Below are 144,179 nucleotides of genomic sequence, written 5' to 3'. Positions count from 1 at the left end.
CAGCAGTTGACCAGAGCTCTTGGGTTATTGCTTGTCAGACTATTAATGGGTTTGGCTAACCATGACAGTCATTACTTTCCCCCTCCTGTGAGCTACTTTCTGTGTAATTTATGCATAGGTTTTGCCAAGATTTGACAACTTTCAGGATATTAACATAAAATTAGACTGCAGAGCTGAACAATGGGTGGCATTAAAATTAGCAGCAGTGGAAACCCATCAAAGAGAATTGGTTTATCTCCTGCTTTGCCTTTAAGTTAATATTTTTTTATTTATTTTATCTTATTTCATTATCATTTTGGAAGGAAGAGTAAAAGAATAAATGCTGAAAACTGTTTTGTTTTGTACCTAAGAAACCTTCAGAATGGGGGAGAAATTTCAATTAGACAAAATGCCTGGCAGCATCTTAAACAACAGCTAACCTGAAATCAATCACAGAAGAAAAAAAGTTAGAAGTGTTTTTTTTTGAAAAAGGGACTTTAAACAGAACAGAGTGTGCTCCACACAGATTGTTTAGTGAATGCCATTACAGAATGCGATGTGTGTGTTAATAAGTAAGGACATCTGGTAACCAGCTTTTTTCTGATTCATTAACTGACTGCTTCTGTGGCCACAGGGCTTGATAGGGAAAGCTGCAAGACTTTTGCTCATTGAAAATGGGACTTCGATGTATGCTTTGTTCCTTTGACCCAGCCATATCCTCTAAATTTTCTCCTATGCCTCCATTACACATATTTCAATTTGAAATCTGGGAGAAAACACTTAAAAGCTTAGAAGAATACTTCCTCTTATTTAATTGTGCAGAAAAAGAAGTCTTACTTTCTACTCCTTCATTGATCTACAACAATTCACCCCATCAACACATATCAATAAGTGATGTTCTCTACTTGTTAGCATTTACCATGGCTGTGTTTAAATACTATATTGTTCCCCTGTTTCTCAATGTTTATACATTTTCAAATATTATTCATTATCATGCATGGAATATTTCTGGAAAAGAATTTAGAAATTATTGCTTTTTTGTAACACTTCAGTTTTTGGCAACCCAGTAAGGTTGTTGGTTTATTTTAAACACTCCATGAGATTAACAAGCTTGGACAGAGAAAGTAAAACCATCACATTGCTCATATCAAGTGCTGTTTTTCTTCTTATAATACAAGTGAAACAGCTCCAAATGCTCTAGAGAGAATGATTGAGCAAAAGAAATCTAACTTGATAGTACATGTTGAGGGATGAAATGGACAATGAAGTTTCCATATGTTGTTTTTACGCAGTAATTAGAAACTGTCACACACCGTTTCATTTTTTAGTTTCCTTGGGCTTATTTGCATGTATGAGGCTTTCCTTAGAGCAGAATTGCAAGCATCAAACTGGCACCCAGTTGAAATCCGAGGCAGTCATACGTGGGCTTCTTCCACCTTATGGACAAGAAGCCACTGGCAGGTACTGTGACGGCCCAGAGCACAGCTCAGCAACAGCCAGCTGCAGCCTCACTCACCTCTTTGCCTCTGCCAAGTTTTCTTTTCCAGGTTGAAGCATTGGCCATTCCTGTAGTGTGAGTCTGTACATTCTCGGGCATGAGGACTAGATTTTGTTTCCAACAGAAACAAGGAATTTAATATATTGAAATGCATGTACATTCAGCAGGAGTTTGGCTCCTTTTTCCCTAAGGTTCCTTTGAAAATCCTAACACAGTTTCTCAAGGGCAAACAGGGAAACAGTGCTTTGGCTCTCAGCTTTTCTCATGCCTACATGATTTTGACAAATTTTTCCAGCTCTGTAGCAATTATTCCTTTCTATATCTTGATAAACAACTGGTTAATTTAAAGCATTTGAATCTGGCCCTCAGAGTTACACCAGAGAAGAAAGACCAATAAAACTAGTTGCACTTTATCTTCATTATCCTGGTGGTAATGATGACTGAGGACTTAGTCATGCTGAATGTTTTTTTCCTAAAATATGGGACATACACATATACATTTTTAAGTCAGCTAAGAAACTAAGTCCGTGTGCGTGTTGTGTAAGTGGGTTAACCTTTTCTGTCTGTTTTCCAAGACTTTGTAAAACCGCAGAAAGCTGGATGCATGTCTCTCTTGTCTATGCAAGACAAGATTGTTGTTAAACCCTAGTTCTTAAAGGATCTTATAACCCTAAGATGCAGGACTGTGAAAAACTTCAAAGGATGCTGATTACATTCATGGTTACATCTGAAAGGCAAAATTCAAAGGCCTACCATGAAACTACTGTTTTTTAAACAATGAACCAGATCTCTGATGTTACTGATGCTCTTTTGTTTGTTCCTGACTAAGGCAAAATTAGGTTTGTTTCGGAAAAAAAAGTCTGAATAAAGTTTTTCAGCAATCAATTTTTTGTACTGTAATAGCACTGAAATGCTCCCCTTTGTCAGCTACTCCACAACTTTCCAGAGATTCAATCCTCACACTTGAATCAGAGATGGCTCTAATATAAATCTAATTCAAATGAGCCTTTAAGAAGAATAGGTCATGCTTACTCATAGTCATTTAAAACTGCCTAAAGTAGATCTTGACTTTTATGAGTTTTCACTGAATATTTTTAGTTTTTGCTTACACTATATTCAAACTACAACTAGAAACTTTTTCTAAACATGGAGGCAGATATCCCCAGAAAGCTATGAAGATAGGCTTTTGATTTATATCAAAAAAATATATGGATATTATACTGTACAGGAGCTTTCAAAGACAGTTATAGTATCTTGCTTTATTTTTGCAATCAGAAAGATAATGAAGAAAATCAGGAAAAGAAAATGTTTAAATGGGAAATGATGTAAAGTTAGTTTGAGAGATAGCAGAGATATTGGTCAACACAGTGGAAGGCATGTCATTGGTTATAGCACAGCTGCTGGAGGTGACTGTGTTGGTATCTGTAGCATGTTGATGTGTGAAGTGCAAAAATGAATCTTATTCCTCAGGAGAGTCCTGCATATGTCACGTATATTGTCTCATTAAGCCAATCCATTTATCAACCCACTGAATGCCAATTAAATTGCACAGGATGGTGCAGGTATATGGTGGGCTGATGGTGCCAAACTTTATTACAGCTGAGCTTTTCTGGCTCAGTACATTCCTGCATAGCAAAATGGCAGACATATCAAAGCCAAATTAAATGTTCTTTAAATAATGCCTTTAAAAAGGAAGAAATGCCACAGTCTGGCACAAAAGAGTATGAAATGTAATGTCACTTCTTAGTGTACTTTTTGTTCCAATGAAGATGTCACGGCTCAGATCCAGCCAGTGCCAAATGTCTTCACAGCGTGCAAATTAGATCAGTGTAATTTCATCAGGATGATGATCAGACTCTGTTGCAGTTCTGTGGCTGCATACACAACTTCTGCTGACTGCTGCAGTCAGATTGCCACAGCTGAGCTAATGCTGCCATCCTCAGAAAGAGACAGAAGTTGATTTTATAGCATTTTCCTGATGCCAGAGTCCAAAGGATATTCTGAATATCCTGGAAATATGTTGATTAGTATTTATTCTGGAGTTTTGGCTCAAAGTACTCCCTTTTTTATCTCTGACCACAGTGACATGAATATTCAATATATTCTTGTTATATATTATCAGGTGATTAGGCTTTGACTGAAAGTATTTCAACTGTTAAAATGTAAGCAACAATAACCTAGCTGAGAAATCCATTGTGCCCCACAGTCAAGGCAGTGGCTGGGAGAAGATGTACTGTTTTAGGAAAGGTCTAAAGTCTATCATGTGAACACAAGCTTACCCTCTTTGGCAGTACTTATTAAGGGCCCTAACAGATGTACTCTGTTGGATTTAGTATCAATGACTATTTTTCTGACTGTCCATGACTCCTTTGCTGGAGGCTAAGACTTGTGTGGCAGGGATGGGAAAAATGAACATTTTCCTTCAGTTCACAATTCACAATCCACCATATTAGCTTGACTCATCACCCAATGTATCTTATCTGCTGAATCTTTGGGTATCAAACCCTCTCCTAGAGTGGCTGGTGCACACATTCTGTTCTGCTAACATGGTGTGGGGCCAGTAACCCTCAGTGCTATGGAAGGATAGACAGATGGGAAAAGTATGGGCTTAAAGAGACAAAGTCTCCGTGCTGCCTTTTTGTATGCCAGGTCTCCAGGTACTCAACATGAGCCTGGCTCTTCTCATAAATACCATTGTTGTATAGCAAGGTTAAATCTACTGAGCCAATAATTTGCTGATAAATACTTTCAGAAGCAGGACATGGTGTTTGGTGCTAGATAATAGTCCCAGTACCAAGGCTTGCCTTATTGAAGGTTTGGGTTTGCTTTAGCTTTTTTAGCTTTTTTATGTTAAATTGTTAGATTTGGTGATTTTTCTTCTCCCTAAAGCATTTGGTAAAGAGCAATTACTTATACATATAACAGCTAAAATCCCCAAACACCATGGCACGCAGCCATTTGAGGCAAGTTGCCAAGTCTGTAGCTTCAATTAACCTTCATATACACCCCCAAACTTGGAACACTATCAGAAGGCTATTATGTTCAAGCCTTACTCATGCGGTGAGCACTTAGACACTGAAGTTGAAATCAATAGCACTGGTGGATACATGACTGCTCATGTATTCAGGTTTGCACAAGCAGACTTGACTTTGTAACAATCTCATCCAGTCTGAAGCAAGGAGACCCCGAAGCTTGCAAATACACAGCTAGTTCAGGATTTTGGCACAGAGATCGAGTCCATTGTCTCTCATACAGAATCTGTCTTTTACTGACACATTTGGTCTCAGATAGTAGCCACTGAAGGTGGGTGAAGGGAAAGGAACACAGCAAGATTTGGATATTCCATTAAATCTTTGAAGTAACTACGGATTCCAGTAATAGCTCTATGTTCAGCAGACATACAGTGCAAATGGGTTGCTCTCCCTGGAGATTGGAACAGAGACTCTATGCATCCCAGATGTTCCTAAGCAGTTTACTTACCCTCCCCTGTGTGCATTTAATTCTCAAGATGGATGGAGACAGAGCAGAAATGGGAAATGAAATAAAAAGTCAGTTTTGGCTCTAAAGTGAAAATGTTACTTATGCTCACATGGAAGATGTAAAGCTTCAATAAAAGCAGATAAACACAGTTTTTATGTGGGGGCAGACAAAGGGCTAAGTGCCCAGCTGGTACAAACTGGCATAGCTTCACACTGAAGTTGATTAAGCATAATGCAGCTTGTGCCAGCTGAAGATCTGGCTTACAGTTACTGCTCAGTATCTCTATTGTGTGGGTGAAATCCTATCTGTCTAGGACAGAACATGGCAACCAGTGATGGATATATCTTATGCAAAGGCTACAAGAATCTCATAAGATTCAGTCTGAAAACCTACACAATTTTTAAACCTCATGAATGCCATTACAAATTCATATAAATCTGAGAGAAAGTACTACTACATGGAGCCTGATGTCTGGTGGATGGGGGTGGGTGTTTGAAAAGCTTCCTACCAATAGAAAAAAGGGAAACCAAATTTAATAGATATACATGCTTTTATATAGAGTGAGAAATACTTAATCTGTGGCACTTTTATTCAAATATTTCACATTTGTGTTCTAGAGAATCTACACTCTGAAACAAATCAGATCTTTCAGCTGAGACAAGAAGAAATTCACCCAGCCTTTATGTTTGTGCACCTACCCTAATGAGGGGGTAGCACCCCAGGCTGCTCCTGGGGCATGCCAGGACCCAGATGCCAAGCTTGGGAAGACTCTAGCAGCAACATCTGGCCGTGTGGTGAGGTCTAAAGGCAGTTGTGCTAACAGATCTGGAATAGCCCCTGGGTCTGGGCTCACTCACGCTCTCCTAGGACACATTTTCCTTCTGCTTACCTTTGTTTTGTCAAATGTGTAGGGTTTTCATTTATTACACATTAGAGTAATGTAGATAGGCTTTCTATCTGATCAGCAAGGATGTTTCCTGTTCAATACTTCTTATTTTCCCACAAATCCTTGCCTCAATAACTGCTGCCCATGTATATTCTTGCCACTTGATTTTTGATTCTTTCATCCTATCAAGAAATGCTTTGTAAGATCTAATTGCTGACTGAAAACTTGTGACGTCAATTTTTCATCTCATTTTTAAACAGAAAAAATGTATTCTAACAAATCAGCTTGCTAAAGTTGAAAATGGCATGGTTGCTATTATCTTTTGATTACACTTTTATTTTCGCACACATAGAGGTAGAATTAAGCAATACTGATTGTGCACTAGAATTTGCTCAAGTTGCTTCTGTTAATACAAAAATACCAACAAGAGGACATTAAGCTATGAAAGTTGCTACTAGATTAGTAGTTGCTGCTACATTACATTAGAGGTAAATCCTTTCATGCTAATCTTATGTTTTTAAGCCTTTGCTGTGCATTTTATAGGCAATACAAAACTTATGAAAAGACAGATCCTCACATTTATATAGAATGAAAAAGTTAAGGACTTCTGAATTAATGGTGAACATTGTCCTGTAATTGCTCAAAATATAGATATATGACCTATGGGAAAAAAAATTATTCCGAGGGCACGAAATCTCTTGCATCTATACATGTGTGCTTCCAAAAATTGTGAGTTTTTATTGTATCCTTTAATTTACTACAAAAATTGAATAAAAATGGCAAAATACTTTTAAATCATATCAATTAGGCTTAAACAGATCATGGCTTAGGAACTCCAGGTAAGCTAAATAATATCTTGCAAATAGGGCACTAGCTTTTGGCCCTGAGCTAGCAAGAAATATGTCATCGCACATCTAACATTCACTAATATTTAATAAATTAATGTTTACAGAATGTGATTTTTTCCACAGGCAGAGTACAAAAAGAAATATCATGGGATGGCATATGTTAGGTGTAATGTTCTGTGCACTGCTAAAGGTATTCAATGAATTTTAATGCAAGCTGAAATTTGCTTTTATAAGCCTCTACCAAGCAAAGAAAGAAATATATGATAGAAAAATAATGCTGCAAGCATTGTAGGTGTTTAATGGCAAAAAATTATTTTCCCTTTTTCTTGTGGGAATGAAACAACTATGATATAGTTCTATGGAACTAAGGAGATCTTATTCTTCATGGATCAAAAAAACAAAAAAAATTTAAGAAACCATAAATCCAGAAAACAGAATCCATGAGAATCAGAAAGGACATGTGGATTAATATGGAGAAAAATTAATTGGAGCATTAAATGTTAAAGAAACCATGAAATGGATAAACAAGAGATCTCTAACTTAACATGTTTTTTAGGGATTTAGGTGCAGCTCTGCTTAGCTACAGGCCAATTCATGTGCTCAAGCTCAGTTTGTCTTGAATTTAGACTGATGCTTATGGTACATTTAAGTACCCATACCAGGGCTATAACTTGTGTGAAGTGTCAGAGAGCCAGAGCTGGGGATAGAGATGGTGCAGTGATAGACACTGCTGTGATATTGTGCTGTATTTGAAACTGTCTCATGGAAACTGAGTTGACCATGACAATCTCATTTATGCAGGTTTGTGATTGAGCTAATTAATATTCTGGGGTTCATTCTGAGTTATCACTGAAAATAACTCGGAAAAGAGTGAGAAAGTGTTACTGTTAGTCTGTAAACCATATTTACACACACAAATTGGAAACTTGGGAAGGTATTTACCAATAACCTAGTTAGTACAAACCCCCAATTATTGTTCCCTTGCATCTCAAGGAGGAGTCTAGCCTGCCATACACAATCTCCTAGTACATCAAATACTAAGCTTCTCTGCTTTTTGCATGTGTCTGTGGGTGGGTAGATGACTGAGAGAATCCATTCCTCCTAAATGAATTCAAAATGGCTGGAGCTAACTTCATAGGGAAATGAAATGCAGAAAAGAATTTGGCACCAAAAAATTGGTAAGTATGTTTGACAGATTTTTTATTAATATCCAAACACAGCTGAACTATACTAGGGTGAGTGATTAACTGTGATTAGGAGGTGACGTCATTAATTTTTAGCACCTAGGAAAAACTACATTTACTCAATGAGAAGGAATTTATAACTGGCTGTTGCAATCTTGCTGTCCTTTGCTACACAAAAAGCATCAAAATAACTCCAAAAGAGTAAGAATAATGATCAAAGCTTCACCCTGAAGGAGATTTCACACCAGTTTCCCTTGACAAGGGAAAGCTTATCCTCAAAACAAAACTTGTCTCTCTTCCAGAAAAAACAATGAAAGCCATTAGTTTAATTCCCCTTCTGTGACACATTGAAGAAGCATGGCACTAACCCCAGAGGGCATGGGGGGCCAGCCCTAGGAATACAAGAAGAGACAGACACATGACCCTATGGATCAGCTGAGAGTGGTTAAATCTCCTTGTCATAAGTGTCGACATCTAAGTGATATAAACAGAGATTTATGAAGTAAAATAACCTCTCTCACTGTTCTCCATAAGTAATGTGCTCCAGCGACAGGAATTTGTCCAAATCTCTTCACTGAGTGGTACCTAGTAGGTGGCTTTGCCACAAGCCCTGACAAAGCAAGCAGCAATGTTTTCTTTACAGCAAACCCAGATACAAATACATGCACATTATCTGATTCACAGCTACTCTTCTTCAGAGATGATGTACCTAGCCCTATCTGATAAGTGGTGAGGGTAGATAGGGAATCCAGGAAATTCTCAGTGATAAGTTCTCACACTTTTGAGAGACTCACATTTTTCTTCATAGGGCACACAACAAAGTCCTACTTCAATTTGCAGTACATCTGTATTGTTTGATTTCACTTTAAGAAAAGCAAAGGTCATAGTAATATATAGTTTAATCCTTGTCTATTTCTATTTATAGTTGTTCTCTCATCTTATTCCTCTGATATTACTCCAAATTGCAGAATACAGCCTGTTCTTTTTTAAGTTAAAAGAGTCTCACAAGACTATTGAAGACATGAGCAAAGCCTGTCCAACTTTGCAAACGCGGATCCAACATTTCTATTTTAGGCACAACTCCAATTTACATGACTGGAGCTAGCAGTGAGGCATTCATGACTATGATATGACTGCTCATTGCATCAAAATCCAAGTGATTTGGAGAAATTTTCACAGACTCTTTCTTTTTTCCTGAGCACACATTTTCCGAAGATTTATAGAGATTTCAGATTTTATGATTTCTACTCTTCCAACAAATGAAATAGTTGAGCTTCTTCTAGAATTAGAAAATAGAACTTTCTTTTTTAATTAACACATACTACAAATTAACTTAGTCCATTCATCATTTGATAACAAATCCCTTATTTACAGTGCTGCATCTGCTAACAAGAGTCATCTCATTGATGCATCCAGCTCTTTAGGACTGCTTTGTTACATAACTACTCTCCAAACTGAAAATTAATACGAAATGTTGTATCATGTTCATCTATTCTAAATTAACATACTTCAGTATGCCTCTGTGGTTAATGCAAAGAAGGCACGAATTGCAGTCTTTTCCATTGGGTATAACAAGGGAATACTCTGTCATAAGATACTAGTTTGAAATTTATTTGGCAGATTTATGGCAATGACTTTGGAAAATGCTGGGTTAGAGAAGTAATTTCGAGCATTCTTTTCAATTCAAGCAACTTGGCTGCTCTGGGGAATTTCCTCTTGTTGGTACCAATATTGACTGCATAAACTACAGGGAACTTGGAGCAAATACTCGCATGTGCAAAAATGAGCATTCATAAAGGCCATATAAAATAAGCCCCTGTCACATTATAAGTAGCAGCATCAGATTTGCTATTTATTATATATGCTAGATCCAGGAGAACTTCACTTAAAACATCCTTGTGGAAGGATAAGGGCTGTAGCGCTGCTCTGCTCTGTCATAACCCTGAGACTGATTTACACAGGCTCTGTCCCTGCCACAATTTATTCTAACTTGATGGCCAAGAAGATCAGTATTGAGACAGCAATAACATAGCTATCATTACTAAATGCTTTTTCCCTTGGGCATTCCAGCCTGAGTAGTTGAGGAAACTTGAAGTGAAAAGCTGACTTCATAACTTTCCAATTTCTTTGATCCAGGTCAAGAAGGGAATCAGAGCAGGAACAATAAAAAGAGTGTATCAGACAGTGATCCTCTTAAACAGAAACAGCCATTTAAGCCCACCCTGGGGCTGGCCTGCAGAACCAAAAGAAGCTAAACATACTGGAATACTTAAGAAAAGAACTAAATTTTAAAATGTGTGATCGATACCTGAAATTGTTACTGAATTATGGAAAGTAAACTATTTAATGGCCCTAACTCTACTGGAAACGAAAACCTTCCTCTGTTGGGAATTATCTAAATTAACCTTGTTGTTGCTTTAAATACTTTTATATCATTTATAGAGGCTTGACTGTCATAATAGGTTACTCTAAGGTTTGTGGACAATATACTGATGCTTACCATTGTAGTTCTGTCTGAGGTTAACAGGACTCTGCATTGTTAAGTATCACTCATTGCCTTGACAGTACATAATACCCTTAATTCTTTACACACAGATCAAATGTTAGCAGTGGGGAACATCTGTTTCTGCTATTCTATTACAGAAAAAAACCCAAAGATTAAAAATTGGTAACAGAGTTGCGAAATTTTCTCTCAGAACTTAAGCAATCATAATAGCAATCCCTTCTTTCCTGGGTTGCCTGGACTTCATATTTGTTTAGTATTTCATTACTGATTTATTAGTTAATTCTCACTTCAAATTAAGCAGCAACAGATACTCTTGTTAATACTGAATAAATATATTTTGCTGTTGAACTGTTTGAAATTTGAACAGGAAAATGAGATATTTGAAGGTCCATCTATTCAGCTCAATTTAGGAGTGTCAGCCTATTCCATTCTGTCATGGGTGATTAAAAAAACAGCAGCAGCAGGAGCAGAACCACATCACTCAGTGGCACAAAATCCCCAATCTGCCTACTAAGTAAAATGGCTATAGCAGGTATATGGCGGTTTCTGTTCTAAGACTTCTGCTCCACATCACACTCTGCAGACACACTACTGCCAAGGGCTTGCATCACCACTCAAGGGAGCACAATGCTCCAACAATCAACACATCCACATCCACCCAGACTGCAGGGTATGCATGGGGTTGGCCTTTGAGGAGGTGGGCCCAGGCAAACTATTTTTCCATGATTTACTGATTTATAAGCTGGAAAAGGCCACCAATGGCCTTATTAAACCACGCATTAAGTCCTCTAGCATGGTCATTAAAGAGGGCAGGCAGGAATCTCTGGAGCCAGAGCCTGAGGATGAGGTGAGCCAGTTAAGTGGCCTTTGACTGTCCCTGCAGGTCACCCAGCTCTGGGGGCTTCCAGCCTTCCCATCCTGAAGGTAAGCAGCTCTGCGGTGGCCCAAGTCCCCAGGGCAAAGGGGGACGAGCCTGTCTCAGGGTCACAGTCCCATCTTGAAGCAGCCCTGGCTTCACTACAGCTTTGCTGCATGGCAAAATACTTTCACAGGCAAGGATTCACAAATCCAAGGAACCCCATTTTTCTTTTTTATTTCCCCTGTGAAAATTATAATGCATATTAAAAATTTCAGTCCATTTGACCAAACTAAAATTGTGTGTTCAACAGAAAAGGCTTCTCATGGGAAATTTCAGCCCAGATACAGTAACTTCTACTGGTGAATGAGAGATTTTCTTTCTAGTTTTTCCATTATCACATTTTTTTTCAACATAAATGCCACAGATGCTGATTTACTAAATTAAGGTTTTTCAACAGCCTAGTCTTTTTAAAATTCAATGGGAAAAAACTCCAGGGTCTTGCCTTCACCATTTATCTGGATTGTTTAAACAGTTTAAAATCATATTATTACATAATATATGTTCTATTTGTCACAAATAATAGCAATTTAATTTAATACAGTAGTTCTGCAGTTTGCATACTTTTATAAATACTTAACAAGTAACTTTACAAAACTGTTCATGCTTGTTTCTTCTCATTAATGTTTCATTGTTCAACATTGTTCAGAAACATAATAAAATTATTTTTATAGCAAAGAAGACATCAAACATTTTATAAGAGGTTTTATTTGGTGAGTTAGCCAGATATTACCTTCTAGATAAAAATTCATCTGCAGATGAAATACCTTCCTTTGTGTCCTTCATTCCTTTTTCTACTTACTGCCACTGTATTACTGTATTATACTTATGGTAAGAAAAAAATTCCAGAGATAATGGAGAAAATACTGTATCATCCTCCTCATGTTTTCTCTTCTTCTTTTTCTGTATCTGCTTCCTATTCAGTATGGGAGTTACACTTAGAGCAGATGTCATCTGGACTTTTCTCATACAGGGTAGAAGGTTATCATGTAGATACTCCAATTAGTGTAATAATGCCTCAGATCTTTGCTTAGAAAATGTATTATCTTCAGAGAGGAAATAGACCAGTGTAGGTAATGGGGAATAAATAAACTGTGCTCCTTTCCTCTAGTTTGAAACCAAAGTGGCTAGCACAGTTTCAGATTTATTCCGTATATCCATGAAGGGAATATTCCGTATATTTTAGAGGGAGCTTGTGGTACTGAAGCCTTTATCTTGAACTACTTCCACCTGGCTTCATTTCTAACTCACGGGAACATGACATGATCAAACCCTTGAGTTAGAAAATTGTTCTGTGTTTTCAGCCCATGTAACTTCATTTTCATTTCTGTTGATAGCAACCATAATCATATCTAACAACAATTCTTCCTTTGCCCCATTCTCCCACCTATTTTATTGTGTCCTTCAGAAATCAGCCCACTTTACCACTTACACAAAATATTCTCTTTGTTCTTCACTTGAAATCAGATACAACTTTCATTTATAAGTACTGCTTCTGCTCAGTAGTACTTAAAGAATTTTAAGCCTTTTTTATTGTTATTTCTAACTAAAGTCTGTCATTCCATCCAAGCCCCTTTACAAAATTTTATCCATTGCCAAGGTATATAGGGATGAAAATGCTCAGTCTTCCAAATCCCCAGGCATTACGGAAAAGTGGCCTGGAATGGCTTTTCCCTGGATCTTTTCAAAAAGCATTCAGCTATGCACTCTGTAGGGCATCAGAATTTAGATTCTCTCAGGGCATAGTTTAAGGTAAGTCAGAAGATAGTAGGAACAAAAAACTAACAGGAAATAATACTGAATAATACTGAAAAAAAAAAGACATTCCATCCGTTCTACTCCCTTCGCTTTAAAAATGTCACCAAAGCTGGCAATAGAATTCTCTTAACTTGTTTTAATTAAAAGTTTCTAAAGAAGAGGAAAATTATGTTTAATGGTTTGAAAACAGCAAATTCTGTTGCATGAATATTGCTATACTGAAATGGGAGTTTTGAGTGCTTCACCATTTTCCTGCTTTGTACAGGCTGAGCTGTTGGTTTTCTTGTACCTTCCTCAATGCATTTTACACCATTTAGTATAAGGTCTTTGCAGGACAGAAGCCTTTTTTTTTTGCACATCCCTGGCAACATAAGCTAGCTAGTATCTGTGCTTATTTGAGCATAAGGAGATAGATGAAGTCAAACTACATGTTTGAAGCAGACCAGAAAGATCTATCCAAATAGAAATAGTTAATTTTAGCTGCTGTGTCACCTCATTGTCCTCTGAGATGGTTAAAATACTTGGCAAATTCATGTTACAAAAATTCTAGTTAAGAAGAAATTAGTTCAAGAATCTAAAATCCTAGCAGTAAGCAAGCTTTATTTTCCCATAAGCCTCACATCAAAATTGCTCTTGCTTTAATCACTTCCAGGAAGACCAAAAGAAGCATGAATATTTTGGCATTACATCTTCCTGATGGACCTGGCTTTCAGGAAGTTTAGAAATCAAATGTAATTCAGTAAGTGCCTAGTTTGGCTGCTTCAAATGTACTCTGCATAATAATAGATGAGAAAAGTGTTGTACTGTGCAAACAGAAGATAGGAGAAGATAAAGGACTAGGCTTAGATAAAGAGCTAAGATACCGAGCTTTTTCATATTTCCCATGTGCATGCTATTTATTGTTGTAGTTAATAAAAAAATCAAAAATGCCTTGCCTTCCTGGTGTTGCTGTGTTATGCTGTACACTATAAGAATGAGTGAATTACAACATATTTCAGTTAGTAAGAAAAAACATAAATTGGCAGTGAAGTAAAAAATATGCATCATAGAACATAATAAAGAGGAAACCCACTTTGTTTTCTATGTTGTGCTTTACTTTCAGTTCAAGAACATCCTAATCTGCATTAAAAGAAGACCACAAAACTGAGGACTGTTTCAGTACAGTTGAGTGCCTTAACAAAAAACTATTTACTAGCAGAAGTGGTGCTTTTTCTTTCAGAGGAATTTTCCCAGTTCATTTTGCTTAAAAAGTGCATGAAATTCACAGCAGGGTATAAAAATCAGTAAACCTGCACCATGTGATATCTTGATAACTTAGATGCAGCAGTGTATGGCAGCTCTCCTTTACTAGAAGACAGGAGAACACCTTTTCTATGGGGTTGCAGTTGACACTTTTAATGTTGAAAGCTGTGCCTCTATGAAGAAAATGGATTCTACATGGATATCAGAGCACACTTAACCTTGGGTGATCACCTGGGAACAGGGTCCGCAAAAAGAGCAGCTAAGTCACCCTAGCATCCACTATTTCTCTAACACAAGATAATAAAAATGATGAAGCAAAGATTTGTCATGGAAGCAAGCTGTAAAGCAGGGATGGCTGCAGAAGATCTGAGCGTGATTCAAAAGGTGAAAGAGGAAACTTGTGTAATATGGACAAAAGGACAAACAACATGACCAACTGTTGGCTGAAGCTTGGATTCACTACCTATAATAATTAAAGCATGTTAACAAATAATTTATGCTACCCTAAGTCTCTCAGATCCTACAATTTTCATTCTAAATATCTGAAATTTCATGCTTAAAAGATGTCATATAATTTGGAGTGCTCTCCAGTCTACCTTGGCTCCTGAAAACAAAAACTTTCAGAGACGAAAACTGGAACATGAAACAAGAAAAGCATATATGAAAATATTATACATCTGGCATGTTTGGATTAATACTGTCACCAAAGAATGTTTTATTGTACACACAGCTAGAGTTGCTCAAGTTGTAAGGAGCACATTCTTGACTTGCTATCTATGACTTATCTGCGATACAGAAATGAATGGCTGAAAATGAGAATTTAAACCTTGTTGTCTTTTCCCTTCTAGCAGAATTAGATGAACATTCAAAATTAACACTGTTTACTACATGTCACTTTTCCTGTTAGAACTGAACCACAAACCAATAATGATTTTACAAAATTTGCTTGCTATTCATCACTGCTCACTGACACTTGTCCAAACAAATTACTGCCTATGGATTATCTGAAATGTAAGGCTATTATTTGCACATAATTATATGTGATAGATCACTCAAGTCACATGTTATTTAGCTGTTAATTAGTTGATCTCTGTTCCATAAAAGTGAGCATACCTGAAAATCATTTACATTTAGAATTCCTAAGTCATTAGACAAAGACTGAATTCCTGGGTTTGGGGTTGGAGTTTTCAGTATTTTATTTTTTAATTTTTCTGTTATTATTTTTGTGCTGAAGGTATAATCTGACTAACTAAAGACATCTTTCCTAGTAATATATGGAGACGTTAGATTTCAAAGCTCATTCTGGTCTGAGTAAGCTGACAAACATATTTGTCATTTCCTTTTTCCTTGACATACAAGCCTCAAGTAGTAGGAGAGATGTGCTTGAAGCCATTCATACACACTGTTCACAGATCCTGCTCTCACTATATGTGCAGGCTGGTGTCACTCCATCCCTCCTCAATGGCACACCCTTTCAGACAGCTGTTTCATGCTTGGCTTGAAACTTTTGCCCTTTATATTACCTTCAAGAGTGATACCTAATATTGCTCTCACTTTGCTCATTTTAGAACTCATAACACCTGTCCTGAATAAAAAAGTGATTACCAGTCCAGTGGGTATAGCCCAGTGGTGGTTACTACACTAGTGGTTCCCAATTCCAAAAAGGCTGTAGCCCAGAGTCCTGCTGGAACCCCAGGAATCCCAAACAACACCCATACTTCTCTCCTCCTGCCAATGAAAACTTGGACAGAAGACAGAAAACCTAGACAAATGTTACCTTTATGATTCTCTCTGCAACAAAGACCCCCAAACATAATTTTACTGATGAGTGTTTGCAATCTTTTCAGTACCTATTTATGTTTTCTTTTCAAAAGCTAATTATTTCTGGATGGGTTTTAGCTTCAGATCTGCACGGACCTGAAAGAGTTACACATGATTTGTACTTGGAGTTCCTCACAGTTGTTGGACATTATATTTATGCTAAAGTTACTATAAGCAGTCTGTTTCATCTGGCATTTCATCTCGGTCTCTGACTTTCTATTCAGGCAAAACATTCACTTCAGTCAATGAATCTTTTGTGGAAGAACTAAAGTTGTGAACCCAAGACTTCCTTCCACTATGTTACAACGGTACAAGTTTCAGACAGAAACTAAACACAGTTTTCTTTCTTTTTGATATGAAGAAAATAGAAGAAATTTTTAGGTTCCTTAACATAAAATAGTGCAGAGCAAATACAAGCAATAGCTTAAGAAAATATTTATATCTTTTATATGGAAGGTCAATATAATATTCAAAGTATTTATAATATGATTTAAGTTAAAACTATCCTGACACAAAGATTTCAATATATTTCCTTATGTATTTTCTTTAGTATTCTCTATCTCCAATAGTTCTGCTTTGTTAAAGAAAAGATTCAGTGGCTACATGCTGTGGGCATTTCCTCTGATTTTTTTGAGTAATTTCCAATGCTGTATGATTATTGCATTTATATAGGACAGTGATTATAGCATAAGAGAATAATGAAATACAATTATTTTTAGACATCAGGGAGTTGTACATTGTTCCTGACTGCATCTGTTAAGATCCTGTAAAAACTGAGCCAGATGCTGCGTGGTATGCAAACACTCTGAGTTGCAGAGATCATATGTGCAAAGACTACAAAAACACTCTCTAAAAAGTAACAGTGATTATGATCAACATGGTAGGCAGCTAAGACTGAATTCTGCCCATTTAAATTGCATAATCCAGACAAGTTTAGGGGAAAACTTCAGCTGTCACTGAAAGTGGTCCTACTTGTGGCAAAATTACTCTCAAATACTTAATGTCAGCAAGGACTACTAACAGAGACAAGTGGAGGAAAATATTTTAGAAAGATAAAAATAAATACCTACTGCTCAAGGAGTGATTGGAAATAATTCACCACACCGGATACTCTGCAGGTGTAAATCAGTTTAACACCACTGACCTCTCATCCCCAATCTTCTCTCAGGCACACATCATTTAGCTTTGAGACATGGAATAAAAGTCTGCAGTCTTCCTAACAAACTGTCCTGCTGCATGTTATAGTTTTGAATATATGATCTGCATGATTTACTATGGTGCATTTCTCTACAAGTCACGGCTCACTGTAAGCTCAGCTGGCTGTTACAGCCTTAGATGGCAAACACATACATACACTATTGAAGTGTGCTCAACTGATTGGATCCAGAGCTGCAATTCTGATCTAAATACCAGAACTATACATGAGACTTCCTCTGTGCTCATGAATCTGCTTCAGATACCACCCCAGACTTAAGCAAATATTTCCCTACTTGTAAGTAGCATAGTACTTGCTGCATTCTTTCTTTACAGATACAACAGCTCTTGCTGAAATACAGTTTGCCATGTTTAAAATATAATTTTAAAAGATACATAGGCACCAGTTTTAACCCTTTTAAAAGGTAGTTATTTTCCTTTTCGTGGGCGTTATGTGTGTGTATACAGCTGAATCTATAGCTATATCTGCATCTACATTCTACATCTTCCTATATTGAAAGGGCAGGCCCCAAGGATGAATATTGAGCACACTGCTCTTTAATGTTTTCCTAAATTATCTGGATGATGAGATCAAGTGTAGCCTGATGAAATTTCCTAATGATACCAAACTGATGAGGGAAGTGGACACTTCAGACAGGAGATCCACACTACAGGAAGACCAGAATAGGCTGGAAGAGGGACCTAACAAGAACTATAAAGGTTTTGCACCTGGGAAAACAATGCAGGAGCACAGCACAGGCTGGGATCTCCTTGGGGAGCAGCTCTGTGAAAGGGACCTGAGGAGCCTGGTGGACAAGCAGCTCAGTGGGAGTGAACAGTGCTGCTGTGGCAAAGAAAGCCAGCAGAAAGAACACTGGGCTGCATCAACAGGATACCACCAGCAGAGAGACAGCATCAGTATCCCAGCATTATCATTCACCTGGAAGGTGCCACTCCCAGGCCATAACTGGAATACTGGACTCAGTTTTGGTCCCTGATACAAAAAACCCCATAGACAGGCTGAAGAGAATCAAGAGAAGGGCCACAGAGAAGATCCAAGGACTGGGAAGTCTGCCATATGAGGAAATGCTGAGAGAACTGGGTTTGTTCAGCCTTGGAGAAGGGCTTAGGGGACACCTTATCACTGTGTTCCAATATTTAAAGGACGGATATCAAGAAGATGAAAATTCCCCTTTTACAAGGACTCATATGGAAAAGACAAGTGTTAATGGTTACAAGTTGATCCTGGAGAGATTCCAGTTGGACACAAGGAAAGTTTTTCATGATGAGAACAATCAGCCATTGGAATAGTCTGGCCAGTGAAGTGATGGATTCCCCAACACTGCACAGTTTTAAGATTCAGCCTCACAGGGTGCTGAGCCATCTTGTCTAGACTGTGCTTTTGCCAAGAAAGGTTGGACCAGATGATCCTTGAAGTCTCCTCAAATCTGGTACTCTAAGATTCTATGATTTTTTGACTCATTATAGTAATAGACTCCAAACAATTCATGATCATAAGTGAAACATTTTTGTTTCCAAATTGCTCTTTTTTCCTCTTAAATTTTATTGTCGATACTTATTTTTGCTTTATCTTTTGTAGAAATTAATATGCAAAGGAAGGAAAAGCAAAATCCCTTGTGAAAAATTACCTATTGCATATACTTAACAGTTAGCAGACATGAACCATGATTAATAGAAGAAAATTACAATAAAACAAACTTCAGGGAACACTAACATTTGCACTGAGACTTCCATCAGTCAGCTTGTTCCATTTAAACATGAACACATTTGAAAAGCTACAATTCTCTTCCCTTGTGGAAAGCAGGCCCCTACTACCATAAATTCTTGGGATTGATCTACCCTTCTCTGAAGAATAAACCTGAAGTCCAGCAGTCATTGCAGCCTTTAATGATTTAAGAAGCACTGGACTGCCCTTTTTATAGAAAAGAGCAATTCTTTGAAAAATATTTAACATTTTATGGCTACATCAAACTGAGTGACTGTGAACACTGGACCCCTGTGTCTGTTTTGGGGCAGAATTGTACTACTGGACTGACACACGTGACTAAACAGTTATTTGATTTCACAGTCTTCACAAACTGTGTCTAATAGCATTTTCAAGAGTTGAACCATGAAAGGAGAAGAAGCAGCCAACACAAGATGAATATTCAAAAAGCTTCTGAAAACTGAGATGACACAAATCTAAGTTTAATTTTTTAAAAAGTAGACATTTCTGGCCTTGAAAACCACAGATAAATAAGAGAATGGTTCTAGACAAGAAAGAAAGAAAAGTAATGCAGGTATTTCTGCATGTGACTCATGGGTTGGGTTCAGAAGGCTATTCCTGTATTCATGAAGAGATATACCCAACTCAAACTTTCCAAAATATAAAAATTTGTTTGATTATCAAGTTTGCTCATGTATGCCTTATTTACTGTCCCAGACAAGCAATAACTTCGAAAATGACTAAGTGGTAAAATGGTCAGAATTACCTGGAACAGATTTCTTTTTAAACTGATGGCTGCCTTTTTAACTCCGTATTTTCATAAATTTTATGTTTTTAAAGACCTTTAAAATTGACTTGGAAAGATTTACAATCACTGGGACATGAGGAAGGCTGTTTATTGGCTTGTCCCACATAGTAACTGCAACAGATTTATAGCAGAAACCAAAATTTGTTCAGAAAGATATGTACAATATTATACTTCCTCCTACTTCTGAAGAAAAAAATGCAGCATCTTTTCACAAAACAGAAGGTTTATAACACTGATACCATGCAGTAAAGACAAACACACTGTATCATTTCAAAATATAAATATCTTGAGAAAACTCCTCTAACTAGAGAACCCATTTTTCATTGTGCCAAGTATTTATGTAATCACATTTAAAATAAATACGCCAGAATTTTTGTGAGGGTTTTAATTACAAGATCGATTTTCATTAAAAACCAACCAAACAAAAAGAAAATCACACTGAAAAGCACATTAATCTGATTTCATCTAATGATCATGCTTTAGTTTTCACACAGTCCCAGATGAATACACAGATTGTGGCCTGGTTGAAAACAATGAGAAAACTCCATTAGCTATTAAAAGAGCTAGAATTTCAAACCCAGTCTAAGCTTGAATAGTGAATAGTATGGGCAAATCTCTGCTTCATAAAGTGAAATGCCAAATAGCTGTAATGGCTGCTGAAGGTCACAGAGACATGGCCCGTTGCTGAGGATGTTCAGCCTGTCGTAGCTCTAGATCTGAGTTTGTTTCTCTGTGAAACACACAATTTTGTCTTAGCTACACAAAATACATATTAAACATCTTATTTTTATCCATCTGTGATGACACTTAAATTCTGGTTTACTTTTCTCCAAACTGCTTTCTGTGATCTCAGTAAGCAGATCTCTTTTTTTAGATCAGTAACACTCATTTCTCAAAACAGATATTATGTCTTATTACCCCACAGGCATGTCTGTGGTGAAAACTGTATGCTCATTTATGGACAATTTTATACATGGAATAATCCTGACTGTGAGAATAAAGAGAGAACTGTGATTCAAATATGTCACAAGAAAGAAGAAGGCTAAGTTATTTTTGCTGTTTTCTTATGTGGTACGTTAATACCAACATAATTTCTCATATCAAATGAAAGTGCTATCACATAGGATTTATAACGATGTTTAAATATAGGTATGAGGTTTTTATTAGTAATCTTTTCACTTGCTCTAAAATCACGACAATAAAAAGATAACCATACTCTGCCTAAAAGAAGAAATTCTTTGGTTCTTAAAATAATGGTGCATTTTCATATCTCTAAGCATTATGTCATAAATACTGTGCTGTAAATTCTCCACTCACCTTATCTCAAACTGATACAATTCACATGTAGAGGACAAGATCCCCAATTGTTTTTAAATTCTGCAACCCTCTGTACAGCCCCAGGAAGGATTGTCATGGGGAAGACATAGTAGGGAGGGGCTACCAGAGGTGAGATCTATATAATACTGAGATTATAATAGCTGTAAACCCCAGTAAGCTATTTGTATAACCAAGAGCTGGAATATTTGCTTATACGTCATATGAGAAACTTAACATCACTTTTAAGTCTGTAAAAATAAAAAATGTGTGGTTTCTTACTGTTTAGTTATGAAGAACTATCTTGATTCTTCTGCAGGTACTAAATCTTGATTAAGCCTTTGTTTATCGTGACTCTCATGGAACACTGCACAAAAAAAAAATTAAAAAAAAGCACTAAATCATGTTTTATGTAAGAGAGTTAAATAGCATAGATGTGATATGACATAAGTTAGTTTACATATACCTTGAAAATTGTCCTGAATATGGGTTATACCTCAAATTTTATAGCTTCAGTCTATTTACATGAAAGCAGTATTGTGGAATTGGAAAAGGCCTGGAACTTTGTGTTGGTTGACTGTCTGGCTGCCAGAGAGCCACTTAGCTTCTCTCTCAGTATCCCACTCAGAGGGGATAAGGTAAGAAAGTATGATGAAAAAGCTTTTGGGTCAAGGTAAAGCCAGGGAAATCACTTACAAGTCACTGGCATCAGGAAAAGATTGATCAAGTTGTGGGAAAATAATTTCGTGCCAGGTAAAACAGATTTGAAGGCAAATTAAAACTCCACCTTCTCCAATACCAACACTTTTGTCACCCACTCCATTTCACTCTTTCATTCCCAGGTCCCTTATATCCCCCAGCTATGTCCAAGAGGTGGAGAGGGGATGGGGAGTGTGAGATTACCATGAGTACGACAGCCCCTTCCTGCCTCTCCCTCCTTCTCACATTTTTCCCCAGCTCCAGTGTGGGTCCTATCCATGGGCTGCAGGTTCCTGTCCATGCGCTGAAACTCCTCTCCATGGTCTCAGTTCTTGTCAGGATAAGCTGCTCCAGTGCAGCCTCCTCAGGGCCACAGCGGCTGTCCTGAGAACCTGCTCCAGCACGGGTGCAATTCCTGTCACTTGCTACAGTGTGTGCTCTACAGGGCTGTGGTTCCTGTCAGGGGAACCAGCTCCAGCATGGGCAGTCCATGGTCAGACGTCTTGTCAGGAAAGCTCTGCACCAGTGCCAGCACTTCAGGGCGGTAGCTTCTTTCAGGAAAGCTTGCTACGGAACGGGCTCTCCACAGTCAGTAGCTCCTGCACTGGTTCCAGGATGGGGTCCTGGAGGAGCCACAGCCTGGTACCTTTGATGGCATTTCATCTTCCCAGGCCACAGGCCAGTCCTTGCTCTGGCACCTGTGGTGCCTTTCCTGCTCCTGCCCTGCCCCGGTGCCCATGGCACTGTCCCTCACGCCTCACCAGCTGAGCAGCACTTTGTCCTTTGTTAGGGACTGTCAGAGATGCCCTCAGCATGGCCGCCTGGCGCAGCCCTCAGGAGCTACTGAGGGAGCTGGCTGGAACCGGCCTGAACTGGCTGAAACTCGTTGGAACTGGCTGGAACTGGCTGGAACCAGCATGAACTGGCTGGAACCATCTGGAGCTGGCCTGAACTGGCTGGAGCTGGCCAGAACCGGCTGTGTGCAGCGCAGGTTGGCCCCGGCCTCTCCCACAGGGTGCCTGCAGCCTCCCCTGCTACTCATGGCTGTCCCTCACTCTTTTGCCCTCTCACCTCACCAGCTGAGCAGCACTTTGTCTTTTGCCAGGCACTGTCAGAGGTGCCCCCAGCATGGCCGCCTGGTGCAGCCCTCAGGAGCTACTGAGGGAGCTGGCCAAACTGGCCGGAACCGGCTGGAAATGGCTGGAGGCGGCTGGAGAGGTGTCCTCAACATGGCCGCCTGGCGCAGCCCTCAGGAGCTACTGAGGGAGCTGGCCAGAACTGGCCGGAACCGGCTGGAAATGGCTGGAGGCGGCTGGAGAGGTGTCCTCAACATGGCCGCCTGGCGCAGCCCTCAGGAGCTACTGAGGGAGCTGGCCAGAACTGGCCGGAACCAGCTGGAAATGGCTGGAGGCGGCTGGAGAGGTGTCCTCAACATGGCCGCCTGGCGCAGCCCTCAGGAGCTACTGAGGGAGCTGGCCAGAACTGGCTGGAGCTGGCTGGAAATGGCTGGAGGTGGCTGGAGAGGTGTCCTCAGCATGGCCGCCTGGCGCAGCCCTCAGGAGCTACTGAGGGAGCTGGCCAGAACTGGCTGGAGCTGGCTGGAAATGGCTGGAGGTGGCTGGAGAGGTGTCCTCAGCATGGCCGCCTGGCGCAGCCCTCAGGAGCTACTGAGGGAGCTGGCCAGAACTGGCCGGAACTGGCTGGAAATGGCTGGAGGCGGCTGGAGAGGTGTCCTCAACATGGCCGCCTGGCGCAGCCCTCAGGAGCTACTGAGGGAGCTGGCCAGAACTGGCCGGAACTGGCTGGAAATGGCTGGAGGCGACTGGAGAGGTGTCCTCAGCATGGCCGCCTGGCGCAGCCCTCAGGAGCTACTGAGGGAGCTGGCCAGAACTGGCCGGAACCATCCGGAGCCGGCTGGAACTGGCTGGAGCAGGCCAGAACTAGCTGCGTGCAGCGCAGAGCGGCCCCAGCCTCTCCCACAGGGTGCCTGCTGCCGCCCTGGTGCCCGTGCCCTGCCTGGGACACCCCAAGCGAGCTGCCAGCAATCCCTCTAGACTCAGGCAGCGCCTTCCCTGCCAGGCGCCATGGATCCTTGGCCTTGGGACAAGGTGGGGAGAACACAGGGAACACGTGGAGGACATGGCCAAGCCCTGAGCTCCCCGGCGCAGCAGCTGGGGGAAACAAACACAGCTGGGGAGCAGCTCCCAGGCTGAGCTGGGAACTGGTACAAATTCAGTCACTGAGGCTCTAACGAGGAGCTCCTGTATGAACTGAACTTTCAGTTCACTAAAATTCAGAGGTGTGCTCCTGCTGAGCACACACCTGCATGGTCCTCCTGAGCAATTTTCTCCCTGGAGTTATTAAGAGCCAGTTACACTGTGCCTTCTGCTCCTTTATAAATGTATATGCAGAGAGTAACTGCTCTACGTATCTGTACGGATCTCCCAACAAAAACACAGACCAGCAAGTGTTGGATGCAAACTACCATTTATGTGCAAGACACACACATGACCTTTCCTTGACTTTTGGAAGTACTGTTCCATTAAAAGGAAAGAAAATGATAGATCTTATTCCTTGCTTAAGAAATCACTGGCATCTTTGAATTATATTGTTTTTATGGGAAGACTCCTTTGCTGAAGTTTGTTAAGGCATTGTTATTTATTGTGTTGCTGCAACACACAATTGTTTTGGGAGTGAAGTATTTTAGCCACAAAAATAGAATATCAATATTCTTTGAAGAAAAAAATGCACTCAGGGTATTCTTTTCTCAGAACAGATATACTGTGGTGTTCTTGCTCAGGTCCAGTAAGCACTCACTGAAAAGGGGGAATAATATTTTTCAAACCTGATCCCAATATATCTAGAATGTGTAAATTTTTAGAATAAGTAAATGGAAAAGCATGAGAATTCTATGAATGCTGAGGTCCGTTTTGCAACAGAAGACATAGTCCATAGAATATGAGATTAAAATATAATATGTACATCATTTATACATGTATATTGAACAATAAGTCTACAGATTTTACAAGTGCACAAAAGGCCACATACATTTCAAATACATCGACCTACAATTAAAACATTTCAGAAATAAACTGAAAGTTAGGACATGTTAAAACCAAAACCTGATAAAGAAAACATTAAAGCTACAACATGCAGTACTCTAAAATAGAGCAAGAACAACTCAGAGAAACTATCAAGTAGAAAAGCCTCTCATTTGTTTATTTCATTATAAGTTTTCTAGCAACAACATAAGGTGATTTTATGCTGCCCATTATATAGATTATCATACAGAGAAAAAATCCAGCCAAACAGGCAAATAGGCACAGCCTACTTTGGCAAAATAACAGGAACCAGGACAACTAAGCTTACCTGCAAGTGGATGAACTCTTATTAGTATATCCTCTACATACTTCGTTGTCTGCCTAGTCTCAATACTACTACATTTTCCTTTAATGCAAGTGTAACTTGAAAAAATTCTTTCAATTTGATGACATTGATACAGATTTAGTCTTGCTCTTGCAAGCCAACAAAAATTCCTAATGTTTAAATTGTCAGGGTCTAAACCTCATAACTATGAAATCACAGACAAACAGCTGGCAAATAACTACTTAAAAATGTAATACCAGTACTAAGGACATTTTAAGTCTACATTTTAACAACTAAAGCTCTGATAGCTTACCAGAAAATGTTTGTTTTCTCTAATTTTTAAAGAGGTTAGTGTATCTATAAAGACACAGTATGAGGAATGGATGGCTTTTGGAATCATACTAAGAGTATCCATGAAAGGAATGCTAGAAAAATATTAATATACATACATAAGAAACAACAATCTAGAAAAATATTTTATTTTCATCTTTTCTGAAGAATTTCAGAAGTGTCATATTGTTCATATGGACATAAAAAATCATCCGGTATTCACTGCCTTCTATCATAATTCCTTCTTACCCTATTGTTCTGGATTTAGCTGTGGCTTGTCTTAGACTTTTCTCTGCAACTCTCTTGAACTCTCAGGGCTGGCTCCTGTTTTGAGATGCCTGCCTACATCCACACATAGATTAGGAGTTTGTGCAGCAATCATTTTGTGCATATCTAGGATTTCATGCTAGCATCAAAGAAATGACCAATGGATAAGAAATACTTTAAATATATTCTCTCAGGAAGGAGAATCAGACATAATGATTACCATCCTTCTTAAAGGTGACCCAGACTCCATATTCAGAGGTATGATCTCATTGTGATGCTGTCTGATGAAGCACAGTATCACATCTTGAAAAATGTATGTTATGGTATACTGAAGACAAGACTGAAATTGGAAAGGCATTTCCTCCAGATGTTTCCTTTCAACAGTTCTCTTCCAAAAACTGTTTCAGTTTGGGTTTTTGGTGGATTGTTTTTCAAGAAATAAGGGGATCTTGTGAGGTATTTTTCCTATCTGAAATATAGCTGTTGTCACTGCTGAATGAACAAGGTCCACACACATCCCTCCTTTCCAATTTAGGGGCTGTCTTCATAGAGCTCAGTGCTTCTATGGGGCCAAAGGCTTTCAGGCTCACATGGTTTGACTCAGTTTCTAAACTATTAATTGTTCAACTTGCACCAATTATTGACCATGCATATTTTTTGTTAGAAATTATTTTAAAAAACACTTAAAAGAAATGAGACACACAACATAGAACCTTACATCCCCCTCAAAATATTCAGTCATTTAAATATTCTTGTATGGAAACCTTTGGAAAATAACAATTAAGGCAGTTCTGTATAACATAACAATGTCATTGTATTGACATATGCATATACTCAAACATTGATGCAAATTGAAACTCCCATTTATGATAATTGCCACATAAATTCATACCTGAGTACAGAACTGATCCTTCTTTTCAGCAAAACTATTATCTGCTTGTTTAAATAACCAAAGCTTGTGCTTTTACCTTGTCCTCTAGTTTATCTTGCTTAGCAGATGGAACAGAAAATATTTAACTTAAAATTGCTTTGCAGCTAAGAAATAAATCTAAGCAAAGTTTTTTCAGATTCTGTTCCATTCCCATTGCATCCGATCTCATCAGCAGACATGTGGAACCTATGAAAGAAAAGAAACATGAAAAAAATAGAAACACAATATCAATTAATGGTCAGATGGTTTTTCTGTGTAGAGATTAACATGTTGAAACATTAATTAATTATGGGAAATTAATTATGGGAAAGTGTTGATTTAAATAAATTATTAATTTTTTAAAAGTGAAAATCAGAGTTTTTATGCACAAATTCTCTGAACATACAAATTTCTTCTTATCTCAATGAAACTATATCTAACTAAAATATTTGTTTTAAAAAGTGATAATAATGAAAAAATGCTACAACTGTGCTGAGCCAGACTTTTACAAAGAAAGACACAGAAATGATATATGAAAACACTCTTTGTATTTCAGATGGGAAAGTCTGAAAAGCTTAACAATTCCTTTGGGATGGGAAAATGGGTTACTACCCAATTCTGCTCAGAACCCGTGATTTAGTTGTGTCTGATCTTGCAATTCAAGAATCTTAGACAAAAATTTAAGAAATAAAAAAGGATATGCAATGCATATACGTATAATAAATAATTTTCAGTCCTTACCAATCTATAAATCAAAATGCAGTTATTAGTTAAGATGCTGTTAACTGTAATTACCTTTTGTTTGCTTCTTCTAGTCAGGTTGCCTTTGTCTTTATGACACTATTATATGTTCAAATATTGGAAAGCTCTTTTGGCAGATCAGTCTTTACTTCAGCAGCACAATTGTTCAATGCAAGAAAAAACTTCTTTAAAGTATTTCATAAAAGGACATCATATGAATGTAAATATATTATAAGCTCATTAAATAAAAAAGATTTCTCTTTAACTGATTCTAAATGAAATCCAGATCTCTAAGGAGAATATAAGCAAAATGATAAAATTAAGATGCTTGCTAACATTTGCTTCTTTGTGGTGCCTCAGACATCTGTGCTTAATTTTACTTGTCAGTGGACAATATAACCTCTTCATGTGAGCTCACATGTATCTTGCAGTAGAGGGAAGATGAAGTTCTTGAAGAGAGCCTTAGAGGTGAGTGTAAGAGTGCATTTGCCTTCTATAATTTCTCAGATGAATATGAGCATATGGATAATAGACTTTGTGGCCTGCTGCCATAGTTGGGAGGTCATGGAACAGAAACTTACATGAAAACAAGACATAGTTATGGTCTGACCAAAATCCTGGATTTTCCATGTTTTAATAAATCAGAAAGGTTTAGAAATTTCAAATTTGAAATAGCACTATTTAAGTATTTAGACAACTTAAAAATTAAACTTTCAAGTCTTTCTAATTAGGAACAGGAACTCACCATTGATTGTTTTTACTTCTGATCCTGAGAAAATTTGGAGACACTCTTCCACAAGCAGCGGCAGGCTTACATTGACACACAGGAGACCAGGGACACACAGCTGAAAGAAGCCATGTCCATGAAGATTTTTAGCAACATTTCTTTTCACATATTTACAACACAGCAAAAGCAGTCATGTGATCAGTTACCCAATACCAGCCCATACACAGGACGTAACTTAATACAAATGCCTTCCACCTTAGGGAATCAAAAAGTATTTTTTCCAAAGAAGAAAGATGACAGTATGTTCTCCCATTAATATTCTTTCCCTTCTTCTCACCAGCAGTGGGATGTATTACAGCTAAACAATATTGACAGAGCAAATAAAGACTCAAACCACTGTTTTTCCTAAATGGAACAGCTATGGGAAAGGCAATTTTTTGTTTGTTTGGTCATTTTCCATTGATTTTCTTTCATACTCCTCCCAAATGTAAGAACTAACAAATGAAAATCTCAGCAGTAGCTACTTCATAATTGCATTAGAAATATTACATCTTGAATGACTATAAAGGAACTTTTATAGAACTTGCTCACATGATATTTGTTGACATTTAGCATCAGTAATTCTGGTTTACTCTTATATAGCCTTTTTTTAGCTGGACCCATACAGAAGAGTATTTGGACCAATATCCTTGAGCTCCAGGAGATTAATGCTAGGAGAGTGGATTTCTGCTTCATTTCAAGTTAGACGTGTAGGTTTTAATTTTGTAGACTTGCTACTTCTAGAAAGTTAAGGCGGTTACTCGAGAAAGCTCCTAAAGCTGCAGCATCCATTTAAATCATCCTATAAATACAACCAATACAATTGGCCAGCCACACAGTACATAAACTATAAATCTCATCTAGGTTTGGGAGGTTTTTTCTGTTATTTTTAACCCAGATCACTTCTCTGATGTGTTTCACTGAACAGTATCTGTGTAACAGGGCAGCAGTATGACTCAAGAATAAGCAGCAAGAGATGAGGACAGTCAGATGAAATACACACATCTGCTGTAAAAAATGCTGCCAAACTGTGGACTAATATAATTAACAAATCATCCCACTGTCTCCTCTGAAACTGCCTTAGATGGTGAACCAAATTCAACCACAAGAGCAAGTCACTGTGATATTTTGCTTCTAGTGTTATTAACCCACAGAGGACTGTGGGAGATGTGTTGTTATAGTTGCATAGCAGCAAGATGTTCTGGGGAGAGAACATATATAAACTGATACATAACTGATATTTGATTTGCAAATACAGGTACTTGGCTTCCAGTTCTGGTTCCACCTTTTCTGCAAATTCTCTTAATCCCTAATAAACCTCAAGTTATCTCTCCGTTACTCCATATTGTCAGTTGCATTTTTCTATTCTCTGACTGGTCCTGCACCTGAATGGTACTGAAACTTGCAAATATTTCTCAAAATATTGATGTCTGACTCCCCAGTAATTTATGTTCCACTGATTTCCTTGATGCCTAGTGGATCATGATCACATCCACTGTAGCAGAGTCCAGGAGACAACACACAAATTTCTTCCTGACAGGCAGAATGTGTTGTCTCAACATACAGGTCTCAATTTCATATCATAGCTGATAAGCAGCTTTTTATGTGGGAATAATTGAATCCCAACTTCACAACCTACTTTTTCCTGTCAGCTAGGAACCCTGCCACCATCTCAACATGATTCCTGCATCATGGTGGTGCAACCATGTTACAATTTTTCACCAACTAAACCACAATTTAGCATTTTGGTTTTGAATCATGTTTGTTTTGCTGCTTTGAAAATGAGGGTGAAAATTTCTTGAGTAGTGGAAATGCAGATTCACAGCTGCTGTTGATTGCTTTAACTCCTTTGATGTCAGTAATTGGAAGGAAGATGAATAGCAGCTGAGGAGCTGTTTGACTTCTTTACACGAAACAGCCACTGCTCCACATCAGTGTCATCCGGAGAACCCTCTGATGGCTCCAGAGCTGAGGACTTAAAAAAAGATACACTGCAGACTGGCTGACTGTCAGATCTTCCACTGTGCTGATCTCATTCCAGAAACTACACATCTGCATGTGGTCAGGATGACAAGATGTTTCACTCTGCATTGCCTCAGTGCCCCACTCTGGTAATTGCTCAGCATTTTGCAGAAGTGCGAAACTTTCCACATTTCCACTAACTTGATGGAAATGAAACTGGGGTATTTTCCCAAGAAGCTTAAAATGCCATGTTCTGAATTTCCATTAGAGGATGATAGTCTGCCATATCACTGTTATTTCTATTGTGTAAAATATTCAATAGTTGCAATCATACTTGATTTTATTCCAGATACAGTAGGTAATTTTTGTAACTAAAACTTTCATTTAGATTGTTCCTCAGATTCAAAATACCATTATACACAGGTTATCCATATACAGGGATTATTATAGCAGGGAAGCCCTGGTATTCAAAGGACTTCAATGAGGCAAGGTTTGCAGATAGAAGTAAAAGCCTTGATTTGAGGATGAACACAACACAGTATGAGCTAAATCAAGAGTCAGGGACTGATTGCTGAAAACATGCACAGAAAAGCTCCTCACTAAGATCAAGGGAGCCCTTTCAAGGTCTGCCAAATACCAGATCTCTTTCACAATGCTCATTTTCCTTTGTTCCTTTGCTCTCTGGAGGCATGGCTGCTAACTTTGTCAGCAACTGAAGAACTGAACAGGAATGTGAAAAAGTTACTCTAAAATGTAAAAGAAGCGATGAGCGGTTGTTTTGACTACATCACACGTGAAAGGAAGGGGCCATCAGCAGTGAGCACTCTTGCACAACATGGGTAGGCCAGGTTCACTGTGCTCTGCTTCTGCGGCTCTGGAATCAATTCCACAGCAGGGAGGAGACCCCCCTCAGCAGAGCGACGGTGGGGAAGGCTTTCAATACAGGGGCACTGGGATTTCTTCCTAAATCTAAAAGGAAAACCCCATCTTCTCCACACTTCCTTTCTCATAACGCGGTCCTGCGCTTGGGTGGAGCTGCCGGCCAGCTGCTCGACGGGAGACTTTAGGAAAGTTTGCAGGATCTCCGTCCCCCTTTGCCGGCCCGGCCGGGCGAGTGTGTGGAGGTGAAGCAAGGGGGACGCGGCCGTCCCCACACCGGCAGAGCAGAGAGGGCCGCGTCCCACGGGGGCCCGGGGGCGCGGACGGGGCGGGGAGAAACCCGACCCCCGCCGCCGGGAGGGGAGAGGGGCCGCGGCCCTGCCGCAGGAGGTGGCGCCGTGGCCCATTCGCAGGGACGCCCCCAGGCCGGGCTGCGGGCAGGGCGACCCGGGGCAGGGCGGGGCGCGGCGCTGCCCTGCCCTCTCGCCGAGCTGAGAGGCGGGAAGCCGGCGTCGGTGCGCTGCCGCTCGGCCGGAGCCATGCGGAGCTGCGGGAGGGCGCGGGGCGCTGCGGGCTGGGCCGCCCCGCTGCTCCTGCTGTGGCAGTGCCTGCCGACGGCGCGGCCCTACAACCTGGACACGCGGCACGCGCTGCTCTTCCGCGGGGACAACGGGACCCTCTTCGGGTACTCGGTTCTCCTGCACCGCCACGGCGAGGAGCGATGGTGAGTGAGTGAGTGAGTGAGTGAGCGAGCCCCCGGCCCGGCCGCCCCCGAGGGGCTCTGTCCCGGCCGCGGCTCCTCACGCTGCCGTCTCTGCCCCGCAGGCTGGTGGCGGGCGCGCCCCGGGCCAGCTGGCCCGCCAACGAGTCGGTGCTCAACCCCGGGGCCATATTCCGGTGCCGGATCGGGGGGAACTCCAGCGGAGGGTGCGAGCAGCTCCAGCTGGGTGAGTTGGCGGGGCGTGGGCGGGGAGGAGGGTCGGTGCCCGGGCACGGGGGGTCGGTGCCGCCGCCCTGCGCGCCCCGGCTCTGCTCCGCTGCCTTGCGGGATGCTCTGGGCCCTTCCGGCTCAGGCTGCGGCGTGCTGTGCCTCCAGCCCAAGGGCGAGATCAGCGCTATTGCCCAAACACTGTAGCGGCATCAAGAGAGAAAAAATTGACTAGGGGAAGTTAGGTGTGCCAGATGTCGTTCCCACAGCCGTTTCGCACCTTTCAGCCTCCGAGTCAAAAGCCCCATGAGAGTTTCGGTGTGAAACTGCTCTGCGGAGAGCTGGGGCAGCTTTCGGGGCGGTGGGTGAGTGCAGTCAGCTCAAGGATGGGAGGGTGGAAATGTGTGCCTAAATCACGTTTCCTTCTGCAAAGCCTTCCCTTCGTAAAAGCCGCGTTAAAGTAACTCTGAACCACAGCTGTCTTGCCGATGGGTTCTCCCTGTTTGCAGATTTGCTGGAGTTTCAGGCGAACAAAGCTATTTTTGACTGACTCAGTTTTTACGGGTCCTGCGTTTAACTTCTCTCTATCTCCGCAGTCTCCATACTTAGGCGATGTAACTGGCTGAACTTACTCAACTTCCAAGTGTTGGATACTTGTTAAAAAGGGGAAGGCTTCGCAGTGGGTTGCCGTGAACATGAGTGAATTGCTTTGGGCTCTCTTCCTGTCCCTCTTGCGGTGCTGTTCACGCCATTCACACGCTATGGAGAGCATGTTCCTCAGCTGGTGCTCTGCCACCCTCTGACCAAGAGAATCCCATCCGTTATGTTCAGGAGGAGCGCGGGAAAGGGCTATCAAAATATTTGAAAGCAATAGCGCGCCATGGACTGGTGGCTGTCAGGGCAGAGCTCAGCATTCTGTGACCAAAAAAATTGGTAAAACAATTATTTCTTTACGTGTATGTGCATAAAAGTTAGAACTCACAGGTTCTGTCCATTTTTTAATTTTTTTTTTTATTTTTTTTGCTACAGATGGATATAAGAGTTATATTTTGTAACTGGTCTAACAAAACCTAAGGGTTATGTGTAGTCGCATAAGAAAGACAAGCGGTTGCTACTAGAAAGAATGGAAATTAACTTTGTATAAGCCCAAGTAGTTTTTTAGGGGTTTTGTTAAGTAATTTCATTCCAATACTATATCTATTAAAAAGTTATACATAACAAAGAGCTTTTTTTTCCTGACTGGCTATTTGTAGGAGGAGGCTGGCAAAAAGTCAAAGAGGTCAGCTACAGTGGTGAAATAGCATATGCTAAGAGGCAATAAACCCCTGTTCCTGGATTGGTGGTAAAAATAGTGCTTTACTGTGTGAGGGAAAGAAAGGAAGGGTTGAAAGTTTCAGGTTCTTTGAAAACTACATATGTCTGCAGTGCCTTTAAGTTTACTCATTTAGCCAATGGAGAAACAAAATCTCTAAAGAAATAATATGATCAGTTTTTCTTCAATAGCTTAAGGGATTCTAAGTGAAATGAAGCAACAGGTATATGAAAATGTTTGTGGTTCCAAAGGCTTGGGTTAGCATTGCCTCTATTCCCAGGTTTAGAGGCTGCAGGTTGCACAACATATGTTTTTTAGAAATAGTTATACCATGTGAGATTTTGGCAAACTCTAGGTTTCCATTACTGCTTGATGACATCTTTGCATCACTATGGTTTGTCTGTAGTATTTCTGAAATTAAATAGATTTTGAAAAGAAGTGCTGTATTGTAAAACAGGTCATTGAGGTCAGTGGAGAAGCCAAAGGCAGCTGTGGTGCATGGGATGTGAATGAAGTGGGGTGGTATCTGAGGTCAGAGAAATATGCAGGGAAACTTGCAATTACTAAGCTGAACTTAATTATCTCTCATCTAACTCATTCAAGTTTGGGTTCTGAACTCATAGAATAGGGAATTTCTTTAGAAAAATGTGGCAATGTATTGCACTGCTGAAGAGGCACAATGAGAATTAAGTGTTTCTATCCTGCTCTTAAATAGTTGAATTCACATTTAATTCTGGTAAAAGCATCTTTGAGGTGGTAAGTTTCTAATTACAAGTCATAAGAAAGTAGAGGTGATAACAGGCAAGAGAAATGGCTTTCCAAATGTTGAGCTTCTGTAATAAATGGATGTAAGTTATTTAGAGACATAAATTTAAAATATTTTGTCACTTTTTTTCACTAAAGTAGCCTTAAAGCTGCCATAATTAATTAATGAAGGATTCACAAACAAATAGGAAGCTACTGATCACACAAAACTGCTGTTGTATTTTTATATGTCACACGTTCCTATCTGCTTCCTCAGTAGCAGAAGAGCTGCCTGGAACAGTCTTGTGCTGCAGTTATCACAGTGTCTGGGATAACTCATCCAGATATACTTTAAAGAACTCTAATGTTCTTCAAGATGTTGCAGGCCCTAGGCTGGTTTGAGAGCTGAAAAGAGCTATGAGATACACTAGCAAGTCTTTGTATGCCTAGCCCCTCATTGGCACTTTCAAATCTCTCTCTGATTGATGAATAGAAGAGTTTTCAGTCTCTTTTCGAGTTCTAGTACTTCTGTTTATGGTGTCAAGTGTTCTAGACTGCAGATTTATTTGTATTTGGAGTATTTTTAAATAATGGCATGTATTCGATGCAGAGGCTTGTAATCAAACTTCAGGCACAAGTAGAAGATACAGTGCTTCAGGTTGAAGCACTAGGTGTCCATCTTCTAGTCTTGAGTTTCAAATCCTTGCCCACATTAGTTTGGGGTAGTCATGGATTATTGCAGAGGAATTTACACCAAGTTCTTTAGATGTTTTGACCTATTGAAGTTTGTACGTACAAAATGCTACAGAAATTCTTCTATAGTACTCATCTCAGATTTGAAACAGTGTTTGACTGGCTAAAGTATATAGGAAATATGTACAATTTGCCATCCAGTCTAAAGAAAAACTGTTTTAGCTACAAATGAATGCAGTAAGTTCAGCGCATACTGTTTAACATAGGCCAGAAAGTTCTGTATGCAGTTTCAGTCTTGCTCCCTTCCTTTAAGTCTCTGCTACAATTAACCTGTGAACAAATTGCCCTCTAGCTCCCCCAGCTGAATCATTACAATGGAAAAGCGAACAGTTAATGGTTTCCCCCAAAAGGCAGAGCTGTGTGTGTTCAACTTTGACTTCAGTAAATTTGGGTTTTGGTAGTTTGGCTTTTTTATGCTGCTTCCACGGCTCATACCTTGCAAGTGACCTTTTTCAAATAGCCATACTATTCCAAGGAACATGGGATCTTCTGGACTTAGGTCTGTTGTAAAGGATGGAAACAGGTATCATTTTAAAATGTTTTGGGTAGAGGTCATTTGAGGGATGTAAGAGAGATAAAACCTATGAGATCTGTGAAAACAGAAAATACTTCCTGGTGAGTAGAAATAGACTGTGAGGCCCTGACATCTAGGAAAAGGATATCAGAAGGCTTATTGCCTTTGCAGTAGGCTTCATCATTTTCATCAGTTAGCAATAGGACCAGAGGAGTTATGGGAGGATAAAAAGGATTATGAGAGGCTGTTGGGCATGGAAAACACTGGAGCTAGTTGTATAAAACTGGTTTCTCAGATGGTATTGCAAACATCTGTATTATGATCCTTTAGGCCAAAACCAGAAGTGGCTTTGTAAGTTATGACCTTATTTATCTGCAGCTGCATTGTTTCTGTGGATGTGTTCAGAAGGGTTTATCGCAGAAGTGTATCTTCCAGCTGTGTAATGTACACAGGCATGGGCAATTACTTATTTCTCAGTGACTTTATGACAGCACGTGCTCCTTTTCCCTGAGGCAACCAAGCTGCCATATCCTCCTGAGCTTATGCAGTGCTGCTCTGTTGCTTGTGCAGAATACTGCATTTTTTTCATTTGATAAAGCTTTTATAATGTCATAGCCTGAGCAGGGACTCATCAGGGTGTCTGAGATGTCAGGTTCTCGTTTCTCTTTCCCACAAAAGTCTGTAATTTCAAGGTGGTTGAATACTTGCCAGTCAGAGAAAGAGAGGAAGCATAAGGCAGCATATCAGCAGAGGGCCAAAATAATCCTGAATCGCCATATACTGGAGCAAAGGAAAAGGGGAATGCAATCCAATGAGTGTCAAGGAATGGTGGTGCTTTTTCTTGTTACAAACCTCTGAAACAGGCACAGGAATGAAGCACTGAGTCAGGCTGAACTTACTCATCTCTCACATCATCATTGTCTGGTTTTACTTGATTTACTGATAAAAAGTCTCAGTCTCTTGGGGCCTAAATTTGTTGCCCTGGTCTTCTCTACTTCTTCCATTTCCTGCAAATCCACACAAAAGCAAGTCCCAGGTAAGTCATTGTTATAAGAGTTATTGTTGTAAGAGCATGGCTAGAAGGGAGTTAACAGAAGTGCCTTTTGCAGTTTAAAGGGGGACTAATTCTTACATGTGGGAGTGTAATGGAGTTTTACTTTCTGAGGAGATTTCAATCAGATTAACGTGTTCTATAATTCCCTTAGGAAGTGAGACGTTTTCCATGACATAACTCCAAAATTCAATTCCAAAACTACATTCCACACTTATTTCTGAAGAGCAGTATATGTTCAGTACACAGAAGTTCACATCTCTGACATTAGCCAATAGGATAATCTATGTATTCTTTTAAACTCTGTACTGTATTGGACACTAATAAACCCCAGTTTTGCTCTTAGCGCAGGTGGGTTAATTGTTGCAGGCTTTTTGGTGGAGCAAGAGGTGAGAAGCTGTGGGGTGATTTATGGGACTTTTCTCCATGCAAACAATGTCCCATCAGCATTAGTACTCTGGTTTGTACTCTTCTGGGTAACTAAACTAACCCTTAAACATCAGATGTTTTGGGTTCACCTGTAGCTGTGTTCAATCCGAGAGAGTCTTAAAAATTATGCAAAAGAATTTATTCAAATGACATCATGTGTTTCCTTATTTTATAAAATTTTTTTTTCATAAACTATCATGCTGATGCATAGAAAATACCGATTCAATAATTTGGTTAATGCTTATTCATACAAGTATCTTGAAAAGGAAAAGCATGCTTTATATAACTTAGAATAAACATGTAGCTTCTCCTTACCCTGGGGACCGTTACTGCTTTCCAGAAGAAAGCAAATATTTGCTAACTTGGCAATAATGTAGTCTTTTGGGGTGTGAGGGCAGAGTTAAAGACATTTCAATGTTATTGTCTCAAAGTTATTTAAAAGATAACTCTACTTAAAAACAAGCACTAAGAGCTGCTGGTGAATAACTGCAACAGTGAAAGGAGCATGCAGGACATGCATAGGTAATGATCTGCTATCACCAGTAGAGATGGCAGTTATACAACCTTTATTTCATAGCCATTTGCAGTAGAGATTGTTTTAAGGCCTGCTACCAATAGACACATAGTTGGAGAGAATTTTACTTTAGGATAGAGTTCAGGTGGCACTCAGAGGTATTGTTTGTATTTCTTATGATCTGAAGAGCACTTACAGGAACAGCCCTTCATCAAATTTGAGTGTAATGTCACTTTCTATCTGAGTAATGATGGAGGAGCTATCCTCACTGCCAGCCTATCACGTTCAGAGCCAATATGTTCCCTTTGGCTGCCCACAGTCATACCTTTGCTCAAGAGGAAAGTAAAAAGTCTGCATGACTTGTGCAAGAGAGAGACAGAGGTCAAATCCACCAAACCCAAATTGCTGCCTTGTGCCCCCAGAGTCCTTAGGTGCTCCTGTTGTTCTTCACCCCATCCCTCTGTTCAGAGCATTGCTCTTTGTCTCCTAGGCCATCCCAGTGGAGAGCGCTGTGGGAAGACTTGTCTGGAGGAGCGGGATAATCAGTGGCTGGGCGTCAGCTTGTCGAGGCAGCCCAAGGAGAGCGGGTCTATCGTTGTATGTATTAACCATTGGGTCTGTGTGTCTGTTTGTCAGACTGCAGTCAGCTTTCTTGGGCTTCCATGTCAAATGCTGTGTTCGTTTTATATCCATAGGCTTGTGGACATAGGTGGAAAAATGTGTTTTATGTGAAAAACGAGCACAAACTGCCACATGGTATTTGTTTTGCCGTCCCTCCTGATTTTCGAACTGAGCTGAGCAGAAGAATATGTCCATGCTATATAGGTAAGCAGAATGCTTGAGTCCTTTTGTAGGGAAGGGTGAGATACACAATTGAATGGTGCAGTGTTTGTGAAAAGCCTGTGTTGCTCTGAGCAGGTGTTCTGCAGCCAAAGGCTTGGAGGCTGAATGCTGATGATATGAGCCCAGTTTGTGATGTAAAGATGTTTATCACTTCAAGGAAAACTTGCTTTCAAAAAGCAAAAAAAATTGAAACAGGGCAACAGAATAGTTTTTTCCCAGACTGCACTGCTGAAGGATGTGTGCTTCTCAAAAACAGGCCAATAGAGGACATTCTTCCTTCCTTCCTTTACTCTTGTCATTGCTCTGGAGGGTCTCACAGCACAGCAGCAGAAATACCTGCAAGTGATTGTTGCCATTTGCTCCTTAGCCTTTGATACAAAGGTGCTGGAGTGCCTATCACAGTCCTTGTGTGTCCTTGTCCCATACTTGCCTTCTCCAAGGCTGCTGCTGTGGCATGAGACCTTCAGGGGTTCTTCCTCAGAGAGCTTGAGGAGCAGAATAAGAGTCAAGACCTGAATCTATCAAGTTATTCCATCCATGCTTTCCCATTCTCATCTGCCTGCCACCCACCCAGGAGAATGATCCTGTGCCTTGCCAGTGCAAGGATCAGCTGACAGTCTGACCTTTCTGTGCAGACAGTAATGTCATCAAATGTCCTGCTGCTGGCTTTGGAGACTGTTACAAGGGGTGGTGAAATCATGCTTTTATCTTTGGAGACCTTAAGTAAACAAATCTGTGGAATGAAGGGTACACTGGTGGCAGGCAGTCAGCAGAGAATTGCAGGAAGACAGCTGGGACAGTGTTGGATTGCTAGGATGAGAGCAATATGTCCAAGACTGCCATAATACAAACCCTTCATGGCACCAGTGGAGTACAGGGCAAGTTCTGTCAAGGTGCATGAGCCTGTCAGAGAATGCCTGAAGTACAGAGTGGAAGAGCATCCAGATGTGGTGCTCAAACTATTTGGCTGTTTCATTCATGGAACAGTTTTGAAAGAAAAGTGTAGCCTTTAAAGTCAAAATATTTCAAAAGCAGGTGTGATCAAGTGATACATAGTGTTTTGAGTTTGGTACAATGCTATATTGCATCTAAAGGCCATATGGTGGAAACCAGTGTTTTTAGTGTCATTACAGAACTGTAAACCAACTTTTTGGGGGAAGTGTTGCTTGGGGTTTTTTTTTCTGAGTTGTCTCAACGTCTGTTGAAAGCCTGGTAACAAAACTCTGAAACTACATGCTTCTCATCCTTTCCAATATTTCTTGCCCATTCCCAGATCATGCACGAAGGTTTGGAGAAAACCATGGGTCATGTCAGGCTGGAATGTCTAGTTTTTACATTGAGGTGTGTATTAAAGATACCAAATGTCTCTCTGTTTATATACTTACTTTTATATATAATATATAAAAGTGGATATGTAAATGCAAATATCAATGCTGCATTTTATTGTAGGAGAGAAAATCACTTTTTGAATTTTTTTAATTGAATCTTACTATGTATGACTTGCATGATAATTCCCAAATAAGACTTTAATTTTTATTTCTAAGAATACTTTCACATCTTACTAATCCAAAGTTATTTTTCACATGGAAAAAGGGCATGGATATAGCAGAGAGTGAAATTTTACTATTCTTTTTAATCTGTTTGATGTAACATTCATAATGCTTAGCTTCTTGCTTCACAGAATAATACTCTATATTATTTAATCTCCATTCCACCCTAAGATTTTAATTTCTGAAAAACTCTTTTGAGAAGAGAATATCCTGGTTGTTGCTCTGTTTTGTTGTTACAGTTAAAAGCTTTTCATAATGGTATTCTTACAAAGTCTGGAAAATATTATCTGTAATTTAGTAGTAAACACCAGTGCTGAGCCAGATGCATCTCCAGTAGCATAGAATAGAATTCACAGGAGATTTAAAGAATAACATTTTAGCTGTTTTGCTTATTGTGAATATTTCAATGTGAGTAACATGGCTTTGTTTTACTTTTCTTTTAGGACTTAATTATAATGGGAGCCCCTGGATCATTTTATTGGACTGGTTCTGTTTTTGTATACAATACAACTGCAAATACAATCCATGCTTACACAGATTCAAATAACCAAGTGAAATTTGGCAGTTATCTAGGTACTTAAAATATTTAATACTTTACTAAAATATAAGCTAAATAGCTGGTCTTGGGGTGAGTACACAGTGTTTTTCAGTGTTTTTGCTATTAATCCCAGAAGCAACAGTTCTAAAGATGTGTTCTGATTTTGTTAAATATTACTTATTTATAAGGCTTCTTCTCTGTTCCTTTTATGAGGAAGCTTCTCAAACAGTGGATTCCTATTCTTATCATCTCACCACTGACTTTTGACCATTTCTTGATTTAGAAGGTAGGGATGTTTCTGGTTAGCAATGGCTTTCATTTTGCTCAAGTCTGAAACGCTGCCAAGAGCTTTCACGGAAAAAGACAGTGGTTTCACATATAACAGAAATATGAAAAGATTTTTACAGTGAACACTGCAAGCAAGTCTTAATTGTATTGTCAGTAAGGGGAAGTATGCTAAGATCTTTAGAGACAAACTTTCCTCCAATGGTTTGGGTTTTTTTGGGTTTTTTTATTCCAAACATAACTTAGTCTGGATATGTGTGAAGACAAACCTCATTTTTGAGTGTCTGTAACCAAGGAAGTTCTACTCATGTACCTATATCCAAGTAACTAGCTGAATTTAGTGCTACAGTTTGGAAAGGTTTATGCCAAAAAAACACAGCAGCTTCAGTCTTCTCACTACACACTGAGAAAAGTCTCATCAGTCCTTCCTGAATCCTGAGCAAGAATATTTTTGCCTGTGACCATCGGTTTTTGCATTTTCCCATTCAAAGTTCCGGCTTGCGTGGATAAACATTTCCTGTTTCTGATTCCACTCCTCTGACAATGGGAAGTTGGCAAACGTTATGAAATAATTATTGTGAAACGCAGTCAACTGACTGAAGTCTAAGACTTTAGAATTCAGTTCTGAGCCTGCAAAAGGCCACAGGGACTCTGTGGGGAAGTCAAGCAGAAGAAAGACTGGGTGTTAAAAGATCCCTAGGGTCAACCAGTTCAAAAAGTTCATTCCAAATTTATACTTCTATAAATATGAGATTTTCTGTAATGAATGAGTCAAATCATTGACAGTCAGAAGCCAGATACAGGCAAATGGAGACATAAGGACTGTGTTGGGGAGAAGTTAGGGAAGGTCTTTCCACATGTATGTGGTCTCTCTTTGTTACCTTGGCCATCCAGGACCTGAAATCAGCTGGAGTTTGCTTCACTCTAGTGATCTGGTGCGTGTTGGCTCAGCAGAGCCATACGTCTCCTAAACTTGCCCTTTTACAGGAAAGTGAAGAAGGGCACCATTAACTCATCTGTGTGTCTTTACAGTAGAAGCTGTGATAAACCTGGAATTTTGCAGTTTCAGGCTGCTTTAACCTCTGCTTCCTTCCCTCATGATAATCAATAGTGTGGTGAAAGAATTTAAAGGTACCTTTCTTCCCCTCCCTCAGCTTCTGTCCTGTCTTTGTAATTATTGAAGACAACAATCTGTTTAGGGTTAGTTCTGTTACCAAATAATTACTCTCTTCTTCCTCTGGTAGGGAACAAGACATTGGCATCTTTATTTATATTTTTTATTAAACTGTTAATAATTAGGAAGCTAGAGACTACAGGAAGTGCAGTAGTATTGTAGCATTTTCCATAAGTTAGAAGAAACAAAGCTGTTTGTGTACCAAACAACTGAAAGCAGGACATTAGAAAGACACTTGTAATACGTAACACTACGTTATATTTTCTTGGCTTCTTCAGAGTCTCTTGGAAAGTAGTAGCTGACTTCTGTAAAAGGAATTTTCAAGGTTATTCAGTCTTTCAAGTCAGCTGGCCCTGATAAAAAAAGTAACGTTAGACATTTAACAAACTGCCTTAAAGAAATCATAAAGTAGAAGACAGTTCCTTTTAGAAATCTGAAAAGGGCAAATAACATTTCAGAAAACTGAACAACTGTAGTGATGGTAGAAAAGAGAAAACAATGGAGTTGGAAATAAAATTACATTTCTCTATGCATTTAAATTTAAAGGGTCAGTTATGTGATTTCCTCTTCCCTTGCCAAACATTTTTATGCCATTAAAGAAAAATGAGGACTATATGTACTCATATTACATACTGTAATAGGTATGTTTGGGATTTTTTAACGTTCTTAAGAATTAGTATGTTTACATTTTAGCAAAACAAAAATAACTAGAAAATAAATGCCAGAGGAAGCAAATTAAGGTTCATCCTTAATTTTTTTGTTGAGCAAATAAAAACTAGGTGTTGACTTTCAAGTGATAAATTGCTCTATTCATCTCTTTTAACTTAAAATATGAAAAGAAAAAGGTAGCTTAATAAGAATTTGAATTCTAGGCAGTTATCTTCACAAATGAAAGATTCACAGCTTGTCCTCATCTATCCAAGATGATTTTTTCCAATTTCTCTGCATGCTGTGAACATCAGCAGTCATTGAGTAAATGCAAGAGTAACAGAATGTATTATGTGTGTTCCCTGCTTCAACTGAGCAGTACTGTATTCTGGAAAGAGTAATGATGACTTGTGCAGCTACAGGTTAAGGTGTTCGCCTTTGTTTTGCAATTCTGTGTCTGGATGTCTGCACCAAAATATGGTCCTGTTTACAATCTCTCTCCACATACGGAAATGCTTTGTAATGTAGATTTATTTACAAAAGCTGATGTAATGTTTTCTTGTTGCACAATCAGGCTTTTGCAATTTGTTCCTGACATTTTGATGTGTGTGTGTATGCACACAGAAGTAGCACTACATTTAATTTTTCTTCAATCCAGTTATAATAATCAAAGAGTAACAATTGAATCAAGTACTTCCACATTGTACAGTGCGTGTACTTTTGATCATTTTTATTTGTGTTAATAGTATGGACTCACTGAACAATTGCAGAATATGCATTAACAGAAGGTGTTTGCAATTTATTTTATTGTCTTTTGAAGTATGGCAGATAATTGAGTTCTTGGGAAGAAATGAGTGTTTCTGACACTTTTTCCTGCTTGATGGAACTTACTGCCTGTAGTGACCTTTTACTTCAAACACTTTCTATTCTATTTTCATTGGTGACTTACAGGAGGTCTGAATGTCAGACTCATGATAATTTGTGGTGTTGACAGCTTTTATAAGGCATGCTCCCACTCTTTGTTATATTACATTTCCAGTATTGAATAGTGCATTTCTGATTTGCAGGATATTCTGTTGGAGCTGGACATTTTCTGACACCATCCAGTACAGAAGTAATTGGAGGGGCTCCCCAGCAGGAGCAGACTGGTAAAGTAAGGGATTGTCTATAATATTGGCTTGAAGACTATAACCCCACAAAAACACCCATGATCTTCCCATTTAGATTAATATATTAAAGACAAGTATCAGATATGACTTCTCATGGGAGGAAAAGTTGAAGAAGGAATTAGAGTAGGCAGTCTGGGTAGCATTAATGTGAACTATGATGTTAAAGGTGCAGGTAGGAAATAGGAGATAGCTGTACTTTGTGATATGGTACATTGTTTTGTTGATTCTCTAGCACATGCTATAGAGAAAGCACTGGGAAGTATTTCAGATTACAGTTTGCTGAATTGAACTTGTATTTTCTTTTCATTTTAGGCATATATTTTTAGCATTGAGAGGCAACTAAATATTCTGTTTGAACTAAGGGGTAAAAAGGTAAATCTTCCATATTATTTTTATGCACCTTATAACTTCTAGTGCATCTTCATCAAAATTCAAAAATAATAATGATTTCTTGTCTGCACGCAGCTTGGTTCTTACTTTGGAGCTGCAGTTTGTGCTGTGGACCTGAATGCAGATGGCTTCTCAGACTTACTAGTTGGTGCTCCAATGCAAAGTACTATCAGAGAAGAGGGAAGAGTTTATGTCTATATTAATTCAGGTTCTGTAAGTATTTTCTCTTAAAAGCACACGGCAACACAGCCGTTCTGGTTTAACAGGCTACAAGGAAGAGTTCTCCTCTCATTTCCAGATATGGAGAAAGCAGCAGTGGAGCTGTGATGAGTACCCCAGTGCACAGCACACCCCCAAAGGCTGCAGTGTCAGCTGTAGCACAGTTACTCACCCCAATGCTGGGACTGAGGACAGACTGGGTTGGTTTCCTAGGAGCTGTAGGTGGTGACAGCCTGCCACTGCAGCCTTTTCCACTGCTGTGCTTTCCACTGAACTGCCATCCAAGGAACAACTTATTCAGCCCTTCAAAAATCAACAAGGAATGAAACATTTGCATGCTGTTACTGGTACCAGTCAGGAAAGAGACTGGTATTTGTCAGTTTGCAAATAATTTGACTGGACAGATCATGCATTAGAATAGGCTTCTTATTCTTTCTAGGTTTCAGAAGTGGAAGTGCAATCACTGTATATTCTTACACTAAATACCATAAAATATATTTGAAAATGCTTGCTTCTACATCCAGGAGTTGGTAGGGTTATATATTGGTATCCAAGGCAGTTATTAACATTTTGAGTAATATTCCAGGTCACCTGGAAGGGGCTCTGTTCATGTGCCATTGACTCTGTTTTCCTTCAGGGAGCAAAGATGGAAGAACTGAACATAGAGCTCAGCGGGAGTGACTCATATGCAGCGAGGTTTGGAGAGTCCATAGCCAATCTAGGAGACATAGATAATGATGGCTTTGAAGGTAAGAACCTGGTGGGTTTAATTCTCTCTGGTCAGTGGAATGTCATGATAAACAGGAGAATTATGGAAGTCTGAGAATTCTTTTGGTTTGGGACTTGACTTTTCTGACTTGAAGTACAGCTGGTTCACAGTCATTGATACCAGGAGACTAGGTTCTGTCTAATAAAAGAGCATGAGCTTAAAGTGATAACATAATCTGTAATTTTTGATGCTGGACCTCAAATGGACTCACTAATGCTGTGTTAAATATCTGAGACAAAGGTTGGGGAACAACTTGGCAATTTTGTAACAATCATAAACAAAACTTAAGTCAAAATCTGCTTCTCTGTCACCAGTAAGTACTGAATACATGCAAATATTGAAAACAATCTTCATGTTGGGAGACTGCTGTGGGAATATTGAAATAAAAAGTGGATGTAATATGCAGGGTGGCAGTAGGAAAAAAATTGTAAGAAAAAGGCTGGAAGCAAAATATAAAGAAAAATTGGGTATTATAAAGCATTTTTCTCTAGTAATTAAAAAGCAGAGCAGAGCCAACTTCTTCAATGATCTAAACCATCAGTATCAGTCCTGTAAAGATAATGGTGTATGTGTTGGTGTAGAATCTGACCTCAAGAACATATGTGTAGTTTTAACAGGCACAACTTGACCATCCCACTTTCATCTCACCAGTAGAAAGATGTATAATATGTTTTATGTGGTTTATTCACCACAGTATGGATTCAGTCAGAGAATTGCTCGGTAAAACCCAACAGTCAGAGGCTTTGCATTTCTTGAGATTTTGGTTCAGTGCAGCGTAAAGTATTTCTGATTTCTGAGAGTTCAGTTTTTGCTTAGTGCAGTTATTGATTTTGCAAGTTCAGTTATTAATAGTGACTTTCAAGATGGTGTAAATAATCTCCTGATCCCTCCCTCCACTGTTTGGTTATCAACCTCTGGCTTTTTGAAACATGAGAGGTTTTGGTCAGGGCTGTTGAGGGTAGATTGGTGAGTAGAATGAACATTCAGTTTGTTAGGAGTTCTACACCCCTCTGGAATTAGGTTATCTAGGCATAAAACATATCCCTTTGTACCAACCAGCTACCTTAATGTCCTTGTTAAATGCCTCTTAAAGCTTTTTATTAACTGTTACAGATACTTCATAGAAAAATAAATGTCTCATTTTAGGCACTATAATAAGACTACTCGTGTTTCAGTGACTTAATCCATGTGGGAAGAACAGGAAAATCATCAATGTTCCATAAATACATGGCTTTTTTTTTCCCTCTTTTTTTAAAGATCATGATAATTTTGCCTTCTTTCATGGTAACATTTTAACCTTTTAAGGGTCAAAATTAGTAATAGACTTCATCTTTAACAAAATGGCAGTATTTGATTGCTGCTTTTTACACATAGGAATTGAGGTAGAATCAGGTTCTGACATGGTCTGTATTGTTTCTGTTTGCTTTATGTTGGTGTTCAATGCTGGCTTTGAATTGATGCAAGTAAATCTGGTCTGACATTGCATGCATCTTGATTTGCATGTCTTCAGCTGATCCGTGGTCATATTTCCTAGTCAACAGATCATTGTTAAATTGTTTTTCCACAGATGTGGCAATTGGGGCTCCACAAGAAGATAATCTAAAAGGGGCAATTTATATATACAATGGCAGGCAAGATGGAATAACACCATCGTTTTCACAGGTATGCTTTTTCAATGCAAAATACCCAATCCAGAAAAACCTCAAGTTTAAATCTGAGAGTGTTTTCCCTTCATTTAACGGTCTGACCATCTGAAATACATTAAAAGACTTCAGAAAATGTTTACGTGATCTGTGACTTCCAGTCATAGTATAACCTGTAAGAGAGAAAATAATTGTTTTGGAGGCTTTAGAAAAGGTTTATGGGATTTAAGTTCAGCAGCAGGATTGTTCTACTAACATTTTTCATTGGAAATTGTAACTTGGAGTTTAGCTTTCCAAAAATAATATTCTCTCCTACGTTTTTCTCCTCAGAGAATAGAAGCACAAGAAGTCAGTAATTCTTTAAGCATGTTTGGACAGTCCATATCAAGTGGCATTGATGTAGATAACAATGGTTATCAAGGTAAATTAAACAATTTTGTTTATTTTTACTTTTAAAAAGTATAGAAATTCATAGGGAACAATCCTACTGTGCTACTTGATTACTTCTAACAGAAGCAGAATCTGTCATTGAGATGACATGTCGCATCTGATATTTTGGGAAGAAAAAAGAAGAGGTAAAGCTGAGGCCAGGCAGTCAGCTTTCACGGTCATCTAACTATTATTTAAGGACTGAGAACAATGTCATAGTGAGATCATAGTGCACAAGGGGAAGAGAAATGTGATTTATAATTTTAAAGCAGATGTCTCAACTACAAATGCCAATGAGCTGGTTTGGGCACTGGAAGCATGTTTGTTGTCCAGACTAGTGTGCTAACCTAAATATACTGACCAAAAGGTGAGTATGCTATAAAATGCCTGTACCAAAGAAGTAATTCCTGTTGACAAATCATGCTTATTGATACATTCTTTTTGTGCAGATGTAGCTGTTGGTGCATTTTTCTCTGATTCTGCTGTGGTGCTGAGGTGAGATTGCTACGTTTCAGTACTTTTGAAGATCATACAATGTAACTCTATTTTTTTTAGTGGAATTAATTAAAATTCAGTAGTTTAATTTCATTATATTCTTGATGTCTTGAACTTCAGTCATTAGGCTCTAGAAGGCCCTACAAATGAAACATTAAAGTAAACATACTGAAAAAATTAAAATAATCTGCAACTTTTTGAGGTAACAAATAATGTGAAATACAACTATTTGGAACTGTGTGAAAAATGCAGATAATTTTAAAATTTTAATTCTAAAATATAAAAATTGTCAGGGACGATTATTTTTTGCAGAGATTCTGTAAGCTATATCTGAACATTATTTGTGAACACTTACTCTTTTCTGTTCTTAGAACAAAACCAGTGATAATTGTTGAAGCTTCTATCAAGCATTCTAGTTCAATAAATCGAACTAAGTTAGACTGCATGGAAAATGAGCAGCCTGCCACCTGTATGAATTTGAAGATATGCTTTACCTATAGAGGACGGGAGGTACCTGGTTACATTGGTAAGCTAGTGGAGAAATAACCCACTATATGTATTCATTTTAAATGCACCTATTTGCAGAATAGTGCTACTGGTATTTAATAGACCATTAATCTGACTTCAGTATAAAATGAGGAGCTGAAAACATGGATACCTTTTTTATATCATGATTGACTGTATTGCCTGAGTGTTTTTAACCTGCTTGTCATGTGCTATTTTAAACTGCAAACAGCCCTGCAAGTACGTAGTGTATAAAATTAAATTGCTCAACTCTTCTGTGTGAGAACAGACAACAACATCTGGGATCATGTTACATCTTTTGAAACTCATATTCGTTTTGGAAGATAAGCAGTCAGACTGGCTCACCCTTGTTGGACTTGTACATAAGATTTTTTAACTTGAAAAAAGGACTAGCAGAAATTGTAGATAACCTAACCCTTGGCAAAAATTTAGAAGTAATAAATCTGTAATGCTCTGAAACTTGCTTGCTACTTGTTGTTATGGCAATTAATGCTAACTTAAATAGAAAAAACTGTGAAGTTAAACAACATTTGTCAGTGTTAGTTGACTTAAGTGTTTGTTGTAATTTACTGTCAACCCACTAACTGAAGGGGGTTTTCTATAAATAGATTTTGATAGAAAATATAAATATAACCTGATGAACTATCCCTGATATAAAAGCATGTATCGGGGAGCAGCCATGAAGTAATCAATTTTCAGGGTACTAGAAGTTTTTATTAGGTATGGATTCATGTCAGTGTGTTTCTAAGCAGAGCATTTTAAAATGGATGCTACAGAACATACTTACGGAAGTGTCTCAGAAATTGTAATTTCTACCATAAATTCATTAAGATTGCAACACTCAAAGATTTTATGACTTTTATTTTCCCTGGGTTTAATTTTGTAGTATTGCTGTATAATCTGAGTGTTGACGTGAGCAGAAAAGAGGATACACAAGCAAGATTTTATTTTTCCTCCAATGGAACATACGATACAATCTCAGGAAAAGTGAAGATTTACAGCAATATTACTGCCTGCAAAGACCATCCAGCATTTATGAGGGTAATGTAGTTTTCAGTATGTATTGTCTTGTAAATCCTTTGTTCTCCTTTGAAAAGCAGACCTGCTGCAAAAGAGCCCATTTTGTGTACAATTGTGAGACATCATTTTGGAAGTAAAATACTTGTATTCAGAACTTCCACAGTTAATATATTTTAATTCTGATGCTTTCTCAGCTTTCTCTGGGGAAGTCAAGGGTCTGCCATCTCTTACATTGGTGAGAAGATGCATAATAATAATAATAACTTCAGTGGTTAAGTTGGACCATGAGCATTCTTGAATGTTTTTCATCATGTTTATGGATGACAGATCATACATAGATTGAGGCTGGTTTGGAGCAACCCTGAAATATAATATTCATGTTCTGCTGAACATTTCTGATGGAACTTTTTTATGTACTCCCTGATCTTAAAACTTGTAATTTTTATGTTTTGTCATTTGTAACTACTTTGAAGAACACGTGTATGGTCTTGCTCCTGTTTTTATTGTGAGTAGTTAAGCTAGACTCAGCTAAAAAGGAAAGAACCATTCCTGATTCATTGGAAGTAAAATGAAGATGATTGCTAGAAAAGTCTGTAGTTCAAGGTTTATAGTGTGGTGTGCTTTGTGAATTTGCTGCAAGGAGCCAAAGGCTAGCAGGGTTTGAAGAGGAGCATTGCTTGGGCTTGCTTGATTTTTTCCCTTCAAGGAATGCAGCACTCACCCATAATCTGAAGGTGGAAATGGGGTAGGAAGAGCACTCGTGAGAGTTCCACAAATGAATTTAGAGCTGAACAAGATTAAGTGTGTGTACCGTGCTGAAAAAGGGATCTTTGCTTACAAACGTGAAGCCTGCACAGATATATAAAAGGGATCTCCTGGACCAGATTAGTAGTGAATATGGTTACAGTTCTCCCTCTGTGATGGTGTAGAGACAGCTCTGCTGTAGGAAAATCTGCTGGCAGAAGTGCTTCAGAGGAGAAGCCACTGAGGCAGAAGTTCTGCCAGAGCAATGGGCACAGCAGGAGGCTGTTGGAGACCTGCAGCGTCTCCAGGGAGGCTGTACCAACACCAGGAATAGATGGCACAGCTGCTGGTTTCTGCTGAAGTACAGTTTGATCCAACAGCCACCATCCTTTCAAACTGAGCAGGGTACTGACCCAGAAGTAAGCTAGTAAGAATCTGTCTGTAAGATCTTAACTACAAAGTAGTCTCAAAGTGGCTGTTGCCCTGGAGGGAATGGACTGTTGTATTCATGCTTGATGTATCCCTCTGGATACATCCCTCTGAAAGATGAATGAGGGACTTGAAAGTGGAATAAAACCAGGACAAGGATATAATATTTTTAAGGCCATTCAATTAATAAGAAAAAATTATTCACTTTTACTTTATCAAACATCTTAGAAGCTTGTCTTCCAAAACAAAAAGGATGGAAAAACTTGGAAGTCCATCAGTGGACACAAAGGAACCATATTTTATTCAACTCAATAAAAATAGACTTCTCTCCTGTCAGACGTTATCTAGAGGGAAAGAGAAGGGAGTATTTAGATGTAAGTAGAAATAAGGGCAATAAAAGAATGGACTAGTTTGCCTAGCCTTTTCATATCCTCAAGGTAGCAATTCTGTGATCTTTTGAAACAAACATCCATCAAGGTGACTGATGCAGTTGATCCTGCACAAAGGCTGGAAAATAAATTTTATTTTCTGCAGCTACAAAAAAACCTGCAGGGAAATATCCTTATGTGTATTTTTCTTCTTCTTTGGTTTCCCTCACCTTTTGTTTGTGACACTATTAGAAGCCAATTCTTCATCATAAAGCTTCAGGGTAGAAAGGAAAGCTTATGTTACTTACTGGAAAATTGCCCAGATGCATCTTAACTGATAGTCACACCTAAGTGAATGTTGCTTGCAGGAGCAGTGGCAAATTGCCACTTACTTTATAAGAGTTTTATAAACTAACAGAGATGTGATTGACAGCTGACCTTGTACAGATTGCTGTACCAGCATTAGCAGGTATTTGTGTAGGAGGAAGGAACTGATTTGCCTCATCATTTCCTATAGCCCATCATTAGGGTTTTTTTCCCTCTATAGAATTTAATTTTCTTTTCAGTTCTTAATTAATAGCATTATAAGCATCTCCTTCCACCCACTGAGGTTTCTGTACTTGTATGAAGCTCCTAAAGTTAAGTAAGTGTGAATGTCTGTCAAGTACAGTCCTTGCAAGAGACAATATAAATTTTATGTATTTTGAGTAAAGGCTAATTAATAGCTAATCAGTATAATGGAATTAATATAAAGCAGATGCAGAGAAGACCTTGTGGAAAATTATTATGAATTAGATAATGTGTGATTTGGCCAACACAAGCTTGCATGTAAGAATTAAAATAGTGGCCATGTGGAAGGGCAATCAGTGTCTGTCTACCCCCTACACTTAGGGAGTAATTTAATCAGGTTTGTTACTGTTGGTGCTTCAAGCTGTTCAGCTTTCTACAAGTAGGTAGTTTGGACTCTGATCTGAACATTCCTACACAGGCAAGGCTTCATGTACAAAATAGTCATTTATTGAGGAGTTCAGTCTTTTTAATACAGATCGGGAAATAAAGGGGCAGAAAAATAAAATGCAGTCATGACTTGATTTAGTTGTACTGTGGGAGAACTGCTTTTGATATCATACCTAAATACCCACTGAGTTTGCCTGGCCTCATTCCACTGGTTAACTTTCTCCATTTTAGGCAACTTTGACTATTTTTCTACTCGGGCAGTGCAGCCTTAAATGGGTGTGTGAGGCAGGATTATTGACAGAAGTAGGCTCAGTTCAGTAAGATTTCTGCTCACAGAAGAATCACCCATTCTGAAATGCCTGATGGTGTCACTGAACATATCATGCTTTTATGCATTTCTGATTGCCTCCTTCAGCAACAGAAATGTCTGGAAAAGTATATTAGTCATATGGAATTATTTTGCATGTGAAAAATAAGTTTTGCTGTTTTAGTGAGTTCTGGGCAACCTTGTAACTTTAAAACATAAGCATACATGTTCTGTCTTATATGATTAACTCATTAGGTTTCCAATTTTCATAGAAAGATGTAAGGGATATCTTGACTCCTGTACATGTTGAAGCAAGTTATCATCTGGGGCATCATATTCTGCAGAAAAGAAATGTTCAAGAATTTTCACCACTTCAACCTGTTCTTCAACGCAGGAAAGAAAAAGATGTTATAAAAAGCAAGGTTAGTGCATGAGTTCTCTTTTTTTCCAATGCAGTGAGTAAATATTCATGTTTTAATCTCCAGTTAAAAAAAGCTTCACTGATTCAGACGAAGGAATGCATTTTCCAGACCAACACTTAGGGAGAGTGTCTTGATATTAATTAATAAACCAGAATGCTAAAAGATGCCTAATTTTTTGCTGAAAAAAAAAATCTTTACAGAACTTGTATATAATCTGTATTATGACTTAAAAATAAAAAAAGGTATGTGCAGAGATCTTGGAAGCATATATAGTATTGTATACCTCAGAACACACATGTATGAAATTCACTCTTTGAAATATCCATTCTTTTTCAACTACGTAATATGAGTCACTTTCCAATATAAAAATGTACTTTAAAATTATTTCTGTGTTAAATACACAATATCATGTTGGTATTAATCTTGAGGTGTTGATGTTGCTGAAATATTAGTTCTGTAAAGGTACTGCAGGTTTCTAAACACAAAGTCTGTGAGGAGAAAGAGTATATTCTTTATCCTTTAGTAACTATGGAATTAACCATTTTTCCCAAAAAATCTCAACTTATTAAGAGAGTATAACATATTGATAACCAAGGCATGAACATATTGATAACCAAGGCATGAATACCTGCAACTCATGGTGTCTCTACTTTCTTCAAACCTTGCTAACAGTAGCATAAGTAAGGGTTGTGTAATTAAACTCTTGCAGAAATTAATGTGCTGTGTTATAGGAGGGACTGCACAGACACCAGTTCTGGATCTTCTAAAACATTCTGCCCTCCTTATGTACTGCTGCAGAAATTGTCTGAACATACACCCACAGGTTTAACTGTGACAGACTGAGTCTGGAATGCCTCCCCACTGTTACTCTGGATGCATGGAATGTGTTTGGAAAGTAGAAAATCATAGCCTGATTGAATTGTATGTTAGCAGCAAGAGCTATTAGACACTTCCTGATTTTAGTTATTAGGTGATGGGTTTCTTTCTCTGAAAATGTTGATAGTCACAATAGGAAGCATAAGACACTGAAGTGCCTTTTGTTTTTTTAATTTGGCTTTTACAGTTTGTTTTTGCAAGATTTTGCTCCCAAGAAAATTGTTCAGCTGACTTGAGAGTTTCTGGAAAAGTTGTTTTTCCAAAGTAAGTATAATATAGCTTTCATTATTTTGGACAAGTTTTAGTAAGGTTTTATTTAAATTATTCCTTTTGTATACAAATAACAGGAATTTGCAAATTCTTAGGACTTCCGGAGAAAAAAAATAAGAAGTAAAGCTGTGCCTAATTGAAGATTATTTTTAAATGCTAAATCTTCCAGGAAATGTAACAGAAATCTATATGATTGAATAACTTTTATTCCATAATTAGAAGGTTTTACAGCCCATAAAATACATCTTCACAAAAACATAAATTTGGCTTCTACACTTCATATATAACTGGGCTAAGATAACACTGCACAATGCATACTCAATATGCAGACACCATAACTGTTGTAAAATTGATAAGCTGTTGGTTATTTCTGCTCTTTCTGGATATACTTGCACTGTATGAAGTCTCAATCAGCAGTACAAAACTGGAGCTGTAATGTTCTTAGATACAAGAGCCACTTAATTGTTTTAAGTTATGTTTTATCATCACAACCTTTTCTTTATTGACTATTAGATTTCAGACTAAGAAATAAAGGCGAGCAACAAAAGGAATTGTACCTGTTATTTTGTCATTCATCACTTTTAAAGTTGATTCTCCTTAAATCACAACAACTAGGTTAAACAACCTAAAACAGCATCAAAAGATGCTGACAGTTACGTAATGCACATTAGTCATACCTGCGTGATCCTGAGCACAAACTTTGTCATCTTCATAGATGTCAGAGTAAGATGAGTATCTTTCTTCCCAGTTTAATATATGGCTTGTAGCATGTATCTTAAGCCCTTTCATTTTCTTAGGCTGGTTAGTTTATTTAAACACTCATAAACTTTTCAGAAAGAATGGTTGTGCAGCATTTTCATTCGTGACACTAGAAATGCAGTTTTGTAAGTACTTCCAAGCTCTAAGAAAGGAAAGCAAATTACAGCATACCTGCTTGACATTAGGCACCAGTAGCAGATTTGCAGTGTAAATAAATAGTCTAAATATCTTGATAAAGTGTGAAGTATCACCTTAAATTACCTTGTGCCCCTAGAATCTCGATTAAAAACTAGTTAGCTGGGAAGCGATAATTTATTTTGTCTAGACAGAATGCATTCATTATCCTTGAAGAGCAAAGCAAACACCTTTGGTTTTAAAAGAATGGAATCAAACAGGAATGGCGATGTAATGCTTTATTTACTGAGTAACAAGTCTTCATGTATGCACTATTGTGTTTTGTTTAAATTGCTTAGATTTTGGCCTGCTCTGTAAATTTCTAGTCTGCATCATGCATTTTTTAATGGAGAATGAAATATGATTACCAGGGAAAAGCTCTAGTTCAGCTTTGTTGTAGTCCCAGATGTGCACCTGGTGCTTTTGTGTACTCGTGTGTTAAGCTGGTAGGCATCTTTGTGACAGCATATTGTTAATGAGCTTGGCTTTAACATGGGTAAGAGGAGTGAGTGGTGGGTATGTAAGTACTAAAACAACGTTCAAATTTAACCTAAACTTGACAAGCTACCAAAATGTTAACATTGTGTTTTTCTTTAATTTGCTTTTGTCTTGGAACCTATCTGCTTATGCAGTGCTTTTGCCTTCTGTTGCTTTTATAAGTGCCAGCTTCTTTCCCAAAGGTGTTCAGTGACTAATGCTTTGGTTTCAAGCCAGAATATTTGATAAATGTCTATTTCTAGGCACCCTTTCTACAAGTCTTAATTAAACTTTAATGTCAAGCTGAAGTTTACTTTTAGCCCCCGATAGGGTGTCTGTACTTGTAACATGATTATAAAACATTACCTAGATCATAAGAGAGGCATGTTCACTGTGCCCCTCTTCATATTAACTCACTGCCAGATCTTGAGTGCAAAGTGAATGTTGAAATAATGTCTGAAAATACTGGAGCAGTGATAGATTGTTATTCTGGCCTGTAAAGAAAAGCACTGGTTTTGTAAAGGCCAGAAGCACAGCTGGACTGATGGATGACAATTTCCTTGCTCTCCCACTAACCACTTCAGGCTCTAAGGGGTGACCGTCATTTAACTGGTCTCATACCCTAGTTACAGAATTGAGTAGAACCTTCCCTTACATCTCCAGCTGAGCTTTGTCAGAACCAACTGAAATTACCCAAAAGAGCAGCTTTGCCTACAGGCTGTTTCTAGAATCACTTTCCATTTACATTTTGATAATTATTTTTATAGGCCTCATGACAAGAAAGTGTACCTTGGTGTTGGAAGTGTGAAGACTTTATTGTTGAACATTTCTCTGCTTAATGTTGGAGATGATGCATATGAGACTGTCCTCCACATTCAGATCCCTAAAGGTCTTTATTACATTCGAGTTTTAGAATTGGTAAGGAAAAAAAAAATCTTTTAAACAGTAATTCTTTATATATTTCTTTTTCATCCAGGAGTTTTTCAGATTATGTTTATGAATTGTTTTGTTAGATACCAAACCTACATCCCTTCATCAAACCTGCCAAAACATCAATTTTTTAGTTTTTAGACTTCTAGCTACCTAAATCAAGTGCAATTTAATCAATACAGACAACTTGCATAATTTCAGTAACAACTAAAATAATTTTAAAACTTTTAAAAATTATTTATTTCAGGATGTTATGGCTGGTTTTTGGCTCATGATCATGTTTTGAGTGATCACAAAGATCTCATTAAATCTGCTTTTTCCCAAATACACAGTGTTATAAAAAGTCATAAATCTAATTGTGGATTCTTTCTGCCTTTTAAAAATAACTGTTCTCTGTGTAGAATCCCCTAGATCCACCATTGTGAGTTGGCTTTTAACTTGGCTGGGTTTGGGTCTGGTGCATCAACCTTAGCTTCAGTAAAAGCAAGAAGCAGATGAAGTAACTGATGCAATAATCAATGTAATCTGTTATGTTAAAGTGGTCATGCATGTTGGCATCAGTGAAATAAGAAACACTTGGTTCAGAAAAATATAAAGCACCCAATTTTAGTGTGTGCATGTAATTTGAAGTGTCTGAAAAAAAGAACCCTTTTTATTTTAATCATTGTTCTTTATTTTAGGAAGAAAAACAGATACATTGTGCAGTATTAGATAAAGAAATGAATGCAGTGACACTTGAGTGCAGTGTTGGCTATTTATATGTGGATCACAACTCAAAGGTAAGCTGTAAATGAAGTTCTTAGCTTTAAAAACACCTTAAATACGTTATGAGGATTTTCATGGGGAGGAAAAAAATCTCTGAAACTCTTCTTCATTTCCAGATAAAATCTCTTATCATTTTGGTATCTGTTCCTCTCCTGCTACTTTTAAATGAATTGCTTAAACACTCCCTGTAATAATTCATTAAGGGACAACAGTGTTTGTATTATGCATTGCCTGATTGTGCTTGGCTTCTAGACAAGAGAGCTGACTAATGCCATGGACATATGTGTTAGGTCAATTGAAAGGGAGCAGAAGACACAGAAAGCAAGCATTTCCTTAGTTCTTATTTTTTTAGGGCAGGAAATTCTAAATGAGCTTAATAAAATATTTGCACTGAAACTGTGTCAAGATACACTACCATTTAATATAAGGAAAATTTTGTTTGTTCTACAGCTGGATTATAGTTTCCTCTTGGATGCAAGCTCATTAACCAGAGCAGAAGAGGACCTCAACATCATCATTAATGCTACCTGGTAATGTCCAATAAAAATTGCTCAATGAAAAATACACTAGCTTTGGAAAGCAGATAACTGGAAAGGCTTAGCAAAGCAGGATTGCAAGGAAGTAAATTGGTTGCAAATCAAATAGCGAAAGAGAAACTACCAAAAAAAAATTGTGATAGATATTTAAATAATAAGTAGGTTTATGCTTGTAAAAAATGTGGGGACATTAATGGCTGACATGTTGTTACCAATTAAATATTTTTATTTTAATAAGCTGAAAGGTCTGTTTAGTATTTTTTACAGAAATTGTGTATAGCTTATGATGATGCCTTCAATACAGATTTTTCTCTCTGCATTTTTGTAGTAAAAATGAAGTTGGGAACATGTTGCTGGATAACATGCTAACTTTACCTATACCTCTAAGATATGAGATTGAGTTAACTGCTCATGGGTAAGTCACCTGTTGGTATCACCTGCAGATCCACAGAACAGTTGTCTTGTTACTTTTCTAAATTCACAGTTTTTAAGCAGAAGTGTGACATAGCTGAAAAATCCTGGGACTGAGTTGGCACAGCTATCCTGGGCTCTGACCCAGACACTTGTAAGAGGTTTTTTTCTCCCACTACTGTGGGATGAGACCATTGGTATCTGTGGTTGAACTTGTCTCTGAACAGACTAACGTTTTTTAAAAGTGTAGTATTTTTTAGAGAAAGATGTGTTTAATAAAAGCATAGCAGATCCTCAGATTCCTTGCTTAACATGAACCATACTTTGGGTTTGTTGTGGGGCATTCATGGAGCATAGCTTTGGGTGAGGATTTATGACTTTTTATGGTTCATCTGCCTTTTTCAGAGGAAAGAGTACAAATGTAGAGGGTTTCTATTCCATAGGCAGATGATTTCTCTCTGTGTTCCTAGATTTACTTAAAAGCAAACTTGGGTGTTTTCTTACAACCAGTCTTACTTGAGGTAGCATGGAGAAGAAAGTTGTGCTAATGATATGTAGGAATTCTGCTTATTAACAATTTCTAAACCATTGTAGGTTTGTGTCACCAACTTCATTTGTTTATGGAGCAGAAGAGAAAGATCCACCAGTGACATGTATGAAGGAAAATATCAACTTCACTTTCCATGTAAGAGTTTTCCTTTGTTAAATAAACTCTGTCATCCTTGTTTTGAAGGTTAGTGTTTAGGACATCTGATGACAGTCTAGACAGTCAGTAAGGAAACTTTCAAGAATACAAGAGTACCATGAGTAATTTTTGTACATTAGTGATGGGAATTTGCTGCTAATCCCTGTTAGAACACTTTTATTTTAAATTTTGGCCTGGCAAATCTTCCACTGAGTGATCAGAGAAAAATTTCCTAACACAAGCAGGATTGAAAATGGTAGAACAGTCCTGAATTGCCACTTTTCCTTTCAGAAACCCTTCAAAAGTAATTATGGTAATAAAAAAAGGAATTAGGAGCTTCTTATAAGAGTATCTATAGCATCAAATTTGTCTGCAGTGGATTAAAAACAGGAGTTTGGACATAAATCTCTCCTAGTTCCCTCTGCATTCTCTCCTGGCAGGCAGTCTGCATGACCTCAGGTACTCATCACAGATTAGCACCGTTTACTCATCAGCTTTGGAGGAGGGAAGGGTTCAGTGAGCCCACAGAATGAATGAGCAAACTGTTAGCACTCCTAGCACAATCCACTTTCATGACAGCATAACAGAGCAGCTGCTACCCCATTCTGTGCAGTTTTATGTATTTATATATGTATGTTTTTGTTCCTTGAAGCTTTAACTGTTGAACTCTTCACCTCTTCCCCACAAGGTTATCAATGCAGGACCAAGCATGTCTCCAAATACCAACTTAGAGATAATGATACCAAATGCTTTTCCACCCAGGGACTCCAGATTATTCAACCCACTGGATATCAAGGTAAGAAAAGGTTACTTAATGTATTTGTACCTGTGTAAATTATATAAAAAAGAGCAGGTACTGTGTTTGATTTGCTAGCCATGGTGAAGCAGAGTGAACTAGAACAGGATCATCTTCAGCCCCATGTGTTTTCAGAAATTTGCATTTTTAATAATGATGTTATATTTATTTGCAGACAACAGCTGGACACTGCTCCTATAATAAATATCCCAGAAACTGTACTGCAGCAGAAACAAATGATAACATATTAAAGGATGTCATCACTTTCTTTTCAAAGCCTACTAAGAGGCACATGGTAAGGCCTGTCTTTTGGCATCAGTGAGAAATGACTGTATGAATAAAACTTAAGAGTGTATCTTATATAATGAAGTCACAGAGCCATCTTCCAAGGATGTGTAGTGGGATCTGTGATAAGTTCAGGGTAGTCATAAGTGACTTTAGTGAAAGAGGTGAGAACTGAGCAGAGAAAGTTGATTAATGACACATTGCTGAAGTTAGGGTGGTTGACAGGCACCTATAAAAAACTGCCAAAGGGGTATGGAACTGAATGAGTGGGCAAGCAGGATGGCAGAGGAAATTCAGTAACAAACAGAAAGTGATGCATTGGGAGAAAACAGGCTTTATTTTAATTAGATTAAGAATGCAGATCAAATATTCATTGTCTTTTCCTCATCAAAACAGAGCCATCAAACATAACTAATAGGAGCTAGGTAAAAAAACCCCAAATATTAAAAATAACTGAATCCAAGAAAGACTATATAAGTTAATGGGACTGAAAATAAATAAGAATTACAAAGTATATGGAAATAATTTTTGGCTGGGAAGCTATTGAAAGTATTTGAGAGGCTGGGAGAGTGCCATACATATGTGGCCTGTTCCAGCTCATCCCTCTGTTCTTGCTCACAGACTCTGCTGGAGATCAGACACTCACTACACAGTCCAAACCAGAACTGCTGTTTTAGCTTTGCATTGCTGAGGCTTTGTCCTCATAGAAATCTGTTTCCTGCACCTTGTCTTTGATAAAGTATAACATAGTTTAATCTGTCATTTAAAAAAAAAACCAAAAAAACCATATAAACATATAAATTTATATAATATAAAATTATAAAAATATATTAAAAATAACTTTAATTTTATTTTGGGACCTTTAAGTAAGCACATTACAGGAAATATCAGCCAATGATTGAGATAAAGCCTGCACTAGAATATCCAATCAGTATTCAGCATGCTAGTCTTGCATAAAGAATAATGTTAAAGACAAAACAAACATAATTATGTACTGCCTTGTGTTTTTGTTTTCTCCAAAGCTGTGTGAAGTGATGCCAATTGTCAGTGTACAAATGTAAGGATCAACCAATTACACTGTTTGCCCTGGACAGCATAGAGTTATAGTCATTTTTTATTATGGGTAAAAGCTAATGTGAAATAAATGTAAAAACAAACCCTAAACATATAAACAAATTGTTGAACATTTGGTCTGTTTTGGTCTTAAAATAATTGATTTTTTAAATAAAAAGGACATGTGTTTTGTATAATAATTAGTCTTTTGTTATTGTACTTTTAACACCTCTGAAATGACAGTGATGGATGACAACCTCTGAGTTTTCAAGAATAAGCATGAATCCTTTTGTTCTAGTCAGTTCCTACTGTCTTTAATGCTAAGATTATAAAGCTGATAAAGTTAAGTTTTAATCTTTCCCTCCCTTGTACAGTACTGCATGAAAAATGACAGCCTTTGCTTACAAATACATTGCCAGTTGGGAAACATGGAAAGTGGAAAAGAAGCAACTGTTCACTTGCATCTAGAGGCTACTCCTTTACTTTTACAAATGGTAACACATTAATTTTTTATACTTGAGGGGAGTATTTCAAGGCATATTTGCAGTATTCCCTGCATATAAATTCTAGGTGTTAGTATTTGTTTTCTAACAGTGAAACATGATTCAAACATTATTAAATCTAAATGTTTTAGGTTTTAAGCTATTTTATATTGCCAATGCTAAGGCTCAAGGTGATGTATGAAAAACAAAAATATGTATTTTAGTTTGTCACTTTATGGTATGTATTGCTTTGCCTAGTCTGGCTGGATTATGTAGGATGGGGATTTAATTTCAACTCAAAATTGTACTTTTCTAAGAAAAGCAGCATGGATGTGGACTTAAGTAAAATCCAACCTGGCTTCATTCCAGCTTCTGGTACTAATTTCTTTTGTGCTCAGAAAAAGGCACCATTCTGTGTTTGTGTGAGATTCTGGTTATGTCAGCAGCTGTGTTATCATTTTTGCTGAGCAGGAATCAATGTGTTAAAGTTATTTTTTAAAAGATAGAATTTTTTTTTTTTTTTTTTAATCAGGATGATGCATCAGTATTGAAGTTTGAAGTAAGAGCAATGGCCTGGCCAGAAAAAAATGCAAAAGTTATTGAACTACATAAGGACAAGCAAGTTGCATATGTAAGAATTCTCTTTTGAATTTGTGAGGAACATGTTACAGTAGAAAACTAACAGTAATTAATATTGTAGGATTCCATATATATACCTATACAGCAGCAATTAATATAGTGTTCATTACTTTAAAAATTAATTAATTTTCCTAGGTTTTTTCAGTATCTATTAGGGGAAAACCCCCAACAGTTAGCACTAAGCTTATTTTCTGTTTTTCAGGTCTATTTGGAAGGAGTGCACCACCAAAAGCCAAAATACCATGTTACTGTGCTAATTATTTCCCTAGGCTTAATAGTTGGTGTTACCTTGTTACTGGTTCTTTCATTTATATTATGGAAGGTAGGTTTTAAGCATTCTTTAGTTGCTTCAAGTCGGGAATTCATACTGTTGAAGGATCTAGTTAAAAGAGTTAATAACATTTTATTACGATCTGTCCTTTCTAAGGAAAGAGAATTCTTCCTGTAACTTGGGGTTCTTCAAAAGTATTTCTCCATTTTTTTCATTCCATTTCATCTTCTGCATATTTTACATTTTCTGTTACTCAATACCACAAATCCCTTTACAATGTTTTATTTGGCATCTCATGTTTGCAAATGATTTAATATCAAATGGATCATTTTTGTGGGATGATGCTCCACATATAATATCACTTGACACATGATTGATAGTTTAAAAGACTGTTTCACACCAGTATAAAGTGGTTTAGATTTTAAACTGCAACATAAATACTAAAAAAAATCTGTGCCTAAGTGAAAGAGAAAACTAGTAAGGATGCAGATCATCTGACAAGTGGTTAAGAGATTGTTAACTTCTTTAAGAGATTTGTAACTTCTTTACCTACATCGAGAATTTCTCCATTCATCATTTTTACATGGACATGTAGAAATGAAATTTAAAAGGAACATTTTATTACCATATTTTTTAAAAATACTGGATTCTGTGGACTGCTGAAGTTCACAAGCCCAGGTCTTTACTCCATAGAGGAGAGCATTAGCCTCCCAAAAAGTAAAAGAAGAAAAAGCAAACCTATATTTTTGATTGGAGTAGCACTCGATTACTTGGTATGACAAAGCACTGGCAAATACCATACTTCATAAACACCAAACATATTCATTTTTATTTTAATTAATCTTTTGTGGTTTAGATTTGATTACAAAGATTTGCTAACAACAGATTCTAAATTTCGTATTTCAGATTGGCTTTTTCAAAAGAAAATACAAATCGGTCCCTCAAGACGTGAACAGAAGAGACAGCTGGAGTTTTAAAAGTGGGAACAAAAGTGACTAAGATGGCAAATAAACGTTTGATTTTAAAATGAAGACATTAAAATTCAGATTAATTCACAGGAGAAACATCAGCACCAAGAAACCTAGGCCTTTGCTCTTACAAAACATGCTTTATTACCTTGAACTGTATGGAGGATACAACTTACAGTACTGTTCTATTATGAAAATGGTAAATCAATTTGTTCTGAAGTCTCCCAGGAATATTTGAAATGCCATATAAATATATATATATATATATATTAAAAAAAAAAATATATATATATATATGATTTCAAACAGACAGAAGAACACTAAAGAGAAGAAGAATTACTTACCAAAAGGAAGTATTTGTAGAAAGTAATACTTTCTAGGATTGGCCAAAAATTAAGATCTCAAACACATTAGCATTATAATTTTTAAAGTTTCAGTAATATTTTGATCAGGAATTCAAGAAGAAATCCTCTCTCATCTTGGTCTGGCATTTTACCAAGGGTAAATGAGCTCAAACCCATAGGACTGTAAGTAGAACACACAGACATAAAAAACAGCTCTCAGAAGCTCTGGGCTTCTGCAGGTGACCTTGTAATCTTTGGCTTCACAGCCACAGCCACATCACTGATGGTACTTAGACAACCACACAAGCCAGAACCAGGAAGGCCAAAGGTGAATTCAGAGCAGGGAAGTGTGTGGGGTAGCCTGGAGATGCAGCTGTAGAAAGATTAAAGTATTGGAGATCATAATTTGTAGCCATCTGTAACATGGTACTTGTTTCATCCTTTCTTCAGACAATGCTGCCATAAGGTTTTGGACTTCTCCAATGAATTATTTCTATGTGGGGTTTTTTTAAAACAAGTATTTATTTTTATTTATTTGAAGATTTTTCTATAATACTTAAAATAGAATTTAATGCTGGCATTCTTCCAGAACCTGAAAAAAAAGACAGGCTTCAGCAGACAAAACAGAGACATACCCTAAAGACTCCAAGTGCCAACTAATGGGCCAAATTTTAGATTAAGTACCTCAGAAAGTACTTAATAAGGAAGTCACTTGGAGAGCCAGCTTGGGTTCTTGGGAAGGTGTCAGATAAATTCCTTCCAAACAGGCACCCTCAGCTGCCACTCAGTGAAAGGCAAAGGACTGAACAGAAACATGGATCAAACCACTGCTCTGCTGCTCCAGGAACTTTCTGCAGCTAGCTAAGTTTGCACTGCCACCTAGCTTTGGTCAAACAGCACAAGCCACAAGGGAAAAAACCTTCCTTTGCTCCCCAGACCAGCTGGAGAATGTTCAACATCTTCAATCACAGAAGGACAGAGTATGGCTGTGAGGCTGGGCCTTGGATGTCTTTCTGAGCTGCACCAAGACAGGGACGTATCTGTACAAATGCTTCAAAGCTGCACCATCCTATGGGAAGGAGCCTGAAACACACCCACAGTGAGTGCCTTCAGCAAGCACTGCTGCTACTGGAGTGCTTGGTGCTATAGAAGCTGTGTTGCCCACAGATTCCAAAGGTATTTGGGACCATTTTGTAACTTCCTTTTGCTTCATTTCATGCCAAAGATGTGAATCACTCCAAAGTATGTTTTCCTCTAATATCTACAGTGCAAGGACAAATGAATGTGCATATATTTTTTAAAAAAGTCAAAGTATGTCAAGAATTAAATACTTTCTTGTAAATCTATGTAAAAACTGTACCAAAAATGCTTACCTTCCACATGGCTTTAGTGAATTTTTGCACTTTAACCAAAAAAAAACCACCTTTGAAAAAAAATTAGTTTGACATTACAGCATACTGTGAAAAATATACCTCAAATACTGGAATAAGCATTCATGTTCTTTTGAGTACAAACAATGCAAGGAAGTGAAACCAAAGCATTTTATTTATCTTTGAAATAGTTTACATAAGTCAGTACATGTGATAATGATGCCTTGGAAATTGTACACTTTCTATTCAGATTTGATTGTTAACATGTAAATGTTGGCTGCATTTTCTTAGAATAAGAAGCAAAATTATGAAGCTTTTATAAACCAGGTTGACAAAAGATGTACAGTGTCCTGATGGTGGCAAGATTATAAAGTATTACTCAATTGCATTTTATTAAAAAAACCCAAACAAGTTAAACAAATGCTGTTTGTTCTGCAAGTTCAATTCTTTTGTTAAATTTCATTTAATAAATAACAGTTAAATCTACTAAATGTTGCTGGAATCCCTTTTTAGACAACTTAAGCTTAGTTTGAATTGCCTTAGCATGTTAAAAATATTTGATGGGACAGAATATGTATTTTAAGTGGAGATGGCTCCTTGTGACTTGGACAACAGGTAACAGCTTAGGTTAAGGAGCCAAATCCTCATCTGCAGTACTTTAGATGCAGTACTTAGTCCTGTGTATTTATCACAGATAAGAAATTTACAACTATTTAAAATCATAGTGCTTGGCAGCACGATACAAGGACTGGACTTGGCATTACACTTGACTGCTTCCTGCAGAAAGCATCTCAAACAAGTCCTTCTTGCCCTGACACAGTGCAGCTTTCACACCACTGTTGGAGCACTGAAGGGCTCCTAGAGGAGTGACAGCAAAACATTCGCTATCCACGGTCCTGCTGATGGAAAAACACAGTCTGCTGCTTTTCATCTCCAAGGAAGCCAGTTCCCAGAAACAATACAGCCTTAATGTGCTGTCCTCTGAAATAATTGTCTACAATATTAAGTAAATTACAAAAAAGCCAAACACTATAAAATTATGTTTATGCCCTACATGGAAATTATAAAAATTTTAAGTCAACTCTTAAGTTATTTATCACAACTTTAGTCTCAGCAACAACAAAAACTATGCTGAATAACATTTCAGTTCTAACACAGAGAAAATATTAATTTTATACAAAGAGCAGTTTTTTAAAATACATTTTGACAAAGGAAAGCCATATAGGATATCAGCATATTCTGTTATTTGATTAGAAACATTTTGAGAGCAAATATATTAAGGCAACATTAAAAATCACAACTAGAAACAGAAGTATTTGATTAAAAAAATAAATGCATTTTTATTTTGCCACCACTCTTCAGCTAGAGCTGGTGAGTAGAGGTATAGTTCTTCTCTGTGCTGAACTGAGTTACCTGACAACACGGATAGCAGCAGCAGACTTAAAAGTATCTCATTGTAAAAAAATCTAGACTACTGCAAAAAAAAATTCTATTCTGATGGACACTTCTCAAACCCGAAATTTGTAAGAGACCAATATAATCAATTTTCATTTTTTCTTGTTAAACCTAAACAGCTTCAATACAGCTAAATAGAACCTGATAAAAATATGATATTTAGTAAGAATTTAAATACAGATATAGAACAAACATCCCAATTAAGCATCTGCTACAACTGGCATCTGTACAAGCCCAGACCTTGGAAAGCTGTGCATAGGGCTGAGAACAGGATTCTTTATTACAGAATTTCCAGTGTGTCCCTTCTAGATGCAGTTGCATGTCACTTGGGAACTCTCCAGGTCATCAGTGTTCACTCCATAGAGATCAATAAGTTGAGGATGCACCCTGTGAAGCAAGGAAGCCAAACTTTATCAATCAAATGCCATCAACTCTTGCAATGGGTGTGCTGCTTTTGGAGGTTGGCAAGGAGAACAAATGTGTACGAGCTATTACATGGAAATAAATCAGGGTGAATTACATTTTGACAATTCCTATAGGATCATCTTTAGAAGAATATAATATATATCCTACAGCATGATCTGCCTTTTATTTTACATACCAGACTTACTCTGAGCTGTGTGCCTTCAACTAATCCTGTGTGCATTGCAGAAAAATGAGCCACTGCCCACTTAATTCCACTGATAATCCTCCCATTTCCTATGTATTTGTAGTCTCATTCTTAGATGCTGGAGACTATTCTCAAGCAGCATTAAGTTTTCCACAATTGAAGAAAAACACGTTTTTTCTTAACCTTACACGTGCTGCTTTCCAAGTAGGAATCCTTGTCCCAAAAGGAGCTACTCATGGAGACACTTTATATGCACCTGTTCTCCAAGAAATGGAAGGGTAAAGTAACAGCAAAGAAGAAAGAAGAAGTAGTAAAGTAACAAGAAAGAAGGGAACTGGAGTGGCAGCTGATGAAGCACTGGGATGAAAAGGCCACGTGAGTTGTAACAAACCTTTGCAAAGATGAACACAAGGCAACCAGGGCAGAGGCCCAAACAATGGTGGAAAGGCCAGACCCTGCAGTGCACAGCAGCTCTATTGTAGGAGCATTTAGAACACCTAACCCTGGTACCATCTGTGCTCTACAGAGATGTAACACATCCAGGAGAGCAGCACTAATCTGTTATGGGTATTTGGTCCCTAAACAGGATATTTGACCTTACCGAACATGAACTTCTGATGCTTCCTTCATTAGGTCTCCATCTATATTCCAAGGGTAGTTTCCTTCTGTATTCAGACACACATTTTCCTTGGCATCAGGTCCACTTTTAAGCCTTGGTTGTACTTTTACTTCTCGAACAGTGTAGGTCTCAACAAAGGGAAAATTGAACTAAACCAAACACAAACAGACAGCAAATGAAGATGAAATATATAGGAGGTAGCCATTATATATTCCAGCTAGCATTTATAGATTAACGTGGTGTTTTTGTCCTAAATAGTGCCTAAAAAAAATGGTAGTATTCCATTTGTATTCCTATATTGGACTCAATCAACCTGGAGGTAAGGGGGTGTGTTTTGTATATACCAAATACTTTCAGAATATGTGACAGTCCAAGCAGATTGTTTCCTGTCCTCTGTTCATCATTACCAGTAATCTGGTCCTAAACCAGGCTAGTTAGGATTCTAGTAAATGGTTGTCTTAAGCTTAAAGGAGGACCAAACATCTCCTTGTCTGGTTTGTACAAAGGCAGAGAGAAAAGCAAGGCCTTCCTCCAAAAGCATAAAAAGGGTCCTGGAAAGCTTAAGTATTTCCTCAATTCAGCCATTAGAGCTGTCACCTGGAATTTTCACCCATCTCTCCCCCAAACTTCCTGGCTGCAGAAGAATTCAAACCCAGACCTCCCTGTTAAAGTGATTTCAAATAATGCCAGAACATTTGAATGAGTACCAGTGTGCTTAGGCCATGCAGTGGGGCTTTAGACAGCAATAAGATCAGTGCTTGAATGGCTCATTTTTCTCTTCCAAGACAGAATTATAACTATAATTTTGAAATACAGTTCTGCAAACATCATAACTAGATGGGATGCATACCTGCTAAAACCCAATGCTCACAACCCACTGCTACCAGCACAGCAGTGACCTGCTGAAATTACCAACCTTACCAATTTCTGACAGAGCTGTGCAATGCCCCTGCAGTTCTGCATTCTTCATCTCTGTACTACACAAAATTCAGACACAGCATGCATTTCCTTATTGTGGTGAAAAGGCTTTACACCCATAAAACTATGGTACAACACAAACACAATTTAAACCACAACAGATGGACTGAAATAGGCTAATCTGTATTAGTCTAGTGATTTAAAAAAAGAAAAAAAAAATCAGATAAAATGGGCTAATGTATTCTGACAGGAAGCTAAGTCTCCTTACGAGGATGCTGACATTAACTCTTGCAGCTTGTCTACTTTCACGATTAACTGTTCTTTTTGTAATCACCAGAAAGAAATTAATGGTACCTGATTCTTTACACTGGTGTATCTTTTCAGATGCTTTATAAACTCTGATCGAGAAGTATTTTGTACAACAATAAGAGCCATGCTTCCATTATTCAACCTGAAAAGCAGACAAAAAGATAATTCAATTATTTGGAAGTATAGCAGGCTCTTCAATAGCCTAGATTAGAAATAAAATTTTTTAAAAGCCTGCAAGAGTAAATTAATAGGATAGTCTCAATGGTTTTTCAAATCTTTTTGCTGACCCCCACCTCATAGATCAATATAAATTATGCACTGAAGTTATTCAGCATCAATATATTTATAACATACATTGTAATAATAACTCCTTTATCAATAGCCATAATTTCTTGAACACAATACATACAATCTATGAAAAGCTTGCTCTTCCACTTAATAGGTGGTTTTTAAACATCAGGCATCACAAACTCCTCTTTTTACTTCTCCTCAACAACATGGAACAGTTACCATAAGTGCTGTGAGGCAGAGCTGTACCCAGAAAACAGTGCCATGGTGCATGGAAGCCCCCCCAGCACAGACCCAATTTTGGTGGGTTCCCCCACCCCCTCCACCAACACCCATGCTGCCCTAACAAAGGCTGCCATCTCCAACTCACACTCTCTTAGCAGTTCTTAGTGCAATTCTATTTATACATTTCACAAAACAAAATAAAAGTTGAGGAGTAAGGATTTTATGCAAGATGAAAGAGTCATGTACTGGAGATTAAACAAGAAGAGCCCCCACAGTGCAGATGCTCAGTGGCTCTCAGTCTCCAGTCACCATGAGTATTTTAGCATCCTTGAGAACTGGGGTCAGACAGTGAGCCAGTGCCAGTTCCCCCATTCCCTAATGGAATGTACCTGGACACAGAAGCTAACAACTGGAATATCCATTCAGCCATGCCTAAAGTCCCATTTGAGTTAGAGAGACAGGTCAGTGTTCAACAAGAATATCTGATGAACATGGCAGTGCCTGCTGAGATTGCCTTCTGGAGAGAGATGGAGTATTTCCCATCTTCTGCACATATATGCATACATTTATTTATTTATTTATTTATTTATTTATCCAGCATTTATGTTTGGAAAATATCTTGAATGTTTAAAAAAATTACTTCCAGCCTACCAGCACTGAAAGTGATAGTTCAGATAGCTACTGAACAGCTGCATCAGGAATGTTCTCAGACTATGGTAGCAGCACTATCTGGGAGGGTAATTGTTACATAAACATTAAGCCAGTCACCTGGCACAGCAGTACTTTGCTGATTCAGGAAAGAGTGATAATGACATTTAAAAAGTTGCCTCCTTATCATATTTGTTTCAACAAAAGGGCACAGCAGACTACTGGGCATTTAGCATGAGGGCCTTTCATCTTTAGAAATGAGTAAGAATTCTTATTAATTCTCTAGGAAGCCCCATCTGTAGTGAAGCACAACATCTATGCTGTGAAAAACACATCCCACAGGGTCACACAGCACAGACTGCTAAATGTATCTGGACATGTCTCTGCAAATTTAGACCTGTAACTGGTGTTACAGGCAGCAGCCAAAGCTTGCATCCCACTTCAAATGTCTTCACTGGGCAGAAGCCTCTTGGGGAAAAAGGAGAGAGAAGAAACCCAGATGAGTTCCTTCCATAGTGGGTCTTAAGCCTCCAACAATCAGTGCCACATTTTTGTTTCCCATATTGAAAAGACTTACAATCAATATGCTATTCATTATGACAAAGGAAGCTCCTGTTTGAGTTTACCCCTCCTACTCTACTAGCTGACCACACTTAAGGATTATTTTTAAAAAGAAATGTAAGAACAAAAGGTATTCTTAACAGACAAAAAAATAGGGAGATCCACTGAGCAGCTACACTGGGAGAGAAACTGGCTCATTCAAACCTGCAATAATTGCATGGAGTTGCCACAAAATTCCCTGAGAAATGGGGGAAAACAGATAAAAAGAGACAGCAAAGCTAAAATTCTCATCAGAATTTTCCAACTGACTGGAACGTAAACACACTAAATGCAGAACAAAGTTCCTAAGACAGGACAGCATCAGAGCACTATCTTAAGGACTATGAGATTAGCAGGACCCTGGTAGTAAAGAAAACTTCTCATTAAGAGTTTAATCATAAATAATTTGGTTCTACATTGTTTCCAAGAAGTCAAATTCTATTAGATAAGCCAGTAAATCTGAAGAAAAACACTTTATCAATTCTTCTCTAATTTCACCTAATGAAAATTTTAAAAAAAGTGATTCACAATCTAATGAAACATAAACTTTCATTCCATAAACTTTCCTGAGTGTTGGGGTTTTTTTAGTACACATTCATGCACACACACAGGTCTCTGCACAAATTCTTTTTTGAGGGAGCATTTTGTACTTTGCATACAACTACAAAAGTTTGTGCTTGCTATTCTGCTCAATTGCAAGTAGAAGCTTCATTTCTCAAGTTCTGAGGGAAACCAAGCAAAAAATAATAATAAGAAAAAGACATGTGTGAACTTTAGTCCTTAATAGCAGGAGAAAGACTAATATTTCATTTTTGCTGCTGTAGAGCAGAAGACTAGGGCCACTTTTATATTTGAAAAAATAAAATAAAATCTAAGGGTGAAGTTTCCCCATAAAGCCAAATCCTATGACAGATGACTGCTCGATGACTACCACTTAAGTCAGACTTGCCAACTAATTTAATCACAGCAATTATCCACTCATAATTCTAGTTAGACTGCTTGACCTTATTTGCCTGATCCAAAAACTGATTACAATTCCTGGGATTATCGAGTCTGCTGCAGTCTATGCTCCCTCCCCCAGTCCAGAGGGACTAGACTAGCTAAACATAGGCTCATATTCTCGGAAAAGCCAAGGTCTTAAGGTAAGATGTCAGAATTTATAGACATGACTAATTCTCTAAACCCATACTGACCTCGTATTAGGTGCCAAGCCTCTTGGTGCCATTGAACACAGACAAGGGATTGCCATAATGCTCACATTCAGGAAGTGACCCTGAATTTTCTGCCATTGATCCTTGCTACCTAAATATAACAGAGTAATTCTATATTACTCTAGTTAGTCAGCCATGGTTCACTTTTTAAAAAAATCCTAAAAGCAGAAACTCACTTTTTTCTGTTCTCTCTTTCTTCTTTCTAAAAGGGTGGAAACATGAAGGTAAAAAATTGAAATAATTTTTTGTACATTTAAGCAACACTTTATAAAAAAGTAACATATTAGTGGAACTGAACAAATCAATAATACTGAGTGGAAGACTGCCTTGTAACAAAATCCTCTATAACAGTCTACAGGAAACACTTTACAATACGTACAAGTCTGCAGTCATCAAAATAATTTTTTTTTTAAGATTATATCACCTGTTGACTAAATTTGAACCAAGTAAAGAATCTGTACAATTTTATTCTTCAAAGACATATTTTTGTTGCTTTGCAATTTCTTGAGTCAGTTTTACTTACCTGTCCTCATGAGAATCTTCCTGCAGAATTTGTAGAGGGAGAAATGATAATTCACATTCCTCTGGCCTGGAAAAGCATTGACATTTACTATGATGCAAACCAATATTCTGACTGTTAGACAGACTTTTACCAAAGTTAAGATGGTTTTAAGGAGATTCTGAATGTAAAGAATTTATCTTCTCTTTAACTCGTAAGAGGGATATACATCACATCTGAGTTAAATCTGTCTGTGATTAACATAAACTACTGCTCTCTATCAGATTTATTATTTCACTTTCCTCAGGAAAATGAGAAATACTAGAAAAACATAGCACATCTCTTGGCATACTTGAGATCTGCCAGTGTTTTGATGAAAGCAAAATCCTTCCTCTGGCTGGAGGGCATCCAGCGGTGTTTCTCAGCCAAAGCCAAAGTCCTGGCCCCAAACCCGAACATGGCCGAGAACCCAAAGCGCAGCAGCTTGCTTGGAGTGCTGAAAGTACACACATCTACTGCTTGAATGTGTCCTAACATTTCACAGAGAGAGAACAGAATGTTATTTCAAATGACACACTACTTCCCATTCCTTTTCCATCTACTTCAGCTGGAGGAAAAATCCCTCCAGACTCCTCTCTGTCTAGTTTTTACTAATCGAAACCAGAATCAATCTAGATAAAATTAAGACTCTATCAAAGTAGTCATTTCAGATGCTTGAAAATGTTAAAAGTTATGGTAAAACATTCAGCTGCTTCATAAGGCTGCAAAGGGTCTGACTTAATTCAGTGCACATTTTCAACAATTAAAATCAAGGAAAATGTAGTATCTCTAATATTTGCATAAATCTCTGCAACCATTTCACCAAATATATGATTGCACACTGTAGTGCAGGAAATATGAGAACTCTTAAATATAGGTTTTTAATGTATTCATGTTTACAGTTATAAAATATATGATTATGTTCATGATAGGATATATACACTTTTCCTTAATAGACCCTGGGCATCTTCCATTGGATTCAGTGTCTCTGATTTCTAAAGAAAGACAGGTTCAGATTTTGCCTGTAAAGGGTTTTGTATTACGACTTGGGAAACAGAGCAAAGGCTCTGCCACTGCAGACTGCAAGACCAAGAGAAGACATATTCAAGAGGGACCTTACTCTTTTTCCCCTTTTTTAATTTAAAAAAAAAATTATAAAGAAAGATTGCTTTGACATTTAACAGGCAATTAACATTGCCTGACAAAGTATTTGCTATTTCCTAAGACCTGAAATTAAGGTTTGCAGTAGCAACCTACTTTTCCCTTTTAGCATAATAACACTTTCACATTCAAAACCCATTTATTGTGCAGACCCAGTGGCAAATTATACAATTTTTTCTATGAATAAAGCTTTCTTATAGAAACTGATGGTATTAAAAAGAAATGCACCTGGAGCTAAAACCAGGATTTGGGTTTAAAAGCCTTACAATATAGGTTACAGTGACACAGCAAAATGCTATGCCTTCACTCAGCATCTGGTTATGACAAACTTCTACATACATACAATATATTATTATTTATAATCTGGTAATGAATGCAAAAATATTTACCCATTATAATGTGCAATGTTGCTGTCACTGCATGTTTAATACCATAGAGTGTATGGGCCAAAATATTTGTAGTACCTGTAAAAGTGAACAAAACCTGCTGTAAAAAACATCAGATACAGAATAACAAGAACAAATATACTCAGCATTTTTAATTACTGCATTTTCAAAAACATAAAGCCTCCCCATAAATTGTCTTGTTAACAGCAGAAATGCTGAATAGTATTAAATTACAACCTTTAAAACTTCCAGAGGTATATAAAATCTCTGCAAATTCATTCATAAGTGCAATAAAAATCAAAGCAGGGGGAGAAACAAGCTTTTCAAAATATTGCCTGTTTGAGGTTTTTAAAACCATCCCTTAATAATCACCTCTTACATACCCAAGTGCTGTACTATGGAACTAGAAGGCAAATTATCTAATAAGATGTATATGGGGAATATCTTTAGGTTGGTAAAATAATACCCAGACAGTGCAAAACTGTACCTTTTCCAAGCCAAATGATATTTAATCTAGTCAAAGATAGCTGCTGTGCTTCTTGCAAGCTATATTTTAGATTCTTAAAAGGAATAGTGAATAAAATTAATTACTGCACATCATCTTCACAAATAACTCAATGACTGAAAAACAGGGAAGGCAGAATAAGGCATCTGACAAACAGGTGAGTTGTATTCAGTGCACCAAAACTGATCCATCTCACTTCTATTTGTCACTACCTGGACACTGGCAGCCAGTCCTTCTACCAGCCACCAGAGAGAAGAGCAGAGCAGATTTTGAAACAAGGGAGTGAATAAATCAGGTGGCAAATGGAAGAAAAAGTCAAAACCAAGCAATGTCAGCACAGAGTGAGTGGAAAATCAGCTGTCAGTTTGTAAAAGAAATCAGCAGAGTTCTGGAGGCCCATGAGTGGTTATGTCAAGGCACTTTACCTGGGTAAGAAACATAGAGATATTTATGTAAATTTTGCCCTTCTGCTTTAATGCCTAGGATATAAAATACTGAGTGCCAGCTGACTTTTTAATATAAATTTATTTTTTAAATTATGAAGAAGGAGCAGTTGTGTCTTTCCTAAACGGGTATAGTTTTAAAAAAATTTCTAATTGATTTTTCTCATTTCAGGCATTACTTAGCCAAGCAGCAGAGCAAAAGAATTCTCCTCTGGAAAAATAAAGGCCTGGCACCAAACAGGCAGAATATTGACTTCTTCATGTCACTGATTAAGGGATGAATAATTCAACAACAGTTTAATTAAAAGAACAAAAATAACAAAAGAATAGTTTAGAACCTAACACTCCCATATAAAAATGAGCCCGAATAGATTTTCTTGTTTGAATTTTTTAATAAGCTACAGCAGCAATAGACAATTCTGGATGTTAAAGTTGCCCTAAGTTTTATGGAGAATTACTTGTCTTTCTAAAGTAGAGGCAAGAAGAGAGGAAGGGGAAAGACCAGCACAGGTATTCAATATTTAAATAAGCACTTTTAAAGCATCATGTTCCACACTGAAAAATTTTGTTTATCCCCAAACAAAATGACCACTTTGATATTATGCAGAACGTAGGAAAAAATACTGAATTTGCAAAGACTGATGTACATAATTACAAAGCTCTAAAGGCATCGTACTATTCTTATTCAGGAATATATCTTTGATTTCTTTCAATAATTTCTCTAAACAAAAAAATTGTAGCATAACTGGGAATCTCAGCATCACCTGTTAAGTCCTTAGAGCACCTTAGCCTCTGAATGTAATTCAGAACTTCATGGAAAGTTGCCATAAGATCAGAGATATCTGCTATATGAAGGAAGGGAGTACATCTTTTAAGGTGTACCTGCAAAACCCCTACATTTGACCTAAAAAGCAATTCTTCACAGAATACTACAAGTATATGCCCAACACTATTTCATGTTTGAATGACTTCAGGGATTTAACTTCCAGATCCAACTAGTACTGCTTTGCCAGTGAAGGTAGCTAAAGTTGTAACTCAAAAATACTCAAATATTTCCTTCAATCAGAATTATATACCTCATATCAACTGTTTGTGGGTATGTCTCCAAAACAAAGGAAATCACATGTACAAGCAGAAGATTGTTACAAGTCAGGCAAATCATGCTTACTTCCTGTATGTCAAAATAGGGAAGCTGCTATTCTAAAAAAATGTATTTCACTTCTCACTGAAGATCAAGTTAATTAAAGAGCACAAGGTGGAACACAGTTTGGAAGATCAAGCTTGGTGTAAATTTAAGCTGCAATCCTGATTTAAGAGTAATTTATCAATGCAGATGTCAGCAAGATACCAAACAACCACAGCTGAAGTCGGTACCAATCTTCAAACTGAGTTTAATGAGACTTAAATCTCATTCCTACTAAACAGGATAGGCACAAGTAATTGCATCCTTCTCTTAAATCTTTGGAGCTCATTAACATTCGCAGAAGTAAACAAGACAAAATCCCACTTTCAGGACTCTGAGGAAGATAAAACAAGTTCTGCATTCAGAAACAAAAGTATCACATCCACCCTTCCACAAGCTGAAGAACAAGACCAAGCACAGTTTTGTGGGAGCAAGCACCATCATATTCTCTAAAAACTCCACTTAGTATATGGCTGCCAGCATTTTTGATCCCAATAATGACTGAAAAATGTGCCTTATTAACTAAGTCCTATACAAGTAGGATGCCAGATAAAATAACCCAAACCAAAACAAACAAGCAAATCCAAAACATGCAGCCTATAAACAAAGCAGAAATGATAAAAGTTATACAAAAATAATGATACAAGCCTTTGTGATTCAAATGATGATTCAATAATGATTTTAATACCATTGTTCATACTCTCAAGTAATCTCTTTTCCCCTATGCAAGCTCAAGATATTATTTACCAATAACAAGTGTTCCCCTGAACACTATCATATTACTTCAGAGACCAAAAACCTTTGATGCCCATGACTTGCACTGCTCACACATTAATAAGTCACATTTTTAGTTCTCACTTCAGCTGCTCAATTTAATGTGAAAAGGTTTCTTCCATACAATTGCAGCATCTCTCTCATCAGCATTTTTTTACAGAAACAAAGAAGATTTTATTACTCCAAAAATGCAATTCTGTTCAAAATACCAACCAATTTTATTGACATTACAAACAACTTCCTACCACCTCCTTCCAACAAAAAGTGCAAAAGCATCTCAGTAAGAACAGAGTATGTGCAGGTCATGTAAAGTATGACTGATGAAGGTACCAAACAGAAATTGTAGAGAAAAAAATTGTCCTTGGAAGTGCAAGCACTTCTGCAGTACAATTAACTTAATTAACCAGACGACATGAATATTCATAAGGCTGTTAATGTCTCCCCCATCCAAACAGATAAATGTGATGTAATGACTTCCTAGTCAAGCATAGCTAAAATTCTGATGAAAACTGCACCAACATTTTGGTTCTTTGCCTGAAATATCAGAGAAATTAACAGTCCCTCAGTAATATTTTATTTTCTGAATTAATTAGGAATCATGAATTTATTTAAATGAACCACTTTGGACCAAAAGGTTCACATGCATCAGATATAGATTGTCTCTTGTTCTGTAACAACTGGGTAGCTTTTCTAATGTCCTTCCACAGTTCCCCCTCCCCTTTCTCTGTTTCCCCCCTCCTACAGTTTCTTAGCAGTAGTTCCCATAGCAACAAACACTCTTGCTAATGGCCAGCAGTACAACTGCAGGCTTCCCCACATCTCATCCATTTGATTTGGACCACAATAAGGCAGCTCAGTAGAGTATTTCAGTAAAAACATACTCCCCTCTGGACCTCTCTCTTCAGGAGGTAAATTGTTTCAAGAGCATCTCCTTCCCATCAAGATGACTGAAAGTTCAAAATGCTCTCTTAAGTCCTTATTATAGAGGCTAAAACCAGATTTTAAGCCACCCACATAATACTATCCTGTAATTCAGCTGCTGTTTCTACTTGGCTGGAAAATCCTAATAGTTTTGTACAATGGATTTCTGGTGAGGAAAATAAAGTTAACTGACCAGAGTTGCATCCTCATGAGAACAAGTATCATACTTACCTGTTTCCTAACTGATTACCCCATGGAATATCAGGAAGATGGAAATCAAACAAACAACAGATTATTTTAGGAACCTATTTGGAGTCTCTCACAGTATTATTTTACAAACTTTTCTGATCCTCTTTTACAAAATCTATGCCATTTTGTGTAAGAAACCTAGGGAACTCTTTTGGGTGCCCAGACCTTCCTGACCATGCCATATTTCTCTCACACTGAGGAGAGTCAGCGCCAATGATGAGGCACAGTGCCCTACACACAACATGGAGCCAGGTGCTGGAGAGATTCTCCATCAAGCTGCTCAGAGTAACTGTGCTGGTAAGTGATGGCCCAATTTCTGTACTCACATTCATTACCTTCATGTCTTTGAGATTGCTGGCTCTTTTTTAATCTGAGAAAAAGTTAATGTAATCTTGCTCCTTTACAAGCAACTAATGCTCCTTTGGTATGTGCAAATCAAATCAAAGCATTCAAAAATCTGCTTGCTCAGTTCAAAATGACATGCTCCTTTTTTGTGTAGAAAACTAAAAACAATGATTTGCTGTTTTACTGGCTGTAGGAATTTTTTCCTTACCAGTTAAAAACATCTGAGAAACTATGTCAAGTAGTCTTAGCAAACATTCACACCAGAGAATAGTGTTCATGCAAAAATATCTCTCTTCTTTTCAAGAGAAGTGATTCATATACTAGTCCAGAATCAATCCTGACTGTACTGATTTGTGCTGGTTTTGGCCAGGACAGTTAATTTTCTTCCCAGTGGCTAATATGGGGCTGTGTTTGGATTTGTTCTGAACACAGAGTTGATAACAGAGATGGTTTTGTAATTGCTGAGCAGAATTTACACAGAGCCAAGGCCATTTCTTCTTTTTGTACTGCCATGCTGGTGAGGCAGCTGGGGGTGCATGGGAGGGTGGGAGACACAGCCAGGACAGGTGAGCCCAACTGACCAAAGGGATATTCCAGACCACATGACACCATGCTCAGTATATAAAACAGGGAGGGGTGGGACATCTGAAGCAATGGCATTTGTCTTCCCAAGCTACTGCTAGATGTGATGGGGGCCCTGCTCTCCTGGAGATAGCTGAACACCTGTCTGCCCATGGGAAGCAGGGAATGAACTCCTTGTTTTGAGTTTGCTTTTTTAATGAAACTGTGCTTATCTCAACTCAAGAGTTTTCCAGCATTTAACCTGCTGATCCTGTCCCCAGTCCCACTGGTGGGGCAGTGAGTGAACCACAACAGCTCTTGCTAAAGCCTTCCTGCTGGGCAAAGCCACACTCCAAGGAGGGACAGTACAAAAACTGAGGAGAAGGGACTCACAAACCCCCCAACAAAAACAAAAAACCACACCACAAGATACAAGTTAATAAAAGAGCTAGATGACTTTCTAAGAGAGACACATTTTCATGCCTGTAAAATTAAAGAAGTAGTTTTTTTGTGCACAATTTTTTTTTAAAAATGTAATGCACACAATTTATTTATGGGACACCATTTTAAAATAGACCCTAAGCATGAATCCAACTCAGTTCTGCCAAGAAAACTGGAGATGCAAGAAAGGAAAATTTAGAAAACAGTTTCCCTTTGGTATAAATTCTGTCAGGAAATAAGGGTGAAACTTGATCTTGTATGGATCAGCCGAAAATTATTTTAGTTTTTTTCTTTTTTCAGCTTCTTCCTTCAGGCAAAGAGCTCATCTGTGCCATTACTATAAATTATCATTACAATTTAAAAGCAAGTCATTTGTAATCAATATAAATCACTAATTTAGGACATTTATTCAGTAGCTCCCTCACATAACTGAAGCTTTAGCATCAAAAACTGCCTTTAGTGGCCAAAACCAAAAAAACATGCCAGGGGGACTTAAAACAGATGACTAACAAAATGTAACAGTACCTTTCATTCTCACCTGCTGGTATTACTCCAAGAGGAATGGGGGCTCTGACAGGCTTGGATACATAGTCTGTGTCTTTCCCAGCATCTATCTGAGCTCTGAGTATTAGCCCATGAGCAACTTCACTGACAGATCCATCTCCACCAACACAAACCACCCTATTACAAAACAAAAAATGCCAAACAGTTCAAAACAAACTCTTTCATAGCTGAACAAACAGGTGGAAGGCAGCTACCCCACACCATATACATAATGATATTTCAAAAAGCTAAAAAACATTCTTTCTTTAGCAACAAGCTTGGGCTTCACTGTCAGATGAATAAGTGTTACCTGAATGCTCCTTAAACATTCTTATTTCTGCTTTCTGTCTGAGTAGGTGGAAATACACTTAAAAACTGAGGAAGTTTTTCTCACCTTAGCACACGTCATGCTCACACAGATAAAAGAACCAAACACATTTAAGTGCCTCAGTGGAAAAGCTCTTTACATCCTCAATGCTGACCCATACAAACATTTCAATGCCTTCTAATTGCCCTTATAATAACAACTCACCAAAGATTACAATAATATAAAAAACACTTGGAAACAGCTATTTTCATACACTGTGCAGGCAGTTGAGGGATTTAGCAAAGTCTAAAATCCTAGTGCCAGCAATCCTTTGCACAAAGGTACTTAATCACTGCTTCTGGAGCACATAATTAAACTCCCACCTGCTGTGGCTATAGAGAGGAATGCATTTGTCTGTAAAAGCTCTGTTACAGCAAACCTTTTTTTTCCCTTGTTTTTGTTTATTTAAGTACATGTTACAGTGATTCTCCAAATTAGTAAACATATTTTAATTATAAGAATAGTAATAATACATTCCAAGTATTTATGACAGAAGCATTGTAATTGCTTTGGGAGGAATTCACCTAAATTATATTCTTTTCATGTATCTGTGTGAATGCAGTTGTGAAACTATGTCAAATCATTCAACAAGGTAAAACTGGTCAGATCTTCATAAGACAAATCTCCATTATGTTATTAATGTTATAAAATTTTTAAATTCAATTACCTCATCTCCTTTAATATTTTTCTTCAGTTCCTATTATTATTACCAAGCTAATTTTTAACCTCTAATTTTTAGGAATGTTTCCTCTATCTAGCTAAACACTGCTACATTAAATAAAAAAATACAATATATAATTTGAAGAATACAATATAAAAGTTTGAAGCACATTTTCTTCCTCAGTGCAATCAGGAGTACATTGCCTTTCTTTGGACTCATTTTTTGTTTATTCCCAGGCTTAAAATTCTTTGTCACAGTAGCAAAACCAGTTAATCTTTGACATCTGAAAAACTGTATACCCAGAAGGAGTTTTGTGGATTGCCTTCTGGCTATCAAAACTTTTGAAAGCAGATATATTTTCCTCTGATTTTGGAGTGCTGTGTAGATAGAGTCCAAAGAATAACATGAAAATGTTGCTAATTTTGATTTTTATTATTTTAGCATTAATCATCAAGAGGTGCCTTTTAGGCTGGAAATAGAGACACCATCAGGCACTTGGGACTCCCATGCTAATCAGTGAGAACCTGCTGTGCATGAGGAGTAGAAACTCTTGAGCAAACAAATTTTACTTGGACCTTGAAGAAAGCTTGTTAGAGAAAGAAACATCTATTTAACCATCAGATACAACTTTCGTAACCAACTATTCACTAAGGACTGACTAATCCAGGCTACTCTAAATATCCTTGATATTTCAGGCTCCTGACTAGGGAAGAGGTATATGCATGGGCATTGTCTATTTCTGCCTCTGTACAAAAAAGAAAACCCAGCTGAGACAGCAGCATCACAAATGCAGTCTCTCTATTTGTCACCAAAACTCAGCAACAAGTCAGGGGGAAAAAGCCAAATTGACAAAGTGCCTCCATTTTCAGTGTCCCTAAAAAAAAAACCAAAGTGAATAGCAAAAAAGGTAGAGTGTACAAGCCTGTGGTCTTTCAAAACAGAATAGTAACTGGGGATACCAGAGAAATTATAAATACAAACAAACAGCTTTGACAAAGGATTAACACATAGGAGTGCTGCTTTCAAAAAGCACTGAGATATAAACTTCTAGTTTACTGCTGCAAATCATAAGCTTCAGTTTACTTCATATGCTGTTAACATGGAAGGAACCATAACTCTCCTGGAGAGAAAATCAAGCCCAGAATTCCTTGTTGCTATATTGTTTACATACTGCAATAAATAAAAATACTACATTGTCTTGACATTTCTACATTTTTTTGTGTCTCTAAGGAAAAAAAGGATAGCAAAAAAGAAAAAAGGTAGAGTACTTAAGATATACGACTATGGTTTTTCAAAAGAGTTATATCCTTCCAGCCTAGATCTGGCTACTGGAGAAAGCCTTACAGGGGATGTTCTCAGTGTCTACAAAAAGATCAATGATTAAACAATTCAGACATGACTCAGTGTAGAAGGTATTTGTGAAAGAAGATACAATCCAGGCTTTTTCTTCATCTTTGTATTCTTACAAATACAGAGACTGAAACTTTCATGAAGCATATTTTAGAAAGATTTATGTTTATTTACTGTTATTTATGAATCTAAGATATATTTCTATTGTCAGTAATTAGTAAATACCAAAGTATTAAATGAGAACTGAATTTCCCAGGTTTCATATATATGAGAAACAGAATAATTCATTAAATACCCACCAACATAATTTTAACTGGAATACAAATAAAAAATAACATGATGAGGTTAGTAGTCACTAACCAGCTTACCCATCAAATGCCTGCAGTTCACATTCTTTAAGTACTGAGAGAGCATGTCCTTCATATTCAGTTACTGTGGAAAACATCAATTATCAGTAGATTAGATAATTTTAAATTATTTTGTCCAACCAGCGTAAGGAACACAGAGTAATTTCAGATTATTTTTTTAAGTCATCAATGCATTAAAAGTATGAGAAGTTATTTTATGCAGTATGATAGCTAAAAGGCCAAACATTAAATTTCAGCTGCTATCAGATACATGGCTATTTCATGCATTTATATTCAGATAATTCAAGATGTTTGTTGCATCAAAATGCAAGTTTTAGCACCGACACAGTTTGTAAACTTCAGGAAAATAAGCATATCCTCAGTTAAGATTGAATTACTTCAGGATCAATCAAATTTAATTGCCTTTGTGTTAGGATATGCAAATTGCTAAATCAAAAATAAGAGGAGTTAAACACAGAAGTATGAAATCAAGCCAAATACCAGTGACAACAGCATATAACACACAGAGGAAGGTGGCACAAGTATACACCAGAGTTCATAGCCTCTGGAGGAAATGAATCTGTCACTCCACATTGATGTCTCTGTGTTTGCTGATACCCTACATAGTACAGTAAATGCCAGTGAAGACAGGATAAACTGGCATACTACAGATGGCACAAAGCATCATAACTACATTTAGCATTTTCTAGGGCAGCTTTGCCAGAAGAGACAGCCCAGCTGCAGCCACCCATCAAAGATTTTTGCTGACTGACATGACACTTGCAGATGGATTTTTTGTGTAAGAATGTGCATCATTATATGCAAAATTACATTAATCTTTCATGCTTGTCTGTCCCTGGTGCTCACATAGTTCAAGGCTTTTCTCCAGTGTTCCTAAACATTGCTAAAATTATTAGTCTTGGTGTCTAAAACAATCATTCCATAGCTGTACCTGTTCCAACAGTATTTCTACAGACTGTTCAAAGGCTGCTTACAAGAACTGAAAACTCCCCTATCTCTTCCTATTTATACAAACACACAAGTGTGTGGATAATGTGAGTGTATATATCTTTTCTCCTAAAAAATAAAAAGGAAAACAAAATCAAAACAGAAGTGATACAATTTTTACACTTTACACTAAAAAATTTTTTATATTGCCTATAACTTCAAAATCCCCCAATCATTACTAAATTCTTAATTAAATAACTAGAGTTGTTTTGATTATATGGAAGGCAGAGATTTATCATTTTTCTGCAGAAACACCTATCCTTATAATAACTTTTGGGAATTATTTCCAGAATTTACTTCCATGCAGGGCCTTTCTGGAATATCAAAGCACATTATTTAAGCTACCATATTCAGCTTTGCATTACCAATGGGAACAATGCTTTTATCATTGTGAAAAGTGACCAATAACAGTGTGCATCATGCAAAAATGCAGAAAGGTTCAAATATCTTACCATTGCTTAGCTGTGAAAGAAACTCTTCCCATGAAAACATAGAGTTGGTTACCAGGTTACATGCCTTTTTAAATGAACACGATGACATTTGGAAAGTTATGAGTACAGTCTAATTAAAATGGAACAGTAAATAAGATTTATTTTGTAACAGAAAACATGCTCACTGCTTTCCTAATGTAATGTAAGCTATGCTTATTGTTATAGAATTAATTCACTCACAGAACAAGGACATGAAAATAAAGAGGGCTCATGTCTACAGAGAAATCAATAAAGGCAGTAAAAATTACTAATTTTATCCGGATTGAGAGCAGATCCATCCTCTTTGCATCTAATAGCTTAAGTATGGAAAGTACATAGAATTGGTCAAGATTGGGGAATTCCAAGAAATTTAAAATTTGATGAGAGAATGACAAAGGCTTTATTTTGACACATCATGGCAAAAAGACAGTGAAAAAATGAGGTTTTCAGGAAAAACTTTGTGAGAACGTATAGAGAATTATCTGAGTAGAAAAAAAATCTAGAAAAACCCAACAGACATAAGAAGACCATGTCTAAAAAGTTTTCTGTTTTCTGCAGGCTTGACATTCTCCAGAGAGGCATGTATAAATCATTCTGATAGCTGGAAAAAAAGCTAAGTGTTTGAATATTTGGCACTGGTCCAATTCAGGGGGGAAAACAAACAAACAAAAAACCTACTCAACATATTTTGGTAATAGGAAGAAAGCTTCTTTCATTGTTTGAGAAGGATGCAGATCTCATATTTGTCAGAATTATAATCACAAAAATATTATTTAATTATTTTTGACCATTTCTAATGCATAATTTAGAAAGATTTTCTTTTTTAGTAATGTTTTGTTCTTAAGTGGCAGATAACATCATTCTGAAGGAAGGACACCAAAGGTGCACTTCATTTGAACAGAGCCTCACATATTCCAAAACCACTTTAACATCCTCTTCACATTGCAAACAGGAACCAAGGGCTTGTCCTCTACACATAGAAAAAGCAATATACAAATAGTTCAGCACTTCAAAACAGGGGATGCTCTCATGAGACACCTAAACATACTGGCACTCATGCCACAGAATAAAATCAATGTAACTGGTAATGATAACTGCTTTTTTTTCATCCAGCATCAACACCAGTTTCTGTTGGTATTTACTATATGGTAAGCTCAAACCATTGCTATTTGTCCAATTCCCAAACATTCCTTTCTTTTGTGGTTCTACCCTAAAAATAGGAGTTTGGGAAGGCTGTTATTTTTTGCCTAAAAGTTCAGGTTGTAAGTGTGCATAAGTGGAAGCAAAAGAATCAAAACTAGGAAGAGAAGTGAGACAAGCTAGGATTCTGTCAGGGTTTCCTTTATTTTTCTTTAAATATGTGTAAGATTTGCAAGATACTAATGTATTTCTAAAATACCAGCTCCAATTATCACAATTTGCCAGTACTTGCAGGTATCTCAACAGTGGAGTGAGCTTTTGCAGAATTCAATTTTTGGAAGAGTCACTGTTCTTTATCCTAGCAGCCATATCCCAGCTGCAGCACAAAAAATTGCCCAATTCTAAAAAGAGGCCAGATTTTAGCTATTGTTTCACCTTAGCTACAGCTAAAAGTACTGCTTCAGTTTAAATTTGCTAACTCACACTTTCTAGAGCTCTAAGCACTTCAGAGATCTGCTTACTGCATGGAACAAAAGTAAACCAAAAACCAGCAAAACACAATCCACTCCATAATACCTTCAGTTATTTTTACTGAAATTATTTGCACATATAAATGGCACACAAAACCATTGGGGAAAAAAAATAAAAAAAAACCACTCCTCAAAATTTTAAAAGAATTAGAAAAAGTAAATATTACTTTAGCACTCACTTATTTACATACATATCTTTAGATTGCTAGATGTCATTGGGCATGACAGAGTATTTCCACTCCAAAGTTCTAAACACAGAAGAAGTTTATTTTAAGGGAAGCTACAATGAAGAATAAGATCTGGGCAGCCTGATCAGAGAGGAAGCAACAGCTACCAATGTACAAGACTGGCTGAGGAGAGCTCTGTCTTTCAGCACTCCACTGTCAATCTTTGATGTTCTGAAGTGGTTTTAGTAACCTGCACATTTTTTATTTTATATGCACTAGAAGCCACTTCAGAGGTTCAAATTTGCTATAAAATTTTTGTGCTAGACCAATTTTAACTTGGTGTTCAATGAATTGTAAATATATGTGGCAAAGTCTAAATGTAAACTATCTTCAGTGCAAAAATTGTACAAAAGCCTCCACAATTTCAACACCTAATCCACCTTCCTACACCACCAGTTGTGTAAATGCTGGCAATGCTCCAAAACAGCAGGAACAGCAAGATGCACACTCCAGCTTCACAGAAACAATGATGGGAGGAAAAAGCCCAGTTCAATTTACTTGAAATAGAGCACTTAGCTTTATTAGAAAAGGGTATCAGTGGACATGACTTTTACTCAGCACCCACCACCACCCTCTTCTTCTTTTAAATAATTCTTATTTAGTTCTATTTAATTCTCCATTATATTTATTTCTCTATTATTTAGTTCTCTACTAGCATTGAAAACTGCAATGTAGTTTTCTCATTTTGCCTGTAGGAGGAGTGTTAGGCAGCTAATAAGGACAGCAGCATTTTAACATTGCCAAAATAACCTTAATTAAAGGATAGGCCATTAAACATTTTTCTGGCTCATCTCAGAAGTTTCCTATAAAATTTTGAAGACAAATAATTAAAAAATAAACTGAGAGCTGGTTTTACTCCACTAGCAAAAATGTTTCTGAAGCCTCTACAAATTATATTCACAGCTTATATTAAAACTCTTTTTTAAAATTATGACTAAACAAGGCTAAGTTCAATTTCTAATATGACAGCATTACTATTCTGTTCACACTATGATCCATGCCTTCCAGGTGGAAAAATGTGTCTGTGAGAATTAAAATTTATATAAAGCTACTGGCATTCCCTCTCAGCTCAGAGTAGTTAAATTATTGCTACAGAATTCTAATACAGACAATCTTTTTCACATTTCTTCTAATGTGTGTTTAATCTTCACTTGATTTCACTTTAAACTGTGGGCTAAACAGTTTAAAAATACATGGATACAGGGAATAAAATCAGCAAGATCATTTTCATCTACCACTATTGCATTAGTATATTCTCATGGCTAAATCAGACTTTATAATTTTTGGCCTGCAACCTGAACTAGTTGTCATTTCGTAAGAAATTAAAGGAGTAACTGCAAGATGAGACCTCTTATAATTTGTTTAAGCTGAGACTGATATTTTTTCAAGTCAATTACAACACATACAGGAAAGATTACTAGTATTGATTGCTATAGGTAAAAAATTGCTATAGGTGAAACAGAATTACTAAGGCACTTTTTGACAACAAAAAACCATATATTGTGTTGTATTAAGTTCCATATCTAGTACTTGCAGTCAAAAGCAATAAGGATAAGCAGTAAATTCAAATTGTCTCACATGCTTAACTATTAGTTTGACAGAGGATTAAGTTATACTTCTGAAGCAACTTACCTGTGACATCAGTTTTTATGTCAGCAAGTTTAAAAAGAGGTGCAACTTTTTCATAATAAATGTGAGTGGCTTCTTTTTTGTGGCTGCTTGGATTAACAAACACTTTCAAGGATTTAGGTCTGTTTTGAAAGCCTAAAAAGACAATAAAACATTTAAGATTGCACACAACCCGACTACCTTTACAGCTTAAATGCTTTTTTGATATCAGAACCATTACAATATTTTCACAGGATAAGTAAATTACAGTCTAAAAAGGTCTCAAGTTTTTCTTGCATGTGCACTACTTACCTTTAAATTACAGTATTGATTAATTTTTTGTGTACAGCTAATAAACACTTACAGGAACCAGAAAAAAAGTGCATATGTCATAGCCTAGTTAAACCCTGATTCAGGAGCAGGGTGAATGTGAAGTTTGGGCACCAAAAAAGAAAAGAAACCCAAACATAAAAATGTATCCACACCCAGCAAGCATAGGAAAGCAACACCCACGAAAACCGACACCACAGTCCAACACTTTTGTCTTCTGAGAGTGCATATCAAACAGTCCAAAGGAAATTTCCTCATTGTGAAAGAGGCCCAAAAATATAAAGAAACAGAAAATTGGCAGAATAATTTGAAATCTGAGAATTATTGCTTATTTAGGTCTTTGGAGTAACAAACTCCAAGGAAATAACACAGAAATACTGCTATTCAAAGCTGAACCTTGTCTTGTACATTGATCCCATGAAGCAATTTTATTATTTGAAACATGGCATTTTGTTGGAGAGTAAATAACTCATGCTAAACCAATAACACTACTTTTCAAATTCCCTTTTCTCCAATTCCTACAATTGCCATGGTTCAGTGAGGTTTTGCTGCAAGAAGCAAGCAGTAGTCTGCCATACTGCTCTTTAGTATCAGGGTAGATTATCACTTTCTTAGCCAAATAAAAGCCAAAATACCTGGGAAGTGTACTGCTTTCAACACTCAAGAACAAAATTAGTAGTAACCCACAACTCCAAAAGGAGCCAAGAATGAAAGCACATTTTCCTGCCCCAAGAAGAATAGTACTTCAATTTTTATAGCCACATGTACCTTCAGAGTGCCAGCAGGGACTTCCTGCAGCTCATTCCACTTACCCTACCTCAACAATTGAACAGGAACAATTACTCAAAGAAATTATAGCTAAAAACTATTTCAGTATTAAAGAAGAACGTATTCCTTAAAATCAAAATTTATAATTATAAAAGTCACAGAGATTATTTTTTCATTTATTTAAACACACCAAAGAATCTTGAAAAGAGAACTAGCTTTTTATCCAGTTTGTGTCAAAAAATTTAGAAGATTTCTTAAACATACTGAAGGAACAGTTTGCTGCTATAACCTCAAAATTATACACAAAAAACCCCATATAACCATGTTTATGTCAAAATGTTACAGAGAGTGCCAAGTCACTGCACAGCAAATTAATCCTGGAGAATCCTGAATGCCTTCAGTAACAAGCACCTGTGTTCAGAAGCATCTCTTTCAAAAAGGAGAAAAAAGAAAAAAAAAAAAAGAAAAAAGAAACTTGGTGAGGATTGTGGGTGTGGATTTTTGGCTCAAGGACACAAGTGGCACAAGGAATAGTCCAGTGTGAAATAAAGACAAAACACCCTTCTCAATGAGGGCAGTCACGCCATGGATGACATGGTCTATCCTTAGAGATTTTCACAACTCATCTGGACATGGCTCTTAGCAACCTGATCTTTATTAGGAGCTCACCTGCCCTGAGCAGGAAGCTAGAACAGATAATCTCCAGAGGTCCATTCCAACCTAAATTCTTCTTGATTCTCTGGAAATAGAAAGAAGCTCTGCAGGTATGTACTGCAGTGGAATTTCTTATTCCAGGAATTACAACACAAACAAGGAAGACTAAGCAAAAGCATATATATATAGATAATTATCATAAAAACATTATAATAATATCTTAATTGAAATTTACTAACTGGTGTTGTTGAAGTCTTTTAGGAGTTATAATTTATTAAGACTAAAAAATAATTTCTGTGACTTTATCATTTGCCTAAAGCATCAATAAAATTCAAATGGAAAATTTATAAGGACTCCTGCTTCAAAAGAGAAGATTTAACCAAATTCATAAATGTGCTGTCATGTTTCTTATTTACAAGAAACTGTGATCAGCTGATCCTCCTAATACTCAACCCCCTACCAACACCCAGAGCTAAAAAACTGTAAAAACTGACTTCAGTCATGGATATCTGAGTATACCTTAAAAGTTATAAAAAACAAACCAAAAGCACCACCCAAACATAGAAATATAAGAATACAATACACAAAGCAGGGGGAAAGAATAGGAAAGTGCAGTTTGTAGAAATAGAGAAAGCAGATGAAGTGTCAAAAATTCTGTTACCCAGACAGTGCAAGTCACAGTTCTGCAAAACAGACATCAGGAGAAAAATGAAGGGATGAAAGCAAACATCACTATCTCACTTCAATGCTCCTGCATATGAGATGTAAAAATTTAACCCTAGGTGGCAATATAAAGTTTCAAAAGAAATCCTATGTAGGCAAAAGAAATTAAACTCTTCAGTTGGTGGAGGAAAAAAGTATATCAGAATTAACAGATAAATCCTAGCAAGATTTTCAAGAATTAAATTAATTCACAGGATCATAGTATTAAAATATTCTCTTTATGACTATTTGAATATCAATTTACATTTTTAGAGTGAAAACATTTCGTTGATGGAAATACTTGTCACAAACAAGGCATTGGAGCAGAGATGGTACACTACTGAAGTGGTTTTGTTTGTGCCAAGTAATTGCCAGCTGACATGAAAGGATGATCATGACAAAGGTTATTACTTTATCATTCCTGGTGTGCACTGGACACGTTAGAACACACCAAACAACTGAGTTTAATGAAAGCATATCCTGTAACTGCCGAAGATTAAACTTGCACACAGTATTATTGTGAGGCTTCTTTAAAGTGTTTTTTTTTAAATAATAATCTTTTAATTGTCTTTAAACAACCTGTATATGAATGAATCAATGTCATTGACTACTGTGTGCAACTGATCCCAGTCTGCCAGCCTTTTGGGGCTCTCCTAACTGGTATTCTGTTATTGTTTTCTGTGGCTGCTCCATTTGAAACGAGCCAGCAGCCTAAAGCAGGAAGGCCAACTGTTCCCCTAGTACTAACAAATGTGCTAATATGCACTAGTTTAAACTTGATCTATCAAGTGAATCAGTGAACCATGAAGGGTGGTGGGTCAATCAGGGTGTTCAGAAAACAAAGGCTCCTGGGGCAGCAGAGACGCTGTGCTCAGACATACATCTGTGCTGCTTTCAGGCCCCAGCCTCAGGAAAATGGGTTTATGTTACAGAAGTTAAGAGCCTGGAATCATGTCATTACCACCTACATTTATAAATACTTTCTACAACATTAGGAATATTATACATCAGAAGAACTAACAATATGAGGCAGAGTTGATAATGTAACTATGGAGACACCACTGTTAATATTAACTAACCTAAGTTAATGTTTAACATTAATGGTTTAATTAAAACTTCATGCATGAAGTTTCAGGCTTTCATATCAAATCCCTGTGTGATAGATACTATGGAACAGTAGATAAAAATAAAATGCACTTTGTGCTTTTTTTGCTACTTTATCATTTACTCTTAAGCACATTTACTGTCTTTTGTTAGTTTACAGAATTATTAAGCAAAGTTTTTCCAAATCAGCTCTTAGTAAGTACTACCTTGTTAAAAAATAAAAAGGATGAGCATTGACAACTGTACATTTTCTCTCATTTTTGAGCCTGCCTCAATCCTACAAGAATGCCTTTGTATTTGCATGTGCAGAGGATTTTAGATGGAACAGTGAATTCTACTGACACAGTGTGTCCCACCCTGCCACGCCCATAAATCCTGCACAAAAAGATGTGATGTATAAATGGAAATCACTGAGAGTGGGGTGTGCACCAGCACTGACAGAGATAACAGCACACTAGACCCTGTCTGAGCTGCCCTTTGGGGCCTTCCAGGAGCCAGCCCAGAGCCAAGGCTCCAGAGGTGCATGAAGATGGCAGTGAATATCTTACAGCATTTCAACAACTATATGATGTACAGATCAGATTTCAGGAGCTCTTCATATCTAGCTGGCATGCACTGCAACAGCAGGCAGAAAATAAGAACTTACTTGAATATGGGAGGATGGAGGCACACATGTTTTGTTACCCTGTCACACACAGAAAGAACAATAATAGCAATCACTGTAACTAAATTCTAAACACTTATATCTGTGTGTGCTCACTCAAATGATAACAGGCTTCATAAAAAATTATAGCCCAGTTAAACTTTAAATTGAAGTACCCTGAACACAAAGTCAGAGCAACAGAGGATACTCACTGTGAAGATAATAAAAATGAACAGGGAAAAACCATGTATGAAACATACATGCCAGATACAGATCACACTGTAAAAAGGAAATTGTGTACATGAAACTTCAGAAAATAATAAAATCTTCATTAGAAACCTCCATTTGGCTCATATTATCACCAATAAATTTGCTATTGTTGTTCCTTAATTAATGTAGATGCAAAAAAAACCAAAAAAACTTGTCAAAAAGTAAGGTAAACAAGCAGAAATTGCATTTATCTGCAGAGGAAACACACCTGTCAGTAACATGTACTCCCATTTGTCATAATGTCTAAATATTATTGACTAAATAAATAAATATATAAATATGCATATAAATGTTCTACTTTGATAAATCATCTGCTTTTAATTTTATCAAGCCCAAAAACAATAAAAAATCCTTCAAGTAAATAATTCAGTAGTTAATGAAAAATTACTTTGTGATCAAACTGGGAGAGGAGGGAGGACAGTAAAAGTAACTTTTCCTATTTCAGAAAGATAAAACCAGAAGCAGACAATTTGAGTTCATTAACAATGACTCCAGCACTATTACAAAACAAGAAAAAGGCTGCAGCAAAAGCTTTGAAAATCCATTACTATTTCCCACAGAAATATCAGCCACTGAGAAATCAACAGAACTCAACTGCATTGAATACTTTTAGTTCAGACTTAGAGGAATATCATCAGCAACTGGTATGATGAGGATTTAGTTTGGTTATTTTTATCTGAGTTCTGTTCCTGAAGTAGAAGGCAAGGAGAAAAAATGTACTGATCACACATTCAAAATAAATCTGTGCAAGATCTGAGCTTCTGGAGAAAGACAGGAGCAAGAACCTGAAACAGCATTGCACAGAACACTTTTTTTTTCAGGTTCAGGTGGCTTCCAATTACAAAGCTATAAAACAGAGACTGCGCCTCGAGGTCAAGGCAACCTGAGCTAGAGATACTGCAGCTTTTTTTTCTGTGAACATATGGTATCACTGCTCCTGATAGATGGAGAGTAATCTAGGAACAAAACAGACATTTGCTCCTTCTGCAAATGTCCTTGCCTTTATGGGTAGCTGGAGATCTGCAGGAATCCTGGCACTTCTGCAGATTGAGATATTTCATGATAAAGTCTTTCAAAAGGGGAAAAGGGAAGGGACTTTTTAATACTCATCTTCATTGGGAAAATCCAAAGCATACTGTAAACACACAATGCAAGAATGCACCATGAATAACTCATGTTGTTTCTTTAATATCTGCTTGTGAAACTCTAGTAGAAGTGCACTATAAATTCTTATTCAAAGTGTTGTTACAAACGCTACAGATGCACAAGATTTAAATTCTGTAATCTGGCTCAGTCTTAGCAATTCAGCTGGAGTTCTAATAGTGTGTCACAAGATAGACTGCTGTTCTGTAATAAACAAACTCATTTCCTATAATCTGTAAACAGAGGCACCTTTGGAGCTAAATCAGAGTTTGGGAAAGGGATGTTGTTTTGGTTATTTAAATCAAAAACTACATTCTGTGCTTTTCAAATATAAACTACAGTGAAAGGTTTGGATTTCCTGAGGGGCTCTTTTCCCTACATGGTGACTTATTTTTTTTAAATTTTGATAGAGCTTCCATAAACTAAAAAAATAAAAAATTTCCAACCAACCTACCAACCCTACAACTGGTTAAACAAAGCATCCTGAGACTGGCATTAGCTTAGGCAAACACAAAAAGATATTTTTGTCAATAAATTTTTGTATCAAATTATGCAACAAGAGTCCAAAAGAACCTTAAGAGCACTGCCACCTGTAAATTTATAAAGATGAGGAAAGTCTCTCCCATTAGCCTCCTAAAGAATATGGAGGTCTCAAGTGGGATTTCCTAAACCATCACCAGAAAATTCCTGAAGAGCTCCCAGAAGTGCAACTACTGTAGTACCATCAAGTGTGATGCAATTTCAAGTGAAAATATCAATAAAATATGTTATTTCTTTCAGAAACAATTTCCCAGAAGACTCTTCAGTCAGAAAAAAGAAAACCATTTATTTTCAGTAGCTTTCAAAACTCTCCCAAAAATAACATCAATTTGTTTCATTTTTACTGATGCATTAGTCAATTATTGTCACTTTCCTAGATTTTACACTTGACCATGTAAACTTCAATAATAAACATTTGCCAGAAATAAGACTCATATCTGTGTCCTAATTTCCACAGGCAAGATGTTTCCAAGCTTCATTCAGCCTCATGGATTGCCAATAGAAATAAATATGACATCAACCTCAATTAAATGCTTACCATTCAGAATTTCCTTCAGATGTCTAAACCATGACTGACAATGATCTTCACTTAAATTATTTAAATGGACAGCACAGTCTGTAAGTTTATTCTCTTCTTTATTCAGGCATTTAAAAATTGTGATACCCAACAAAGTACCACCTTTTTTCTGCCCTGCAAAACGACGACGTTTCAGTTTTACTGAAAATACATCTCTCATTTCAATCATTTCCTCTTGAGCCTGTAAAGCCACACTGGAATCACCTGGAAGGGGAAAAAAAATAAAAAGAAAAGCATTATTAATGTGATTGGCAGCAACAACTATAGGAACAGTTAGGGCTTCAACTCTAGGTTCACTTCTTGCATCTGTCCATGCTTGCATTGAAACTTATGGCATATCATTTCCCTCAATCATTAGGCTTTTATTTTACCAACTTTGTTATGTATCCAGCTGTACAAACAAAACTATTTCAAAGAGATTATTTACTCAGCTTTCTGGTGTTCAAAATAATTTACAAAATTTTACACTCTAAGAAATACTGTTTTTGAATTCATATTCAAAAAGCAAATTCTCTATTCTATTCACCCAAATCATAGCAGTCATACTTGGAAATCATAGATCAGAAAGTGTGCTATTACCCCAGCTGACTATATGCTCACTATATTTTTCCATTTGATACAACCATTGTCTTTTGTGTTTACATCAGAAACGTATCAGGAAACAGTTAAGCAAAAATAGACAATAAAAAATAAACTAAATAAACTAAACCCATCTTCTTTCGAAATGAAAATGAAATCCATTTTTGCTTTCATTTTTCATTTATTAATTCAGTTTAGAAGAAAAGAAAAGCAGTTTCAAATAAGTTCTTGTGACAGTTTGAGATCCTCATCCCAGGGGAGATTTTTGTTAGGCTAAGAGAAGGTTTTGTTATCTTGGGGCTGTTATTTACATGGATGCTACCACTTCATTTCCAAGTGCCTTTTGGAGATGTATCAACTGAGGCACTTTGGTACAGGCTTCTCCCTTTTCTGCTTTCTTGAGCTGCATTCCAATCCCTCAAAAACAAATACAGGAAAAATGTCACTGTTCCTGTAGGTATCAGATTCTTTGGACACAGAAAGAAATTTTTCCCTGATTTCTTTGTAATTACAGCAGATCTGATAGAGCACACCAGTAAAGGTCCCTTTGCAGCTCAAGGCACGAAATGCTAGAAACCAGAAAACTTCCCCAAATCTAGCAACAACTCTGTCAACTGATTTCTCAATAGCAAGAACTGTAGCAGGTCCTGTTTGATAAACAGTTCATACTTGCTGTACTGGAGTGTTGGGAAAAACTGTTTTAATTGTCATCCAGAGAAAGATGGACAGCACCCCCTGTTTCATGAAACCACATGAGACTGAGGCTTCAGAAAGTCAAACACTTTTTATGGGCAGGGAAAAGATGACTTTGTCAATTCTTGTAACAGTTTGATACTGGCATTTCTCAACATCATTTCTGGAAGGAGGCTATGCAGTGATCATCACTTGAGCTAGAGCTCAAGTCAATATGACTCCTCCTCACAATTCTCAACAAATTCATTTTTTTCCCGTTCTGTACCAAATAACCTGTGACAAATAGAAGCATGACCTTGTTACATTTCCCATGTATTCTTCCCAATTTGTTATATTTTGTCATCCTAATATCTCCAGAAATCAGCTAATAAGGTGTAAAACTCGACTAAAACCATTCCACTCTTAGCAGAAATACGGTGAAAAGTAAATTTTGGTGTGCATTGAGATAGTACACAGGAAATTATCTGTAATGTATATTTTCAGAAGTACACTGCAAATAAACAGAAGAAAACTCATCTAAATAATTAAAAAAAACCAAAACAACAAAAACATAAATCCTGAAGTACTGTAACAACTGCTGTAGAAGTATTTTTGTTCAATGTATGCCTTAAAAATGAGGGAACTGAGGGGGGTAAAAATACTGTATGATTCCATATGAACTATGATTTTACACAAACTCAAAGTGGACATTGTACAAAGAAACTTGGTACCAACACTACCAAATCCAAGATCTTAATTTTTGCCAAATTTTGTATTGCTCTTTTAAAACATTTAAGGGCAAATAGTCTTTATAGGCCTGAAGTTAAACCCTGACTAGTGATGTCCCAAATTACCTGGAACCACATAGTTTAATACCTACATTTAAGACTTGGTTTTATTTTTATAACAGAATTTTTGAGGGGTCTGCTTGGGTTTTCCCACAAAGTCTCACTGTCAGACATACAGTACACTGAAAATGCCAGCACACAGTCTCAATGTTTTAGGAAAAGGAGTAAAGAAAGACAAGTGAAATATGACCACAACCATCTGCAGCAATAACTGAGCTGCAATATTCATCTCCCCAGACCAATACAAATATTCTAAGTGGGCTTGCTTTTTTAAATAAATCATACTTTGAAACAAATCATATTTTGTATTTAACTCTTAGTTTTGCTGAGGATATCATGAACTCTGCTATGCCAATGTTATGGATTTGCACCATATGTAAGTTACAAACTTAGCCTATTTATCCTGTACAAGTCAAGGAGAATGAAGGCCTGATAAAATACTTCCTATCCCCCACTAGCTTTCATAAAATGACATTTAGTCTTAAGTCAGATAAAGTCTGCATTTTCTTTTCATTACTATTTCAGTCTGTCACTTGTGCATGTTCTTCTTACTCTTTCATTTATCTTACTTATCAAATTCTTATGTTGCTCAGATGCACATCAAAACTTTTGATATTTAAAATAAAGCATTCTTACTAGGTAGCACTAGACTTTCCAAACCACAATCTGACTTTGTTTTACAGGAATACATTTCCAGATGCATCCTGCTAAAGGATATAAACTCTAGGAATGTTGAATTGTAAGAACTGTCATCCTTGAGATTTAGTTTCTAGAGGAAATAAGAACTAGCTAGTAGGATTAGGACAGCCCATTTTTACTAAAGTTGTAAAGAAATCTGCATAAAATCCTAGGTATATTCAATAATTTTCTCTGCTTACTGAAAATAAGACCATCTCAAATGTAGTAAAATTTTACAAAACAACTCAGATAAAGGAAACTTAAGCCATGAACTGTAATTATAAAATATTTCTAGAATGAGATAACAACCAAGCTTACTTTTGCAATAAAGTATATATTGGATTAAACACTTTTTTAAACTTTGAAAATTGTATTGGCTTGTTAGTATCATACTGGTTTATTGCAAGCAGTTTCAGGACATTAACTGTCCTCTTACATTACTTAGAAAGATATTGGGTACCATCTGTTCTTGCAAGAGATTTAAGTATACATCTATTAGATATCATGCTATTTATTTAATTCAGTACCCACTTCCCATTGTTGTATCTTCTGAAAAAAAAAAGTCAATTTAATTACAAGGAATAAAGATAATCTCTTCTACCAGGCAGCCCTGTCATCATGAAAGCAGAGAAGGAACCTGTCTAAAGTAGGTTACAGGCGTTAGGGAAGAGCAAAACTAACAGCACTTACCATTTAACAAAGAACTAACAAAACCAGAATATATGGCACTTAAAAAAAAGTTACTATAAGCCAAGGGCTTGTCCAAATCAATCTCAGCACATCTGTCTGATGCAGAGCGTAAACAGGATTAGAGTTGGATTTATCTGCTTGACGCTAATTGTACTCACAGTTTCTGCACATGTCCACTTTTTTTCTCCCCAAATACAGGATGGAAAAAAGAAAAATCTGCCTGGATAGATGAATTTCTAGGAAGTTTTATTCCTCTATTTATCATCTCACTAATTTCAAACAATAAGACTATCCTACATTTTTCTTATTCATGGTAGTCGAATCTCTTATTTAACAAAAAATTATGTCTAAATCAACCATACTGAGATAAATCAAGAGATGAGGAACAAATACACTCAAATACCAAATTTTAATTAGTTAAGAGTGTTAAACTAGGCTTTAAACAAAAAGACTACCTCATGTTTACAACAAAATTGGTGAAAACACAGACAAAGAAAAAAAGCATTACCATTGAAAAATAGAATAGTTTTCTTAAGATGTGATATTTAAATATAAACACTAACACTTCAACAAGGAACCAGTTCATGAACTGCTATCTTACCACATCTAGAAGTGGTATTTAAGGACTTGATTTCCTCAACAAATATCTGGAGTACACAGAAAATATCAGAAAAAACACATAAAATGTGAGTGTAATTCAGGTACAAGAATTGGACACAAAGCAAAGAGTGTTATACTCCCTTGGTCACAAAGGCTTCCTATGACCTTTGGCAAGATACCTAGCCCTCTTGACTATAATGAATAAATAAATCTTTCACACATTTTAGGCTCTCTGCCCCACTATGTTTTCAAAGCTTATTTCCTTAATAGTTGATTGATATAGCTGAGTGCAGTGTAACTTAACAGAAATAATTAGAAATTTCTAAAAATCGTCAAAACCATACCAAAGAAAATACAGTGATCACTACATATTGAAGAAATGTTTTATTATAAAACAGTCATTATAAAATTGATCACAGACCATCCTACACTGTAAGAACACTACTTTTAAAATAACCATTTGGGATATACAATAAAACATAACCATATTAATATAAAGCAAAAAAATAAATAGAATAAAAAATTAAATTAGTTTTGACAGTTTGTCTATAAATCTATATTTAGGAATATTTAATATAATGTCTAATGCATATAACCAGCACCTATTAATCCATCAGTTACTAAGCCAATTTTTCCCTCACTGTATATCAGCAAAGCACAGTAAGCAGCATGCAGCTGATAAAACATCTACAGTTTTCAGCTACTTATTGATTAAGAAGGGCTGGCAGTGAGAAAAGCAGATATGATCATTCTTGTCAGAAAAGCCAAGAAAAACTGTAAAGCTTTTCTGGCTATTTAGCATTTATTTAAGTACTCTAAACATGAGACAGAAAAGCTATTTCAAAACACATGAATTTGGAACGATTTCTTATTTCAAAAAGATAGGTCATGCAACACTTCTGTCAAAATTTGATGCTGTGTCTCTCACTCTCTCCTGCAAGCAGAGAAAGCAAAATTCCAGTTTCTACTTGCCAAAAGTAACAAACAGTAAGGAGAAGGTGGTACTGCCAGGGCCTGGTTGGGGAGGGGCTGTTTTTTGTTTGAAGATTAGTTTTACATTACTCTAGTCCTATTAAAAAGGTGTTAGAAGAGAAATTTAACACAAGCAAGGCCCTAACCTAGAAACACATCTCTCAGACTGTGTGCAATGAATGACCTGCTTGGGAGCAGCAATGAGATCAGAAAGTACAAGGGACTGAAGAGATGCATCTCAGTTTCTGCAGAGCTGGAGAGAAAAAGCAGGGTGCAACTACTCACTTCACCTTCTAATGGCAGCTATTCACTTGCAGCAGCAGCTATATTCCTTCAGGGCAGAAAACTGAGCTTAAAAACATCTGACAGGAATACAACCCATTTTCATTCTCCTTCTCTAGACAACCTTAGGGAGAAGTGATGTATTTTGCCAAGCAAATGCTGCCAATCCCTCTCTCAATACAGACACCCACCCTCCACTCACCTGCCATGACTGCGCAGTTCCAATCCTTTTCCTGAAGTCTGGCTCTGGCCAAAACCCACCTGAGTCAAATCAACTCCCTTAAGTAACAGACTGCCCACTTTTACCCTGGCTTAGTCTTCTGACAAGTTGGTCAGTGCATAATCAGTTCAACACAAGTCCTTTAAAACTAGAGATGCTATAAAGGGCTAAGAAAATTCCCAGCAGGGAAGAACTGAGACCGTCTCCTTTCACCAGCAGAAAGTCAACATGGCTTGAGCCAATCTGCTGTGCATTTTCACTTCCAATTGCTAGCTCCCCAAAGATCACACAGATCAGCAAGAGTCAGCAAGAACTGGAAAAGATGCACAATGGTTTCTCTTAATTCTTTAGAGCTCTAGTGGCATCTTATAGATTAAAAAAAAATAAATTATAAGTCTCAGAATAAAACTTGACTTTACAAAACTATGAAGACACATTCAGTTATGTTTCACTGGACAAGGAGTTATTCACAATTCTAGCTTAAAGAAGTAATTTTAAACTACTATCACAGATAGCTGCTTCTAAAAAATGAATTTTTATGAAGAATAATGGACATATTTAAAAAATAAATTCCAGAAAAAATTTGTATTTCAGGTTTCAATTTTTCAGTGCAATACTAGCCAGAAATCCAACAAATCTAGTAATTTTCCAATGCAAATCTCAGTCATGGGATAAAGGCTTACAGAATAATTTCACTTGTTTCTGAACAATTTTACTATATTCATAGCATGGGTAAATCCATCTGAAACTGTAACCTCCTACCTTTTATCTTCCTCACTTTTCACTTTTTCACTTTTCTTTCCCCCAAGACACCACAAGCAGCTGATTCCAGCTCCTGTTCTCCATCATATCTGTTAAAAAATTAATCCTCAAGCTTCTGAACATCCCACCAATCCAAGAGAGCTGCTGCACATAGAGCCCCAGTGCACAGCATCACTTAAAATTTGGGTAAGTTTCACTACAGCTTTAAAAGATGGCAATAGGCAAATTTCTGAAAAGAACAATCATCACCAAACTACTTAGTTCTGTCTGAACCAAAAGAAGAGAGGACCCCACAGTGTAGGAGCACAGTTTAGTACAGCTCAGGGGCTGGTTTTGCTGCAGCTGATGCCTTGTGGAGAAAGGCCAGGTGTGGGGACTTCCCCTCTGAGCATGACCAGACCTCAGTGACACTCACACAGCATTCTGAGTCTGCTTGATGCCCAGCAGGCATGGAAAAGGCCTTTCCTCTTGTAATGAGGCTCATCAGACATCTATCCATCAAGCGTTCATTAGTGTCCTCATTCAGCTCTCACATAGAGCAGTGGAGTACCTTGCTTATTAACTACAGGCTAATGGCAGAATTTCATTAGGAAAACATACTGAAACTGGCAGTTTGAAAAGAAGTCAAATAGCTTATTGAATAAATACCTCTGCAAAAAAAGTGTAAATGAAGCTTTAGCAGAAGCCTATCCACCTTCACCTTCACCTTTCTTGTGGAATGAATTTGAGGGTGATGATGAATTTTAAAATAACATAAAGATCTACAGGGGATAATGCCAGAACAACAAGGTAAACTGAAAGGAAGCAAGGCAGACAATGACTGATTCCCATCCTGAAGCATTTGAGAGGACTCATGAAGCAAAGTCTTTGCTTTTAATAATTACATTTTCTTATTAACACCACAGCAAGAAAGAGGTCACTGGAAATATACTATAGAAAGCTCTACATTTTATATTAAGAATATGGCCCACATACTGCCTAATTTGAAAAGCAGCTGCCAACCTTTCATTTAGAGGCTGAAACTTTAAGGCTTTTCATTTAATAAATAAGAGGACTTATGTGAGAAACTTCAGAATAACAAGAGTATTACTGATTTCCATCACTTCCCAAACCTCTGCAAACACATGTATCATATTAAATTACTGGTCTTATACAGACCAACCATACACCCATTATAAAATGGAATTTATTTTGAGAGAGATTTCTGAAATAAACAGAAGATGGTTTCTAGTAGCCTACATGTTCAATAGAATGGGCTAGCAGAGCTGAAATATACTAAAGAATCCCCAAAGAGGAAACATGAGCCTAACTTTACATTTCCTGGAAAGCATCTCACACATACACAGTGTTTAGTAGCTACTAATTTATGTTCCAATCACAGCAATTACTTCTGTCATTTCAGAAAATAAGGGGAAGTGGGGAAACAAATGGCCTCTTATGGCCACATGACATTACTGAATTTGATTAAATACAAGTTAATAATTACTTTTACTTGGAGTCTTACTTGCACCAGATCTGCCTCAGCCTCAAATACAGATTTAGAAACCATCCCCACTGCTAACTATCAGTGTTTCATTAAGTCTCAAATATCTGAATTTTAGTCTCTTCTGGAAAAGGTTTGCAAGAAACATTTTCTTTGGGAAAAAAGAACAAGCAGCCCATTCCAAACACAAGCCAATTTCCTTCTGTAAACTGTTGATAATTCATGTTCCCTAGCAAGTCATGCTTTTAGTTATCAAAGCATAGCTATCAGCTGCTGGATGAGCTCATCCATGAACTTCTACATGTTTGCCTTTATCCTCATTGATCTCTGCTCTATTTTTTTTCCCAGAGATTTATGAAGGAAACTCTGCCATCCTTTGTACCATTGTATCTGCATCTCCTACACTAGCCCAAGGGCAAGAGATGGCAATAGCACCACCAGAATCCTCTGACAAGCATAAAACCCTTCCCTCACCCCAACGCTCAGTTGCCACTTAGGAACAGGAAGAATGAATGCCTGCAGGGATGAATGAATCCCATTTTGTTCATGTATACCACACTTGTAACAAACTTAAAAGCACCAAAACCGCCCAGAATTTTGTTAGATGATCTTTCTAATATAGATTTTTCTCCCTTTCTCCTTATGGACACTGTTCATATTTCTCTAACTTTGTAAAATATTTTTTCATATTAAAAATATAATTTATATTATGTGATAGATGTACAATACAAAAATTACTTAGAATGCAATACCAAAGTTAAGGTATTCTTAGTCAATTGTGCAGTATACAAATTAGCACTTCATATAAAGAGAAGGCTTGCAAAATGCACCACCAGAAGCTTTCTGGTATCACAATTATTTTTTATTATATAAAATTGACTTCATTTGCAATTATGCATAATTCTGTGACTGAGAAAATTACATTCTCAGATTGTCATCAATTTTAAAATTTATTTTGTAGCTTAACACTATGACAAAGCTCTCACAAAAGATTTGATACCAATATGATGTGACACAACTGAACCAAACCTTAATTTCACTCACAGTGAGAAATCACAGGATTAAGTAACACTGTGCAGTCTTTTAGAAAAGTTTATTGCTTCCAGATGGATGCAAGTTTCCTTTCAGCACTGATTGTATCTTCTGTACACAGGGTGCCAACGTTACTATAAATATAGTCGAAAGCAGTTATAAAGATAAATCATTAAAATATTGACATAAACAAGCTGGTACAATAGCTCCTCTCTGCACAAAGTAAGGACAGCTCCATCAGAGTGCTGTCTCAAATGTTCAATGCAAGCACACGCACGCCCTTTTTAGAAACGACAGCCCGTTCACGAACGGGCACAAATTTCCGAGGTATCCATGAAATGATTCCTAATTCCAACTGCGTGCTCTTTGCCCCATGTTGTGTAGTGCCATGTGTTTCCCTGCGTGGTGCAGCCACCAGCACGCCCACCTGTGCCCGTGGAGCTGCACTGAGCTCACTCCACTGAGCAGCAGAGCTGATGCACACACTGCAACACACCCAACTAAAACTGTCTATAATAAACATCTTTGAGCTAGGCTGAATTCCGCTCCGTATGCATCAGATACTTATCAAGTCTATCAACAGGTCAACAAAATTATTAGCACAAAAAATAATCCTAGGGAATATCTGATTAGTCTATGAAAAATTACATATAATGCTATTTTGAAAATTAAAATACACTCAAAATTATCAGGTGAAGCCCTTAATTTGAGTTGTTTTAATATTTTATGTTGTTATACCATAGAGAAATTACATTAATAAATGGTAATGAGTATTTAAAATATTGTTTGGAATTTTCATGAGATTCTCAAAAATCTGGAGATCTCCATTTTGAATTGTGGCATAGCCTAAAGCAGGATGAGTTAATGCATTTCAGAGAGCATGCAGAATTCATAAAATGCTTTATGAATAAAACGTCAACATTGAGTACCATTAAATTCAAAATTAAGTATAAAGATAACTTTCCCTTTTATATAGTTACATAGTATACTATGCCATGTACAGAAACCTACCTATTTTCTATGCTTTAAACCAGAGCCACTCATCAAAAAAAAAACCTCCAAAAAACCCACCCCAAAATGCTCCACAATGTCTGCTTTGCATCTTTGCATGCACCACCAACTTCAAACAAACCTCTCCAATGCACTTTAAGCAAGTGCTTTGGCATCTACCACCAACTCCTCTTATCTCCAGTATGGTAACTGCAAGTGTACATCACAATTACACACCCATTCCTAATCTGAGTACTAAAATCAAACAGAAAGATTACTGACTGACATATCAAAAAAACATAAAATAAAATTTAAAAAAAGCTTCTGATCAGTTTTCACTGTTGAATAAATACATCAGATGACAAAGATGCACTTCAAATCTCCCATAATACACTCAAATTTGAGGAGTAAATATTTCACATGCTAGCATTACACCATTATATACAGGGATTACCACTATGAGGTTGAAGTAAGTATTTCACTTGCAGCTCCTATGAATTTTACTCACAGCAATCCTGCATATGGTTGCAGACTCAGGGAGTAATTCCCATTCAGAGCACCCAACTAGCAACAGAGAGATGCATCTTCAAACTCTCCAGCATGCACTTGCACAGTGCATACAAATTCCATACAAATTTTCCTCTACCACAATATTAAACCTATTTTTCTCATTTTAAAATAAATTTAACAAATTAGTTTTTACACATATCCAGCCACACATTAAAATCATCTAATAATCTTTGATTTTGCCATAAAGTGAATTAGGGCAAGAAAATGATCACCACCTGTGTTCAAGAAATAATCAGTATTGATATCTCGGCACACATCTTTAAGCTGCTGACATAGCAAATGGAAATGGATGTTTTATACTAAGATCTTCTCAAATATATTTATGGAAAAATACCAGCAGAGCATATTGAAGCTACACTTTTTCCTTATTTGGAGGCTGATCAAACTACATCATTCACAATAGTTTCAGACCTTATCCTATACAAGTCTAACTATGCCTTTGGAATTTAACTTCCTTTCTCCACAATAAAAATAAATATATAAAAAAAACCAACACTATAATAATTACAAGCATTCATATGAACAATATTTTCAAGGGAATTATGGCTAAGAAATTCAGGTTTCCTATACAGTCTGCTGCTGCACTGTAATCCCTACCCAACAGTTAGTAAAATTAATCCCTTGGTATTTTGTCAGGCAAAGAACATACCTTCTTTAAACTGTATTATTCCACCAATAAAAATAAGTACACTGCAAACAGAAGGCTAGGCAAACTGAAGTTCAAATTTTATAATCAAATCTTGCTTGGCACTGCAGACACAGGTGGAATTGCAGACTAGTGATGTCTGTGCTTTTACTCAAAATATCATTGAAATATAATTTAACTGGTTTCTGGTATGTAAGACCAGCAATACCAGGACAGAGCAAACGTCCATCTGTCCCAGTATCTTATATCAAACCATAGCCATAAACAGATGCTACGAGAAGAGAAGGAATAAAGGAAGCATTTATTCTGTTTCCCACTAGTACTTTTCCATTCCCCACCTGTTTTCATTTGGGACACCCTGAACTGACTGGGGTTTCTACACATTTAACAGCACTCAAACGAGGCCTTCCATCTCCATCTGAATCCACAAAATCTTTCAGCATCAGCAATCCTTTGGCAGTAAGTTTTACAGTTCTCTCAGCTATTCATTTGGTTTTCAGCCTGGTTCTTCTCAGCCTTATTAGATACACCATATTTCTTATGTTGTAAATCTGCCACCTACTTGGTCCAGACCCCATCTCAAGTACCTTCGTTTCAGACCAAAAAGTGCCAGCCTAGGTATCCAGAAGCCTTTATGTACCTCTAACCATTGTCACCCCTTGACCCTTCTCCAGTCCCACATCACCTTCTGCTGAGAACACCAGAACTGCACACAGCATCCAAGATGTGGTTAAATAACTGCTGGTTTATAGAGCATACAAACATCTGCTTTAGTCTCCATTTATGTTCTAATTATCCCTAACATAATAATCCTAACAACTGTTTAAGTGACAGATGACATTTTCCACATGATAAACCTATAATCATACACATTAGGAATGGTATAGCTGCAGCTCCTGATCTTTATTCCAAGCTGATGGCATTGCAGTAAGAGATCGATACATTTCACTATGTGCAATTATTCCCACTCAGACTCACTGTCCCATTGCCTAGTCAAATCTGTAAAACTGCCACGGCTCTGAAGTTGTGCTGTAGGAAAGAACTTACTTCATTACTCTGCTCCACAAAAAAATCTATATTGCTAAATGCTAATGAAAAAAAACAGTATCTGCTTTAAGCAAGACAAACATTCATATACATATAAATCATTTTAAGTTCAGTACTGAATTTCTGTGGGTATCTTCCCTAAATGGTTTCCATAAAAAAAGTGAGATCTAGGGACAAAATTTCAAAATCACCACCTGCTCATTTCCATCATATTTTAAATAATTAACTACTCAAAATCCTAAAAAAAGAAAAACAACCCAACTCTTTTTAATATGTTTTACAGTTCAAAAAAGAAACAAACATTGATCTTTTTCTGTTAAGTATTGTTTTCCAAACCAACTCCAGTTACTACTAGCCTTGTTCAGTGTGTTGCAGTCAAGTGACCAAGAAACAATACATTTGACATTAAATACATTAAATAAGTATTCCTTTTTCTTAAATAAAAACAATACAAAATTTAAAATAGACATCTGTATACAAGCTTTTCCAATCATGGGTACATACAATACACTTAAGTTTACCGGAGAATGTGTCAGCTGCAGAATTCACTGAATGAAATCACAAATCTGTTCAAAGTTTGATGTTGATATGAATTACCACCATCTACAGCCATCTAACTTTCAGTGTATTATTCACTGGCACTATGATAATTTTGATCCCTAGCTAATCACCTCACTCCAAGTTAAATCACATAGATGTGACAGAGCAGGCCTTTGGGAAACCCAAAACCATCCAAGTGTGAAATCTTTCAGTACCTTTCTTGACAGAGCATTTTGACAAGTCTCCAAAAGACCAAGCAACAAAGAGGAGAGCAGGGAGGACTTGGACAGCAGCAATCTCGTTTTGAACCATCTTCAGAACAGTCAACAGATCAGCCAGGCAAAGGTGCTATTTTCACACAGAAACCCAGCAATTCATCTTGATTTTTTTTTTTGTATTTACTGTTAGCAATTTATTTACAAGAATTTTCACTCCTTAGAATTAGATAGACTTTTTTTCAAAAGCCATTTCTGTAAGTTATTTTTAAGAGAGAATACTTACTCTACTATGCAGTACTAAAACAACACATTAAACTGTAACAACAAAATAATTTTTAAACTTTTGTCAAATGAGGAGGGTGATATAACATTGAGCACTTAATTACCCAAACTCAGATCAGTATGTGCAAAACAGCATTATATTTAGCTGTAAGGATTTATTGCTGCTACCCTTAACTTGATCATTCACGTGTCAAATTTTGTTTTTCCAAGACTGCCTGCACTGTGTAAAGATCTGTTTCCAGGATACCTATAATTGTGCAGTACAGAACATCTGTTGCTTTGCCTTTTCAGAGCCTCACAAAGAATACTTTCCTATACTCACTTGAGTGTATGGACTGGCAGAACAGATATATTGTCACAGTTCAAATAAACTGACAACTACAGCAACTATTCAGTACTGAAAAGCATCCAGCTCACTACCATCTGACATTGCTCAAACAGGCAAAAGCCAGGAAATTCAGAGTTCAGCACTGAATTCTGTTAATGAACTGACCATTTGTTTAAACTTGCAACACACAGGTGAGAAATAGCCACATGCTAGACTAGAAAACTGCAAGTTAAACCAAGCCATTGAAAAAATTGTTGTCAGTGATTTAATATATTCCTATTATGGCTAAGTGAGAAATTTGGGAAGGAAAAAGGTCCACTAGATCTTAAACATAAGTAAACTGTGCTTCATCAAATCCCTTACAGGCAGGCTACCAGACATCAAGTCTCACACAAAAATTCAAGCTTACAATTTCTTTTTTTTTTTTTTTTTCATAACAGCTGGTTTCACTGTTCAAATCTGCTCTTCAGCTAAAAGGGTTAAGGGTTCCTAAATTACAAGACGAGAGTTCCAAAACTACTTCCCTAGTAAAATAGTTTGAGATGTACCTTTAGACCATAGACACCAGTATTTTTGAAACACTCTGAACAATTGGAAGGAAGATGTTCTAGTAACTTATTTCAAGTCAGCAGTTTAAAAAGTTTTAAAAAAAAAAAAATCACAACCCAAAAATTTGACAGTTAATGTCTGAGACAGGAATCAATTTAGAAAAGGATCCTGGTAAAACACAGTTCTATAGCAGTCACAGCACTAAATGACAAAAAGGTCAGATTTTGAAAGGAAACAGCAGATACCACCACAAAACTAGCAGATGTTCCCTAAAGGATCATCTGTACAAAAACATAAGCATATGTGAGAGAAATCCAACACTATCACAAAATCAGTTGGTGTCTAACATAATAGCAGTTCCTTATGGCAATATGGTAATACATGTATCAGATACTCAACACATTATGGTTTTTTGTCTGCACATACTGTTACAACATAAGTCATAAAAACCAGGACCACTGATTTCCTCAAAAGGAAAACATTAGTTCCACAACCCACTAATGTTAAGGTACACACACTACTCAGTTCTTCAGGTTATGTTCTCAGATTTTCAGCCACTTAAGCCTTTTCATAAATTGTCTTAGTAGGATAAAAATATCTTTGGAGCACTGCATATGTTCAATAAAAACTTCCTTCTAAAGGCAGTGCATAATATAGCCAGACAAACCTAAAGGAAAAAGCAAACAAAAAGGGGTTTTTTCTATCCAATCTGTTTTTCTATCTTTTTCTATCCAATTTGTTTGGGTTTTACAGAATTGCAACACTTATCTATTATTTACCTGCTGGTTCTGTAATATACATAGTTAACAAGACATTTATAAGGAGAGGAGAATTGTTTTTCTAAGTTTAGCTTTATTGATTCCAACAAGAGCAGATGACAGTCTTCCTTGCTTTTATTTCTATTTTGCAACTGAAAAAAAAAAATCATGCATTTTCCAAATAACTATGCTTAAAAGTCAAGATAAGCAGGCAACATTTGATGCAATAGAAAAAGACAAAGGTGCATAATAGAGGGATACAGAGTCAGGAATGATATGGTAAAATGACAAAGAAAGAAAGAATAGAACGGCATCTAGGATCTGAGAGAGGGCTAAAAAAACTGTTTCTGAAGGGCCAAAACTCAGGGTAACTAAGAAACTGATATAAGAGATTTGACTGCATGGTCTTTGATGATTTAAAAAGAACAATGATTTACACTGAGAAAGGGACTCTATTACAGCACTACTGTGGATATGAAAATATCATTAGCATTGGCATCAAGGATTGGTTAGCATATCAACTTCTTTTTTAATATACACCTTTGGATTCTCTCCATCATGTTATATAAGCAGGACCATCACCTGACCCTTGCATACCTTTGCACAAAAGGCAGTCAAGAGTTGTCAACTACTCTGTGAACAAGAAAATTATGGAACCTCGATAAGGTTTTTTTAAAAAATAAATTCACATTCTACTACTCATCGCCTTATTGTGTCTCCTCTAACCCTCCAGTGACTCCCCCACCCTGTATAACACCCCCTTCTCACACCACAGCATCACCCTGCACATCCCCCTGTCTGCCCAGCAACAGCTCCAGTGTCCCCTCTGTCCACTCACATCCCTCCCACGCCCGCAGGGCACTGCACCACAACCCCTCCACTCCCATCATATTCCAGCTGACCCCACCACAGTGCTCCTGACTGTCCCCTGATTCCCACCTACCTTCCTTCAATCTGCCTGCTCAGTGGAAAACCAGCACCAGCTAAGCCTGGCTTGTTCCTGGTGTGCCAGCTGCCCAGTGAAGCACAACGTGCCAAGCACCCAGCCAGGCACCATCCTCGCTCCCCAGGCAGGAAGGGGAGAGGAATAAAGCAAAACACAGCCTTATCTGTGATAACAAAACATGGCAAAGACCTAACTATTACACAGTGCTACAGGAGAAACAAAGAAAAACCAACCACAAAAGCAAAACCCATCACCTTTATCCAAGTCTCAATCTTGCTGAGTTTGCCTACAAGAGCTGTAAGATAACACAAACCACAAATTCATCAACAGAAAGTTTTGCATTAAAAAGGCCACAAAGAAGGGTTACTTTCTATGAAAGCTAAATAAATCCTCTCATTTCAATTTCTCATAGCATCAGAATCCAACTCACTAACACAGGCAGCCCTTAATGTGTATGCAAACTCAAACACACAAATATAATTTTCAAGAACTAGCATAGAAACATTTTCCTGGAACAAAGATTTAAATATCTGATCTCTCCCTTTGAAGGTAGAAAATTAAAGTGCATATAAAAGGCCCTATTAGATATCCAGAGGATATTAGCCCCTTTCAATGTCAGCAAACAGGTGCATAAATGGGTGAAATACAAGAAAGAACAGAAAGAATGAAACAACGTAAGTTGTGCCACAAACACATGAACTGATCTTCTGAAAAAGATTAAAAAAAACCCACAAGGGCAGTCAAGATATTATGTTCAAAAGTCCCCTGAAAAAAAGAACAAATTTCAAGACTCCTTTAATTAGTGTATCCCATTTCCATAAATATTTTTCAATTTCCACAATTAATTGTAGATTAGTAAATTATTTTGCAGTTTCATGCAGATTTTTCTAAAAGACATTAATTTTACAGACTTCCTGGAAAAAGATTTGAGTGTCTTACAAGTTCAGACACCATAGGATTGTTTAAAATTGTGTGTTTTCTTCCTTCAATTTACACCTCAAAGCCATATATTAATGTGGCACATGAACATCTCACTTTCAGTTACACTTCATATTTTCTATGTCTCTTCCTTTAAAGTAGTTTTTCTGTTTGAACAATAGATAAGCCACTTAGAGAAAATATGTTCTCTACATGTCAGAAGTAGAATCAAAAGCTTTGAATTTGGTCCTCTTGGACCTTCAATAATTCCCATTTTGTAACAGCCAGTTTCCATTTCCATTATTCCTGACTGACCGATAGACTGACAGATGTCTTACTTTAGAGATCCCAAACAGACTATTGGTATCTATTTCAGCCACATCTGTTCCTAAATAGCCTTGGCAACAGGCCACTATGCACTTGGAATTAATTTTAAGTCCTTTATTGCTGACTCTTTCACTGTTGAAATACACCAGTGATTCTTTTTTCTTATTGCTGCACTTACATAGAATATCAATAAATCTGTATTTTAGATGAATATCAACAAGAACTATAGCATACCATAGATAAGAATAGCATACTTAAACAATATATTAATTAGTTTTAATTCATTATAATTTGTTTTATTCATTATGAAATATACATTCTGTAGTACATTAACCTCTGGATTGCTCCAAGATCTTATTTTCTCGTTCATTAATTAATTTATAAATTATGTTTAATTACCCATACTTAAAAAGCAAGTTTTTTGAAATTATTGCTATTATTATCCAAATAGTCGGCCCAGCCTGCAAGCTATCAGTCAAAGAATAACCTCATATACCATTCAGTTTAATACACACACAAAAAATTACACATATAAAGTTTTTCATAATGATCAAAATCCTCCAAACTTCACTGGTAAGCATTGGACAAGTGCAAGTTAATCTTCCTACCTGACAGAAATCTGTTGAAAAACTACAGTTATTGTTAATTGGGAAACTCTGTGGCAAAATTTAAAAACATGCTGGAGGCTTTAAAATTTATCAGAATTAAAGTCTTTATTTAACAACAAAATACTTATATGCATAAAGAGGATACAAATGATCTTCTGAGAACTTATAAAAATCACATATAATACTCAAATCTGTACTTAAGCTTTCTCTGCTATAGTTTTGAAGCAGCATTTAAAACGAGAACCTCCACAATTCAGGGCAGGATTATTAATAAAGAAGTCTTGCCTTTTTCTTAATTTCTGTGATTATATTTATAGCACAGGAATGCCACAGAAAGAAGCTAGAGAAAACAACTATCAGCTACTGAGCATGAGCTCTGCTTCTCACTGGGGCAGCCAGTGCAGTGTTTAAAGCAAGCAACCAGCTATGGGTCAGAGGGTTCTGCCTCCAGAGAGGAGAAAGGGCTCAGCTGAGCTGCACACCCAGGCTGGAGCTGCAGCCTTTCCCAGGGGCAGCTGGGCCGTGCCTCACACTTGTCCACATTCCCACCTGACACATTCCCTCCCCAGCTCCACACCCAGACCCCTGCCCAAGACTTGCTTCTGCCATAAGCTTTGTTATAATGAATAACACACAAAATTCATAATGGGTCGTGCTTATTTCAGAGGAAGGAACTTTGCTGCAGAGTGAACAATGAAGGAAGTAATCAAAAATCATCAGCAGCAAGCCAAAAACCTCTTGGAGATGGAAGCTGCAGAAATCCAGGACAGAGTAAAGAAGGAAGTCCTCCTGATAACCAGGCTGCCCAGAGCCCCACAGGAGCAGCTCAGTGGGGCAGAACTACACATCACTGTGACACCACTGGGTGTCCCCTGCTTGGGAACTTTGAGCTCCGCTAGAATCGGGAGGAGCCAAGGCTGCCCAAACTACCACGTGTAAGAACAATTGGAGCCACAGAGCTGCAGATGACAAACCACAACTTCAGCAAAACAGGAATTCATCTGGAGAACTATGGGGGGTGGGAGGTTAAGAAAAAGGGAAGAAAGTATAGTTCTCTGATTATAGTTCTCTGATTTTTACAGATTGTAACAAGTGCCATAGAAGAAAGACCTTTCCCTAAAATAGGAAGAATTACTACATACAAATCCAAGAGACATTCAGCAGCATTTGCAAAGCATGAAGACCTGGCATGACCTCAGAGCCCAAGGCAAACCACATTGGCTGGAGAGAGCATGCATAAGCCAAATCCCAGTGGAGAGACGTGTCCAGAGAGCCCTTAGCCATCTCTGAACACTCCACTGCTGTACTTATCCATGAATGAGACCCCACCACAGATGGCTCCTCCCAGCACCAGTACAGACACCGCAGGGAAAATGCGACTGGGAGCCAAGAATGAGGGAGAGAAAAAACATTCAAGCTCCAGAATCTGCATTTGACTGCTGCAACTGCAGCCTCTCAAAAGTTAAACCATTCATCAGCTCAATGCCACATAATATAAAACCAAATTGTCAGAGAAAGAAGTTTTAGCATATATTTAATATATGGGCAGCAAAAGCCCAAATCCTGATAAAATTGGCAGCAGCTTGTCAGTGCTGCCTTCCATAGGACTCCTGAAGTCCTGCCATCTGCTATAGGTCTGACTTTAGGCACTGCATACTTCATTACCTTTCAGGAGCTATGAAAAGTTTCTGATGTCTGTATGAAAGTAGCAGCTGAGAGGGATTCATTTTTCCTAGGAAAACAAACAAACCAAACCACCCAAACAAAACAAAAAAGCCAAAAACACACTAATCTCAAAACACAGAATATACTCCCCATCTCTGGAAGCATGGAGCAATATACACCAAAATTTATTCTTCCTGTCTGCACCTTAATATCCCTCACTGACGACAATTACAAGACAATTACAAGACAATTACAGACGCTAGTTCCTGATATATGGCAATTCAGCCTACATTAAAGGAGGCAGAACAAAAAGTGACACTCTTATTAGAGCTCTACACACAGAACTAAATAATTAATAAATCACATTACAGACCACATACACAGAGACCTGTAGCTAGTCCCACATGGGAAGGAAGAGAACCTTCAGCAGTAACAGCATCACTTGTGGCTCCCCAAGAGGAAGGACTGTGCAGCCCCAGCGGGGGCAGGGGTGATCAGAACTCAGCCCTCCTGCTGAAATGCAGGTATTTAAGCGTGAGTATTAAGCATTTAAGCATTAACAGGGTTACACTATGCAGAGGAGAGGAGTCAACAGCAGGGCATGACTGTGTACTTGTTCAGTTTCAGTAGCTCTGCTATCCCGACATGGTTACATTAAATGAACCGTATTGACTTCATCTGTGAGCATCTGACTACTTCTTTGCTTCTCTAAATGCTGACTTCAAGGCTATGAGATCTTACCTATAGGGACTTTTAAGTTCTGCCCAATACACTGCTAAAATAAGCGTGGTATTCTAAGCCTGGACAAGCTAACCCTGCCATCCCGGAAGGCAAACACGCTGCCTGGAAACTGCATTCCTGAATACAACTTCAATTTCCCTTTCATGTAAGCACTGGGAGGTCACTGCAATAAACAAGCACCTTTAGGAGTGTGCACGCAGTTTGAAAGCTACATATATGTTTACACAGCTTCTAGGAGAGAAATATCCATTGGGATACGTTCAAGCAGCATTCCTTTGCTTCTTAAACTTTTGTGTATAATTTGTTTCACTTGATCAAATCCTTTACCCACACTTTCTCAGCATGTTGCCGTGTGAACACCACAGAGCAACGACAGGCAAGAGAATCCTCAGCACAAAACTCAGGCACACCCCACAAAATCATACTCTCCTCTCTGCGCTCCAGTTTATGTATCTGCCAAAGAGCATAAGCCGGGAAAAGTTGATGCCGCAGAAACAAAACCAAATCCTCTTACTGCTCTGCCTGGGGCTAAGAGGCCATAAAAACATCCTCTCTACCTTCTGTCCCTTTCGCATGACCCACCGGGAAGGTAAGACTCGCCAGAGACAGTTGCTTGGGGTACAAGACCCTCAAAGCGTTATGATCAATTTCTTTCCAGCCAGCGAAGCAGGCTGGAAGGGAGCAGAGGTGCCCGGCAGCACCGCCTTCGAGCGCTTTTCCCGGTCCCGGCCCGGGGACACCCTGCCCGCCCTGCCCCGTCCCACCTGTGGGGCTCTCGGGCAGGATGGGGCTCCAGCGGAGCCGCCGGGCGCTCAGAACCACGTCGCAGCTCCTCTTGTCGATCTCGAAGATGCCCCTGAGGAGCGGCTCGTCCCGGCCCGGCGGGGCCGCGGCCAGCGGGGCCACCCTCCGCCGGCGCTCCTGGGGCGCGGCCCGGGCGCGGCGCTGCGGGCGGGGGAGCGGGGCAGCGGCGGTGCCCGGCATGGCCACGGTGCCCGCTCCGCCGGGATCCGCCGGGATCCACCGGGAACCGCCGGGCTCCGGCCCCCAGCACCGCCCGGGCCCGCCGGGCCCACAGCGCCCGCCCCGCCCCGCAGGCGGGGCCGCACCGCCCGGAGGCCGGCGGGAGGGAGCCCGGCCCGGCGGGGCTCAGCTGTGTCCTCGGCCGGCTCCTGGCACGGAGGGGCCGGGAGACAGACAGGCTCGGCCGGCTCCTGGCACGGAGGGGCCGGGAGACAGACAGGCTCGGCCGGCTCCGGGACACGGAGGGGCCGGGAGACAGACAGGCTCGGCCGGCTCCGGGCACGGAGGGGCCGCGCGTCCCTCCCGGTGTTGGGAGCCGGAGCCGAGCCAGGTGCGCTGCCACGGGGAGCAGCGGCCCGAGGGCACTCGGGCATCTCTGCGCTCTGCTCTCCTCAGTTACTTCCCCAAGGAAGGAATGCTCCCACTACAGAAATTAATTTTCCTTGTCAGAGTCCCACGTCTTCCACTTTTCTGTCATCATTAACAATATTGCTGTTACTTAGCTTCAGGAAACTGCGACGTGAAGTTCTAGTAGCCCTTCCTCACAAGCTGTGGCTCTGACATAACCGCAGTGTAAATGCCATGTTGGCACTCCTGCTGCAGAAGAGATTATTGCCATAAGCCCTCTGGAGGCATCACCCCGTTAACCCTTCATTCACAAGAGCAGAACAGTGACTCGGTGTCTGATACCGACTCCTGCAAGAGCAGATCTGTCAAGTGGGCCAGGGCAGAAGGAGTACCCAGAAGGGTTCCCTCATCCTCAAAGCCTGAATGCAGGGAAAGAAGACCACTTTACTCTTGCTCTATAAATTATAGACTGTACTGCTGAAGGTGTGACAGCTTTACTCACAGGCGCTGTAAGATTCACTGATGACAATCATGTAAAGTGCAGAGCCAACCCCCATTCATAAGGTGCTTCTGAGCCAGTAAGGGCTAAACTTGTACACTTATAAAGTTTTATCATGTCCTGGTGGCTTACTAGGACGTGAAAAGGATATTCTTAAACAAGAAGTTTAGTAACTTTATCTTTAATGTTTGTAACAAGACAAGTGTAAATATCCTTCTGAGAAATAAAGCAATAAATTGAAAATATTGCCTTTTGCTGATGGATACAAGACACAGTTTAAGCCACATATTAGAGTATCCAAGGCTCTTCCTGTGATATTTAGCACTTTAGTAGAAGAGAAATGTTGTTATGGATAAGAAAATCTGATTGCAATCAAACCAGCCAAGAGCTTATGAGATGATGCATGCTCTCAACACATGTTGCCTTCCTTAATAATTCCATGAAAAACAGTACCAAGCTACTAATTATGTAGCTGAGAAGAAAGGTTTAAGGCAAGTTTTAAAATTCACCCCTGTACAACTTTTTTATTCTTATTTCCCTCTATTACTTTGCCATATTTAAAGTATATTCCAAATATTTGTTAAATATGCAACCTGTTTTCAATTTGCATTGAGCCATTAATACAGCTTTCACTGAAATGCAGCCCTCACCAATTTGCCTTTCTGAATCACAGCATGACCACATAAGGTTTATGTTTGCTTAAAGCTTTTAGTAATTGTCTCAATTTTTGTTTTGTCCCTTAGGTCTTCTTTGTTGAAATATAAATATCTCAACTGCAAAGTAATCAGACAGAATAAGGTATAAATAATTTAAGTTATGTGTGGAGTGCAGAAGTTTTATGCAAAATATATATTTAAGCAAAAAAAGTGGGTGATGAGGCAGGAAAAACCATGAGCCAAACAAGCTTGCCTTAACATTTTTCATTCTGATACAGCAGTAGATGAGCCAATTCAACTTGTGCCTGTTATTTGGTGTCAGTGATCTTTAACGTGCATTCAAAAGGAAAGCTAAATCATTAACTGGAAGATAAAGCACAATGTGAAGCTAGATATAGTTAAATCTCTTTTGAGGCTGTATGCCCTGTATAACCCCCTGCAGTCATTTGTATTTGTTTCTGGGACAATTTACTAGCCTATACCACCTAGTGTATCTTATATATTATCACAAGATAATTTCTTCTAAGGTAGAGGAGAGGGTAAACTGATAACTGGCTTAGAACCCTAAAATCATAGTCTTTTCAGTACCGCCAGTGGAAAACTACTTCAGTTCCTAAGAGATTTGTAATATCCCTCAAGTGATGTAATTAAAATTTCTAACACCTTCTTTTAGGCATTACTTGAAAAGTCTATTAAATCAGGAGCAGTTTAGGTACAAAATGTATTAGGTAAAAACATAAAATGGTAAGAGAGCTGTGTTATAGTAACAAAACCCATACAAGTCTGTTCAGTGTGTTTTGCTACTGTTCACAAATCCTCAATCCCCACAATTCTTTCTAAATCTGAGACAGACACTATTTTCCTGGGGGGGAAAGTTCTAAACTAGTCTATTCTAACAGACCTCTTTTTTTTTTTTAGTTATCACAAATTTCAGATTTGCACACTGAATTTGGAAATGTATTAAATAGTCCAGCAATATATTTTTATCAGACTTTATTTAGACTTGATTAGATTAGATAAATCACAATTAATCTAGACAATGTCTGGAACTGTCACACATAAAACTTCCTTGAGCTTTCTTGTAAGAAATGGTTGTGTGTTGATGATCTAATGTAGTTTCTTCTGTACTGTTCTCATATCAGAGAAAGAAAAAGAAAATGCAAGACAATCAGTAGGAATTGCATAGTAGGCATTCAGGCAGCATAGAGCACTGAGCCTACAGGCAACAGCCTTGGTTTCTTCAACATCTTTGACATAGCCAATTTTGGAAATGGAGCATTTCAGTACCTGTGACAACAGAATGATCAAGGGACTTCTAGATATACAGTGTGCTGCACAAGGAAATGGGATGATGCAGGACACATTGCAGGTCAGCCAAAGCAGGTAAAGTGTGTTTTACTTTCCTGTTCTCTCACATGCATTTTGATTCCAGTAGCTGAAAGGAGCTTACAAGAAAGATGCAGAGAGACTTTTCAAGAGAGCATGTTGCAACAGACAAGGGGGAATGGTTTCCAGCTGTGAGTAGGTTCAGCCTAGGTATTAGGAAAAAGTTCTTTGCTGGAAGGGTGGTGAGGCACTTGAATAAGCTGCTCAGACAAGTTGTGGATGGCCCATCCCTGGAAGTGTTTAAGGCCAGATTGGATGGAGCTCTGAGCAACCTGTTTTAGTGAAAGGTGACCATGTGCATATCAAGGGTATTGGTACAAGATAATCTTTAATGTCATTTCCAACCCAACCCATCTTATGATTCAATACCAACAGGTACAAGAAAATAGAGAAGCCGTGTTCACCCCTTAATAAACATTAAGTTGAATAACATGTTTTATAATAAACCTTCAAATTAAGTTTTGAAACTTTCCAGATGGTTTCCAGAGAGGATGTGGAGCTGTCTTAGCAATGGTCTTCACATTTTTATTTGGTGGGGTTTTTTGAGACAAATATCTCAGGTAAAGTCAGGGGAAAAAAAAGAGGGCGGGGGGAAGAAGACACACACCAGAAAGGGGAGCAAAGCCATTGTCAAGAACAGCAAGGGCCAGCTGCTCCCTAAGGAATAGGGAACTGAGAAAGCTGCCAGTGCTAGCAAGGCAGGGACTTTTCTGTCCAGGACCCACCTGGAAGTACCTGAGCAAGGAAGACTGGGAGGGTGCTAGAATTCATCAAAAACCCAAATCATCAGCCAAGCTTATAGTGATGAGGCAGGTCTGGATCATCAGGGTTCAGAGCCAGATCAGGATTGTGGCTGAGCTGCAGACCAGCATCAATCAGCATCTGTAATTGAAGGAGTTGTAGTCCCAGACTGACTTTAAATAGAGCTCCAGGCTCATGTGTAGGGTCAGTGAGGGGATTGCAGGTGGGGATGCTCAAGACTTTTAAGGCTCAGTAATGGCCTCATGGGCCTTGCAGCCAGAAGCACAAGAGGAGGAATTCTGAGGAGCAGTAGGAGCAGGCTGCTTCATAAAGGAAGTCAGGTAGGATCCCATAAATCTGACCAAGGTAAACAGAACTAGCTAAGTTCGACAAGAGCCCAGATAGCCAGACTTGTATCAAGGTAGGTCCATCAAGCTTAAAAGCAGAGCCATTAGGCCAGGTCAGGTGACAGTAGCCCAGCAGCCACCAGGAAAACTTGTGTTATCAGGGTAGGTCCAAAGACAGGCAAAAATATCAAGTTTGTGGGTCAGGACCTGGATATGGCACAGACATGGCTGCAATAAGACGAATGCAGACACCACACATAAGAGCCTCTTCTAAATCATAGATCTTGCATGAGAGAAGGGACATCTCCCTTGTGGTTTCTTAGAGTTTCTTCTCAGCAGTCTGGACCCAGGGGAGGTTTTACCCCAGGTCAGGGTGCTGGCCTTGAGCACAACCAGATGGCCTAGGAGGGGGAAGCATCCTCTGGACCAAGAGAAGAGGTAGTAGGAAACAAAGAGAGGAGCTAAGCTCTCCTTAACCAACAGTGTTTCTTTCTGGAAATCACCCTTTGCTCTCTAGATGCTAAGAAGTAGTGAGAGCCTCAGAACTTTTCTAGAAGAACCTTGTGAAGAAAGAGGTAGGACAACCTGTGAGAGAAATAGTGAGTGAGGGAAGTACAGCTAGTGTTAACTGAAGGACAGCAAGCAGGTAAAGCTTGCTATTGGAAAATATGTCCTCCCACCTCAAGAAAAATGTCTGTAAACATGCAAGAAGGTAAGTAGGCCAGTTTTGGATTAATAAAAAAATGTGATGTTCAAGTTAAGGAACAGGAATTTAAACAAGAAGAGATGAGGGGACACTCTGGGGAAAACACCTGATCCCCATTCCAGAGCTTTTGACTGAACATTTCTGGTATATGACTTGTTTTCTGTAGCTAATGGAAATTTCCTTCTGGAGAAACATGAATTTTGAAGTTGGCAGCATACTCTTGGCTTGTATGTTTTTCTGGCTACAATGTGTGTTTATGCAATGAGGGTTTAGTGTATAGCCAGTTATACTTGAGCTGTTCATTCACAGATATTAGTCCTCCTAATGCTTCCTTTCTACATTTCTACTTTAGAAAATAATCTTTTGTAATTCACAATGTTAATTCAGCTCTGTTGAGTTGGTTTACCATGAAGAAGTGACATTAAGCAAAACACAATTTTTTTTCTGCACAATAAGCAAAGCCATAAACTGTTCTGAGGAAAATGGCATCAATGGTCTGTAGAAGAGAGCATTGCTATTGCTACACATCTTTACATTTTCAAAAGAAGGAAAGCATTAAAGAACAGATAAAGAAAAGTAGGAAAGGAAATGGACAAACCTTTGCAAAGAGAACAACAAGAATAAGTGAAATTATTATGCAGGTGTAAAAAGCTGCAGAAATGCAGTCTAAAGTTGCAGCCATTCCTGATACTCCCATGAATTGAAATTAATCTTAATCAGAACAATAGAGAAAAATGTGGTAATAGGAAGAATATAAAATGAGAAAGAATTGATCAGAGTATTTTTTTTTTCTTTGCATTAAGGTTGGTATGCTATCTTTTTAAGGTATTTTTTCCCTCTGAATCTTATTTTCTATTGCTCTGTCACAGTGTTGGTAAACATGTAAATATTAGTTGCTTCTATTTTATTTCATGAAAAATTCAGTTAACTCTATGCTGCAAAACCACTACAAGCTAGGGAACAGAAAACTAGGGCTGATATTCTGTTTCACATACCCTGTAGGCAACCTAAATACTTAAGAGAGTGCTTTGAGAGCATTGTCAGTTTTAATTTTGTATTGCATAGCTTCTGACAGTTTGTTAAATACATATATGAATTATTTAAAAAACATTTATGTAGATATCTAAACAACAGTGTATTTGTAGATCTTCAGCTCACTGTTTCAGTATATGCTTATGTACTGTGCTTTTCATGGTTTTTTTTTAATATGAGATCTTCAGCTAAGGAAAGAGTGTAGACAATTTATAATTTCAGAAATAATTACCATACAACCCATCTTGGTCAATAAAAACAAAGACCAATTTCTGCATATATTCCCTGATACAGCACCAGGCAGAACTCCAAGTTTCATTTCTGTTCTTCCTCAATAGAAATGAGTGGGGTTGGTTTGATTTTTTTCACCTTAAGGTACCTTTTATATATATAAAAAAGAGAAAGAAATTTAACTCTATAATTTCTAAAATTAATTTACAAGATGGTTCTCTGAACAGAAGTATTTTTTTTAAAGAAGAAACTCATTTTTAATATGTCAAAAGCAATTTATAAGGTCCTGGTGGATCTATTTTTAATCAGTTACAATATTGAAATAATTTCAAGATTTCTTTACTATTGCAGATGATAGAAAAGACTTGTTTTACTTGCTCCCAGTATTTAGTTTAGAATTATTTCTATTAATCCTTATTACCTTTGGAATTGCATGTTGCTTTTCCATTTAGTTTACTAATATTCTGTAAGAGTATCTTTTGGAGAAAGTGGCTCTGTTTTCTTCTGGTGAATTCAGGAATATTGGCTTTCCTTGAATCTACTTCCCTTCACCTGGAGACTCCTTCTGAGTGCACTGGGCCAAGGTCTGATGTTGCCCAGACCTGTTGTTCATTTGGGCTAGGAAAAAACAGGGGCTTCAGTCTCTCAGACATCTTGTGGATGTAACCTGGAATTCCACCATTTCAGATTCCTCTGCCCTGGCTGGGGCTTCAGCTGTGTCTGGGTCCACAACCTCCACAGATCCTCTTCTGTTGTTCAGAGCACCAAGAAGGGAAAATCTGCAAGTTGTGACTGTTTCTTACGTACTACAGCTCCAGATTTAACCTCAAGAATGCACTGGTGGCAGAGCAATTTCTGCTGTCAAAAGCATGTTATAAAGAAGAAGGGAAAGGCCATTGGTCACAACAAAATGGAGTTTTAGGCCTGTGCTGGCTGACCCAGTATGTGTGTGGGTACAAACCAACCCCAGAGTTTTCTCTGCGTGCGGAGGTTTGATAATCCCCCTGTAGCCTTAGCTAATTAGCGATATGTTCATAGGAGAGGAGCAGTGTGAGTAATTCTTTCCATTAAAGGAGACCTTGATAGACCTTCCTGTGGGAGTCATGAGCAGAAATTTCAACATTTGGCTTGATGTTAATAGTATGAAAGAAATATCATGGAGACATCAGAAGCATCAGGAAAGCGGGGGATGGGAGAAGGTATCCAATATTTTACAAGGGTGGTGTTAGGGAAAAAACCACCCAAAACTAATTGAAATAAGAAAACTCACCAGTGATTTGTAGAATAGAGCCTCTAGTTACCAAAATGCCTAATTAATTTTCCTTGTTAGAATGCTCATAGCATTAAAACACTACTTTCTCTGAAGTATCACAGTAGCAAATATTGAGATTGCCTAGGTAGATCTTTTAAGTAGGTTGCATTGGCTGGAGGAGTTGAATTTTGTTATCAACAGTGGAAAAAGAAAAGGTAATTGAAAAGGTTTCTTGTGCTTTGGAAATGCCTTCCAAATATTCATTAAACATTTAAGCAACTAAATTTGCAGAATATGTTCCTGACATTGGCACTGGTTCTGTGGTATTTCTCTCATCAGATGGAAGTACTGTGTGTTATGCAGAGTGCATTCATGCATAAACAATATCATTTTCATAAATTAAAACCTCCCCTGCAGAAGGAACATCTGTGCCTGCCTTTGAATAAAAGATGGTGGCATGTGAGTTGCCCCTTGACTGACTAGAAGAATCCTTGTATTTAGGAAGAAGGTGCATAACCAAAAGGCAAGCAAGCCTGGGTCAGCTTTTTCAATTTTACCTGAAAAATCGTCATTCATCCATCCATCCATCCCCCTCGGTTATCTAGGGCACATGTACCTGTATTGCCACTGACTGGGAAAGGTTAATGGGTGCTTGAAAAGTTGCCTTTTGCTTTCTTTCTATTCAGATTCAGCAACAGTCTTCGAGTGTGGAGCTGCAGGCTCTGGCAAAATGCAGGGAGATGCTGCAAAATGCATCAGTCGGCATCTCAATTAAATTTTAGCATGTTTTTAACGGGGAAGCCTGGCAGCAGAGGCTGCTGAACTGCTGGGACAGGTTTGCCATGCTTACACCTTGGACTTCCGTAGCTACAAACACCTTTAAAAGTGACGCCAGAAGCTCGATTTCTCCTGGGGCAAAAAAAAAAAAAAAAAAAAAAAAAAAAAAAAAAAAAAAAAAAGCCCTTATCCATAGGAAAGCGTGTTTACTTTCTGCTAAAACATTATTAAATACCTCCGCTTTTTGACAGGCTTCATATAAAGTATTTCAGGTAATATCTTAAATCTGTTTCTGACGGTCGCAGGCAAAGACCTGTTGATAATTGTTCCTGGTCATTAGGGGAATTGCTCTCCCGCAGGTTGTGTCTCCGGGTTTCCTAAGCCTCGGAATAATCAGTGAAGATTAAAGGAATACGTTTCCCGTCTGGGAAAGGAAGGAACGATGAATCGATAGCGCGGGTCCAGGTCTGCCTGGCCGGGTGGAGAGGGGGGAAGGAAGGCGCACCTGCTGCCGGCGCGCCGGGACCGAAGCGCCCGCTCCCGATGTGTGCGGGGCGGCCGGGGCTGGATGCGGGGCCGGCCGCGGACACCCCGCGGGCCGGGGCTGGCCACGGACACCCCGCGGGCCGGGGCTGGATGCAGAGCTGGCCACGGACACCCCGCGGGCTGGCGCTGGCCACGGACACCCCGCGGGCCGGGGCTGGATGCAGAGCTGGCCACGGACACCCCGCGGGCCGGGGCTGGATGCAGAGCTGGCCACGGACACCCCGCGGGCCGGGGCTGGATGCAGAGCTGGCCGCGGACACCCCGCGGGCCGGGGCCGGACGCGGGGCTCGGGCTGAGCCGCCCCGCGCAGCCCGTGCCGCAGCCGCAGCTCCCAGGCGAACCGCGCTCCTGCCCCGTTCCCCTCGCCCCACAAAATCAGCATTGCAAATAGACGCGTTCGCTGTCAACAAACGAACACCCCCGCCCCGAGAGTCCCGCAAGGTAAGCAAAGAATCCGCGTCCTTTTTTTTTTTTTTTTTTTAGTCCAATTTTATTCTACAAATAATAAGTGTTGCACCTTTCATGAGCTATCCGAATAAAACAATAATCCCATAGGAATTACATACACTAAGAAAAAAAAAATCACATTTAAGGAAAAATGCAACATTCGACCAAATGTTCAATACTATGTTGTTGCCAAAGGATGGATGTTTTTTTTTTCTAAAATCCCAGTGTGCATTACACCATAATATACAGGATTACAAACAAAATTACAGTACAGATTGATTCCAGTTGAACCAGCGTTACATTTCAAACAGCACTTATTCTGGACTGCATTGTACATGCAATAGCTATTGTTCTAATTACGGATTAAATGGTTTGAATTTGTTTCAAGCTACCGTACTAATCGACTACAATAGGTATATAGCCCGACTTTAACAACCTGATTAGATTTCGGTTCGGATTCATAAAATGAGCATATGACAACCACGGATTGTGTGAACATGTATAAAATCATGCATTTATAGCGCCTGGAAACATTAACATCTTCAAGTTATCTTTAAAAAAAAAATAAAACAAAAAAAGAAATCCAACGAACCAAAACCACGGAATGCCAAGGGGTTCAAAGACTAAAAAGAAACAGTGCAAATTGTATGTGATAGTCAAGCAGCTTTCGATTTAAAAAGGGTGTTGGCATTTGCTTATAATCTTTATATACAAGTTTGTGCAAGTAATGTGTTGGAATGATATGTTTTAATAGAAAATAAGTCTATCGTTCTTATATCTTCTCAAGACCTAGGGGATCTGGTTCTTATTGTACGGGAGAAAGGAAAAAGTAACTGGAAAAAAAAAAAGAAAAAAAAAAAAAAAAGAAAAAAAAAAAAGAAAAAAGAGACTTGCATGGGAAAGAAATTGCCCGGATTGTGCATTTTTTTTTCTTCTTCATCTATTTGAAAAGGAAAGAAGTGCTAAGGCAACATAACTTCTCTAAGCACTTTTCTGCTGGTTTAAATTAGTTAAATCATTTTGTATAAATTAGATATAATTCTACCTTTCCAATATGTATAAAAATTGATGAAGCTGCATGGTTTAAAATAGGAAATTCACGTTATAAAAAGTCATTAAAAATTCTGTACAAAATCACAACAAAATAATTCAGCATGGGAAAGGTAACAAGTAGTAAAACGTTGGTTGAAAAATATAGATTTCATATATATTTTGTAATTGGCCCATCGCTAGTTTAAAAATTGCATAGATCCTAATTATTGCTTGTGATTTTGTTATCCCGATCAGGTAATTGACGCGATCCCAGTGCCCCTACCCCAATTTAGAGCGTCGCTCGGAGGAGCGGCAGCAAAGACAGCGGGTGAGCGGGGGGCCCGGCCGGGCTGCCCCTGTAAACAAGGCGGTGCGGGCGGCGGGGCGCGGCTCCCGGCCCTCCTCAGTCGTGGAAGATGGCGTTGAGCTGGGCGCTGAGGACGCGCTCGTGGTGCGGGTGGCCCTCGTAGGGCGCCAGCCCGTCCACCGGGATCTCGCAGCGGGAGGCGGCGGGCGGGAAGATGGCGGCGTGGGCGGGCGCGGCGGCCAGCGCGGCGGCGGCGGCGGGGTAGTGCATGGAGAAGGCGTAGCTCTTGTCGAAGTCGGCGGCCGGCTCGTGCTTGAAGGAGAAGTTGCCGTTCACGCTGAGGGGCGGGCTGAGCGGCCCGTCGAAGGCGGGGCTGGCGCCCTCCGCCAGCCCGCTCTCGAAGAAGGGCTCCAGCGCGGCGCCGTAGGCGTGCGGCGGCTTGAGGTGGAAGAGGTGGGAGCTGTCCATGGTGCCGTAGGGCGGGCTGGGCAAGCCCGGCGACTGGTAGGGGTAGGGATGCGCCGGGAAGGGCGCGCCCGCCGCCGCCGCCACGTGCGGCGGCACCTCCTGGCTCTGCTCCGGGAGGAAAGTCCGCGGGTTGAGCTGCAGGCAGCCGGCCACCAAGTTGGTGGTGGGCTGCGACAGGCCCTTGCAGAGGGTCTGCACGAAGGACACCAGGTCCGGGCTCTTGCCCGAGCGGAGGATCTCGGAGAGCGCCCAGATGTAGTTCTTGGCCAGGCGCAGGGTCTCGATCTTGGAGAGCTTCTGCGTCTTGGAGTAGCAGGGCACCACCTTGCGCAGGTTGTCCAGGGCCGCGTTCAGCCCGTGCATGCGGTTGCGCTCCCGGGCATTGGCCTTCATGCGCCGCAGCTTGAACCGCTCCATGCGCGCCTTGGTCATCTTCTTCTTCTTGGGGCCCCGCCTCTTGGGCTTCTGGTCGTCGTCTTCCTCCTCCTCCTCTTCCTCCTCCTCTTCGTCCAAGTCGTCCTCCTCGTCCTCCTCCTCTCCGTTCCGCAGCGAGTCCTCCTCGGCCTCGGCGTGCAGAGCCTCCAGGTCCTCCTCCTTCTTGTCCGCCTCGTGCTCCTCGTCCTGGGAGCTGAGGCACTCGTCCGTCCAGCTCGGGGGGCCCTGCGGCTGGGGCTCGCCCATCAGCCCGCTCTCGCTGTACGACTTGGTCATGGTGAGCCTCTGCATCGCGGAGGAGACAGAAAAGAGACGTGTCAGCACCCGGAGCAGCCACCCGCGGGGAGAAGTTGCCCGCGCTTCGCTCCCCGGTCCCACCACCCCCTCCCGAGGGAAGCCCTGGACTCCCCACCGTGCCAGGGCAAACTTTTAATTGTCTACGCGTTTCTGCCTTGTAATTAAGTTGACATATGTTCAGATACCATTATGTAACTCGCCGATATTAGCGGGGAATATAAGTAGATTATGCGTGTGGAAGGCAGCCCGAGCGGCACGACGCAAGTGGACCAAGCGAGTGGGTTGGTTTGTTTTGTTTCGGAAAAAAAAAATTCTCAAACATTTTTACCGAATAGGGGAAGGCGGACACAAGGCACCTGCAGGGACGGATGGCTCCTGTGACTACCGTCCCCGCCGCTCTCCGCGGCTCCCCCTTGCCGCTTCCTTGCGTGGGGCTTGTGCCGCCCCAGCGGGCACCCAGCACCTGCTCCCCGGTCCCGCCTTCGTCCCCAGGACCGTCACTGGGTGCCCGCGGCGGGGCTGCGCACCCTGCCCGCGGTAACAGGTGCGGCATTGGCCCCGGCTCCCCGGCTCCGCCGTCTCTCTGTTGCAAACGAGCATCGCTCCCCCCGGTCCCCGCGGGGACCTTTCGTGTGGGGCTGCGACCGCCCCCCGGTAGCGTCGGGCACACCGGGAAGAAACAATGCCGCACGCCCGCCGAGGCGCAGCCTGCGCTGGGACCGTGGCGATCGCGCTCCGCGGAGGAAAGGGAGCCGAAAGTTCGGAGGTGCATCGGTGGAAGCACATCAGCATATGTGATGCGCGTCTGTATAAGCGGACGCACAGATACATATTTATATTTGTGTATGGACGCATATACACATTTACATATATATGTACACACATATGTATGTGTGCCTGTATGGATGGATACAGGTGCGCCCGCTCACACCCGCAGGAACGACCGCAAGTGACAATAAACCTGCGGCCGTTCCGGCAGAGGCAGATCCCGTCCGCCCCGACCTCGCAGGGTGCTCTCCCACCCCGGCAGCCGCCGCGAGCCCTTTTTCCGGGGTAAAACACGGTTTCCCGTTACCTCCGTTGCTCAGCCTCTCCTGCGCGGTGACGGTCTCATAACCCCGGCACAGCTCTCCGTGCGAGGGCGCCGCGCGTGTGAATGTGCGTGCGCGGTGTTTTTTTTGCCGAGGTTGCCCAGCGCCGGGCTCCCCCCGTTATATAGCGGGACGGAGGATGCGCGGCGGGGGCCGGCACCGGGACCCGGGCCCCGCCGGCCGCCGCGCCCCGCGCGCCTGCGCCCCGCCCCGCGCCCCGCCCCGCCCGGTGGCACGCGCCATATGGCCGCGCACGTCAGGCGCGCGGCGCCCCCCCCACGTGACGCGCCTTATTTGTATGCGGCCGCGCGCCCGCCCGCGGAGCCGCCACGCCCGCGCTGACCCGCGGGCCGCGCCATCTGTCACCGCCCGGCCGCCCGCACACCGCCGCGCACCGCCGCACACCGCTCAGCACCGCTCAGCACCGCTCAGCGCACCGCTCAGCACCGCTCACACACCGCTCACACACCGCTCACCACCGCTGCACCGCTCACACACCGCCGCACACCGCTCACACACCGCCACACACCGCTCACACCGCTCAGCACACCGCTCCCACACCGCTCAGCACCGCTCACACACCGCCGCACCGCTCACACACCGCCGCACACCGCTCACACACCGCCGCACACCGCTCCGCACCGCGCCCAGCGCCCGCCCGCCGCGCCGCATTGTTCCCATTGTTCTGGGGGGAGGGTCCCCGCCGCCCCCCCGTCCATCTCCTAACGGGCGCCGCTGACCCCCGGTGATTCCCTGTCACGGTCCCTGCCGCTCTCGCCCCCTCTCTTTCCCCGCTTTTCGCGGTGCTGGGGAAAACGGGCGTCCCGGCGCTGCTGTGACACAAGCACACACACGGCTCCCGGTCTGTCCCAAAGCCCGGTGGGAATACTGCCGGTTAACGGGAAGTTTGGAGGAAAGACGCCGAGCGGGGTGGTTTTGGAGTCCTTAAACGCCTCGGCGGAGTTTGCAAAGGCCGCTGAACCTTAGGGATGCTCTTTAAGGAGGGACATAGCCCCCTCGCATGATAGCTGTGCTACCGCCCCTCATTATCCGGATATTTGTTCAATAAAATAAAATTATTTTCGCCTCTTGAGGCTTTAAATGCGAAACAAATAATTCCGCCCTAAGGAGATGGATTTGGAAAATAATTTTCCAGGTCGGGTTGTTCCTAAAATGTTTCTCTCCTGTTGGTGACCTACATAGCCCGAGGCCGGCGGGGCAGCAGGAGGGGACTCCGGGGATGTTCTCGGTAATCGAACACGGAGGGCAACCGGCTACTTTTTGTTATTTCAGAGCTGGCCGGTTCTCCGCGGGCAGCGAGGGCCAGCAGCGCGGTGTGTTCCAGGTCCGGCGGTGGGGCTGGAGCGGGGCACCCGCGGGTCACCGGCGGCTGCGGCCCTTCGCGGGGCACGGAGGGGAGAAAAGCACCGGCCCCGAGCCGCTGATGGATAGCCCCTGCCCGTGGCGAGCCTTCTCTGGGCACAGAGGTGCCCTTGGGCCAGGGTCCGGGAGCGTGCCCGTGCCCGGGGCGGCTGGGCCGGGCCAGCGGCCCCCGAGAGATCGCGACCCCATTAACGGGAGCTGCCGGGGCAGCCGCGCTGCCGGAACGGGCGCGTTTTGGGGGCGGAGAGGCTCGAACCGGTTTGGAGAGCGCAGGAGAGAGATGGGTCCGGTCCAGCCCTGTCTTGGGTGCTGGAAAATGTCCCTTTGAATGGGACTGTCTGTGAATACACCCGGGAATGTGGGGCTCTGGGAAACACTAGGAAAAAATATTGGGAGGAGGGCACTGGCAGAAAACTGGATCTCGGGAAGCGGTGAGAGCTTTGGGGTGCTTCTGGGTGTGATCAACACAGTCATCTTCCCTAGGAGCAAAATAAAATCAACACGTTGTCGACTGGCAGGTAACTAGAGAGACAAATAAAGGAGCAGGCAGTCGGACAGAGGGGTTTAAACCCACTGAGCCCGGCTCGTTCCGTCCCAGTGGGTTGTGGCGAGGGGACACGCGTGAATAGCCGGGCCGACAGGTCCGAGGCGCTGCTCCGTGCCGCCCGTCGGGGCCGGGGCCGGGGCCGGGCTCGGGGCTCTCTGCCGCTCCGCCTTCATCCTTCCCGCTGCTTCGGCCCTGCTGCTTCTCCCGGTCTCCCAGGCAGTCGGCTCTGCCTCCCCTACTCGGGCCGTCCCCTGGCTCAACGGCTCCAGTTTCCCACCTTCCCTGTTTCTCCTCTTCCCCCCGCCGCTTGATTTTATTGCTCCAAGCGTGTCTTTTTTTTTTCTCTCTGACCTACAGACTCCTCCTTCTCCATCTGGCTTCTAATTCGGCTTCTGTTTATTTTTCCTCCCGAATCCTTTGGTTTTCTTTCCCCTCTCTATTTTTTAAAATTATATTTCAAATTTTTCCTTTTGCCTTTCCTTTCCCCTGTCTTTTTAATTTCTCTTTTTCCCCTTTACTTTTATTTTCTTTTCCTTTTCTTTTTCCTCGCTGCCCTCCCTCCCTCGCCCCCTTCCCGCCCCCTCCCCTCCTCCCGCGGCGCGGCACGCGAACCGCACGCGTCCCAACAAAGCTGCGCCGGCCGGGCCGCCCCCGCTCCCGCCCCAGCTGCTGCCCCGGCCCTGGCGGGGGGCGGGAGCGCTCCCGGGGCCGCCTGGGGCCCGCCGCGGCTGCGGCCAGCGCGGCCCCTCCGCGGGTGGCCGCTGGGGCCGAGCCCCGTCCCAGCCGGGCGGGAGGGGGGCTTCTTGCGGGGGCAGCGGCGCTGTGGAAACGCCTTGCAGTTGTCCGGAGCGCGAAATCCGCTCCCGATGAAATCTCTTGGGTTTGCGGCATTATCTTAATTAAGATAATTGATTCATATTGCACCTGCGAGAGTGCGGGGAAAAGATGCCTCCCCAAATAGCTTGGAGCTATTGGAGAGAGGAAGCCGCGCTTATAATTGAGCGAGTGATTTACTGCCCGGGCTCTCTCCTTTCGCTGCCAGGTTTCCCGTTCTCTCCTCTCCAGAGAGGTGCTCACACAACACGCGAGGGTTATCCTGAACCAAAACAGAGAAGGGAAAGCGTCTCTCCCCGCTGTCTGTCCTGTCCCTCCGTCCCAGCGCACCGCACCGTGGGGTCGGGCTCGGGAAGGGCGGCTTGTGCTTGCCCGCGGTGCTCCCCGCTCGCCCACTCACAGCTGCGGGCACAGGAGGGGACGGGAGGAGAGCGCAGCCCCTCCGCCCGGGTGGCTCCGGGCTGTGGCAGCCTGCTCCGGTGCGTGGCTCGGCAATCTCCGCCGGAGAACAACGCTCCGAGCCGCCGCTCCGGTACCGGTTCGGTGCGGGGCGAGACTGCTCTGCGCTTCGCAGCGTCTCTCTAGGATACAATGTGCATCTGGGCTCGAAAATTGGTACGGCTCGTTAAGGTGCCTTCTCCGCTCTTTCCCCCCTTAAAACTCGGTGTATTAATTTTATTGAGCCTTTCCCCGCTAGATAAATGCTGTTGTTACTTTAATTCTATAAATGTAAACTTCTATTTAGTTAATGGAAAATACATCACCACCAAGGTTTAATTATCAGCTTTTAAAATTACTCTTTTAGTCAAGTGCACACAATTATGAAATCACAATAGATTTAAAATATAATTCAAATTGATTAAAAAAAAAAAACAAATCAGAGAAGTACGTACCATTAAAGCAAATGTCTAAATTGTATTGGTAGGCTGGCTACCGCCTGAGCTACCGTTTAAATAGCGTCAGCAGTCTTTGCTATCGGTGTCAAACCACCTCTGTTATTAGGAAAAAGGATTCTTATCAGAAGGGATTTAGATGCTGTTGTAACTGCAAAATCTAATTATTTTTGATCCAGGCATTTACCCCCAGAGTCCCACCTTGTTTAAATAAAGTGTTTTCTTTCCTCTTGAACAAATGCATTTCCATTTGAATTAAATATTGATAATTTGACCTTTTAGTTCCTTTAACTAATCAAAAGGAAAAAAAAATTCCAAATGTAGATCCTAGTGCCTTGCCCTAGTGGGTCTTTCCGCTTGAATAGACACTGAGATTAAATGAGTCAAACTTCCTCTTTCATTGCACTCTCTTTGCACTAATTGCTTATGCAAAAATGCAGATTTGTATTAATTAGTAACTCCACTGATTAGTTCGGTGGTATTTTCACGTAATAAATCATGCTGCAGACACGATTTTTGGCACATCCCCAGTAGTGGCTCAGGATGCAATAAGTTTTCCATATTAAATAAAATCTTAGCCTAAATCTACCTTTTCGTTGCAGGTACACTGTGTACCACCTGCTGTACGCACCTGCTACGGGAAATTGCCTTCTGTCCCTGGCAAGCCTCTTTCCTTGATAATGCACTCCTCTTCACAGGGTGTAGACTTTAAAATGGGACACATGAATCAAAGAAGGAGAGAAATCTGATGTTATTTTTAACCCTTTCGAATGAATAAAGCTCGTTTTTAAGGGGATGAAAGATACATGTATCTATGTAAGATACATGTAACTCTACACCAATGTAGAATTGTTTTCCTTTTCTTTCCTATGCCCAGCCACATTATCTCCTTTTACACCATTCACTGTGTGCCCAAATTATCAAATCCAAGCCCATTTTTATTTTGTACAATTATTTATCTTTCCTTGAGCTGCAGAGGCTGAACTTCTACAAGCACCACACTTGTTAACTGGAGCTCACATCTCAGTTGGATGTGAGGCCTCAGCAGCAGCAGGACTCCACAGCATCTCCAATGGTATCTGCACGGTACCAATCCCATCCCCTCTTGCTTGTATTGTGAAACCTCTATAAAAGTCTCTCTACATCACACACAGGCTGATGCACAACCTCCAGCAGCTGAGATCTCCGTGTGAAAAACCTTTCCCAATTCTTTCTAAAATCATCCTAGATATAACCCTTCTCCTGGTTCCCTCAGGCTGAGTGGTTTATACTTCACACCGTGTCCTCCAGAAAGGCTGCACAAGGCAGTGCTGTGATATTTACAACAAATAATGTCAATTGGTGCAGTGCTTGTTAAAAAGAATACGAGGCTCTAAAGGAATATAAAAGATGATGACACTGGTGTAATTTCCTAACAGATGATACTTTCAAGGGCAGACCCTGACCAGTCTTTGCCTCTTTTCTCTAAAACTCTCTAAGCAGGACTGTTGCCACAAACACACTTGCAGGATCTGGCCTTTGGCCTCAGTCTAAGCAGTGCAATGGGGTGGAAGAGCATCAAACACAGGTGCCAGCAGATTATCCAAAGCTTTCCTGAGATTAAAATCTTGTCTCAATATGAGTTATTGCATATTCTCTAAATAGAAATCTCCTTAGTGGTGGCTTTAAAAGGTCTGCTTTTTTTTCCTCTGAGAGAAAATAGCAGTTGAACCCCAGGCTGTGCACATAAAAGCTTAAGGGTTTGTTCCCTATGGCCATCCAATCTGAACATTTTACCAACATTATGCACTTCCTAGAAAAGATATTGCTTCTGTTAGTGTTCCTTTATAGAAGAAAGTTAAAGCCAAAACTCTCTTAAAGGGGTTATACACAAAAATGGTCCTGATTAATCTCAGAACATGGTTACTTGTTTAAGCAATAACCTGAGAACAAAACAAGAAAGATTAAAACAATGATCCACAGGGATGGAAAAAGAGATTCAAATAATCATTAAATCTTATTACATAATGCGGCTTTGTTTTTACCTCTTGGAGTGAGTTCACACCTGGATCTGTGCTCTAAGTGCTCCACAGTGAGCTGGGCATGATGGAGAGTCATTTACCATCACAGTGCAGGGTAACCTCTACAGCTGTACAACAGAAATAATCAACTGAAACTCTTGCTAAGAATTTCGAGTGCATATGAGGATATTCTTAGTTATACACATCACCACATTTTAAGAGACTGCCTTCCTCTGCCGTTCCTGTCACCGTTCCCTTTTTACCCCCATGATTATCACTGTCAGCTCACAGCATTGTGCCAAGTGCCTAAGAGTGTGTGTCATCACTTGTGACTGCTTTTCAGAGATGCTCCTGGGACAGTAACTATCCCAGCTGTGTGTGTGATTATCCCAAATCTACACTGACATGATGTGCTCTTTCTCTGTCTATTGAGGGGGTCTCATCCTCTAATCCACAAAGGACAGGATACGCATTAAATAGCACATTTTTTTACCTTCTTTCACTGAAAAGATACACTTGAAACGTGGTGTCTTGTCATCCAAAAAAAGTATTTTTGTTCTTATATCACTTCCTGCAGAGTGTGATTTTATTGCCCTCCATCAGCTGGGGGCAATCTTCAAATTCAGCTACAGGTGGTATGGATATATCAAGGCTCTAGGGCTGAAACCAAGCACAACATAGACATAAATATACTGTGTTCTAAGGACTTTCCAAGACAATTGTCCATGAGGATCAAAAATATGTCCAAACCCCAAAATATTTTATTGTAAGTTCTTGTGCAAAATTAACTTTCTGTGATCTTTCAGTTGGGAAGATGCAAGCCTTGTTGAGGTGCTCAGTGTCAGAGAACAGGTGGCTGTGACTCTAAGTGATTGTGGGAGCAGTGTGGACAAGCCTGAAAAAAGCAGTAGATGAGGAATGATCTCCCCACTGTAGCCTGCAAGGTGCCTTTTGGCTTGCTCTAGTGGAGTTATGGCATGAGCAGCCAGCTAAGGATGTTCTGGCTGGAGTAATCTTGCAGAGAGACATCCTAAATTCTGAGCTTTAGTCCACAGCTCTAGGTGGGAGTATTTCTGAGGTGCTGGGTCTGAAGTTCTGTGCCACAATGCACACTCACTTCTCTCATGTACCAGGTAAATCTTTCCTATTAATTTGTGATGACTCTTGACCAGGAAAACATTTTTCTTTGCTAGTCATCTTCTGAGCCCAGAGGAAAGTATGTCTTGAGAACCTGTAGCTCTCTCATCTGGCTTAGTCCTTCTGTCAGAGTTTTTTACTCAGTGCTGAACCTTTGCTTGGTTTATGTGGATTCCCTGGAGAGGAGGAGCATGCTTGCAAATCACTGTTTTCCCTACAACTGAGCTCCAGTTACATGCCACTATGATAATATAAATATTTACTCATTTTGTCCCTCTTCACCCCTGCAAGTGGATAAGAGCATCTGGCCCTTTGTTAGAAGTTTATTGTCAGTTTGCTAGAACATCCAGTTGTTTATGTTCACTTGAACAAGAGCACATAAATAACCCTTGTCTCCACTGCTTTGTAGAGTGGAATCATAGTTGAAAGGGAGTGTTAAACCTCTCCTTCCAACAGGAGTGGAGACCTCTCACCTGGTCATTCTTCAGGTGGCTTGCAGATCTGTAGTTGACAATTTCACATGTGAAGCCATGGAGAAGAAATATATGATTTTTTTTTTCCGTATATTTATCCTCTGACTTCATGCTGTGGTATTTACAAAATCTTTTTGGCAACACAAAAAACCCTAAAAACCAATGACAAGGCAATGGAGAATGAGATCTAGCACTTCTTAAACTGACTGTAAAAAAAACACTGGTGAAAGCAGAAATACAGACTATAACATTAAGATGTATTTTTTAAAGATCTGTTTCAAACTGTCATCTGTAGTTCTTCTATATTCATGTCATCTCTAGATAGACTGATGCTTTGTAAAATTATCAGTAAAGAGAATGACTACATATTCTTTCCACAATTAATTTAAATGTTACAGTTGTCCAGGATTGAAAAGCAACTGTCAGCAGGGTTGTTTGTTTTTGTTTGGTTTTCTTTTAAACTGGGGTCAAGGTTCACAACAGCAAGAATCTCTACCTCTGATAGATCAATATTTCTAAAATGATTTATTATTGAAAGGGTTGGCAATTCCATTTGGTGTCAGGCATACGCTCAAGTGTAATTTATAATCCATTTCTTCTACTGTAGATCCACAAGTAGTTATAAGTTTCTTGGATGACCTCGATTTCAAATTTTCTGTTGAAAGTTTGGGGCAGCTCATTCAGTATGCTGGGAGCTGTGAAGGGGAAGGAGCAGTAGTGAGGAGTCAGCCTGGCCAATGTTTGGCAGCACTGTTGTATTCTCACCCTTGGATTAAGGACTGGGAAAATGAGCCCGAGTGTGACAATGCAGGTGCATGTAGCACTTGAGGGCTCAGTAAAAGCCATGTGGTTACTGCAGGGCATTGTGTCACCGTGTGTCACAGGTGATGCTGTTCAGGGTGGGAAGGCTCACTCCCTCTGCCTGCTTTCCTATTTCCCTCTTCCCTTTGCTCTTGTTCATGTAATCTGCCCCATCCTCTGATACAGATCTGGAGTTTGTGAGACTCAGTTTAGAAAACTCTTTTTTCACTGTGCTATTATATTTACGATATTTTTGTCCTTTCCTCATTTTTAGCTTTGTAGCAATGGCAGAAGGGAAGTCCTGAGATGTCTTCAGTGAAGCTGAAATCTCCCTGGATGGCTTAAACCCATGTCACCCTACCCATTGCACTGTCCATCTGCAACAGGTTTTCTTCTCACTCCAAGTTAACCCCAGAGTGTTCCCTGTGCTCATTCACCCTGAAGAAGAGACACACAGTCCTGCTTAGATCTACATTTTCAGTTTGAAGAGATGGCAGCTTTCGTTTATCTGGCCAATAGAATTGTTTTAGTCAGCAATCAAACTAAGAAGGAGATATCCAGCCAAGCACTGATGTTCTTTAAGACCAGGTTGAAGGGAATTCTGTAAAAAGATTCACACCAATATTTGGTAAAAAAACAGACAAGAGTCTGTATCAGGCTCAGAGAAGGAGACATTCAGTGTCCATCACTAGTGGTACAGGAATTAATGCACCAACCATCAGAAGCTTGCTTCTAACCACCTTAATGGTAACATTTATTTGATTTAAAAAATTCTAATTTTCTATGAATCCCTTTTACAAAGGATTGAAATTGTTAAATAGGCTTTATGCTAAAGTTAACTTAAGCAAGGCTTTGCTTTGCTTTGTATCCAGTTAAGTGCAACAGAACATATCTTCATTTCTTTGCATTGAGTTGCAAATCAGAGATAATGTTCTAGACCATTATGGTGAGATAGTTTACAAAAGACTGAAAACAAGCCTTCAGTGACATACAGACATTAGAACATTAAAGGAAGCAAAAAGTAACCGATCAGATATTTTGCTTCACACCAGCAACAGAGAAGAAATGGAGCACCTGCACGAAGTTCATTTGTGTGTGCTAGTGCCGGGCTGGAGAGATGGATGGCCATGGGGGCAGTGCTGTGCAGATGAGTGGGAGGAGTGGGGGAGGACGTGAAACGAGGTAACTTGGAGCCATTTCTGAGCTCATTTGCCTCCTGCATATCCAATCAACTTCTGAAATAAATTAGAGGAGTTGAAGAATGTCTCCAACTTATACCAGCTGCCAGTTGCCTCGCACAATTAAAACGTGCAGAGAGGTGCTGCTGTGCTCCACGGTCTGCAGGGCCGTGGAAGCTCTCAGCAGTTTCTGGTGCATCCTCAACAGGCCCCTCTGCTTGTCATCCAGGACCATGCCATGGTCACACAGCAGCAGGATTCTGTCTGTCGGTGCTCTGTCCTGCTCTGGAATTGCAGTAATGTCTCAGCACTAATTTCTTTTTCTCCACCTCTGTCCTCAGTCCAGCTCAGAACATATATAATTGAAGATGGCACAGAGGGGTTGCTGTAAAGTAGCAATAAAGTGATGATAATGACATTGACTCTCTTTCACAAAAATTGTGTAGGTTTTGTGGCAGAGAAGATGGGGATGTCCTTTTATTGTATACTCAATAGAGCAAATATTAATTAGATGATGAAAATAAGAAAGCTAAACTGCCTCAAAAAAACCTATCTTCACATCTGCGTTTATTTGATAAAAACAACATTCTCACATATCCTAGACAAGAAGCAGGAATGCTCTATGTGCTCCATTTATTTCTGTACAAGTAAATTCATATATATGTATATATTGTATGTACTGAAGGATTACAAAGCATGGTACAAATTATACAATTCAGACGCAGAAAAAAATCAACTATCTGCCATTAGACTGTGTCATTCTGTTTAATAAGTTGGCAGAAACAAATCCCTATATTGGCATTTCCTCTTCTGGACCCTGCACAAGGGTGTTCCTGCAGATCGTGCCCACCAGGAGATGGCACTGAAGAACCTGTCCTCCAGACAGACCCGAGAAGGCAGAAATCACAGATTCACAAACCGGGTCTGTGCCTGTCAACGCAAAACAATTCAAAAGGTAGCTCTCCCCGGTAGTATTTGCTCTTAGGAAGGACTTAAGGCTTGGTGGTTTTTAATTTTGTTCTCAAACGATGAAGAAGAGGCTAAAAGGTGAGCAACCACAGTACCTAGTGAGTGCCATCTGGGTTTGCCTAGCGAAGCACATTGATGTTTTCTCAAGCAAGTCCTCTTATCAATCTACAACAATGATAAGCTTTCAAATACAAGATCTTAGGAGCAAAAAGGGGCTTTCTCATATAATTATTATTTATAACACCTGTTTTCTGAATGAACAATCAAGTTATTTTGAATAGAACTAATTCTGACTGATAACAAGCAACTTCAGCAACTTCATGTGGAAACACATTTTTTCAAATTTTGATTAAAAATGTAAAGGATTTTCTAATGACATGAACATTTCCACCTTTTATATACTTATCTGGTATACACTAAATCTTTCTTTGGCTTCTTGAAAAATTTCAGTAAATTCATACTCCTGTCTTAAAATGCAAACGGTTCTTTCAGATAGGTTGGTACTGAATGACAGCTGAAGGGATGTAAATCTTTCAGCTTTAGCAGCAGAGACATGAGAAGAAATTAAGCATATATAATATTTTTGGGAGAAAGTCTAGTCACTTAAGAGAACGTAGAGATTACAAGATGGAAACTTGCTCACATCTCTTTCTCTCCAATAGCTGTTACTTCTCATGAAGATTGATGAAAATGTCTTCAACGTGATCTAAATGGCACTTACGCCTCAGGGTTCACTTCGTGTCTTTTGATGCGTCCCTGATCAGGCTTTGTTTTGGGAGGTGTGATGGTATAGGACCATTAACCGTTACCAGTAAGTGCTAATGTTAATTACATTAAGCACAATCCTCCAGTTGGTCCATCTGTTACTCATTTTTTATGTGCTACCTATTATTGTTTGGGGCTTTCTCTGTGCTCCAGGAAGATATCTTCTAGTTTTCCTCTTGGCTTTATTTAAAACATGTTAATTTATGTATGCCTCATTGAAATACTTAAACACATTTCAAATTTAGCTTTCATTTTAGAGTAATTTTTAAAATTTTTGCGTGTGGCTTTAGTATTTTAGTTATGGTGTTGCACCTGAATGTTTAGCTTAGTAAACCACTTCGGCATCTTGTATTTCATATAGTGTGCGTCTTGAAAATTATAAATGTCGTAACTTTTTATGAATTTGGGCTGTTTTCCTCACATTCCAATATCACAGTTTGTTTCTTTTCTACCATTGTGTGCAGATTGCATTGGTTTGCTGTATTTCCCCTTATTTTTCGGGTAACTCTTTACTGAAATTTGTATTTTCGGTATTATTTACTTGCTGTTTTACTTCTTGTCGCACTCAGCTGTGCCGCTGGCTGAAGACGCAGGGACAGGGACAGGGACCAGGGACAGGGACAGGCTGCCGATCTATAGCTCTCGGCCCGCAGCGCTTCGTGCACCGCAGCTAATTACTGCAAAGTCATAAACCAACATAAAGCGGTCAGGTTAGGATTTAGATAATTGCAGTGGGTTTAAACTGGGGCTCCTGCTGCAGCCGCAGCCCGGGAGAGATGCGGAGCAGGGCAGGGATGGGAGAGGAGCCGGGAGAGAGACGGGAGAGAGCCGGGAGAGGGACAGGAAAGGAGCCGGGAGAGGAGCCGGGAGAGGGACGGGAAAGGAGCCGGGAGAGGAGCCGGGAGAGGGACGGGAAAGGAGCCCGGAGAGGAGCCGGGAGAGGGACGGGAAAGAGCCGAGGCAGTAGCGGGCGAGAAGTCAGGATAGGAGCGAGAGGGGAGCCGGGGCAGCAGAGAGCGAGGAGCCAGGGCTAGGACGGGAGAGGAGCCGGGAGAGGGATGGGAATGGAGCCGGGGCAGGGACGGGAAAGGAGCAGGGACAGGGACGGGTGAGGAGCCAGGGTGGGAGCGGAAGAGGAGCAGGAACAGGGACCGGGATAGGGACGGGAGCGGAGCCGGGGCAAGGACGGGAGAGGAGCAGGGACAGGGATGTGACAGGAGCCGGAGCAGCAGCGGGAGAGGAGCCGGGGCAGGGACGGGAGAGGAGCAGGGACAGGGACAGGGACAGGGACAGGGACAGGGACAGGGACAGGGACAGGGACAGGGACAGGGACGGGAGCGGAGCCGGGACAGCGAAAGGGACGAGAGAGGAGCAGGGACAGGGATGTGACCGGTGCCGGAGCAGCAGCGGGAGAGGAGCCGGGGCAGGGACGGGAGTGGAGCAGGGACAGGGACAGGGACGGGAGCGGAGCCGGAGCAGTAGCTGGAGGGGAGCAGGGACAGGGATGTGACAGAGCAGGGACGGGGATGTGACAGGAGCCGGAGCAGCAGCGGGAGCGGAGCAGGGACAGGGATGTGACAGAGCAGGGACAGGGATGTGACAGAGCAGGGACAGGGGTGTGACAGGAGCCGGAGCAGCAGCGGGCTCTCAGCTCCCCCTCCCGGGCAGGGGCACTCGCCGCCCCGGGCAGGCTCCTCCGACCTTCCCCCTCCGCCTTGGCATCTCTCAGCCCTGCCCTGACAGCCAGCTCACCGCCTCGAGCCTGCACCACGACACAGAAAATCCCAATAACTGGGGTTCGGACCTGGAAATCTGAGCACGGAGAGAACTGGAAAACTCAAGTTTGGAGCAGGGGGTTCTTTTCCCTCCCATGCTCAGCAACTTTCTTGGAGTTAAGCAGGAAAGTGGCCCTGAGAACCACTTTATTTGTAAAACTTGAGATTACATAAAACAGAAGGAGGGCTTGAGGTTAAGATTCAGTTTAGGATCTGGGGAAACAAGTGTTGCAGCAGCAAGGTTTCTGCTGGATTTGCAGTGCCACGGGATTTATATATATCCCTGTGTGAATGTCTTGTCAACTATCCACAGGTGTTTGGGCACCTGTAGTCTGACAGTTTCAGGTTTTGGAAAATTTATTTTGGAGACATCTTACCGGTTATATGTAAGGTGAGGCTGCCTGAGGTAAGGGGAAAATAGGTCTGGAAACATGGAGTGTCTCATTCAAACTACCTGAGCAGCAGGGCAGTTCAGGACAAGTTCTGGAAAATCAGATCTCAGCAGCAGTTTCCTGTGGTCACTTGAGATGTCCTTCCAAACTGTCACATATGAAAATAGTTGAAAACCTTTTTTTTCTTAATTTCTGCTTAAGTCTTGTATTCCCTCTTATGGGCTTACAGTTACAGATAGAATTAGGGGGACATGAAATACTGACAGGAACATTTCTTTCTCCAATCTGTAGGATACTCTGAGGCAAGTTCAAGGCTGGTTTGAGTGTTGTATTTCTATTTAGCAGGAATTGTAGGTAATCTTGAGCTTTCTAGAAGTCCAAGAGTAAGTGAAGCACAGGGAGTTAGGACAGTAGTGTTCAGAGATGGATCTCTCCTGCAATGTTTGGCAAAGTTGGATGAGATCATTGGGGACTGGCCTCATGAATCTGGTGCTTTATTCTTAATTTTCAGTCTCTGCATTTGTGAATGCTTTAGAGGAGTATGAGACAACTAGGACTGCAGGATCAGGTTCATGTATTCTTGCAAGATATCTTCAGAGAGGAGAAAGAGCTGGTACAAAATGATTGTTTCACCTGAAATTTTGGACAGCTCTCCTGGGAGTTACATGTCGTCAATATCCGTTTTTGGGTAGCCATACAAATAAATACCAAGCTGAAGGCAGGAGAAAATAATATGGTATTTTTATTTACACAGGGCTAGTATAGATAGATGTGATATAGATATATGTATGTGTAGATATATGTGATAGATGTGATATACTTCAAAGCAGCCATGAGTTTCTGGGGTTTGGTAAGGGCTAGTGTTAAGGTTTGAAATTCTGCAGGAGCAAGCTAATACTTACAGGTTACTTTCAGCAGGTTATTAGATGATGCCTGTTGCAGCTGGCTTGGGATCTGTAATTGTGGATTTAAAGAGCTTAGTTTTTCGGGCAGCAGGTGGTGCTTGGTGACCACGATGCTGGCAGAGCTGTAGGACCGTTCACTGGGACACTGCTGCACGCTGCCCCTTCCCCACTGAGGGCTCTCTGCAGGACTGATGTCACTACAGGTGCTTGTGCCTGTGCAAATCACCAAGAAAACTGGCCTTTGTTGGAGGAGGGAACGTGAATGGGGTTGCATTTGAAGCAAATTACGATCAGGGTGATTATGATAAGGAATATCAGAAGTTAAAGGAGACAACTCTACTCCCTGCCTCACACAGCCTGGAAGCTGCTGAGACATCCACTCCTGAACCTGTCTCTGAAAAACAGGACAGGGAATCCACATCCAGAAAGCACACACACAAAGATCTGCAGGTGCTGGTGATTTCCAGGCTCCTGTGGGCATCCATGGGGTGGACACCCCAAGAAAAGTGCTGACTACAGTGGTTTCCAGCTCATCTTTCTTTGCCACAGCATTTTGAGATGGAATTTTGCCCTCAATCTTCTCCTTTCCATTCCCATGATCATGTTTTCACACTTGCACAAGAGACTAGGTAGACTATGTTTCAGAAGGTGACATAATTAATGGGAAGGACAGAGATGTCCTCCTGTGGCAGGCAGAGCAGTCCCCAGCCCAGCACAGGCTGGGAAGCCGTGGTAACATGATGCTCTGCCTTCTCCCACTCTGCCAAGTAGGAGATGCTCAGCAGGGGAGTGTGCAGGACTGGCACTGGCATGAACAGCAGCAGGCATGAAGCTGCAGCCAGGCAAGACAAATTAAGAAATTAAAATCACAAAAAAATACAGTGTTTTACTGTCAAAATGTGCCATGGAAATAGATGGGTTGTGACAGTTTCTTTGTTTTAGCTGGAAGGACTGTCTCTTCATTCCTGCTGAAGATTTTAATTTCATATCAACCAGAAAAGCCAGCTCAAAGGAGCAAAAGGATACTTCTTTGGTTTATCTGGGTAGTCTGTAAAGGCACTTCAGATAAATGCTAGCAGAAAGGGACTGAGAATCTAACAATGCTTGGGAAAAAAAAAAAAAAAAAAAAAAAAGAAAAAAAAGAAGGCATCAGTCATATTTTTCTTACTACCCCCTGAAAAATAAAAGCAGTGGTGTCACAGGTATGCAGAGCCTGACAGCTGTTGACAAGGCAGAGGCAGGTACCTCTCTGTTGGAGCTCCACTGGCCATGCTCCATGTCCTGTGACCCAGAGCCCTGAGGGACCCCCCTGACATGTCAGCCTGTGGCCAGGGGACGTGATGCTCGACAAGCAGCTGCACTCCAGTTCTCACACAGGAAAGGAGTTACACCTACAAATCTGTCTCTGATGCACGGTTAATGACATAACACTCCCAGAAAAGAGAAATATTCTCTCTGAAGTGGCCTCGTTGGCAGTTGCCATGTGCTGTGTCTGTCCCTGTAACACGAGGCAGATCCTCACCAATCACACACTGCAGCATATGGCAGCAGCTGAGTACTTGGGGCTGTGCTTGTGAGTGTGTAGTTAACAAACACAAACCCATTTAAGTTGTTGAGAAGGTTAGCATCCAAATTTCTATTCAAATTATCCCTTGTTAATTGGAAATGTATTTTTTTTCTGGAAATATTAATGTTGCCTTGGCAGAACACAATGGATCTGGGCACTTGGAAGAAGGCTTACAGCTTCTGTTGACACTGAAAATTTTCAAAACTGATTTTCAAAAATTTTCAAAATTAAACTGTTTTCATTTAGATGCCAGCAAACTGGTTTTTTGAATGTTTTCTCCTGCAATTCCTGTAGAAATCAGGTATTTTCCCAATGTGTGATGTTTTCAATGCTGACACTTGGTGGTGCTGCAGTTAACAGGTTCATATTTTTCTGCTGCTGTTTCTCTGCTGTGGCTGGTTTCCTCCTCTCCTCCATTTGCAGATGTGCTTAGGCCATTGAAGTCCCAGAGAAAAAGCTTTATTCATATTTCTGAGGGACTATGACCAGTTTGACAGCAGTTCTTAAGTTAATAATAAGAATTGGAACAGCAGCAGCAACAACAACACAGTTGCCTTCATGGTGCAGTTTCCTTTCAAAATGCACGAGCATCATTCAAGTGAAGAAGTGCAAATACAGACAAGGTCCAGTAATTATAAGTATCAGAAATTATAAGTATCAGCACACAGGGGAAGCTCCAAAAAAGGACCTGGAGAGACCATGGAGTGCATCCTCTTCATGAAGGACAAGGATAGCTGGAGGTCTGCCCCTTTCAGTGGAACACCAGTGCAGGCTTTCTGGGAATGCCTGCAATGCCTTGGTGTGTTTTACATGCCCATTCCCACACAGGATCCTGGCCTAAGTAAAGAGGGAGGGCAGGCACGTGGCATTGGGGTGCTTCAATCTGACAAAGATTACTTGTTTAAGTGTAGAATCTTAGTATTAATGCAAGAAACAATCAAGATATGTTGTTGTAATTAAATTGAATCTGTTCTTTCCTCCCTGAAGATTTCCCTTTCAATCTAATCTATTATTTGGTTGGTTAATCAGTATTAAAGACCTAAAGAAATGGTGGCTCACACATGATAAGCATGACCCAGAGCCTGACTGCTATTACAGGCTTCCTGGGAAATGCTCAGGTTTCAGGCTCCAAAAACAATGCTGTACCTGACAAGTTGCAGTGAACACACACACACATGGAAGAAACAAAGTTCAGGAGCACAATGAATGTGCTCCTGCTGAAACAACAGAGGCACTAAGCTGATGTGGAAAAATTGTCTCCTTAGGCAGGAAAACA

At 39.4% G+C, this 144,179-nt stretch overlaps 3 protein-coding genes across 4 annotated transcripts; 1 reads left to right on the top strand and 2 right to left on the bottom strand.

Moving 5' to 3' along the window:
* The first annotated feature begins 31,504 nt into the window (after positions 1 to 31,504).
* ITGA4 (integrin subunit alpha 4) lies at positions 31,505 to 64,831 on the top strand. Its single transcript, XM_056496553.1, has 28 exons — positions 31,505 to 31,804; positions 31,906 to 32,027; positions 37,816 to 37,922; positions 38,021 to 38,150; positions 39,442 to 39,509; positions 40,162 to 40,291; positions 43,431 to 43,516; positions 43,845 to 43,904; positions 43,998 to 44,135; positions 44,779 to 44,890; positions 46,478 to 46,572; positions 46,884 to 46,974; positions 47,432 to 47,477; positions 47,849 to 48,003; positions 48,889 to 49,043; positions 52,100 to 52,249; positions 53,313 to 53,389; positions 55,573 to 55,723; positions 56,416 to 56,514; positions 56,951 to 57,030; positions 57,365 to 57,451; positions 58,042 to 58,132; positions 58,821 to 58,928; positions 59,104 to 59,223; positions 60,641 to 60,760; positions 61,281 to 61,379; positions 61,590 to 61,709; positions 62,565 to 64,831. Exons 1-28 carry the CDS (start codon positions 31,620 to 31,622, stop codon positions 62,655 to 62,657), a joined length of 3,075 nt encoding a protein of 1,024 aa, XP_056352528.1. The 5' UTR covers positions 31,505 to 31,619; the 3' UTR covers positions 62,658 to 64,831.
* Positions 64,498 to 114,647, bottom strand: CERKL (ceramide kinase like). The gene is made up of 13 exons (XM_056496555.1): positions 114,428 to 114,647; positions 93,674 to 93,916; positions 87,006 to 87,137; positions 82,020 to 82,083; positions 79,269 to 79,411; positions 73,312 to 73,386; positions 72,075 to 72,252; positions 71,747 to 71,812; positions 71,400 to 71,425; positions 71,206 to 71,314; positions 68,297 to 68,393; positions 67,007 to 67,173; positions 64,498 to 66,182 (listed from the first exon to the last, which is right to left on the bottom strand). The coding sequence occupies exons 1-13, from the start codon at positions 114,645 to 114,647 to the stop codon at positions 66,101 to 66,103; spliced, it is 1,602 nt and encodes a 533-aa protein (XP_056352530.1). The 3' UTR covers positions 64,498 to 66,100.
* A 9,047-nt stretch (positions 114,648 to 123,694) lies between these two features.
* On the bottom strand, positions 123,695 to 127,356 carry NEUROD1 (neuronal differentiation 1). Of its 2 annotated transcripts, XM_056496358.1 has the most exons (2): positions 127,269 to 127,356; positions 123,695 to 126,181 (listed from the first exon to the last, which is right to left on the bottom strand). In XM_056496358.1, exon 2 carries the CDS (start codon positions 126,170 to 126,172, stop codon positions 125,090 to 125,092), a length of 1,083 nt encoding a protein of 360 aa, XP_056352333.1. In that variant the 5' UTR covers positions 126,173 to 126,181; positions 127,269 to 127,356; the 3' UTR covers positions 123,695 to 125,089. The 2 variants fall into 2 exon arrangements, with proteins under 2 accessions (XP_056352333.1, XP_056352332.1); XM_056496357.1 differs by lacking the exon at positions 127,269 to 127,356 and having other exon boundaries at positions 123,695 to 126,187.
* Between the last annotated feature and the right edge of the window lie 16,823 nt (positions 127,357 to 144,179).

The sequence above is a fragment of the Oenanthe melanoleuca genome, chromosome 7 (assembly GCF_029582105.1).
Source record: "Oenanthe melanoleuca isolate GR-GAL-2019-014 chromosome 7, OMel1.0, whole genome shotgun sequence".
NCBI lineage: Eukaryota > Metazoa > Chordata > Aves > Passeriformes > Muscicapidae > Oenanthe > Oenanthe melanoleuca.
Note: the sequence above shows the minus strand (reverse complement) of the source record. Positions and strands in the feature narration are given on the sequence as shown.

Bases quoted from the DNA above. Each gene is read 5' to 3' on its own strand.
- ITGA4 (XM_056496553.1), top strand. From the start codon at position 31,620: ATGCGGAGCTGCGGGAGGGCGCGGGGCGCTGCGGGCTGGGCCGCCCCG. The intron at 55,724-56,415 runs GTAAGGAAAAAA...TCTTTATTTTAG, and splicing joins ACATTCGAGTTTTAGAATTG to GAAGAAAAACAGATACATTG. The intron at 61,380-61,589 runs GTAAGAATTCTC...TCTGTTTTTCAG, and splicing joins AGGACAAGCAAGTTGCATAT to GTCTATTTGGAAGGAGTGCA.
- CERKL (XM_056496555.1), bottom strand. From the start codon at position 114,647: ATGCCGGGCACCGCCGCTGCCCCGCTCCCCCGCCCGCAGCGCCGCGCC. The intron at 71,315-71,399 runs GTGAGTTTCTGC...TGTTATATTTAG, and splicing joins GAAAGAGAGAACAGAAAAAA to GTAGCAAGGATCAATGGCAG. The intron at 68,394-71,205 runs GTCAGTATGGGT...TCTGCTTTTCAG, and splicing joins GGCTTGGCACCTAATACGAG to GTTGAATAATGGAAGCATGG.
- NEUROD1 (XM_056496357.1), bottom strand. From the start codon at position 126,187: ATGCAGAGGCTCACCATGACCAAGTCGTACAGCGAGAGCGGGCTGATG.